Below are 143,808 nucleotides of genomic sequence, written 5' to 3'. Positions count from 1 at the left end.
GAAAAATGCGGTTTTCTGTAAGAATTTTGATGATTTCGTGCAGAATTCTGCTGTTTTCTTGCAATTCAGCCGTTGAATCTTGGTAAAAAGTCATGATTTTGTAGATTTCGTGCTCTTCTTTGCGAATTCAAGCCAGAAAACAACGAAAATCGGCGAGAAATCGTCGTTTTGCATCGAAATATTCGGTTTTCTCTAAGAATTTTGATGATTTCGTGCAGAATTCTGCTGTTTTCTTGCAATTCAGCCGTTGAATCTTGGTAAAAAGTCATGATTTTGTAGATTTCGTGCTTTTCTTTGCGAATTCAAGCCAGAAAACAACGAAAATCGGCGAGAAATAATCGTTTTGCATCGAAATATGCGGTTTTCTGTAAGAATTTTGATGATTTTGTGCAGAATTCTGCTGTTTTCTTGCAATTCAGCCGTTGAATCTTGGTAAAAAGTCATGATTTTGTAGATTTCGTGCTCTTCTTTGCGAATTCAAGCCAGAAAACAACGAAAATCGGCGAGAAATCGTCGTTTTGCATCGAAATATGCGGTTTTCTCTAAGAATTTTGACGATTTCGTGCAGAATTCTGCTGTTTTCTTGCAATTCAGCCGTTGAATCTTGGTAAAAAGTCATGGTTTTGTAGATTTCGAGCTCTTCTTTGCGAATTCAAGATAGAAAACAACGAAAATCAGCGAGAAATCGTCGTTTTGCATCGAAATATGCGGTTTTCTCTAAGAATTTTGATGATTTCGTGCAGAATTCTGCTGTTTTCTTGCAATTCAGCCGTTGAATCTTGGTAAAAAGTCATGATTTTGTAGATTTCGTGCTCTTCTTTGCGAATTCAAAATAGAAAACAACGAAAATCAGCGAGAAATCGTCGTTTTGCATCGAAGTATGCGGTTTTCTCTAAGAATTTTGATGATTTCGTGCAAAATTCTGCTGTTTTCTTGCAATTCAGCCGTTGAATCTTGGTAAAAAGTGATGATTTTGTAGATTTCGTGCTCTTCTTTGCGAATTCAAGCCAGAAAACAACGAAAATCGGCGAGAAATCGTCGTTTTGCATCGAAATATTCGGTTTTCTCTAAGAATTTTGACGATTTCGTGCAGAATTCTGCTGTTTTCTTGCAATTCAGCCGTAGAATCTTGGTAAAAAGTGATGATTTTGTAGATTTCGTGCTCTTCTTTGCGAACTCAAGCCAGAAAACAACGAAAATCGGCGAGAAATCGTTGTTTTGCATCGAAATACGCGGTTTTCTGTAAGAATTTTGATGATTTCGTGCAGAATTCTGCTGTTTTCTTGCAATTCAGCCGTTGAATCTTGGTAAAAAGTGATGATTTTGTAGATTTCGTGCTCTTTTTTGCGAATTCAAGCCAGAAAACAACGAAAATCGGCGAGAAATCGTCGTTTTGCATCGAAATATGCGGTTTTCTCTAAGAATTTTGACGATTTCGTGCAGAATTCTGCTGTTTTCTTGCAATTCAGCCGTTGAATCTTGGTAAAAAGTGATGATTTTGTAGATTTCGTGCTCTTTTTTGCGAATTCAAGCCAGAAAACAACGAAAATCGGCGAGAAATCGTCGTTTTGCATCGAAATATGCGGTTTTCTCTAAGAATTTTGACGATTTCGTGCAGAATTCTGCTGTTTTCTTGCAATTCAGCCGTAGAATCTTGGTAAAAAGTGATGATTTTGTAGATTTCGTGCTCTTCTTTGCGAACTCAAGCCAGAAAACAACGAAAATCGGCGAGAAATCGTTGTTTTGCATCGAAATATGCGGTTTTCTGTAAGAATTTTGATGATTTCGTGCAGAATTCTGCTGTTTTCTTGCAATTCAGCCGTTGAATCTTGGTAAAAAGTCATGATTTTGTAGATTTCGTGCTCTTCTTTGCAAATTCAAGCCAGAAAACAACGAAAATCGGCGAGAAATCGTCGTTTTGCATCGAAAAATGCGGTTTTCTGTAAGAATTTTGATGATTTCGTGCAGATTTCTGCTGTTTTCTTGCAATTCAGCCGTTGAATCTTGGTAAAAAGTCATGATTTTGTAGATTTCGTGCTCTTCTTTGCGAATTCAAGCCAGAAAACAACCAGAATCGGCGAGAAATCGTCGTTTTGCATCGAAATATGCGGTTTTCTGTAAGAATTTTGATGATTTCGTGCAGAATTCTGCTGTATTCTTGCAATTCAGCCGTTGAATCTTGGTAAAAAGTCATGATTTTGTAGATTCCGTGCTCTTCTTTGCGAATTCAAGATAGAAAACAACGAAAATCAGCGAGAAATCGTCGTTTTGCATCGAAATATGCGGTTTTCTCTAAGAATTTTGATGATTTCGTGCAGAATTCTGCTGTTTTCTTGCAATTCAGCCGTTGAATCTTGGTAAAAAGTCATGATTTTGTAGATTTCGTGCTCTTCTTTGCAAATTCATGCCAGAAAACAACGAAAATCGGCGAGAAATCGTCGTTTTGCATCGAAATATGCGGTTTTCTGTAAGAATTTTGATGATTTCGTGCAGAATTCTACTGTTTTCTTGCAATTCAGCCGTTGAATCTTGGTAAAAGGTCATGATTTTGTAGATTTCGTGCTCTTCTTTGCGAATTCAAGCCAGAAAACAACGAAAATCGGCGAGAAATCGTCGTTTTGCATCGAAAAATGCGGTTTTCTGTAAGAATTTTGATGATTTCGTGCAGAATTCTGCTGTTTTCTTGCAATTCAGCCGTTGAATCTTGGTAAAAAGTCATGATTTTGTAGATTTCGTGCTCTTCTTTGCGAATTCAAGCCAGAAATCAACGAAAATCGACGAGAAATCGTCGTTTTGCATCGAAATATGCGGTTTTCTGTAAGAATTTTGATGATTTCGTGCAGAATTCTGCTGTTTTCTTGCAATTCAGCCGTTGAATCTTGGTAAAAAGTCGTGATTTTGTAGATTTCGTGCTCTTCTTTGCGAATTCAAGCCAGAAAACAACGAAAATCGGCGAGAAATCGTCGTTTTGCATCGAAATATGCGGTTTTCTGTAAGAATTTTGATGATTTCGTGCAGAATTCTGCTGTTTTCTTGCAATTCAGCCGTTGAATCTTGGTAAAAAGTCATGGTTTTGTAGATTTCGAGCTCTTCTTGGCGAATTCAAGATAGAAAACAACGAAAATCAGCGAGAAATCGTCGTTTTGCATCGAAATATGCGGTTTTCTCTAAGAATTTTGATGATTTCGTGCAGAATTCTGCTGTTTTCTTGCAATTCAGCCGTTGAATCTTGGTAAAAAGTCGTGATTTTGTAGATTTCGTGCTCTTCTTTACGAATTCAAGCCAGAAAACAACGAAAATCGGCGAGAAATCGTCGTTTTGCATCGAAATATGCGGTTTTCTGTAAGAATTTTGATGATTTCGTGCAGAATTCTGCTGTATTCTTGCAATTGAGCCGTTGAATCTTGGTAAAAAGTCATGATTTTGTAGATTCCGTGCTCTTCTTTGCGAATTCAAGATAGAAAACAACGAAAATCAGCGAGAAATCGTCGTTTTGCATCGAAATATGCGGTTTTCTCTAAGAATTTTGATGATTTCGTGCAGAATTCTGCTGTTTTCTTGCAATTCAGCCGTTGAATCTTGGTAAAAAGTCATGATTTTGTAGATTTCGTGCTCTTCTTTGCAAATTCATGCCAGAAAACAACGAAAATCGGCGAGAAATCGTCGTTTTGCATCGAAATATGCGGTTTTCTGTAAGAATTTTGATGATTTCGTGCAGAATTCTGCTGTTTTCTTGCAATTCAGCCGTTGAATCTTGGTAAAAAGTCATGATTTTGTCGATTTCGTGCTCTTCTTTGCGAATTCAAGATAGAAAACAACGAAAATCAGCGAAAAATCGTCGTTTTGCATCGAAGTATGCGGTTTTCTCTAAGAATTTTGATGATTTCGTGCAGAATTCTGCTGTTTTCTTGCAATTCAGCCGTTGAATCTTGGTAAAAAGTGATGATTTTGTAGATTTCGTGCTCATCTTTGCGAATTCAAGCCAGAAAACAACGAAAATCGGCGATAAATCGTCGTTTTGCATCGAAATATGCGGTTTTCTCTAAGAATTTTGATGATTTCGTGCAGAATTCTGCTGTTTTCTTGCAATTCAGCCGTTGAATCTTGGTAAAAAGTCATGATTTTGTAGATTTCGTGCTCTTCTTTGCGAATTCAAGCCAGAAAACAACGAAAATCGGCGAGAAATCGTCGTTTTGCATCGAAATATGCGGTTTTCTGTAAGAATTTTGATGATTTCGTGCAGAATTCTGCTGTATTCTTGCAATTCAGCCGTTGAATCTTGGTAAAAAGTCATGATTTTGTAGATTCCGTGCTCTTCTTTGCGAATTCAAGATAGAAAACAACGAAAATCAGCGAGAAATCGTCGTTTTGCATCTAAATATGCGGTTTTCTCTAAGAATTTTGATGATTTCGTGCAGAATTCTGCTGTTTTCTTGCAATTCAGCCGTTGAATCTTGGTAAAAAGTCATGATTTTGTAGATTTCGTGCTCTTCTTTGCAAATTCATGCCAGAAAACAACGAAAATCGGCGAGAAATCGTCGTTTTGCATCGAAATATGCGGTTTTCTGTAAGAATTTTGATGATTTCGTGCAGAATTCTGCTGTTTTCTTGCAATTCAGCCGTTGAATCTTGGTAAAAAGTCATGATTTTGTAGATTTCGTGCTCTTCTTTGCAAATTCAAGCCAGAAAACAACGAAAATCGGCGAGAAATCGTCGTTTTGCATCGAAAAATGCGGTTTTCTGTAAGAATTTTGATGATTTCGTGCAGAATTCTGCTGTTTTCTTGCAATTCAGCCGTTGAATCTTGGTAAAAAGTCATGATTTTGTAGATTTCGTGCTCTTCTTTGCGAATTCAAGCCAGAAATCAACGAAAATCGGCGAGAAATCGTCGTTTTGCATCGAAATATGCGGTTTTCTGTAAGAATTTTGATGATTTCGTGCAGAATTCTGCTGTTTTCTTGCAATTCAGCCGTTGAATCTTTGTAAAAAGTCATGATTTTGTAGATTTCGTGCTCTTCTTTGCGAATTCAAGATAGAAAACAACGAAAATCAGCGAGAAATCGTCGTTTTGCATCGAAATATGCGGTTTTCTCTAAGAATTTTGATGATTTCGTGCAGAATTCTGCTGTTTTCTTGCAATTCAGCCGTTGAATCTTGGTAAAAAGTGATGATTTTGTAGATTTCGTGCTCTTCTTTGCGAATTCAAGCCAGAAAACAACGAAAATCGGCGAGAAATCGTCGTTTTGCATCGAAATATGCGGTTTTCTCTAAGAATTTTGATGATTTCGTGCAGAATTCTGCTGTTTTCTTGCAATTTAGCCGTTTAATCTTGGTAAAAAGTCATGATTTTGTAGATTTCGTGCTCTTCTTTGCGAATTCAAGCCAGAAAACAACGAAAATCGGCGAGAAATCGTCGTTTTGCCTCGAAATATGCGGTTTTCTGTAAGAATTTTGATGATTTCGTGCAGAATTCTGCTGTTTTCTTGCAATACAGCCGTTGAATCTTGGTAAAAAGTCATGATTTTGTAGATTCCGTGCTCTTCTTTGCGAATTCAAGATAGAAAACAACAAAAATCAGCGAGAAATCGTCGTTTTGCATCGAAATATGCGGTTTTCTCTAAGAATTTTGATGATTTCGTGCAGAATTCTGCTGTTTTCTTGCAATTCAGCCGTTGAATCTTGGTAAAAAGTCATGATTTTGTAGATTTCGTGCTCTTCTTTGCGAATTCAAGCCAGAAAACAACAAAAATCGGCGAGAAATCGTCGTTTTGCATCGAAATATGCGGTTTTCTCTAAGAATTTTGATGATTTCGTGCAGAATTCTGCTGTTTTCTTGCAATTCAGCCGTTGAATCTTGGTAAAAAGTTATGATTTTGTAGATTTCGTGCTCTTCCTTGCGAATTCAAGCCAGAAAACAACGAAAATCGGCGAGAAATCGTCGTTTTGCATCGAAATATGCGGTTTTCTGTAAGAATTTTGATGATTTCGTGCAGAATTCTGCTGTTTTCTTGCAATTCAGCCGTTGAATCTTGGTAAAAAGTCATGATTTTGTAGATTTCGTGCTCTTCTTTGCGAATTCAAGCCAGAAAACAACGAAAATCGGCGAGAAATCGTCGTTTTGCATCGAAAAATGCGGTTTTCTGTAAGAATTTTGATGATTTCGTGCAGAATTCTGCTGTTTTCTTGCAATTCAGCCGTTGAATCTTGGTAAAAAGTCATGATTTTGTAGATTTCGTGCTCTTCTTTGCGAATTCAAGCCAGAAAACAACGAAAATCGGCGAGAAATCGTCGTTTTGCATCGAAATATTCGGTTTTCTCTAAGAATTTTGATGATTTCGTGCAGAATTCTGCTGTTTTCTTGCAATTCAGCCGTTGAATCTTGGTAAAAAGTCATGATTTTGTAGATTTCGTGCTTTTCTTTGCGAATTCAAGCCAGAAAACAACGAAAATCGGCGAGAAATAATCGTTTTGCATCGAAATATGCGGTTTTCTGTAAGAATTTTGATGATTTTGTGCAGAATTCTGCTGTTTTCTTGCAATTCAGCCGTTGAATCTTGGTAAAAAGTCATGATTTTGTAGATTTCGTGCTCTTCTTTGCGAATTCAAGCCAGAAAACAACGAAAATCGGCGAGAAATCGTCGTTTTGCATCGAAATATGCGGTTTTCTCTAAGAATTTTGACGATTTCGTGCAGAATTCTGCTGTTTTCTTGCAATTCAGCCGTTGAATCTTGGTAAAAAGTCATGGTTTTGTAGATTTCGAGCTCTTCTTTGCGAATTCAAGATAGAAAACAACGAAAATCAGCGAGAACTCGTCGTTTTGCATCGAAATATGCGGTTTTCTCTAAGAATTTTGATGATTTCGTGCAGAATTCTGCTGTTTTCTTGCAATTCAGCCGTTGAATCTTGGTAAAAAGTGATGATTTTGTAGATTCCGTGCTCTTCTTTGCGAATTCAAGATAGAAAACAACCAAAATCAGCGAGAAATCGTCGTTTTGCATCGAAATATGCGGTTTTCTCTAAGAATTTTGATGATTTCGTGCAGAATTCTGCTGTTTTCTTGCAATTCAGCCGTTGAATCTTGGTAAAAAGTCATGATTTTGTAGATTTCGTGCTCTTCTTTGCAAATTCATGCCAGAAAACAACGAAAATCGGCGAGAAATCGTCGTTTTGCATCGAAATATGCGGTTTTCTGTAAGAATTTTGATGATTTCGTGCAGAATTCTGCTGTTTTCTTGCAATTCAGCCGTTGAATCTTGGTAAAAAGTCATGATTTTGTAGATTTCGTGCTCTTTTTTGCGAATTCAAGCCAGAAAACAACGAAAATCGGCGAGAAATCGTCGTTTTGCATCGAAAAATGCGGTTTTCTGTAAGAATTTTGATGATTTCGTGCAGAATTCTGCTGTTTTCTTGCAATTCAGCCGTTGAATCTTGGTAAAAAGTCATGATTTTGTAGATTTCGTGCCCTTCTTTGCGAATTCAAGCCAGAAAACAACGAAAATCGGCGAGAAATCGTCGTTTTGCATCGAAATATGCGGTTTTCTGTAAGAATTTTGATGATTTCGTGCAGAATTCTGCTGTTTTCTTGCAATTCAGCCGTTGAATCTTGGTAAAAAGTCATGATTTTGTAGATTTCGTGCTCTTCTTTGCGAATTCAAAATAGAAAACAACGAAAATCAGCGAGAAATCGTCGTTTTGCATCGAAGTATGCGGTTTTCTCTAAGAATTTTGATGATTTCGTGCAAAATTCTGCTGTTTTCTTGCAATTCAGCCGTTGAATCTTGGTAAAAAGTGATGATTTTGTAGATTTCGTGCTCTTCTTTGCGAACTCAAGCCAGAAAACAACGAAAATCGGCGAGAAATCGTTGTTTTGCATCGAAATATGCGGTTTTCTGTAAGAATTTTGATGATTTCGTGCAGAATTCTGCTGTTTTCTTGCAATTCAGCCGTTGAATCTTGGTAAAAAGTCATGATTTTGTAGATTTCGTGCTCTTCTTTGCAAATTCAAGCCAGAAAACAACGAAAATCGGCGAGAAATCGTCGTTTTGCATCGAAAAATGCGGTTTTCTGTAAGAATTTTGATGATTTCGTGCAGATTTCTGCTGTTTTCTTGCAATTCAGCCGTTGAATCTTGGTAAAAAGTCATGATTTTGTAGATTTCGTGCTCTTCTTTGCGAATTCAAGCCAGAAAACAACCAGAATCGGCGAGAAATCGTCGTTTTGCATCGAAATATGCGGTTTTCTGTAAGAATTTTGATGATTTCGTTCAGAATTCTGCTGTTTTCTTGCAATTCAGCCGTTGAATCTTGGTAAAAAGTCATGGATTTGTAGATTTCGTGCTCTTCTTTGCGAATTCAAGCCAGAAAACAACGAAAATCGGCGAGAAATCGTTGTTTTGCATCGAAATATGCGGTTTTCTGTAAGAATTTTGATGATTTCGTGCAGAATTCTGCTGTTTTCTTGCAATTCAGTTGTTGAATCTTGGTAAAAAGTCATGATTTTGTAGATTTCGTGCTCTTCTTTGCGAATTCAAGCCAGAAAACAACGAAAATCGGCGAGAAATCGTCGTTTTGCATCGAAATATGCGGTTTTCTGTAAGAATTTTGATGATTTCGTGCAGAATTCTGCTGTTTTCTTGCAATTCAGCCGTTGAATCTTGGTAAAAAGTCATGATTTTGTAGATTTCGTGCTCTTCTTTGCGAATTCAAAATAGAAAACAACGAAAATCAGCGAGAAATCGTCGTTTTGCATCGAAGTATGCGGTTTTCTCTAAGAATTTTGATGATTTCGTGCAAAATTCTGCTGTTTTCTTGCAATTCAGCCGTTGAATCTTGGTAAAAAGTCATGGATTTGTAGATTTCGTGCTCTTCTTTGCAAATTCAAGCCAGAAAACAACGAAAATCGGCGAGAAATCGTTGTTTTGCATCGAAATATGCGGTTTTCTGAAAGAATTTTGATGATTTCGTGCAGAATTCTGCTGTTTTCTTGCAATTCAGCCGTTGAATCTTGGTAAAAAGTCATGATTTTGTAGATTTCGTGCTCTTCTTTGCAAATTCAAGCCAGAAAACAACGAAAATCGGCGAGAAATCGTCGTTTTGCATCGAAAAATGCGGTTTTCTGTAAGAATTTTGATGATTTCGTGCAGATTTCTGCTGTTTTCTTGCAATTCAGCCGTTGAATCTTGGTAAAAAGTCATGATTTTGTAGATTTCGTGCTCTTCTTTGCGAATTCAAGCCAGAAAACAACCAGAATCGGCGAGAAATCGTCGTTTTGCATCGAAATATGCGGTTTTCTGTAAGAATTTTGATGATTTCGTTCAGAATTCTGCTGTTTTCTTGCAATTCAGCCGTTGAATCTTGGTAAAAAGTCATGGATTTGTAGATTTCGTGCTCTTCTTTGCGAATTCAAGCCAGAAAACAACGAAAATCGGCGAGAAATCGTTGTTTTGCATCGAAATATGCGGTTTTCTGTAAGAATTTTGATGATTTCGTGCAGAATTCTGCTGTTTTCTTGCAATTCAGTTGTTGAATCTTGGTAAAAAGTCATGATTTTGTAGATTTCGTGCTCTTCTTTGCGAATTCAAGCCAGAAAACAACGAAAATCGGCGAGAAATCGTCCTTTTGCATCGAAATATGCGGTTTTCTGTAAGAATTTTGATGATTTCGTGCAGAATTCTGCTGTTTTCTTGCAATTCAGCCGTTGAATCTTGGTAAAAAGTCATGGTTTTGTAGATTTCGAGCTCTTCTTTGCGAATTCAAGATAGAAAACAACGAAAATCAGCGAGAAATCGTCGTTTTGCATCGAAATATGCGGTTTTCTCTAAGAATTTTGATGATTTCGTGCAGAATTCTGCTGTTTTCTTGCAATTCAGCCGTTGAATCTTGGTAAAAAGTGATGATTTTGTAGATTCCGTGCTCTTCTTTGCGTATTCAAGATAGAAAACAACCAAAATCAGCGAGAAATCGTCGTTTTGCATCGAAATATGCGGTTTTCTCTAAGAATTTTGATGATTTCGTGCAGAATTCTGCTGTTTTCTTGCAATTCAGCCGTTGAATCTTGGTAAAAAGTCATGATTTTGTAGATTTCGTGCTCTTCTTTGCAAATTCATGCCAGAAAACAACGAAAATCGGCGAGAAATCGTCGTTTTGCATCGAAATATGCGGTTTTCTGTAAGAATTTTGATGATTTCGTGCAGAATTCTGCTGTTTTCTTGCAATTCAGCCGTTGAATCTTGGTAAAAAGTCATGATTTTGTAGATTTCGTGCTCTTCTTTGCGAATTCAAGCCAGAAAACAACGAAAATCGGCGAGAAATCGTCGTTTTGCATCGAAATATGCGGTTTTCTGTAAGAATTTTGATGATTTCGTGCAGAATTCTGCTGTATTCTTGCAATTCAGCCGTTGAATCTTGGTAAAAAGTCATGATTTTGTAGATTCCGTGCTCTTCTTTGCGAATTCAAGATAGAAAACAACGAAAATCAGCGAGAAATCGTCGTTTTGCATCGAAATATGCGGTTTTCTCTAAGAATTTTGATGATTTCGTGCAGAATTCTGCTGTTTTCTTGCAATTCAGCCGTTGAATCTTGGTAAAAAGTCATGATTTTGTAGATTTCGTGCTCTTCTTTGCAAATTCATGCCAGAAAACAACGAAAATCGGCGAGAAATCGTCGTTTTGCATCGAAATATGCGGTTTTCTGTAAGAATTTTGATGATTTCGTGCAGAATTCTACTGTTTTCTTGCAATTCAGCCGTTGAATCTTGGTAAAAGGTCATGATTTTGTAGATTTCGTGCTCTTCTTTGCGAATTCAAGCCAGAAAACAACGAAAATCGGCGAGAAATCGTCGTTTTGCATCGAAAAATGCGGTTTTCTGTAAGAATTTTGATGATTTCGTGCAGAATTCTGCTGTTTTCTTACAATTCAGCCGTTGAATCTTGGAAAAAAGTCATGATTTTGTAGATTCCGTGCTCTTCTTTGCGAATTCAAGATAGAAAACAACGAAAATCAGCGAGAAATCGTCGTTTTGCATCGAAATATGCGGTTTTCTCTAAGAATTTTGATGATTTCGTGCAGAATTCTGCTGTTTTCTTGCAATTCAGCCGTTGAATCTTGGTAAAAAGTCATGATTTTGTAGATTTCGTGCTCTTCTTTGCAAATTCATGCCAGAAAACAACGAAAATCGGCGAGAAATCGTCGTTTTGCATCGAAATATGCGGTTTTCTGTAAGAATTTTGATGATTTCGTGCAGATTTCTGCTGTTTTCTTGCAATTCAGCCGTTGAATCTTGGTAAAAAGTCATGATTTTGTAGATTTCGTGCTCTTCTTTGCGAATTCAAGCCAGAAAACAACGAAAATCGGCGAGAAATCGTCGTTTTGCATCGAAATATGCGGTTTTCTGTAAGAATTTTGATGATTTCGTGCAGAATTCTGCTGTTTTCTTACAATTCAGCCGTTGAATCTTGGAAAAAAGTCATGATTTTGTAGATTCCGTGCTTTTCTTTGCAAATTCAAGATAGAAAACAACGAAAATCAGCGAGAAATCGTCGTTTTGCATCGAAATATGCGGTTTTCTCTAAGAAGTTTGATGATTTCGTGCAGAATTCTGCTGTTTTCTTGCAATTCAGCCGTTGAATGTTGGTAAAAAGTGATGATTTTGTAGATTTCGTGCTCTTCTTCGCGAATTCAAGCCAGAAAACAACGAAAATCGGCGAGAAATCGTCGTTTTGCATCGAAAAATGCGGTTTTCTGTAAGAATTTTGATGATTTCGTGCAGAATTCTGCTGTTTTCTTGCAATTCAGCCGTTGAATCTTGGTAATAAGTCATGATTTTGTAGATTTCGTGCTCTTCTTTGCGAATTCAAGCCAGAAAACAACGAAAATCGGCGAGAAATCGTCGTTTTGCATCGAAATATGCGGTTTTCTGTAAGAATTTTGATGATTTCGTGCAAAATTCTGCTGTTTTCTTGCAATTCAGCCGTTGAATCTTGGTAAAATGTAATGATTTTGTAGATTTCGTGCTCTTCTTTGCGAATTCAAGCCAGAAAACAACGAAAATCGGCGAGAAATCGACGTTTTGCATCGAAATATGCGGTTTTCTGTAAGAATTTTGATGATTTCGTGCAGAATTCTGCTGTTTTCTTGCAATTCAGCCGTTGAATCTTGGTAAAAAGTCATGATTTTGTAGATTTCGTGCTCTTCTTTGCGAATTCAAGATAGAAAACAACGAAAATCAGCGAGAAATCGTCGTTTTGCATCGAAGTATGCGGTTTTCTCTAAGAATTTTGATGATTTCGTGCAGAAATTTGCTGTTTTCTTGCAATTCAGCCGTTGAATCTTGGTAAAAAGTGATGATTTTGTAGATTTCGTGCTCTTCTTTGCGAATTCAAGCCAGAAAACAACGAAAATCGGCGAGAAATCGTCGTTTTGCATCGAAATATTCGGTTTTCTCTAAGAATTTTGATGATTTCGTGCAGAATTCTGCTGTTTTCTTGCAATTCAGCCGTTGAATCTTGGTAAAAAGTCATGATTTTGTAGATTTCGTGCTTTTCTTTGCGAATTCAAGCCAGAAAACAACGAAAATCGGCGAGAAATAATCGTTTTGCATCGAAATATGCGGTTTTCTGTAAGAATTTTGATGATTTCGTGCAGAATTCTGCTGTTTTCTTGCAATTCAGCCGTTGAATCTTGGTAAAAAGTGATGATTTTGTAGATTTCGTGCTCTTTTTTGCGAATTCAAGCCAGAAAACAACGAAAATCGGCGAGAAATCGTCGTTTTGCATCGAAATATGCGGTTTTCTCTAAGAATATTGATGATTTCGTGCAGAATTCTGCTGTTTTCTTGCAATTCAGCCGTTGAATCTTGGTAAAAAGTCATGATTTTGTAGATTTCGTGCTCTTCTTTGCAAATTCAAGCCAGAAAACAACGTAAATCGGCGAGAAATCGTCGTTTTGCATCGAAAAATGCGGTTTTCTGTAAGAATTTTGATGATTTCGTGCAGATTTCTGCTGTTTTCTTGCAATTCAGCCGTTGAATCTTGGTAAAAAGTCATGATTTTGTAGATTTCGTGCTCTTCTTTGCGAATTCAAGCCAGAAAACAACCAGAATCGGCGAGAAATCGTCGTTTTGCATCGAAATATGCGGTTTTCTGTAAGAATTTTGATGATTTCGTGCAGAATTCTGTTGTTTTCTTGCAATTCAGCCGTTGAATCTTGGTAAAAAGTCATGGATTTGTAGATTTCGTGCTCTTCTTTGCGAATTCAAGCCAGAAAACAACGAAAATCGGCGAGAAATCGTTGTTTTGCATCGAAATATGCGGTTTTCTGTAAGAATTTTGATGATTTCGTGCAGAATTCTGCTGTTTTCTTGCAATTCAGCCGTTGAATCTTGGTAATAGGTCATGATTTTGTAGATTTCGTGCTCTTCTTTGCGAATTCAAGCCAGAAAACAACGAAAATCGGCGAGAAATCGTCGTTTTGCATCGAAATATGCGGTTTTCTGTAAGAATTTTGATGATTTCGTGCAGAATTCTGCTGTTTTCTTGCAATTCAGCCGTTGAATCTTGGTAAAAAGTCATGATTTTGTAGACTTCGTGCTCTTCTTTGCGAATTCAAGCCAGAAAACAACCAGAATCGGCGAGAAATCGTCGTTTTGCATCGAAATATGCGGTTTTCTGTAAGAATTTTGATGATTTCGTGCAGAATTCTGTTGTTTTCTTGCAATTCAGCCGTTGAATCTTGGTAAAAAGTCATGGATTTGTAGATTTCGTGCTCTTCTTTGCGAATTCAAGCCAGAAAACAACGAAAATCGGCGAGAAATCGTTGTTTTGCATCGAAATATGCGGTTTTCTGTAAGAATTTTGATGATTTCGTGCAGAATTCTGCTGTTTTCTTGCAATTCAGCCGTTGAATCTTGGTAATAGGTCATGATTTTGTAGATTTCGTGCTCTTCTTTGCGAATTCAAGCCAGAAAACAACGAAAATCGGCGAGAAATCGTCGTTTTGCATCGAAATATGCGGTTTTCTGTAAGAATTTTGATGATTTCGTGCAGAATTCTGCTGTTTTCTTGCAATTCAGCCGTTGAATCTTGGTAAAAAGTCATGATTTTGTAGACTTCGTGCTCTTCTTTGCGAATTCAAGCCAGAAAACAACGAAAATCGGCGAGAAATCGTCGTTTTGCATCGAAATATGCGGTTTTCTGTAAGAATTTTGATGATTTCGTGCAGAATTCTGCTGTTTTCTTGCAATTCAGCGGTTGAATCTAGGTAAAAAGTCATGATTTTGTAGATTTCGTGCTCTTCTTGGCGAATTCAAGATAGAAAACAACGAAAATCGGCGAGAAATCGTTGTTTTGCATCGAAATATGCAGTTTTCTCTAAGAATTTTGATGATTTCGTGCAGAATTCTGCTGTTTTCTTGCAATTCAGCCGTTGAATCTTGGTAAAAAGTCATGATTTTGTAGATTTCGTGCTCTTCTTTGCGACTTCAAGCCAGAAAACAACGAAAATCGGCGAGAAATCGTCGTTTTGCATCAAAATATGCGGTTTTCTGTAAGAATTTTGATGATTTCGTGCAGAATTCTGCTGTTTTCTTGCAATTCAGCCGAAGAATCTTGGTAAAAAGTGATGATTTTGTAGATTTCGTGCTCTTCTTTGCGAATTCAAGCCAGAAAACAACGAAAATCGGCGAGAAATCGTCGTTTTGCATCGAAATATGCGGTTTTCTGTAAGAATTTTGATGATTTCGTGCAGAATTCTGCTGTTTTCTTGCAATTCAGCAGTTGAATCTTGGTAAAAAGTCATGATTTTGTAGATTTCGTGCTCTTCTTTGCGAATTCAAGCCAGAAAACAACGAAAATCGGCGAGAAATTGTCGTTTTGCATCGAAAAATGCGATTTTCTGTAAGAATTTTGATGATTTCGTGCAGAATTCTGCTGTTTTCTTGCAATTCAGCCGTTGAATCTTGGTAAAAAGTCATGATTTTGTAGATTTCGTGCTCTTCTTTGCGAATTCAAGCCAGAAAACAACGAAAATCGGCGAGAAATCGTCGTTTTGCATCGAAATATGCGGTTTTCTGTAAGAATTTTGATGATTTCGTGCAGAATTCTGCTGTTTTCTTACAATTCAGCCGTTGAATCTTGGAAAAAAGTCATGATTTTGTAGATTCCGTGCTTTTCTTTGCAAATTCAAGATAGAAAACAACGAAAATCAGCGAGAAATCGTCGTTTTGCATCGAAATATGCGGTTTTCTCTAAGAAGTTTGATGATTTCGTGCAGAATTCTGCTGTTTTCTTGCAATTCAGCCGTTGAATTTTGGTAAAAAGTGATGATTTTGTAGATTTCGTGCTCTTCTTCGCGAATTCAAGCCAGAAAACAACGAAAATCGGCGAGAAATCGTCGTTTTGCATCGAAATATGCGGTTTTCTCTAAGAATTTTGATGATTTCGTGCAAAATTCTGCTGTTTTCTTGCAATTCAGCCGTTGAATCTTGGTAAAAAGTAATGATTTTGTAGATTTCGTGCTCTTCTTTGCGAATTCAAGCCAGAAAACAACGAAAATCGGCGAGAAATCGTCGTTTTGCATCGAAATATGCGGTTTTCTGTAAGAATTTTGATGATTTCGTGCATAATTCTGCTGTTTTCTTACAATTCAGCCGTTGAATCTTGGAAAAAAGTCATGATTTTGTAGATTTCGTGCTCTTCTTTGCGAATTCAAGCCAGAAAACAACGAAAATCGGCGAGAAATCGTCGTTTTGCATCGAAAAATGCGGTTTTCTGTAAGAATTTTGATGATTTCGTGCAGAATTCTGCTGTTTTCTTGCAATTCAGCCGTTGAATCTTGGTAAAAAGTCATGATTTTGTAGATTTCGTGCCCTTCTTTGCGAATTCAAGCCAGAAAACAACGAAAATCGGCGAGAAATCGTCGTTTTGCATCGAAATATGCGGTTTTCTGTAAGAATTTTGATGATTTCGGGCAGAATTCTGCTGTTTTCTTGCAATTCAGCCGTTGAATCTTGGTAAAAAGTCATGATTTTGTAGATTTCGTGCTCTTCTTTGCGAATTCAAGATAGAAAACAACGAAAATCAGCGAGAAATCGTCGTTTTGCATCGAAGTATGCGGTTTTCTCTAAGAATTTTGATGATTTCGTGCAGAATTTTGCTGTTTTCTTGCAATTCAGCCGTTGAATCTTGGTAAAAAGTGATGATTTTGTAGATTTCGTGCTCTTCTTTGCGAATTCAAGCCAGAAAACAACGAAAATCGGCGAGAAATCGTCGTTTTGCATCGAAATATTCGGTTTTCTCTAAGAATTTTGATGATTTCGTGCAGAATTCTGCTGTTTTCTTGCAATTCAGCCGTTGAATCTTGGTAAAAAGTCATGATTTTGTAGATTTCGTGCTTTTCTTTGCGTATTCAAGCCAGAAAACAACGAAAATCGGCGAGAAATAATCGTTTTGCATCGAAATATGCGGTTTTCTGTAAGAATTTTGATGATTTCGTGCAGAATTCTGCTGTTTTCTTGCAATTCAGCCGTTGAATCTTGGTAAAAAGTCATGATTTTGTAGATTTCGTGCTCTTCTTTGCAAATTCATGCCAGAAAACAACGAAAATCGGCGAGAAATCGTCGTTTTGCATCGAAATATGCGGTTTTCTGTAAGAATTTTGATGATTTCGTGCAGAATTCTGCTGTTTTCTTGCAATTCAGCCGTTGAATCTTGGTAAAAAGTCATGATTTTGTAGATTTCGTGCTCTTCTTTGCGAATTCAAGCCAGAAAACAACGAAAATCGGCGAGAAATCGTCGTTTTGCATCGAAAAATGCGGTTTTCTGTAAGAATTTTGATGATTTCGTGCAGAATTCTGCTGTTTTCTTGCAATTCAGCCGTTGAATCTTGGTAAAAAGTCATGATTTTGTAGATTTCGTGCTCTTCTTTGCGAATTCAAGCCAGAAAACAACGAAAATCGGCGAGAAATCGTCGTTTTGCATCGAAATATTCGGTTTTCTCTAAGAATTTTGATGATTTCGTGCAGAATTCTGCTGTTTTCTTGCAATTCAGCCGTTGAATCTTGGTAAAAAGTCATGATTTTGTAGATTTCGTGCTTTTCTTTGCGAATTCAAGCCAGAAAACAACGAAAATCGGCGAGAAATAATCGTTTTGCATCGAAATATGCGGTTTTCTGTAAGAATTTTGATGATTTTGTGCAGAATTCTGCTGTTTTCTTGCAATTCAGCCGTTGAATCTTGGTAAAAAGTCATGATTTTGTAGATTTCGTGCTCTTCTTTGCGAATTCAAGCCAGAAAACAACGAAAATCGGCGAGAAATCGTCGTTTTGCATCGAAATATGCGGTTTTCTCTAAGAATTTTGACGATTTCGTGCAGAATTCTGCTGTTTTCTTGCAATTCAGCCGTTGAATCTTGGTAAAAAGTCATGGTTTTGTAGATTTCGAGCTCTTCTTTGCGAATTCAAGATAGAAAACAACGAAAATCAGCGAGAAATCGTCGTTTTGCATCGAAATATGCGGTTTTCTCTAAGAATTTTGATGATTTCGTGCAGAATTCTGCTGTTTTCTTGCAATTTAGCCGTTGAATCTTGGTAAAAAGTCATGATTTTGTAGATTTCGTGCTCTTCTTTGCGAATTCAAAATAGAAAACAACGAAAATCAGCGAGAAATCGTCGTTTTGCATCGAAGTATGCGGTTTTCTCTAAGAATTTTGATGATTTCGTGCAAAATTCTGCTGTTTTCTTGCAATTCAGCCGTTGAATCTTGGTAAAAAGTGATGATTTTGTAGATTTCGTGCTCTTCTTTGCGAATTCAAGCCAGAAAACAACGAAAATCGGCGAGAAATCGTCGTTTTGCATCGAAATATTCGGTTTTCTCTAAGAATTTTGACGATTTCGTGCAGAATTCTGCTGTTTTCTTGCAATTCAGCCGTAGAATCTTGGTAAAAAGTGATGATTTTGTAGATTTCGTGCTCTTCTTTGCGAACTCAAGCCAGAAAACAACGAAAATCGGCGAGAAATCGTTGTTTTGCATCGAAATACGCGGTTTTCTGTAAGAATTTTGATGATTTCGTGCAGAATTCTGCTGTTTTCTTGCAATTCAGCCGTTGAATCTTGGTAAAAAGTGATGATTTTGTAGATTTCGTGCTCTTTTTTGCGAATTCAAGCCAGAAAACAACGAAAATCGGCGAGAAATCGTCGTTTTGCATCGAAATATGCGGTTTTCTCTAAGAATTTTGACGATTTCGTGCAGAATTCTGCTGTTTTCTTGCAATTCAGCCGTTGAATCTTGGTAAAAAGTGATGATTTTGTAGATTTCGTGCTCTTTTTTGCGAATTCAAGCCAGAAAACAACGAAAATCGGCGAGAAATCGTCGTTTTGCATCGAAATATGCGGTTTTCTCTAAGAATTTTGACGATTTCGTGCAGAATTCTGCTGTTTTCTTGCAATTCAGCCGTAGAATCTTGGTAAAAAGTGATGATTTTGTAGATTTCGTGCTCTTCTTTGCGAACTCAAGCCAGAAAACAACGAAAATCGGCGAGAAATCGTTGTTTTGCATCGAAATATGCGGTTTTCTGTAAGAATTTTGATGATTTCGTGCAGAATTCTGCTGTTTTCTTGCAATTCAGCCGTTGAATCTTGGTAAAAAGTCATGATTTTGTAGATTTCATGCTCTTCTTTGCAAATTCAAGCCAGAAAACAACGAAAATCGGCGAGAAATCGTCGTTTTGCATCGAAAAATGCGGTTTTCTGTAAGAATTTTGATGATTTCGTGCAGATTTCTGCTGTTTTCTTGCAATTCAGCCGTTGAATCTTGGTAAAAAGTCATGATTTTGTAGATTTCGTGCTCTTCTTTGCGAATTCAAGCCAGAAAACAACCAGAATCGGCGAGAAATCGTCGTTTTGCATCGAAATATGCGGTTTTCTGTAAGAATTTTGATGATTTCGTTCAGAATTCTGCTGTTTTCTTGCAATTCAGCCGTTGAATCTTGGTAAAAAGTCATGGATTTGTAGATTTCGTGCTCTTCTTTGCGAATTCAAGCCAGAAAACAACGAAAATCGGCGAGAAATCGTTGTTTTGCATCGAAATATGCGGTTTTCTGTAAGAATTTTGATGATTTCGTGCAGAATTCTGCTGTTTTCTTGCAATTCAGTTGTTGAATCTTGGTAAAAAGTCATGATTTTGTAGATTTCGTGCTCTTCTTTGCGAATTCAAGCCAGAAAACAACGAAAATCGGCGAGAAATCGTCCTTTTGCATCGAAATATGCGGTTTTCTGTAAGAATTTTGATGATTTCGTGCAGAATTCTGCTGTTTTCTTGCAATTCAGCCGTTGAATCTTGGTAAAAAGTCATGGTTTTGTAGATTTCGAGCTCTTCTTTGCGAATTCAAGATAGAAAACAACGAAAATCAGCGAGAAATCGTCGTTTTGCATCGAAATATGCGGTTTTCTCTAAGAATTTTGATGATTTCGTGCAGAATTCTGCTGTTTTCTTGCAATTCAGCCGTTGAATCTTGGTAAAAAGTGATGATTTTGTAGATTCCGTGCTCTTCTTTGCGTATTCAAGATAGAAAACAACCAAAATCAGCGAGAAATCGTCGTTTTGCATCGAAATATGCGGTTTTCTCTAAGAATTTTGATGATTTCGTGCAGAATTCTGCTGTTTTCTTGCAATTCAGCCGTTGAATCTTGGTAAAAAGTCATGATTTTGTAGATTTCGTGCTCTTCTTTGCAAATTCATGCCAGAAAACAACGAAAATCGGCGAGAAATCGTCGTTTTGCATCGAAATATGCGGTTTTCTGTAAGAATTTTGATGATTTCGGGCAGAATTCTGCTGTTTTCTTGCAATTCAGCCGTTGAATCTTGGTAAAAAGTCATGATTTTGTAGATTTCGTGCTCTTCTTTGCGAATTCAAGCCAGAAAACAACGAAAATCGGCGAGAAATCGTCGTTTTGCATCGAAATATGCGGTTTTCTGTAAGAATTTTGATGATTTCGTGCAGAATTCTGCTGTATTCTTGCAATTCAGCCGTTGAATCTTGGTAAAAAGTCATGATTTTGTAGATTCCGTGCTTTTCTTTGCGAATTCAAGATAGAAAACAACGAAAATCAGCGAGAAATCGTCGTTTTGCATCGAAATATGCGGTTTTCTCTAAGAATTTTGATGATTTCGTGCAGAATTCTGCTGTTTTCTTGCAATTCAGCCGTTGAATCTTGGTAAAAAGTCATGATTTTGTAGATTTCGTGCTCTTCTTTGCAAATTCATGCCAGAAAACAACGAAAATCGGCGAGAAATCGTCGTTTTGCATCGAAATATGCGGTTTTCTGTAAGAATTTTGATGATTTCGTGCAGAATTCTACTGTTTTCTTGCAATTCAGCCGTTGAATCTTGGTAAAAGGTCATGATTTTGTAGATTTCGTGCTCTTCTTTGCGAATTCAAGCCAGAAAACAACGAAAATCGGCGAGAAATCGTCGTTTTGCATCGAAAAATGCGGTTTTCTGTAAGAATTTTGATGATTTCGTGCAGAATTCTGCTGTTTTCTTGCAATTCAGCCGTTGAATCTTGGTAAAAAGTCATGATTTTGTAGATTTCGTGCTCTTCTTTGCGAATTCAAGCCAGAAATCAACGAAAATCGACGAGAAATCGTCGTTTTGCATCGAAATATGCGGTTTTCTGTAAGAATTTTGATGATTTCGTGCAGAATTCTGCTGTTTTCTTGCAATTCAGCCGTTGAATCTTGGTAAAAAGTCGTGATTTTGTAGATTTCGTGCTCTTCTTTGCGAATTCAAGCCAGAAAACAACGAAAATCGGCGAGAAATCGTCGTTTTGCATCGAAATATGCGGTTTTCTGTAAGAATTTTGATGATTTCGTGCAGAATTCTGCTGTTTTCTTGCAATTCAGCCGTTGAATCTTGGTAAAAAGTCATGGTTTTGTAGATTTCGAGCTCTTCTTGGCGAATTCAAGATTGAAAACAACGAAAATCAGCGAGAAATCGTCGTTTTGCATCGAAATATGCGGTTTTCTCTAAGAATTTTGATGATTTCGTGCAGAATTCTGCTGTTTTCTTGCAATTCAGCCGTTGAATCTTGGTAAAAAGTCGTGATTTTGTAGATTTCGTGCTCTTCTTTACGAATTCAAGCCAGAAAACAACGAAAATCGGCGAGAAATCGTCGTTTTGCATCGAAATATGCGGTTTTCTGTAAGAATTTTGATGATTTCGTGCAGAATTCTGCTGTATTCTTGCAATTCAGCCGTTGAATCTTGGTAAAAAGTCATGATTTTGTAGATTCCGTGCTCTTCTTTGCGAATTCAAGATAGAAAACAACGAAAATCAGCGAGAAATCGTCGTTTTGCATCGAAATATGCGGTTTTCTCTAAGAATTTTGATGATTTCGTGCAGAATTCTGCTGTTTTCTTGCAATTCAGCCGTTGAATCTTGGTAAAAAGTCATGATTTTGTAGATTTCGTGCTCTTCTTTGCAAATTCATGCCAGAAAACAACGAAAATCGGCGAGAAATCGTCGTTTTGCATCGAAATATGCGGTTTTCTGTAAGAATTTTGATGATTTCGTGCAGAATTCTGCTGTTTTCTTGCAATTCAGCCGTTGAATCTTGGTAAAAAGTCATGATTTTGTCGATTTCGTGCTCTTCTTTGCGAATTCAAGATAGAAAACAACGAAAATCAGCGAAAAATCGTCGTTTTGCATCGAAGTATGCGGTTTTCTCTAAGAATTTTGATGATTTCGTGCAGAATTCTGCTGTTTTCTTGCAATTCAGCCGTTGAATCTTGGTAAAAAGTGATGATTTTGTAGATTTCGTGCTCATCTTTGCGAATTCAAGCCAGAAAACAACGAAAATCGGCGATAAATCGTCGTTTTGCATCGAAATATGCGGTTTTCTCTAAGAATTTTGATGATTTCGTACAGAATTCTGCTGTTTTCTTGCAATTCAGCAATTGAATCTTGGTAAAAAGTCATGATTTTGTAGATTTCGTGCTCTTCTTTGCGAATTCAAGCCAGAAAACAACGAAAATCGGCGAGAAATCGTCGTTTTGCATCGAAATATGCGGTTTTCTGTAAGAATTTTGATGATTTCGTGCAGAATTCTGCTGTATTCTTGCAATTCAGCCGTTGAATCTTGGTAAAAAGTCATGATTTTGTAGATTCCGTGCTCTTCTTTGCGAATTCAAGATAGAAAACAACGAAAATCAGCGAGAAATCGTCGTTTTGCATCTAAATATGCGGTTTTCTCTAAGAATTTTGATGATTTCGTGCAGAATTCTGCTGTTTTCTTGCAATTCAGCCGTTGAATCTTGGTAAAAAGTCATGATTTTGTAGATTTCGTGCTCTTCTTTGCAAATTCATGCCAGAAAACAACGAAAATCGGCGAGAAATCGTCGTTTTGCATCGAAATATGCGGTTTTCTGTAAGAATTTTGATGATTTCGTGCAGAATTCTGCTGTTTTCTTGCAATTCAGCCGTTGAATCTTGGTAAAAAGTCATGATTTTGTAGATTTCGTGCTCTTCTTTGCAAATTCAAGCCAGAAAACAACGAAAATCGGCGAGAAATCGTCGTTTTGCATCGAAAAATGCGGTTTTCTGTAAGAATTTTGATGATTTCGTGCAGAATTCTGCTGTTTTCTTGCAATTCAGCCGTTGAATCTTGGTAAAAAGTCATGATTTTGTAGATTTCGTGCTCTTCTTTGCGAATTCAAGCCAGAAATCAACGAAAATCGGCGAGAAATCGTCGTTTTGCATCGAAATATGCGGTTTTCTGTAAGAATTTTGATGATTTCGTGCAGAATTCTGCTGTTTTCTTGCAATTCAGCCGTTGAATCTTTGTAAAAAGTCATGATTTTGTAGATTTCGTGCTCTTCTTTGCGAATTCAAGATAGAAAACAACGAAAATCAGCGAGAAATCGTCGTTTTGCATCGAAATATGCGGTTTTCTCTAAGAATTTTGATGATTTCGTGCAGAATTCTGCTGTTTTCTTGCAATTCAGCCGTTGAATCTTGGTAAAAAGTGATGATTTTGTAGATTTCGTGCTCTTCTTTGCGAATTCAAGCCAGAAAACAACGAAAATCGGCGAGAAATCGTCGTTTTGCATCGAAATATGCGGTTTTCTCTAAGAATTTTGATGATTTCGTGCAGAATTCTGCTGTTTTCTTGCAATTTAGCCGTTTAATCTTGGTAAAAAGTCATGATTTTGTAGATTTCGTGCTCTTCTTTGCGAATTCAAGCCAGAAAACAACGAAAATCGGCGAGAAATCGTCGTTTTGCCTCGAAATATGCGGTTTTCTGTAAGAATTTTGATGATTTCGTGCAGAATTCTGCTGTTTTCTTGCAATACAGCCGTTGAATCTTGGTAAAAAGTCATGATTTTGTAGATTCCGTGCTCTTCTTTGCGAATTCAAGATAGAAAACAACAAAAATCAGCGAGAAATCGTCGTTTTGCATCGAAATATGCGGTTTTCTCTAAGAATTTTGATGATTTCGTGCAGAATTCTGCTGTTTTCTTGCAATTCAGCCGTTGAATCTTGGTAAAAAGTCATGATTTTGTAGATTTCGTGCTCTTCTTTGCGAATTCAAGCCAGAAAACAACGAAAATCGGCGAGAAATCGTCGTTTTGCATCGAAATATGCGGTTTTCTCTAAGAATTTTGATGATTTCGTGCAGAATTCTGCTGTTTTCTTGCAATTCAGCCGTTGAATCTTGGTAAAAAGTTATGATTTTGTAGATTTCGTGCTCTTTCTTGCGAATTCAAGCCAGAAAACAACGAAAATCGGCGAGAAATCGTCGTTTTGCATCGAAATATGCGGTTTTCTGTAAGAATTTTGATGATTTCGTGCAGAATTCTGCTGTTTTCTTGCAATTCAGCCGTTGAATCTTGGTAAAAAGTCATGATTTTGTAGATTTCGTGCTCTTCTTTGCGAATTCAAGCCAGAAAACAACGAAAATCGGCGAGAAATCGTCGTTTTGCATCGAAAAATGCGGTTTTCTGTAAGAATTTTGATGATTTCGTGCAGAATTCTGCTGTTTTCTTGCAATTCAGCCGTTGAATCTTGGTAAAAAGTCATGATTTTGTAGATTTCGTGCTCTTCTTTGCGAATTCAAGCCAGAAAACAACGAAAATCGGCGAGAAATCGTCGTTTTGCATCGAAATATTCGGTTTTCTCTAAGAATTTTGATGATTTCGTGCAGAATTCTGCTGTTTTCTTGCAATTCAGCCGTTGAATCTTGGTAAAAAGTCATGATTTTGTAGATTTCGTGCTTTTCTTTGCGAATTCAAGCCAGAAAACAACGAAAATCGGCGAGAAATAATCGTTTTGCATCGAAATATGCGGTTTTCTGTAAGAATTTTGATGATTTTGTGCAGAATTCTGCTGTTTTCTTGCAATTCAGCCGTTGAATCTTGGTAAAAAGTCATGATTTTGTAGATTTCGTGCTCTTCTTTGCGAATTCAAGCCAGAAAACAACGAAAATCGGCGAGAAATCGTCGTTTTGCATCGAAATATGCGGTTTTCTCTAAGAATTTTGACGATTTCGTGCAGAATTCTGCTGTTTTCTTGCAATTCAGCCGTTGAATCTTGGTAAAAAGTCATGGTTTTGTAGATTTCGAGCTCTTCTTTGCGAATTCAAGATAGAAAACAACGAAAATCAGCGAGAAATCGTCGTTTTGCATCGAAATATGCGGTTTTCTCTAAGAATTTTGATGATTTCGTGCAGAATTCTGCTGTTTTCTTGCAATTCAGCCGTTGAATCTTGGTAAAAAGTGATGATTTTGTAGATTCCGTGCTCTTCTTTGCGAATTCAAGATAGAAAACAACCAAAATCAGCGAGAAATCGTCGTTTTGCATCGAAATATGCGGTTTTCTCTAAGAATTTTGATGATTTCGTGCAGAATTCTGCTGTTTTCTTGCAATTCAGCCGTTGAATCTTGGTAAAAAGTCATGATTTTGTAGATTTCGTGCTCTTCTTTGCAAATTCATGCCAGAAAACAACGAAAATCGGCGAGAAATCGTCGTTTTGCATCGAAATATGCGGTTTTCTGTAAGAATTTTGATGATTTCGTGCAGAATTCTGCTGTTTTCTTGCAATTCAGCCGTTGAATCTTGGTAAAAAGTCATGATTTTGTAGATTTCGTGCTCTTTTTTGCGAATTCAAGCCAGAAAACAACGAAAATCGGCGAGAAATCGTCGTTTTGCATCGAAAAATGCGGTTTTCTGTAAGAATTTTGATGATTTCGTGCAGAATTCTGCTGTTTTCTTGCAATTCAGCCGTTGAATCTTGGTAAAAAGTCATTATTTTGTAGATTTCGTGCCCTTCTTTGCGAATTCAAGCCAGAAAACAACGAAAATCGGCGAGAAATCGTCGTTTTGCATCGAAATATGCGGTTTTCTGTAAGAATTTTGATGATTTCGTGCAGAATTCTGCTGTTTTCTTGCAATTCAGCCGTTGAATCTTGGTAAAAAGTCATGATTTTGTAGATTTCGTGCTCTTCTTTGCGAATTCAAAATAGAAAACAACGAAAATCAGCGAGAAATCGTCGTTTTGCATCGAAGTATGCGGTTTTCTCTAAGAATTTTGATGATTTCGTGCAAAATTCTGCTGTTTTCTTGCAATTCAGCCGTTGAATCTTGGTAAAAAGTGATGATTTTGTAGATTCCGTGCTCTTCTTTGCGAATTCAAGATAGAAAACAACCAAAATCAGCGAGAAATCGTCGTTTTGCATCGAAATATGCGGTTTTCTCTAAGAATTTTGACGATTTCGTGCAGAATTCTGCTGTTTTCTTGCAATTCAGCCGTTGAATCTTGGTAAAAAGTGATGATTTTGTAGATTTCGTGCTCTTCTTTGCGAATTCAAGCCAGAAAACAACGAAAATCGGCGAGAAATCGTCGTTTTGCATCGAAATATGCGGTTTTCTCTAAGAATTTTGATGATTTCGTGCAGAATTCTGCTGTTTTCTTGCAATTTAGCCGTTTAATCTTGGTAAAAAGTCATGATTTTGTAGATTTCGTGCTCTTCTTTGCGAATTCAAGCCAGAAAACAACGAAAATCGGCGAGAAATCGTCGTTTTGCCTCGAAATATGCGGTTTTCTGTAAGAATTTTGATGATTTCGTGCAGAATTCTGCTGTTTTCTTGCAATACAGCCGTTGAATCTTGGTAAAAAGTCATGATTTTGTAGATTCCGTGCTCTTCTTTGCGAATTCAAGATAGAAAACAACAAAAATCAGCGAGAAATCGTCGTTTTGCATCGAAATATGCGGTTTTCTCTAAGAATTTTGATGATTTCGTGCAGAATTCTGCTGTTTTCTTGCAATTCAGCCGTTGAATCTTGGTAAAAAGTCATGATTTTGTAGATTTCGTGCTCTTCTTTGCGAATTCAAGCCAGAAAACAACGAAAATCGGCGAGAAATCGTCGTTTTGCATCGAAATATGCGGTTTTCTCTAAGAATTTTGATGATTTCGTGCAGAATTCTGCTGTTTTCTTGCAATTCAGCCGTTGAATCTTGGTAAAAAGTTATGATTTTGTAGATTTCGTGCTCTTTCTTGCGAATTCAAGCCAGAAAACAACGAAAATCGGCGAGAAATCGTCGTTTTGCATCGAAATATGCGGTTTTCTGTAAGAATTTTGATGATTTCGTGCAGAATTCTGCTGTTTTCTTGCAATTCAGCCGTTGAATCTTGGTAAAAAGTCATGATTTTGTAGATTTCGTGCTCTTCTTTGCGAATTCAAGCCAGAAAACAACGAAAATCGGCGAGAAATCGTCGTTTTGCATCGAAAAATGCGGTTTTCTGTAAGAATTTTGATGATTTCGTGCAGAATTCTGCTGTTTTCTTGCAATTCAGCCGTTGAATCTTGGTAAAAAGTCATGATTTTGTAGATTTCGTGCTCTTCTTTGCGAATTCAAGCCAGAAAACAACGAAAATCGGCGAGAAATCGTCGTTTTGCATCGAAATATTCGGTTTTCTCTAAGAATTTTGATGATTTCGTGCAGAATTCTGCTGTTTTCTTGCAATTCAGCCGTTGAATCTTGGTAAAAAGTCATGATTTTGTAGATTTCGTGCTTTTCTTTGCGAATTCAAGCCAGAAAACAACGAAAATCGGCGAGAAATAATCGTTTTGCATCGAAATATGCGGTTTTCTGTAAGAATTTTGATGATTTTGTGCAGAATTCTGCTGTTTTCTTGCAATTCAGCCGTTGAATCTTGGTAAAAAGTCATGATTTTGTAGATTTCGTGCTCTTCTTTGCGAATTCAAGCCAGAAAACAACGAAAATCGGCGAGAAATCGTCGTTTTGCATCGAAATATGCGGTTTTCTCTAAGAATTTTGACGATTTCGTGCAGAATTCTGCTGTTTTCTTGCAATTCAGCCGTTGAATCTTGGTAAAAAGTCATGGTTTTGTAGATTTCGAGCTCTTCTTTGCGAATTCAAGATAGAAAACAACGAAAATCAGCGAGAAATCGTCGTTTTGCATCGAAATATGCGGTTTTCTCTAAGAATTTTGATGATTTCGTGCAGAATTCTGCTGTTTTCTTGCAATTCAGCCGTTGAATCTTGGTAAAAAGTGATGATTTTGTAGATTCCGTGCTCTTCTTTGCGAATTCAAGATAGAAAACAACCAAAATCAGCGAGAAATCGTCGTTTTGCATCGAAATATGCGGTTTTCTCTAAGAATTTTGATGATTTCGTGCAGAATTCTGCTGTTTTCTTGCAATTCAGCCGTTGAATCTTGGTAAAAAGTCATGATTTTGTAGATTTCGTGCTCTTCTTTGCAAATTCATGCCAGAAAACAACGAAAATCGGCGAGAAATCGTCGTTTTGCATCGAAATATGCGGTTTTCTGTAAGAATTTTGATGATTTCGTGCAGAATTCTGCTGTTTTCTTGCAATTCAGCCGTTGAATCTTGGTAAAAAGTCATGATTTTGTAGATTTCGTGCTCTTTTTTGCGAATTCAAGCCAGAAAACAACGAAAATCGGCGAGAAATCGTCGTTTTGCATCGAAAAATGCGGTTTTCTGTAAGAATTTTGATGATTTCGTGCAGAATTCTGCTGTTTTCTTGCAATTCAGCCGTTGAATCTTGGTAAAAAGTCATGATTTTGTAGATTTCGTGCCCTTCTTTGCGAATTCAAGCCAGAAAACAACGAAAATCGGCGAGAAATCGTCGTTTTGCATCGAAATATGCGGTTTTCTGTAAGAATTTTGATGATTTCGTGCAGAATTCTGCTGTTTTCTTGCAATTCAGCCGTTGAATCTTGGTAAAAAGTCATGATTTTGTAGATTTCGTGCTCTTCTTTGCGAATTCAAAATAGAAAACAACGAAAATCAGCGAGAAATCGTCGTTTTGCATCGAAGTATGCGGTTTTCTCTAAGAATTTTGATGATTTCGTGCAAAATTCTGCTGTTTTCTTGCAATTCAGCCGTTGAATCTTGGTAAAAAGTGATGATTTTGTAGATTTCGTGCTCTTCTTTGCGAATTCAAGCCAGAAAACAACGAAAATCGGCGAGAAATCGTCGTTTTGCATCGAAATATTCGGTTTTCTCTAAGAATTTTGACGATTTCGTGCAGAATTCTGCTGTTTTCTTGCAATTCAGCCGTAGAATCTTGGTAAAAAGTGATGATTTTGTAGATTTCGTGCTCTTCTTTGCGAACTCAAGCCAGAAAACAACGAAAATCGGCGAGAAATCGTTGTTTTGCATCGAAATATGCGGTTTTCTGTAAGAATTTTGATGATTTCGTGCAGAATTCTGCTGTTTTCTTGCAATTCAGCCGTTGAATCTTGGTAAAAAGTGATGATTTTGTAGATTTCGTGCTCTTTTTTGCGAATTCAAGCCAGAAAACAACGAAAATCGGCGAGAAATCGTCGTTTTGCATCGAAATATGCGGTTTTCTCTAAGAATTTTGACGATTTCGTGCAGAATTCTGCTGTTTTCTTGCAATTCAGCCGTTGAATCTTGGTAAAAAGTGATGATTTTGTAGATTTCGTGCTCTTTTTTGCGAATTCAAGCCAGAAATCAACGAAAATCGGCGAGAAATCGTCGTTTTGCATCGAAATATGCGGTTTTCTCTAAGAATTTTGACGATTTCGTGCAGATTTCTGCTGTTTTCTTGCAATTCAGCCGTAGAATCTTGGTAAAAAGTGATGATTTTGTAGATTTCGTGCTCTTCTTTGCGAACTCAAGCCAGAAAACAACGAAAATCGGCGAGAAATCGTTGTTTTGCATCGAAATATGCGGTTTTCTGTAAGAATTTTGATGATTTCGTGCAGAATTCTGCTGTTTTCTTGCAATTCAGCCGTTGAATCTTGGTAAAAAGTCATGATTTTGTAGATTTCGTGCTCTTCTTTGCAAATTCAAGCCAGAAAACAACGAAAATCGGCGAGAAATCGTCGTTTTGCATCGAAAAATGCGGTTTTCTGTAAGAATTTTGATGATTTCGTGCAGATTTCTGCTGTTTTCTTGCAATTCAGCCGTTGAATCTTGGTAAAAAGTCATGATTTTGTAGATTTCGTGCTCTTCTTTGCGAATTCAAGCCAGAAAACAACCAGAATCGGCGAGAAATCGTCGTTTTGCATCGAAATATGCGGTTTTCTGTAAGAATTTTGATGATTTCGTTCAGAATTCTGCTGTTTTCTTGCAATTCAGCCGTTGAATCTTGGTAAAAAGTCATGGATTTGTAGATTTCGTGCTCTTCTTTGCGAATTCAAGCCAGAAAACAACGAAAATCGGCGAGAAATCGTTGTTTTGCATCGAAATATGCGGTTTTCTGTAAGAATTTTGATGATTTCGTGCAGAATTCTGCTGTTTTCTTGCAATTCAGTTGTTGAATCTTGGTAAAAAGTCATGATTTTGTAGATTTCGTGCTCTTCTTTGCGAATTCAAGCCAGAAAACAACGAAAATCGGCGAGAAATCGTCCTTTTGCATCGAAATATGCGGTTTTCTGTAAGAATTTTGATGATTTCGTGCAGAATTCTGCTGTTTTCTTGCAATTCACCCGTTGAATCTTGGTAAAAAGTCATGGTTTTGTAGATTTCGAGCTCTTCTTTGCGAATTCAAGATAGAAAACAACGAAAATCAGCGAGAAATCGTCGTTTTGCATCGAAATATGCGGTTTTCTCTAAGAATTTTGATGATTTCGTGCAGAATTCTGCTGTTTTCTTGCAATTCAGCCGTTGAATCTTGGTAAAAAGTGATGATTTTGTAGATTCCGTGCTCTTCTTTGCGTATTCAAGATAGAAAACAACCAAAATCAGCGAGAAATCGTCGTTTTGCATCGAAATATGCGGTTTTCTCTAAGAATTTTGATGATTTCGTGCAGAATTCTGCTGTTTTCTTGCAATTCAGCCGTTGAATCTTGGTAAAAAGTCATGATTTTGTAGATTTCGTGCTCTTCTTTGCAAATTCATGCCAGAAAACAACGAAAATCGGCGAGAAATCGTCGTTTTGCATCGAAATATGCGGTTTTCTGTAAGAATTTTGATGATTTCGTGCAGAATTCTGCTGTTTTCTTGCAATTCAGCCGTTGAATCTTGGTAAAAAGTCATGATTTTGTAGATTTCGTGCTCTTCTTTGCGAATTCAAGCCAGAAAACAACGAAAATCGGCGAGAAATCGTCGTTTTGCATCGAAATATGCGGTTTTCTGTAAGAATTTTGATGATTTCGTGCAGAATTCTGCTGTATTCTTGCAATTCAGCCGTTGAATCTTGGTAAAAAGTCATGATTTTGTAGATTCCGTGCTCTTCTTTGCGAATTCAAGATAGAAAACAACGAAAATCAGCGAGAAATCGTCGTTTTGCATCGAAATATGCGGTTTTCTCTAAGAATTTTGATGATTTCGTGCAGAATTCTGCTGTTTTCTTGCAATTCAGCCGTTGAATCTTGGTAAAAAGTCATGATTTTGTAGATTTCGTGCTCTTCTTTGCAAATTCATGCCAGAAAACAACGAAAATCGGCGAGAAATCGTCGTTTTGCATCGAAATATGCGGTTTTCTGTAAGAATTTTGATGATTTCGTGCAGAATTCTACTGTTTTCTTGCAATTCAGCCGTTGAATCTTGGTAAAAGGTCATGATTTTGTAGATTTCGTGCTCTTCTTTGCGAATTCAAGCCAGAAAACAACGAAAATCGGCGAGAAATCGTCGTTTTGCATCGAAAAATGCGGTTTTCTGTAAGAATTTTGATGATTTCGTGCAGAATTCTGCTGTTTTCTTGCAATTCAGCCGTTGAATCTTGGTAAAAAGTCATGATTTTGTAGATTTCGTGCTCTTTTTTGCGAATTCAAGCCAGAAATCAACGAAAATCGACGAGAAATCGTCGTTTTGCATCGAAATATGCGGTTTTCTGTAAGAATTTTGATGATTTCGTGCAGAATTCTGCTGTTTTCTTGCAATTCAGCCGTCGAATCTTGGTAAAAAGTCGTGATTTTGTAGATTTCGTGCTCTTCTTTGCGAATTCAAGCCAGAAAACAACGAAAATCGGCGAGAAATCGTCGTTTTGCATCGAAATATGCGGTTTTCTGTAAGAATTTTGATGATTTCGTGCAGAATTCTGCTGTTTTCTTGCAATTCAGCCGTTGAATCTTGGTAAAAAGTCATGGTTTTGTAGATTTCGAGCTCTTCTTGGCGAATTCAAGATAGAAAACAACGAAAATCAGCGAGAAATCGTCGTTTTGCATCGAAATATGCGGTTTTCTCTAAGAATTTTGATGATTTCGTGCAGAATTCTGCTGTTTTCTTGCAATTCAGCCGTTGAATCTTGGTAAAAAGTGATGATTTTGTAGATTCCGTGCTCTTTTTTGCGTATTCAAGATGGAAAACAACCAAAATCAGCGAGAAATCGTCGTTTTGCATCGAAATATGCGGTTTTCTCTAAGAATTTTGATGATTTCGTGCAGAATTCTGCTGTTTTCTTGCAATTCAGCCGTTGAATCTTGGTAAAAAGTTATGATTTTGTAGATTTCGTGCTCTTCTTTGCAAATTCATGCCAGAAAACAACGAAAATCGGCGAGAAATCGTCGTTTTGCATCGAAATATGCGGTTTTCTGTAAGAATTTTGATGATTTCGTGCAGAATTCTGCTGTTTTCTTGCAATTCAGCCGTTGAATCTTGGTAAAAAGTCATGATTTTGTCGATTTCGTGCTCTTCTTTGCGAATTCAAGATAGAAAACAACGAAAATCAGCGAAAAATCGTCGTTTTGCATCGAAGTATGCGGTTTTCTCTAAGAATTTTGATGATTTCGTGCAGAATTCTGCTGTTTTCTTGCAATTCAGCCGTTGAATCTTGGTAAAAAGTGATGATTTTGTAGATTTCGTGCTCATCTTTGCGAATTCAAGCCAGAAAACAACGAAAATCGGCGAGAAATCGTCGTTTTGCATCGAAATATGCGGTTTTCTCTAAGAATTTTGATGATTTCGTGCAGAATTCTGCTGTTTTCTTGCAATTCAGCCGTTGAATCTTGGTAAAAAGTCATGATTTTGTAGATTTCGTGCTCTTCTTTGCGAATTCAAGCCAGAAAACAACGAAAATCGGCGAGAAATCGTCGTTTTGCATCGAAATATGCGGTTTTCTGTAAGAATTTTGATGATTTCGTGCAGAATTCTGCTGTATTCTTGCAATTCAGCCGTTGAATCTTGGTAAAAAGTCATGATTTTGTAGATTCCGTGCTCTTCTTTGCGAATTCAAGATAGAAAACAACGAAAATCAGCGAGAAATCGTCGTTTTGCATCTAAATATGCGGTTTTCTCTAAGAATTTTGATGATTTCGTGCAGAATTCTGCTGTTTTCTTGCAATTCAGCCGTTGAATCTTGGTAAAAAGTCATGATTTTGTAGATTTCGTGCTCTTCTTTGCAAATTCATGCCAGAAAACAACGAAAATCGGCGAGAAATCGTCGTTTTGCATCGAAATATGCGGTTTTCTGTAAGAATTTTGATGATTTCGTGCAGAATTCTGCTGTTTTCTTGCAATTCAGCCGTTGAATCTTGGTAAAAAGTCATGATTTTGTAGATTTCGTGCTCTTCTTTGCAAATTCAAGCCAGAAAACAACGAAAATCGGCGAGAAATCGTCGTTTTGCATCGAAAAATGCGGTTTTCTGTAAGAATTTTGATGATTTCGTGCAGAATTCTTCTGTTTTCTTGCAATTCAGCCGTTGAATCTTGGTAAAAAGTCATGATTTTGTAGATTTCGTGCTCTTCTTTGCGAATTCAAGCCAGAAATCAACGAAAATCGGCGAGAAATCGTCGTTTTGCATCGAAATATGCGGTTTTCTGTAAGAATTTTGATGATTTCGTGCAGAATTCTGCTGTTTTCTTGCAATTCAGCCGTTGAATCTTTGTAAAAAGTCATGATTTTGTAGATTTCGTGCTCTTCTTTGCGAATTCAAGATAGAAAACAACGAAAATCAGCGAGAAATCGTCGTTTTGCATCGAAATATGTGGTTTTCTCTAAGAATTTTGATGATTTCGTGCAGAATTCTGCTGTTTTCTTGCAATTCAGCCGTTGAATCTTGGTAAAAAGTGATGATTTTGTAGATTTCGTGCTCTTCTTTGCGAATTCAAGCCAGAAAACAACGAAAATCGGCGAGAAATCGTCGTTTTGCATCGAAATATGCGGTTTTCTCTAAGAATTTTGATGATTTCGTGCAGAATTCTGCTGTTTTCTTGCAATTTAGCCGTTGAATCTTGGTAAAAAGTCATGATTTTGTAGATTTCGTGCTCTTCTTTGCGAATTCAAGCCAGAAAACAACGAAAATCGGCGAGAAATCGTCGTTTTGCCTCGAAATATGCGGTTTTCTGTAAGAATGTTGATGATTTCGTGCAGAATTCTGCTGTTTTCTTGCAATACAGCCGTTGAATCTTGGTAAAAAGTCATGATTTTGTAGATTCCGTGCTCTTCTTTGCGAATTCAAGATAGAAAACAACAAAAATCAGCGAGAAATCGTCGTTTTGCATCGAAATATGCGGTTTTCTCTAAGAATTTTGATGATTTCGTGCAGAATTCTGCTGTTTTCTTGCAATTCAGCCGTTGAATCTTGGTAAAAAGTCATGATTTTGTAGATTTCGTGCTCTTCTTTGCGAATTCAAGCCAGAAAACAACGAAAATCGGCGAGAAATCGTCGTTTTGCATCGAAATATGCGGTTTTCTCTAAGAATTTTGATGATTTCGTGCAGAATTCTGCTGTTTTCTTGCAATTCAGCCGTTGAATCTTGGTAAAAAGTTATGATTTTGTAGATTTCGTGCTCTTCCTTGCGAATTCAAGCCAGAAAACAACGAAAATCGGCGAGAAATCGTCGTTTTGCATCGAAATATGCGGTTTTCTGTAAGAATTTTGATGATTTCGTGCAGAATTCTGCTGTTTTCTTGCAATTCAGCCGTTGAATCTAGGTAAAACGTCATGATTTTGTAGATTTCGTGCTCTTCTTGGCGAATTCAAGATAGAAAACAACGAAAATCGGCGAGAAATCGTTGTTTTGCATCGAAATATGCGGTTTTCTGTAAAAATTTTGACGATTTCGTACAGAATTCAGCTGTTTTCTTGCAATTCAGCCGTTGAATCTAGGTAAAAAGTCATGATTTTGTAGATTTCGTGCTCTTCTTGGCGAATTCAATTTAGAAAACAACGAAAATCGGCGAGAAATCGTTGTTTTGCATCGAAATATCCAGTTTTCTCTAAGAATTTTGATGATTTCGTGCAGAATTCTGCTGTTTTCTTGCAATTCAGCCGTTGAATCTTGGTAAAAAGTCATGATTTTGTAGATTTCGTGCTCTTCTTTGCGAATTCAAGCCAGAAAACAACGAAAATCGGCGAGAAATCGTCGTTTTGCATCGAAAAATGCGGTTTTCTGTAAGAATTTTCATGATTTCGTGCAGAATTCTGCTGTTTTCTCGCAATTCAGCCGTTGAATCTTGGTAAAAAGTCATGATTTTGTAGATTTCGTGCTCTTCTTTGCGAATTCAAGCCAGAAAACCACGAAAATCGGCGAGAAATCGTCGTTTTGCATCGAAATATGCGGTTTTCTCTAAGAATTTTGTGGATTTCGTGCAGAATTCTGCTGTTTTCTTGCAATTCAGATGTTGAATCTTGGTAAAAAGTCATGATTTTGTAGATTTCGTGCTCTTCTTTGCGAATTCAAGCCAGAAAACAACGAAAATCGGCGAGAAATCGTCGTTTTGCATCGAAATATGCGGTTTTCTGTAAGAATTTTGATGATTTCGTGCAGAATTTTGCTGTTTTCTTGCAATTCAGCCGTTGAATCTAGGTAAAAAGTCATGATTTTGTAGATTTCGTGCTCTTCTTGGCGAATTCAAGATAGAAAACAACGAAAATCGGCGAGAAATCGTTGTTTTGCATCGAAATATGCGGTTTTCTGTAAAAATTTTGACGATTTCGTACAGAATTCTGCTGTTTTCTTGCAATTCAGCCGTTGAATCTAGGTAAAAAGTCATGATTTTGTAGATTTCGTGCTCTTCTTGGCGAATTCAATTTAGAAAACAACGAAAATTGGCGAGAAATCGTTGTTTTGCATCGAAATATGCAGTTTTCTCTAAGAATTTTGATGATTTCGTGCAGAATTCTGCTGTTTTCTTGCAATTCAGCCGTTGAATCTTGGTAAAAAGTCATGATTTTGTAGATTTCGTGCTCATCTTTGCGAATTCAAGCCAGAAAACAACGAAAATCGGCGAGAAATCGTCGTTTTGCATCGAAATATGCGGTTTTCTGTAAGAATTTTGATGATTTCGTGCAGAATTCTGCTGTTTTCTTGCAATTCAGCCGTAGAATCTTGGTAAAAAGTGATGATTTTGTAGATTTCGTGCTCTTCTTTGCAAATTTAAGCCAGAAAACAACGAAAATCGGCGAAAAATCGTTGTTTTGCATCGAAATATGCGGTTTTCTGTAAGAATTTTGATGATTTCGTGCAGAATTCTGCTGTTTTCTTGCAATTCAGCCGTTGAATCTTGGTAAAAAGTCATGATTTTGTAGATTTCGTGCTCTTCTTTGCGAATTCAAGCCAGAAAACAACGAAAATCGGCGAGAAATCGTCGTTTTGCATCGAAAAATGCGGTTTTCTGTAAGAATTTTCATGACTTCGTGCAGAATTCTGCTGTTTTCTCGCAATTCACCCGTTGAATCTTGGTAAAAAGTCATGATTTTGTAGATTTCGTGCTCTTCTTTGCGAATTCAAGCCAGAAAACCACGAAAATCGGCGAGAAATCGTCGTTTTGCATCGAAATATGCGGTTGTCTCTAAAAATTTTGTGGATTTCGTGCAGAATTCTGCTGTTTTCTTGCAATTCAGATGTTGAATCTTGGTAAAAAGTCATGATTTTGTAGATTTCGTGCTCTTCTTTGCGAATTCAAGCCAGAAAACAACGAAAATCGGCGAGAAATTGTCGTTTTGCATCGAAATATGCGGTTTTCTGTAAGAATTTTGATGATTTCGTGCAGAATTCTGCTGTTTTCTTGCAATTCAGCCGTTGAATCTAGGTAAAAAGTCATGATTTTGTAGATTTCGTGCTCTTCTTGGCGAATTCAAGACAGAAAACAACGAAAATCGGCGAGAAATCGTTGTTTTGCATAGAAATATGCAGTTTTCTCTAAGAATTTTGATGATTTCGTGCCGAATTCTGCTGTTTTCTTGCAATTCAGCTGTTGAATCTTGGTAAAAAGTCATGATTTTGTAGATTTCGTGCTCTTCTTTGCGAATTCAAGCCAGAAAACAACGAAAATCGGCGAGAAATCGTCGTTTTGCATCGAAATATGCGGTTTTCTGTAAGAATTTTGATGATTTCGTGCAGAATTCTGCTGTTTTCTTGCAATTCAGCCGTTGAATCTAGGTAAAAAGTCATGATTTTGTAGATTTCGTGCTCTTCTTGGCGAATTCAAGATATAAAACAACGAAAATCGGCGAGAAATCGTTGTTTTGCATCGAAATATGCGGTTTTCTGTAAAAATTTAACGATTTCGTACAGAATTCTGCTGTTTTCTTGCACTTCAGCCGTTGAATCTAGGTAAAAAGTCATGATTTTGTAGATTTCGTGCTCTTCTTGGCGAATTAAATTTAGAAAACAACGAAAATCGGCGAGAAATCGTTGTTTTGCATCGAAATATGCAGTTTTCTCTAAGAATTTTGATGATTTCGTGCAGAATTCTGCTGTTTACTTGCAATTCAGCCGTTGAATCTTGGTAAAAAGTCATGATTTTGTAGATTTCGTGCTCTTCTTTGCGAATTCAAGCCAGAAAACAACGAAAATCGGCGAGAAATCGTCGTTTTGCATCGAAATATGCGGTTTTCTGTAAGAATTTTGATGATTTCGTGCAGAATTCTGCTGTTTTCTTGCAATTCAGCCGTAGAATCTTGGTAAAAAGTGATGATTTTGTAGATTTCGTGCTCTTCTTTGCGAATTCAAGCCAGAAAACAACGAAAATCGGCGAAAAATCGCTGTTTTGCATCGAAATATGCGGTTTTCTGTAAGAATTTTGATGATTTCGTGCAGAATTCTGCTGTTTTCTTGCAATTCAGCCGTTGAATCTTGGTAAAAAGTCATGATTTTGTAGATTTCGTGCTCTTCTTTGCGAATTCAAGCCAGAAAACAACGAAAATCGGCGAGAAATCGTCGTTTTGCATCGAAAAATGCGGTTTTCTGTAAGAATTTTCATGATTTCGTGCAGAATTCTGCTGTTTTCTCGCAATTCAGCCGTTGAATCTTGGTAAAAAGTCATGATTTTGTAGATTTCGTGCTCTTCTTTGCGAATTCAAGCCAGAAAACCACGAAAATCGGCGAGAAATCGTCGTTTTGCATCGAAATATGCGGTTTTCTTTAAGAATTTTGTGGATTTCGTGCAGAATTCTGCTGTTTTCTTGCAATTCAGATGTTGAATCTTGGTAAAAAGTCATGATTTTGTAGATTTCGTGCTCTTCTTTGCGAATTCAAGCCAGAAAACAACGAAAATCGGCGAGAAATCGTCGTTTTGCATCGAAATATGCGGTTTTCTGTAAGAATTTTGATGATTTCGTGCAGAATTCTGCTGTTTTCTTGCAATTCAGCCGTTGAATCTAGGTAAAAAGTCATGATTTTGTAGATTTCGTGCTCTTCTTGGCGAATTCAAGACAGAAAACAACGAAAATCGGCGAGAAATCGTTGTTTTGCATCGAAATATGCAGTTTTCTCTAGGAATTTTGATGATTTCGTGCAGAATTCTGCTGTTTTCTTGCAATTCAGCCGTTGAATCTTGGTAAAAAGTCATGATTTTGTAGATTTCGTGCTCTTCTTTGCGAATTCAAGCCAGAAAACAACGAAAATCGGCGAGAAATCGTCGTTTTGCATCGAAATATGCGGTTTTCTGTAAGAATTTTGATGATTTCGTGCAAAATTCTGCTGTTTTCTTGCAATTCAGCCGTAGAATCTTGGTAAAAAGTGATGATTTTGTAGATTTCGTGCTCTTCTTTGCGAATTCAAGCCAGAAAACAACGAAAATCGGCGAGAAATCGTTGTTTTGCATCGATATATGCGGTTTTCTGTAAGAATTTTGATGAGTTCGTGCAGAATTCTGCTGTGTTCTTGTAATTCAGCCGTTGAATCTTGGTAAAAAGTCATGATTTTTTAGATTCCGTGCTCTTCTTTGCGAATTCAAGATAGAAAACAACGAAAATCAGCGAGAAATCGTCGTTTTGCATCGAAATATGCGGTTTTCTCTAAGAATTTTGATGATTTCGTGCAGAATTCTGCTGTTTTCTTGCAATTCAGCCGTTGAATCTTGGTAAAAAGTGATGATTTTCTAGATTTCGTACTCTTCTTTGCGAATTCAAGCCAGAAAACAACGAAAATCGGCGAGAAATCGTCGTTTTGCATCGAAATATGCGGTTTTCTCTAAGAATTTTGAAGATTTCGTGCAGAATTCTGCTGTTTTCTTGCAATTCAGCCGTTGAATCTTGGTAAAAAGTGAAGATTTTGTAGATTTCGTGCACTTCTATGCGAATTCAAGCCAGAAAACAACGAAAATCGGCGAGAAATCGTCGTTTTGCCCAGAAATATGCGGTTGTCTCTAAGAATTTTGACGATTTCGTGCAGAATTCTGCTGTTTTCTTGCAATTCAGCCGTTGAATCTTGGTAAAAAATCATGATTTTGTAGATTTCGTGCTCTTCTTTGCAAATTCAAGATAGAAAACAACGAAAATCCGCGAGAAATCGTCGTTTTGCATCGAAATATGCGGTTTTCTCTAAGAATTTTGATGATTTCGTGCAGAATTCTGCTGTTTTCTTGCAATTCAGCTGTTGAATCTTGGTAAAAAGTCATGATTTTGTAGATGTCGTGCTCATCTTTGCGAATTCAAGCCAGAAAACAACGAAAATCGGCGAGAAATCGTCGTTTTGCATCGAAATATGCGGTTTTCTGTAAGAATTTTGATGATTTCGTGCAGAATTCTGCTACTTGCAATTCAGCCGTTGAATCTTGGTAAAAAGTCATGATTTTGTAGATTTCGTGCTCTTCTTTGTGAATTCAAGCCAGAAAACCACGAAAGTCGGCGAGAAATCGTCGTTTTGCATCGAAATATGCGGTTTTCTCTAAGAATTTTGATGATTTCGTGCAGAATTCTGCTGTTTTCTTGCAATTCAGCCGTTGAATCTTGGTAAAAAGTGATGATTTTGTAGATTTCGTGCTCTTCTTTGCGAATTCAAGCCAGAAAACAACGAAAATCGACGAGAAATCGTCGTTTTGCATCGAAATATGCGGTTTTCTCTAAGAATTTTGACGATTTCGTGCAGAATTCTGCTGTTTTCTTGCAATTCAGCCGTTGAATCTTGGTAAAAAGTCATGATTTTGTAGATTTCGTGCTCTTCTTTGCAAATTCAAGATAGAAAACAACGAAAATCAGCGAGAAATCGTCGTTTTGCATCGAAATATGCGGTTTTCTCTAAGAATTTTGATGATTTCGTGCAGAATTCTGCTGTTTTCTTGCAATTCAGCCGTTGAATCTTGGTAAAAAGTCATGATTTTGTAGATTTTGTGCTCTTCTTTGCGAATTCATGCCAGAAAACAACGAAAATCGGCGAAAAATCGTCGTTTTGCATCGAAATATGCGGTTTTCTGTAAGAATTTTGATGATTTCGTGCAGAATTCTGCTGTTTTCTTGCAATTCAGCCGTTGAATCTTGGTAAAAAGTCATGATTTTGTAGATTCCGTGCTCTTCTTTGCAAATTCAAGCCAGAAAACAACGAAAATTGGCGAGAAATCGTCGTTTTGCATCGAAATATGCGGTTTTCTCTAAGAATTTTGGCGATTTCGTGCGGAATTCTGCTGTTTTCTTGCAATTCAGCCGTAGAATCTTGGTAAAAAGTGATGATTTTGTAGATTTCGTGCTCTTCTTTGCGAATTCAAGCCAGAAAACAACGAAACTCGGCGAGAAATCGTTGTTTTGCATCGATATATGCGGTTTTCTGTAAGAATTTTGATGATTTCGTGCAGAATTCTGCTTCTTGCAACTCAGCCGTTGAATCTTGGTAAAAAGTCATGATTTTGTAGATTTCGTGCTCTTCTTTGCGAATTCATGCCAGAAAACAACGAAAATCGGCGAGAAATCGTCGTTTTGCATCGAAATACGCGGTTTTCTGTAAGAATTTTGATAATTTCGTGCAGAATTCTGCTGCTTTCTTGCAACTCAGCCGTTGAATCTAGGTAAAAAGTCATGATTTTGTAGATTTTGTGCTCTTCTTGGCGAATTCAAGATAGAAAACAACGAAAATCGGCGAGAAATCGTTGTTTTGCATCGAAATATGCAGTTTTCTCTAAGAATTTTGACGATTTCGTGCAGAATTCTGCTGTTTTCTTGCAATTCAGCCGTTGAATCTTGGTAAAAAGTCATGATTTTGTAGATTTCGTGCTCTTCTTTGCGAATTCAAGATAGAAAACAACGAAAATCAGCGAGAAATCGTCGTTTTGCATCGAAATATGCGGTTTTCTCTAAGAATTTTGATGATTTCGTGCAGAATTCTGCTGTTTTCTTGCAATTTAGCCGTTGAATCTTGGTAAAAAGTCATGATTTTGTAGATTTCGTGCTCTTCTTTGCGAATTCATGCCAGAAAACAACGAAAATCGGCGAGAAATCGTCGTTTTGCATCGAAATATGCGGTTTTCTGTAAGAATTTTGATGATTTCGTGCAGAATTCTACTTCTTGCATTTCAGCCGTTGAATCTTGGTAAAAAGTGATGATTTTGTAGATTTCGTGCTCTTCTTTGCGAATTCAAGCCAGAAAACAACGAAAATCGGCGAGAAATCGTCGTTTTGCATCGAAATATGCGGTTTTCTCTAAGAATTTTGACGATTTCGTGCAGAATTCTGCTGTTTTCTTGCAATTCAGCCGTTGAATCTTGGTAAAAAGTCATGATTTTGTAGACTTCGTGCTCTTCTTGGCGAATTCAAGATAGAAAACAACGAAAATCGGCGAGAAATCGTTGTTTTGCATCGAAATATGCGGTTTTCTCTAAGAATTTTGATGATTTCGTGCAGAATTCTGCTGTTTTCTTGCAATTCAGCTGTTGAATCTTGGTAAAAAGTCATGATTTTGTAGATTTCGTGCTCTTCTTTGCAAATTCATGCCAGAAAACAACGAAAATCGGCGAGAAATCGTCGTTTTGCATCGAAATATGCGGTTTTCTGTAAGAATTTTGATGATTTCGTGCAGAATTCTGCTGTTTTCTTGCAATTCAGCCGTTGAATCTTGGTAAAAAGTCATGATTTTGTAGATTTCGTGCTCTTCTTTGCGAATTCATGCCAGAAAACAACGAAAATCGGCGAGAAATCATCGTTTTGCATCGAAATATGCGGTTTTCTCTAAGAATTTTGATGATTTCGTGCAGAATTCTGCTGTTTTCTTGCAATTCAGCCGTTGAATCTAGGTAAAAAGTCATGATTTTGTAGATTTCGTGCCCTTCTTGGCGAATTCAAGATAGAAAACAACGAAAATCGGCGAGAAATCGTTGTTTTGCATCGAAATATGCAGTTTTCTCTAAGAATTTTGATGATTTCGTGCAGAATTCTGCTGTTTTCTTGCAATTCAGCCGTTGAATCTTGGTAAAAAGTCATGATTTTGTAGATTTCGTGCTCTTCTTTGCGAATTCAAGCCAGAAAACAACGAAAATCGGCGAGAAATCGTCGTTTTGCATCGAAATATGCGGTTTTCTGTAAGAATTTTGATGATTTCGTGCAGAATTCTGCTGTTTTCTTGCAATTCAGCCGTAGAATCTTGGTAAAAAGTGATGATTTTGTAGATTTCGTGCTCTTCTTTGCGAATTCAAGCCAGAAAACAACGAAAATCGGCGAGAAATCGTTGTTTTGCATCGAAATATGCGGTTTCCTGTAAGAATTTTGATGTTTTCCTGCAGAATTCTGCTGTTTTCTTGCAATTCAGCCGTTGAATCTTGGTAAAAAGTCATGATTTTGTAGATTTCGTGCTCTTCTTTGCGAATTCAAGCCAGAAAACAACGAAAATCGGCGAGAAATCGTCGTTTTGCATCGAAAAATGCAGTTTTCTGTAAGAATTTTGATGATTTCGTGCAGAATTCTGCTGTTTTCTTGCAATTCAGCCGTTGAATCTTGGTAAAAAGTCATGATTTTGTAGATTTCGTGCTCTTCTTTGCGAATTCAAGCCAGAAAACAACGAAAATTGGCGAGAAATAATCGTTTTGCATCGAAATATGAGGTTTTCTGTAAGAATTTTGATGATTTCGTGCAGAATTCTGCTGTTTTCTTGCAATTCAGCCGTTGAATCTTGGTAAAAAGTCATGATTTTGTAGATTTCGTGCTCTTCTTAGCGAATTCAAGCCAGAAAACAACGAAAATCGACGAGAAATCGTCGTTTTGCATCGAAATATGCGGTTTTCTGTAAGAATTTTGATGATTTCGTGCAGAATTCTGCTGTTTTCTTGCAATTCAGCCGTTGAATCTTGGTAAAAAGTCATGATTTTGTAGATTCCGTGCTCTTCTTTGCGAATTCAAGATAGAAAACAACGAAAATCAGCGAGAAATCGTCGTTTTGCATCGAAATATGCGGTTTTCTCTAAGAATTTTGATGATTTCGTGCAGAATTCTGGTGTTTTCTTGCAATTCGGCCGTTGAATCTTGGTAAAAAGTGATGATTTTGTAGATTTCGTGCTCTTCTTTGCGAATTCAAGCCAGAAAACAACGAAAATCGGCGAGAAATCGTCGTTTTGCATCGAAATATGCGGTTTTCTCTAAGAATTTTGATGATTTCGTGCAGAATTCTGCTGTTTTCTTGCAATTCAGCCGTTGAATCTTGGTAAAAAGTCATGATTTTGTAGATTTCGTGCTCTTCTTTGCGAATTCATGCCAGAAAACAACGAAAATCGGCGAGAAATCATCGTTTTGCATCGAAATATGCGGTTTTCTCTAAGAATTTTGATGATTTCGTGCAGAATTCTGCTGTTTTCTTGCAATTCAGCCGTTGAATCTAGGTAAAAAGTCATGATTTTGTAGATTTCGTGCCCTTCTTGGCGAATTCAAGATAGAAAACAACGAAAATCGGCGAGAAATCGTTGTTTTGCATCGAAATATGCAGTTTTCTCTAAGAATTTTGATGATTTCGTGCAGAATTCTGCTGTTTTCTTGCAATTCAGCCGTTGAATCTTGGTAAAAAGTCATGATTTTGTAGATTTCGTGCTCTTCTTTGCGAATTCAAGCCAGAAAACAACGAAAATCGGCGAGAAATCGTCGTTTTGCATCGAAATATGCGGTTTTCTGTAAGAATTTTGATGATTTCGTGCAGAATTCTGCTGTTTTCTTGCAATTCAGCCGTAGAATCTTGGTAAAAAGTGATGATTTTGTAGATTTCGTGCTCTTCTTTGCGAATTCAAGTCAGAAAACAACGAAAATCGGCGAGAAATCGTTGTTTTGCATCGAAATATGCGGTTTCCTGTAAGAATTTTGATGTTTTCCTGCAGAATTCTGCTGTTTTCTTGCAATTCAGCCGTTGAATCTTGGTAAAAAGTCATGATTTTGTAGATTTCGTGCTCTTCTTTGCGAATTCAAGCCAGAAAACAACGAAAATCGGCGAGAAATCGTCGTTTTGCATCGAAAAATGCAGTTTTCTGTAAGAATTTTGATGATTTCGTGCAGAATTCTGCTGTTTTCTTGCAATTCAGCCGTTGAATCTTGGTAAAAAGTCATGATTTTGTAGATTTCGTGCTCTTCTTTGCGAATTCAAGCCAGAAAACAACGAAAATTGGCGAGAAATAATCGTTTTGCATCGAAATATGAGGTTTTCTGTAAGAATTTTGATGATTTCGTGCAGAATTCTGCTGTTTTCTTGCAATTCAGCCGTTGAATCTTGGTAAAAAGTCATGATTTTGTAGATTTCGTGCTCTTCTTAGCGAATTCAAGCCAGAAAACAACGAAAATCGACGAGAAATCGTCGTTTTGCATCGAAATATGCGGTTTTCTGTAAGAATTTTGATGATTTCGTGCAGAATTCTGCTGTTTTCTTGCAATTCAGCCGTTGAATCTTGGTAAAAAGTCATGATTTTGTAGATTCCGTGCTCTTCTTTGCGAATTCAAGATTGAAAACAACGAAAATCAGCGAGAAATCGTCGTTTTGCATCGAAATATGCGGTTTTCTCTAAGAATTTTGATGATTTCGTGCAGAATTCTGGTGTTTTCTTGCAATTCGGCCGTTGAATCTTGGTAAAAAGTGATGATTTTGTAGATTTCGTGCTCTTCTTTGCGAATTCAAGCCAGAAAACAACGAAAATCGGCGAGAAATCGTCGTTTTGCATCGAAATATGCGGTTTTCTCTAAGAATTTTGACGATTTCGTGCAGAATTCTGCTGTTTTCTTGCAATTCATCCGTTGAATTTTGGTAAAAAGTCATGATTTTGTAGATTTCGTGCTCTCCTTTGCGAATTCAAGATAGAAAACAACGAAAATCAGCGAGAAATCGTCGTTTTGCAACGAAATAGGCGGTTTTCTGCAAGAATTTTGATGATTTCGTGCAGAATTCTGCTGTTTTCTTGCAATTCAGCCGTTGAATCTTGGTAAAAAGTCATGATTTTGTAGATTTCGTGCTCTTCTTGGCGAATTCAAGATAGAAAACAACGAAAATCGGCGAGAAATCGTTGTTTTGCATCGAAATATGCGGTTTTCTGTAAGAATTTTGATGATTTCGTGCAGAATTCTGCTGTTTTCTTGCAATTCGGCTGTTGAATCTAGGTAAAAAGTCATGATTTTGTAGATTTCGTGCTCTTCTTTGCGAATTCAAGCCAGAAAACAACGAAAATCGGCGAGAAATCGTCGTTTTGCATCGAAATATGCGGTTTTCTGAAAGAATTTTGATGATTTCGTGCAGAATTCTGCTGTTTTCTTGCAATTCAGCCGTTGAATCTTGGTAAAAAGTCATGATTTTGTAGATTCCGTGCTCTTCTTTGCGAATTCAAGATAGAAAACAACGAAAATCAGCGAGAAATCGTCGTTTTGCATCGAAATATGCGGTTTTCTCTAAGAATTTTGATGATTTCGTGCAGAATTCTGCTGTTTTCTTGCAATTCAGCCGTTGAATCTTGGTAAAAAGTCATGATTTTGTAGATTTCGTGCTCTTCTTTGCGAATTCAAGCCAGAAAACAACGAAAATCGGCGAGAAATAATCGTTTTGCATCGAAATATGAGGTTTTCTGTAAGAATTTTGATGATTTCGTGCAGAATTCTGCTGTTTTCTTGCAATTCAGCCGTTGAATCTTGGTAAAAAGTCATGATTTTGTAGATTTCGTGCTCTTCTTAGCGAATTCAAGCCAGAAAACAACGAAAATCGGCGAGAAATCGTCGTTTTGCATCGAAATATGCGGTTTTCTGTAAGAATTTTGATGATTTCGTGCAGAATTCTGCTGTTTTCTTGCAATTCAGCCGTTGAATCTCGGTAAAAAGTCATGATTTTGTAGATTCCGTGCTCTTCTTTGCGAATTCAAGATAGAAAACAACGAAAATCAGCGAGAAATCGTCGTTTTGCATCGAAATATGCGGTTTTCTCTAAGAATTTTGATGATTTCGTGCAGAATTCTGCTGTTTTCTTGCAATTCAGCCGTTGAATCTTGGTAAAATGTGATGATTTTGTAGATTTCGTGCTCTTCTTTGCGAATTCAAGCCAGAAAACAACGAAAATCGGCGAGAAATCGTCGTTTTGCATCGAAATATGCGGTTTTCTCTAAGAATTTTGACGATTTCGTGCAGAATTCTGCTGTTTTCTTGCAATTCAGCCGTTGAATCTTGGTAAAAAGTCATGATTTTGTAGATTTCGTGCTCTCCATTGCGAATTCAAGATAGAAAACAACGAAAATCAGCGAGAAATCGTCGTTTTGCAACGAAATAGGCGGTTTTCTGTAAGAATTTTGATGATTTCGTGCAGAATTCTGCTGTTTTCTTGCAATTCAGCCGTTGAATCTTGGTAAAAAGTCATGATTTTGTAGATTTCGTGCTCTTCTTGGCGAATTCAAGATAGAAAACAACGAAAATCGGCGAGAAATCGTTGTTTTGCATCGAAATATGCGGTTTTCTGTAAGAATTTTGATGATTTCGTGCAGAATTCTGCTGTTTTCTTGCAATTCAGCCGTTGAATCTAGGTAAAAAGTCATGATTTTGTAGATTTCGTGCTCTTCTTAGCGAATTCAAGCCAGAAAACAACGAAAATCGGCGAGAAATCGTCGTTTTGCATCGAAATATGCGGTTTTCTGTAAGAATTTTGATGATTTCGTGCAGAATTCTGCTGTTTTCTTGCAATTCAGCCGTTGAATCTCGGTAAAAAGTCATGATTTTGTAGATTCCGTGCTCTTCTTTGCGAATTCAAGATAGAAAACAACGAAAATCAGCGAGAAATCGTCGTTTTGCATCGAAATATGCGGTTTTCTCTAAGAATTTTGATGATTTCGTGCAGAATTCTGCTGTTTTCTTGCAATTCAGCCGTTGAATCTTGGTAAAATGTGATGATTTTGTAGATTTCGTGCTCTTCTTTGCGAATTCAAGCCAGAAAACAACGAAAATCGGCGAGAAATCGTCGTTTTGCATCGAAATATGCGGTTTTCTCTAAGAATTTTGACGATTTCGTGCAGAATTCTGCTGTTTTCTTGCAATTCAGCCGTTGAATCTTGGTAAAAAGTCATGATTTTGTAGATTTCGTGCTCTCCATTGCGAATTCAAGATAGAAAACAACGAAAATCAGCGAGAAATCGTCGTTTTGCAACGAAATAGGCGGTTTTCTGTAAGAATTTTGATGATTTCGTGCAGAATTCTGCTGTTTTCTTGCAATTCAGCCGTTGAATCTTGGTAAAAAGTCATGATTTTGTAGATTTCGTGCTCTTCTTGGCGAATTCAAGATAGAAAACAACGAAAATCGGCGAGAAATCGTTGTTTTGCATCGAAATATGCGGTTTTCTGTAAGAATTTTGATGATTTCGTGCAGAATTCTGCTGTTTTCTTGCAATTCAGCCGTTGAATCTAGGTAAAAAGTCATGATTTTGTAGATTTCGTGCTCTTCTTTGCGAATTCAAGCCAGAAAACAACGAAAATCGGCGAGAAATCGTCGTTTTGCATCGAAATATGCGGTTTTCTGAAAGAATTTTGACGATTTCGTGCAGAATTCTGCTGTTTTCTTGCAATTCAGCCGTTGAATCTTGATAAAAAGTCATGATTTTGTAGATTCCGTGCTCTTCTTTGCGAATTCAAGATAGAAAACAACGAAAATCAGCGAGAAATCGTCGTTTTGCATCGAAATATGCGGTTTTCTCTAAGAATTTTGATGATTTCGTGCAGAATTCTGCTGTTTTCTTGCAATTCAGCCGTTGAATCTTGGTAAAAAGTCATGATTTTGTAGATTTCGTGCTCTTCTTTGCGAATTCAAGGCAGAAAACAACGAAAATCGGCGAGAAATAATCGTTTTGCATCGAAATATGAGGTTTTCTGTAAGAATTTTGATGATTTCGTGCAGAATTCTGCTGTTTTCTTGCAATTCAGCCGTTGAATCTTGGTAAAAAGTCATGATTTTGTAGATTTTGTGCTCTTCTTAGCGAATTCAAGCCAGAAAACAACGAAAATCGGCGAGGAATCGTCGTTTTGCATCGAAATATGCGGTTTTCTCTAAGAATTTTGATGATTTCGTGCAGAATTCTGCTGTTTTCTTCCAATTCAGCCGTTGAATCTTGGTAAAAAGTCATGATTTTGTAGATTCCGTGCTCTTCTTTGCGAATTCAAGATAGAAAACAACGAAAATCAGCGAGAAATCGTCGTTTTGCATCGAAATATGCGGTTTTCTCTAAGAATTTTGATGATTTCGTGCAGAATTCTGCTGTTTTCTTGCAATTCAGCCGTTGAATCTTGGTAAAAAGTCATGATTTTGTAGATTTCGTGCTCTCCTTTGCGAATTCAAGATAGAAAACAACGAAAATCAGCGAGAAATCGTCGTTTTGCAACGAAATAGGCGGTTTTCTGTAAGAATTTTGATGATTTCGTGCAGAATTCTGCTGTTTTCTTCCAATTCAGCCGTTGAATCTTGGTAAAAAGTCATGATTTTGTAGATTTCGTGCTCTTCTTGGTGAATTCAAGATAGAAAACAACGAAAATCGGCGAGAAATCGTTGTTTTGCATCGAAATATGCGGTTTTCTGTAAAAATTTTGATGATTTCGTGCAGAATTCTGCTGTTTTCTTGCAATTCAGCCGTTGAATCTAGGTAAAAAGTCATGATTTTGTAGATTTCGTGCTCTTCTTGGCGAATTTAAGATTGAAAACAACGAAAATCGGCGAGAAATCGTTGTTTTGCATCGAAATATGCAGTTTTCTCTAAGAATTTTGATGATTTCGTGCAGAATTCTGCTGTTTTCTTGCAATTCAGCCGTTTAATCTTGGTAAAATGTCATGATTTTGTAGATTTCGTGCTCTTCTTTGCGAATTCAAGCCAGAAAACAACGAAAATCGGCGAGAAATCGTCGTTTTGCATCGAAATATGCGGTTTTCTGTAAGAATTTTGATGATTTCCTGCAGAATTGTGCTGTTTTCTTGCAATTCAGCCGTTGAATCTTGGTAAAAAGTCATGATTTTGTAGATTTCGTGCTCTTCTTTGCGAATTGAAGCCAGAAAACAACGAAAATCGGCGAGAAATCGTCGTTTTGCATCGAAAAATGCAGTTTTCTGTAAGAATTTTGATGATTTCGTGCAGAATTCTGCTGTTTTCTTGCAATTCAGCCGTTGAATCTTGGTAAAAAGTCATGATTTTGTAGAAATCGGCGAGAAATCGTTGTTTTGCATCGAAATATGCAGTTTTCTCTAAGAATTTTGATGATATCGTGCAGAATTCTGCTGTTTTCTTGCAATTCAGCCGTTGAATCTTGGTAAAAAGTCATGATTTTGTAGATTTCGTGCTCTTCTTGGTGAATTCAAGATAGAAAACAACTAAAATCGGCGAGAAATCGTTGTTTTGCATCGAAATATGCGGTTTTCTGTAAGAATTTTGATGATTTCGTGCAGAATTCTGCTGTTTTCTTGCAATTCAGCCGTTGAATCTAGGTAAAAAGTCATGATTTTGTAGATTTCGTGCTCTTCTTGGCGAATTCAAGATTGAAAACAACGAAAATCGGCGAGAAATCGTTGTTTTGCATCGAAATATGCAGTTTTCTCTAAGAATTTTGATGATTTCGTGCAGAATTCTGCTGTTTTCTTGCAATTCAGCCGTTGAATCTTGGTAAAATGTCATGATTTTGTAGATTTCGTGCTCTTCTTTGCGAATTCAAGCCAGAAAACAACGAAAATCGGCGAGAAATCGTCGTTTTGCATCGAAATATGCGGTTTTCTGTAAGAATTTTGATGATTTCCTGCAGAATTGTGCTGTTTTCTTGCAATTCAGCCGTTGAATCTTGGTAAAAAGTCATGATTTTGTAGATTTCGTGCTCTTCTTTGCGAATTGAAGCCAGAAAACAACGAAAATCGGCGAGAAATCGTCGTTTTGCATCGAAAAATGCAGTTTTCTGTAAGAATTTTGATGATTTCGTGCAGAATTCTGCTGTTTTCTTGCAATTCAGCCGTTGAATCTTGGTAAAAAGTCATGATTTTGTAGATTTCGTGCTCTTCTTTGCGAATTCAAGCCAGAAAACAACGAAAATCGGCGAGAAATCGTCGTTTTGCATCGAAGTATGCGGTTTTCTGTAAGAATTTTGATGATTTCGTGCAAAATTCTGCTGTTTTCTTGCAATTCAGCCGTTGAATCTAGGTAAAAAGTCATGATTTTGTAGATTTCGTGCTCTTCTTGGCGAATTCAAGATAGAAAACAACGAAAATCGGCGAGAAATCGTTGTTTTGCGTCGAAATATGCGGTTTTCTGTAAGAATTTTGATGATTTCGTGCAGAATTCTGCTGTTTTCTTGCAATTCAGCCGTTGAATCTAGGTAAAAGGTCATGACTTTGTAGATTTCGTGCTCTTCTTGGCAAATTCAAGATAGAAAACAACGAAAATCGGCGAGAAATCGTTGTTTTGCATCGAAATATGCAGTTTTCTCTAAGAATTTTGATGATTTCGTGCAGAATTCTGCTGTTTTCTTGCAATTCAGCCGTTGAATCTTGGTAAAAAGTCATGATTTTGTAGATTTCGTGCTCTTCTTTGCAAATTCAAGCCAGAAAACAACGAAAATCGGCGAGAAATCGTCGTTTTGCATCGAAATATGCGGTTTTCTGTAAGATTTTTGATGATTTCCTGCAGAATTCTGCTGTTTTCTTGCAATTCAGCCGTTGAATCTTGGTAAAAAGTCATGATTTTGTAGATTTCGTGCTCTTCTTTGCGAATTCAAGCCAGAAAACAACGAAAATCGGCGAGAAATCGTCGTTTTGCATCGAAAAATGCAGTTTTCTGTAAGAATTTTGATGATTTCGTGCAGAATTCTGCTGTTTTCTTGCAATTCAGATGTTGAATTTTGGTAAAAAGTCATGATTTTGTAGATTTCGTGCTCTTCTTTGCGAATTCAAGCCAGAAAACAGCGAAAATCGGCGAGAAATCGTCGTTTTGCATCGAAAAATGCAGTTTTCTGTAAGAATTTTGATGATTTCGTGCAGAATTCTGCTGTTTTCTTGCAATTCAGATGTTGAATTTTGGTAAAAAGTTATGATTTTGTAGATTTCGTGCTCTTCTTTGCGAATTCAAGCCAGAAAACAACGATAATCGGCGAGAAATCGTCGTTTTGCATCGAAATATGCGGTTTTCTGTAAGAATTTTGATGATTTCGTGCAGAATTCTGCTGTTTTCTTGCAATTCAGCCGTTGAATCTTGGTAAAAAGTCATGATTTTGTAGATTTCGTGCTCTTCTTTGCGAATTCAAGCTAGAAAACAACGAAAATCGGCGAGAAATCGTCGTTTTGCTTCGAAATATGCGGTTTTCTCTAAGAATTTTGATGATTTCGTGCAGAATTCTGCTGTTTTCTTGCAATTCAGCCGTTGAATCTTGGTAAAAAGTCATGATTTTGTAGATTCCGTGCTCTTCTTTGCGAATTCAAGATAGAAAACAACGAAAATCAGCGAGAAATCGTCGTTTTGCATCGAAATATGCGGTTTTCTCTAAGAATTTTGATGATTTCGTGCAAAATTCTGCTGTTTTCTTGCAATTCAGCCGTTGAATCTTGGTAAAAAGTCATGATTTTGTAGATTTCGTGCTCTTCTTTGCGAATTCAAGCCAGAAAACAACGAAAATCGGCGAGAAATAATCGTTTTGCATCGAAATATGCGGTTTTCTGTAAGAATTTTGATGATTTCGTGCAGAATTCTGCTGTTTTCTTGCAATTCAGCCGTTGAATCTTGGTAAAAAGTCATGATTTTGTAGATTTTGTGCTCCTCTTTGCGAATTCAAGCCAGAAAACCACGAAAATCGGCGAGAAATCGTCGTTTTGCATCGAAATATGCGGTTTTCTCTAAGAATTTTGATGATTTCGTGCAGAATTCTGCTGTTTTCTTGCAATTCAGCCGTTGAATCTTGGTAAAAAGTGATAATTTTGTAGATTTCGTGCTCTTCTTTGCGAATTCAAGCCAGAAAACAACGAAAATCGGCGAGAAATCGTCGTTTTGCATCGAAATATGCGGTTTTCTCTAAGAATTTTGACGATTTCGTGCAGAATTCTGCTGTTTTCTTGCAATTCAGCTGTTGAATCTAGGTAAAAAGTCATGATTTTGTAGATTTCGTGCTCTTCTTGGCGAATTCAAGATAAAAAACAACGAAAATCGGCGAGAAATCGTTGTTTTGCATCGAAATATGCAGTTTTCTCTAAGAATTTTGATGATTTCGTGCAGAGTTCTGCTGTTTTCTTGCAATTCAGCCGTTGAATCTTGGTAAAAGGTCATGATTTTGTAGATTTCGTGCTCTTCTTTGCGAATTCAAGCCAGAAAACAACGAAAATCGGCGAGAAATCGTCGTTTTGCATCGAAATATGCGGTTTTCTGTAAGAATTTTGATGATTTCGTGCACAATTCTGCTGTTTTCTTGCAATTCAGCCGTTGAATCTTGGTAAAAAGTCATGATTTTGTAGATTCCGTGCTCTTCTTTGCGAATTCAAGATAGAAAACAACGAAAATCAGCGAGAAATCGTCGTTTTGCATCGAAATATGCGGTTTTCTCTAAGAATTTTGATGATTTCGTGCAGAATTCTGCTGTTTTCTTGCAATTCAGCCGTTGAATCTTGGTAAAAAGTCATGATTTTGTAGATTTCGTGCTCTTCTTGGCGAATTCAAGATAGAAAACAACGAAAATCGGCGAGAAATCGTTGTTTTGCATCGAAATATGCGGTTTTCTGTAAGAATTTTGATGATTTCGTCCAGAATTCTGCTGTTTTCTTGCAATTCAGCCGTTGAATCTAGGTAAAAAGTCATGATTTTGTAGATTTCGTGCTCTTCTTTGCGAATTCAAGCCAGAAAACAACGAAACTCGGCGAGAAATCGTCGTTTTGCATCGAAATATGCGGTTTTCTGTAAGAATTTTGATGATTTCGTGCAGAATTCTGCTGTTTTCTTGCAATTCAGCCGTTGAATCTTGATAAAAAGTCATGATTTTGTAGATTCCGTGCTCTTCTTTGCGAATTCAAGATAGAAAACAACGAAAATCAGCGAGAAATCGTCGTTTTGCATCGAAATATGCGGTTTTCTGAAAGAATTTTGACGATTTCGTGCAGAATTCTGCTGTTTTCTTGCAATTCAGCCGTTGAATCTTGATAAAAAGTCATGATTTTGTAGATTCCGTGCTCTTCTTTGCGAATTCAAGATAGAAAACAACGAAAATCAGCGAGAAATCGTCGTTTTGCATCGAAATATGCGGTTTTCTCTAAGAATTTTGATGATTTCGTGCAGAATTCTGCTGTTTTCTTGCAATTCAGCCGTTGAATCTTGGTAAAAAGTCATGATTTTGTAGATTCCGTGCTCTTCTTTGCGAATTCAAGATAGAAAACAACGAAAATCAGCGAGAAATCGTCGTTTTGCATCGAAATATGCGGTTTTCTCTAAGAATTTTGATGATTTCGTGCAGAATTCTGCTGTTTTCTTGCAATTCAGCCGTTGAATCTTGGTAAAAAGTCATGATTTTGTAGATTTCGTGCTCTCCTTTGCGAATTCAAGATAGAAAACAACGAAAATCAGCGAGAAATCGTCGTTTTGCAACGAAATAGGCGGTTTTCTGTAAGAATTTTGATGATTTCGTGCAGAATTCTGCTGTTTTCTTGCAATTCAGCCGTTGAATCTTGGTAAAAAGTCATGATTTTGTAGATTTCGTGCTCTTCTTGGTGAATTCAAGATAGAAAACAACGAAAATCGGCGAGAAATCGTTGTTTTGCATCGAAATATGAGGTTTTCTGTAAGAATTTTGATGATTTCGTGCAGAATTCTGCTGTTTTCTTGCAATTCAGCCGTTGAATCTAGGTAAAAAGTCATGATTTTGTAGATTTCGTGCTCTTCTTGGCGAATTCAAGATAGAAAACAACGAAAATCGGCGAGAAATCGTTGTTTTGCATCGAAATATGCAGTTTTCTCTAAGAATTTTGATGATTTCGTGCAGAATTCTGCTGTTTTCTTGCAATTCAGCCGTTGAATCTTGGTAAAAAGTCATGATTTTGTAGATTTCGTGCTCTTCTTTGCGAATTCAAGCCAGAAAACAACGAAAATCGGCGAGAAATCGTCGTTTTGCATCGAAATATGCGGTTTTCTGTAAGAATTTTGATGATTTCCTGCAGAATTGTGCTGTTTTCTTGCAATTCAGCCGTTGAATCTTGGTAAAAAGTCATGATTTTGTAGATTTCGTGCTCTTCTTTGCGAATTGAAGCCAGAAAACAACGAAAATCGGCGAGAAATCGTCGTTTTGCATCGAAAAATGCAGTTTTCTGTAAGAATTTTGATGATTTCGTGCAGAATTCTGCTGTTTTCTTGCAATTCAGCCGTTGAATCTTGGTAAAAAGTCATGATTTTGTAGATTTCGTGCTCTTCTTTGCGAATTCAAGCCAGAAAACAACGAAAATCGGCGAGAAATCGTCGTTTTGCATCGAAGTATGCGGTTTTCTGTAAGAATTTTGATGATTTCGTGCAAAATTCTGCTGTTTTCTTGCAATTCAGCCGTTGAATCTAGGTAAAAAGTCATGATTTTGTAGATTTCGTGCTCTTCTTGGCGAATTCAAGATAGAAAACAACGAAAATCGGCGAGAAATCGTTGTTTTGCATCGAAATATGCGGTTTTCTGTAAGAATTTTGATGATTTCGTGCAGAATTCTGCTGTTTTCTTGCAATTCAGCCGTTGAATCTAGGTAAAAAGTCATGATTTTGTAGTTTTCGTGCTCTTCTTGGCAAATTCAAGATAGAAAACAACGAAAATCGGCGAGAAATCGTTGTTTTGCATCGAAATATGCAGTTTTCTCTAAGAATTTTGATGATTTCGTGCAGAATTCTGCTGTTTTCTTGCAATTCAGCCGTTGAATCTTGGTAAAAAGTCATGATTTTGTAGATTTCGTGCTCTTCTTTGCGAATTCAAGCCAGAAAACAACGAAAATCGGCGAGATATCGTCGTTTTGCATCGAAATATGCGGTTTTCTGTAAGATTTTTGATGATTTCCTGCAGAATTCTGCTGTTTTCTTGCAATTCAGCCGTTGAATCTTGGTAAAAAGTCATGATTTTGTAGATTTCGTGCTCTTCTTTGCGAATTCAAGCCAGAAAACAACGAAAATCGGCGAGAAATCGTCGTTTTGCATCGAAAAATGCAGTTTTCTGTAAGAATTTTGATGATTTCGTGCAGAATTCTGCTGTTTTCTTGCAATTCAGATGTTGAATTTTGGTAAAAAGTTATGATTTTGTAGATTTCGTGCTCTTCTTTGCGAATTCAAGCCAGAAAACAGCGAAAATCGGCGAGAAATCGTCGTTTTGCATCGAAAAATGCAGTTTTCTGTAAGAATTTTGATGATTTCGTGCAGAATTCTGCTGTTTTCTTGCATTTCAGATGTTGAATTTTGGTAAAAAGTTATGATTTTGTAGATTTCGTGCTCTTCTTTGTGAATTCAAGCCAGCAAACAACGAAAATCGGCGAGAAATCGTCGTTTTGCATCGAAATATGCGGTTTTCTGTAAGAATTTTGATGATTTCGTGCAGAATTCTGCTGTTTTCTTGCAATTCAGCCGTTGAATCTTGGTAAAAAGTCATGATTTTGTAGATTTCGTGCTCTTCTTTGCGAATTCAAGCTAGAAAACAACGAAAATCGGCGAGAAATCGTCGTTTTGCATCGAAATATGCGGTTTTCTGTAAGAATTTTGATGATTTCGTGCAGAATTCTGCTGTTTTCTTGCAATTCAGCCGTTGAATCTTGGTAAAAAGTCATGATTTTGTAGATTCCGTGCTCTTCTTTGCGAATTCAAGATAGAAAACAACGAAAATCAGCGAGAAATCGTCGTTTTGCATCGAAATATGCGGTTTTCTCTAAGAATTTTGATGATTTCGTGCAAAATTCTGCTGTTTTCTTGCAATTCAGCCGTTGAATCTTGGTAAAAAGTCATGATTTTGTAGATTTCGTGCTCTTCTTTGCGAATTCAAGCCAGAAAACAACGAAAATCGGCGAGAAATAATCGTTTTGCATCGAAATATGCGGTTTTCTGTAAGAATTTTGATGATTTCGTGCAGAATTCTGCTGTTTTCTTGCAATTCAGCCGTTGAATCTTGGTAAAAAGTCATGATTTTGTAGATTTTGTGCTCCTCTTTGCGAATTCAAGCCAGAAAACCACGAAAATCGGCGAGAAATCGTCGTTTTGCATCGAAATATGCGGTTTTCTCTAAGAATTTTGATGATTTCGTGCAGAATTCTGCTGTTTTCTTGCAATTCAGCCGTTGAATCTTGGTAAAAAGTGATAATTTTGTAGATTTCGTGCTCTTTTTTGCGAATTCAAGCCAGAAAACAACGAAAATCGGCGAGAAATCGTCGTTTTGCATCGAAATATGCGGTTTTCTCTAAGAATTTTGACGATTTCGTGCAGAATTCTGCTGTTTTCTTGCAATTCAGCTGTTGAATCTAGGTAAAAAGTCATGATTTTGTAGATTTCGTGCCCTTCTTGGCGAATTCAAGATAAAAAACAACGAAAATCGGCGAGAAATCGTTGTTTTGCATCGAAATATGCAGTTTTCTCTAAGAATTTTGATGATTTCGTGCAGAGTTCTGCTGTTTTCTTGCAATTCAGCCGTTGAATCTTGGTAAAAGGTCATGATTTTGTAGATTTCGTGCTCTTCTTTGCGAATTCAAGCCAGAAAACAACGAAAATCGGCGAGAAATCGTCGTTTTGCATCGAAGTATGCGGTTTTCTGTAAGAATTTTGATGATTTCGTGCAGAATTCTGCTGTTTTCTTGCAATTCAGCCGTTGAATCTTGGTAAAAGATCATGATTTTGTAGATTTCGTGCTCTTCTTTGCGAATTCAAGCCAGAAAACAACGAAAATCGGCGAGAAATCGTCGTTTTGCATCGAAATATGCGGTTTTCTGTAAGAATTTTGATGATTTCGTGCAGAATTCTGCTGTTTTCTTGCAATTCAGCCGTTGAATCTTGGTAAAAAGTCATGATTTTGTAGATTCCGTGCTCTTCTTTGCGAATTCAAGATAGAAAACAACGAAAATCAGCGAGAAATCTTCGTTTTGCATCGAAATATGCGGTTTTCTCTAAGAATTTTGATGATTTCGTGCAGAATTCTGCTGTTTTCTTGCAATTCAGCCGTTGAATCTTGGTAAAAAGTGATGATTTTGTAGATTTCGTGCTCTTCTTTGCGAATTCAAGCCAGAAAACAACGAAAATCGGCGAGAAATCGTCGTTTTGCATCGAAATATGCGGTTTTCTCTAAGAATTTTGATGATTTCGTGCAGAATTCTGCTGTTTTCTTGCAATTCAGCCGTTGAATCTTGGTAAAAAGTGATGATTTTGTAGATTTCGTGCTCTTCTTTGCGAATTCAAGCCAGAAAACAACGAAAATCGGCGAGAAATTGTCGTTTTGCATCGAAATATGCGGTTTTCTCTAAGAATTTTGACGATTTCGTGCAGAATTCTGCTGTTTTCTTGCAATTCAGCCGTTGAATCTTGGTAAAAAGTCATGATTTTGTAGATTTCGTGCTCTCCTTTGCGAATTCAAGATTGAAAACAACGAAAATCGGCGAGAAATCGTCGTTTTGCAACGAAATATGCGGTTTTCTGTAAGAATTTTGATGATTTCGTGCAGAATTCTGCTGTTTTCTTGCAATTCAGCCGTTGAATCTAGGTAAAAAGTCATGATTTTGTAGATTTCGTGCTCTTCTTGGCGAATTCAAGATAGAAAACAACGAAAATCGGCGAGAAATCGTTGTTTTGCATCGAAATATGCAGTTTTCTCTAAGAATTTTGATGATTTCGTGCAGATTTCTGCTGTTTTCTTGCAATTCAGCCGTTCAATCTTGGTAAAAAGTCATGATTTTGTAGATTTCGTGCTCTTCTTTGCGAATTCAAGCCAGAAAACAACGAAAATCGGCGAGAAATCGTCGTTTTGCATCGAAATATGCGGTTTTCTGTAAGAATTTTGATGATTTCGTGCAGAATTCTGCTGTTTTCTTGCAATTCAGCCGTAGAATCTTGGTAAAAAGTGATGATTTTGTAGATTTTGTGCTCTTCTTTGCGAATTCAAGCCAGAAAACAACGAAAATCGGCGAGAAATCGTTGTTTTGCATCGAAATATGCGGTTTTCTGTAAGAATTTTGATGATTTCGTGCAGAATTCTGCTGTTTTCTTGCAATTCAGCCGTTGAATCTTGGTAAAAAGTCATGATTTTGTAGATTTCGTGCTCTTCTTTGCGAATTCAAGCCAGAAAACAACGAAAATCGGCGAGAAATCGTCGTTTTGCATCGAAAAATGCGGTTTTCTGTAAGAATTTTGATGATTTCGTGCAGAATTCTGCTGTTTTCTTGCAATTCAGCCGTTGAATCTTGGTAAAAAGTCATGATTTTGCAGATTTCGTGCTCTTCTTTGCGAATTCAAGCCAGAAAACAACGAAAATCGGCGAGAAATCGTCGTTTTGCATCGAAATATGCGGTTTTCTGTAAGAATTTTGATGATTTCGTGCAGAATTCTGCTGTTTTCTTGCAATTCAGCTGTTGAATCTAGGTAAAAAGTCATGATTTTGTAGATTTCGTGCTCTTTTTGGCGAATTCAAGATAGAAAACAACGAAAATCGGCGAGAAATCGTTGTTCTGCATCGAAATATGCGGTTTTCTGTAAGAATTTTGATGATTTCGTGCAGAATTCTGCTGTTTTCTTGCAATTCAGCCGTTGAATCTAGGTAAAAAGTCATGATTTTGTAGATTTCGTGCTCTTCTTGGCGAATTCAAGATAGAAAACAACGAAAATCGGCGAGAAATCGTTGTTTTGCATCGAAATATGCAGTTTTCTGTAAGAATTTTGATGATTTCGTGCAGAATTCTGCTGTTTTCTTGCAATTCAGCCGTTGAATCTTGGTAAAAAGTCATGATTTTGTAGATTTCGTGCTCTTCTTTGCGAATTCAAGCCAGAAAACAACGAAAATCGGCGAGAAATCGTCGTTTTGCATCGAAATATGCGGTTTTCTGTAAGAATTTTGATGATTTCGTGCAGAATTCTTTTGTTGTCTTGCAATTCAGCCGTTGAATCTAGGTAAAAAGTCATGATTTTGTAGATTTTGTGCTCTTCTTGGCGAATTCAAGATAGAAAACAACGAAAATCGGCGAGAAATCGTTGTTTTGCATCGAAATATGCGGTTTTCTGTAAGAATTTTGATGATTTCGTGCAGAATTCTGCTGTTTTCTTGCAATTCAGCCGTTGAATCTAGGTAAAAAGTCATGATTTTGTAGATTCCGTGCTCTTCTTTGCTAATTCAAGCCAGAAAACAACGAAAATCCGCGAGAAATCGTCGTTTTGCATCGAAAAATGCGGTTTTCTGTAAGAATTTTGATGATTTTGTGCAGAATTCTGCTGTTTTCTTGCAATTCAGCCGTTGAATCTTGGTAAAAAGACATGATTTTGTTGATTTCGTGCTCTTCTTTGCGAATTCAAGCTAGAAAACAACGAAAATCGGCGAGAAATCGTCGTTTTGCGTCGAAATATGCGGTTTTCTGTAAGAATTTTGATGATTTCGTGCAGAATTCTGCTGTTTTCTTGCAATTCAGCCGTTGAATCTTGGTAAAAAGTCATGATTTTGTAGATTTCGTGCTCTTCTTTGCGAATTCAAGCCAGAAGACAACGAAAATCGGCGAGAAATCGTCGTTTTGCATCGAAATATGCGGTTTTCTCTGAGAATTTTGACGATTTCGTGCAGAATTCTGTTGTTTTCTTGCAATTGAGCCGTTGAATCTTGGTAAAAAGTGATGATTTTGTAGATTTCGTGTTCTTCTTGGCGAATTCAAGATAGAAAACAACGAAAATCGGCGAGAAATCGTTGTTTTGCATCGAAATATGCAGTTTTCTCTAAGAATTTTGATGATTTCGTGCAGAATTCTGCTGTTTTCTTGCAATTCAGCCGTTGAATCTTGGTAAAAAGTCATGATTTTGTAGATTTCGTGCTCTTCTTTGCGAATTCAAGCCAGAAGACAACGAAAATCGGCGAGAAATCGTCGTTTTGCATCGAAATATGCGGTTTTCTCTGAGAATTTTGACGATTTCGTGCAGAATTCTGTTGTTTTCTTGCAATTGAGCCGTTGAATCTTGGTAAAAAGTGATGATTTTGTAGATTTCGTGTTCTTCTTGGCGAATTCAAGATAGAAAACAACGAAAATCGGCGAGAAATCGTTGTTTTGCATCGAAATATGCAGTTTTCTCTAAGAATTTTGATGATTTCGTGCAGAATTCTGCTGTTTTCTTGCAATTCAGCCGTTGAATCTTGGTAAAAAGTCATGATTTTGTAGATTTCGTGCTCTTCTTTGCGAATTCAAGCCAGAAAACAACGAAAATCGGCGAGAAATCGTTGTTTTGCATCGAAATATGCGGTTTTCTGTAAGAATTTTGATGATTTCGTGTAGAATTTTACTGTTTTCTTGCAATTCAGCCGTTGAATCTTGGTAAAAAGTCATGATTTTGTAGATTTCGTGCTCTTCTTTGCGAATTCAAGCCAGAAAACAACGAAAATCGGCGAGAAATCGTCGTTTTGCATCGAAATATGCGGTTTTCTGTAAGAATTTTGATGATTTCGTGCAGAATTCTGCTGTTTTCTTGCATTTCAGCCGTTGAATCTTGGTAAAAAGTCATGATTTTGTAGATTCCGTGCTTTTCTTTGCGAATTCAAGATAGAAAACAACGAAAATCAGCGAGAAATCGTCGTTTTGCATCGAAATATGCGGTTTTCTCTAAGAATTTTGATGATTTCGTGCAGAATTCTGCTGTTTTCTTGCAATTCAGCCGTTGAATCTTGGGAAAAAGTGATGATTTTGTAGATTTCGTGCTCTTCTTCGCGAATTCAAGCCAGAAAACAACGAAAATCGGCGAGAAATCGTCGTTTTGCATCGAAATATGCGGTTTTCTCTAAGAATTTTGATGATTTCGTGCAAAATTCTGCTGTTTTCTTGCAATTCAGCCGTTGAATCTTGGTAAAAAGTCATGATTTTGTAGATTTCGTGCTCTTCTTTGCGAATTCAAGATAGAAAACAACGAAAATCAGCGAGAAATCGTCGTTTTGCATCGAAATATGCGGTTTTCTCTAAGAATTTTGATGATTTCGTGCAGAATTCTGCTGTTTTCTTACAATTCAGCCGTTGAATCTTGATAAAAAGTCATGATTTTGTTGATTTCGTGCTCTTCTTTACAAATTCATGCCAGAAAACAACGAAAATCGGCGAGAAATCGTCGTTTTGCATCGAAATATGCGGTTTTCTGTAAGAATTTTGATGATTTCGTGCAGAATTCTGCTGTTTTCTTGCAATTCAGCCGTTGAATCTAGGTAAAAAGTCATGATTTTGTAGATTTCGTGCTCTTCTTGGCGAATTCAAGATAGAAAACAACGAAAATCGGCGAGAAATCGTCGTTCTGCATCGAAATATGCGGTTTTCTGTAAGAATTTTGATGACTTCGTGCAGAATTCTGCTGTTTTCTTGCAATTCAGCCGTTGAATCTAGGTAAAAAGTCATGATTTTGTAGATTTCGTGCTCTTCTTGGCGAATTCAAGATAGAAAACAACGAAAATCGGCGAGAAATCGTTGTTTTGCATCGAAATATGCGGTTTACTGTAAGAATTTTGATGATTTCGTGCAGAATTCTGCTGTTTTCTTGCAATTCAGCCGTTGAATCTTGGTAAAAAGTCATGATTTTGTAGATTTCGTGCTCTTCTTTGCGAATTCAAGCCAGAAAACAACGAAAATCGGCGAGAAATCGTCGTTTTGCATCGAAAAATGCGGTTTTCTGTAAGAATTTTGATGATTTCGTGCAGAATTCTGCTGTTTTCTTGCAATTCAGCTGTTGAATCTTGGTAAAAAGTCATGATTTTGCAGATTTCGTGCTCTTCTTTGCGAATTCAAGCCAGAAAACAACGAAAATCGGCGAGAAATCGTCGTTTTGTATCGAAATATGCGGTTTTCTCTAAGAATTTTGACGATTTCGTGCAGAATTCTGCTGTTTTCTTGCAATTCAGCCGTTGAATCTTGGTAAAAAGTCATGATTTTGTAGATTTCGTGCTCTCCTTTGCAAATTCAAGATTGAAAACAACGAAAATCGGCGAGAAATCGTCGTTTTGCAACGAAATATGCGGTTTTCTGTAAGAATTTTGATGATTTCGTGCAGAATTCTGCTGTTTTCTTGCAATTCAGCCGTTGAATCTAGGTAAAAAGTCATTATTTTGTAGATTTCGTGCTCTTCTTGGCGAATTCAAGATAGAAAACAACGAAAATCGGCGAGAAATCGTTGTTTTGCATCGAAATATGCGGTTTTCTCTAAGAATTTTGATGATTTCGTGCAGAATTCTGCTGTTTTCTTGCAATTCAGCCGTTGAATCTTGGTAAAAAGTGATAATTTTGTAGATTTCGTGCTCTTTTTTGCGAATTCAAGCCAGAAAACAACGAAAATCGGCGAGAAATCGTCGTTTTGCATCGAAATATGCGGTTTTCTCTAAGAATTTTGACGATTTCGTGCAGAATTCTGCTGTTTTCTTGCAATTCAGCTGTTGAATCTAGGTAAAAAGTCATGATTTTGTAGATTTCGTGCCCTTCTTGGCGAATTCAAGATAAAAAACAACGAAAATCGGCGAGAAATCGTTGTTTTGCATCGAAATATGCAGTTTTCTCTAAGAATTTTGATGATTTCGTGCAGAGTTCTGCTGTTTTCTTGCAATTCAGCCGTTGAATCTTGGTAAAAGGTCATGATTTTGTAGATTTCGTGCTCTTCTTTGCGAATTCAAGCCAGAAAACAACGAAAATCGGCGAGAAATCGTCGTTTTGCATCGAAGTATGCGGTTTTCTGTAAGAATTTTGATGATTTCGTGCAGAATTCTGCTGTTTTCTTGCAATTCAGCCGTTGAATCTTGGTAAAAGATCATGATTTTGTAGATTTCGTGCTCTTCTTTGCGAATTCAAGCCAGAAAACAACGAAAATCGGCGAGAAATCGTCGTTTTGCATCGAAATATGCGGTTTTCTGTAAGAATTTTGATGATTTCGTGCAGAATTCTGCTGTTTTCTTGCAATTCAGCCGTTGAATCTTGGTAAAAAGTCATGATTTTGTAGATTCCGTGCTCTTCTTTGCGAATTCAAGATAGAAAACAACGAAAATCAGCGAGAAATCTTCGTTTTGCATCGAAATATGCGGTTTTCTCTAAGAATTTTGATGATTTCGTGCAGAATTCTGCTGTTTTCTTGCAATTCAGCCGTTGAATCTTGGTAAAAAGTGATGATTTTGTAGATTTCGTGCTCTTCTTTGCGAATTCAAGCCAGAAAACAACGAAAATCGGCGAGAAATCGTCGTTTTGCATCGAAATATGCGGTTTTCTCTAAGAATTTTGATGATTTCGTGCAGAATTCTGCTGTTTTCTTGCAATTCAGCCGTTGAATCTTGGTAAAAAGTGATGATTTTGTAGATTTCGTGCTCTTCTTTGCGAATTCAAGCCAGAAAACAACGAAAATCGGCGAGAAATTGTCGTTTTGCATCGAAATATGCGGTTTTCTCTAAGAATTTTGACGATTTCGTGCAGAATTCTGCTGTTTTCTTGCAATTCAGCCGTTGAATCTTGGTAAAAAGTCATGATTTTGTAGATTTCGTGCTCTCCTTTGCGAATTCAAGATTGAAAACAACGAAAATCGGCGAGAAATCGTCGTTTTGCAACGAAATATGCGGTTTTCTGTAAGAATTTTGATGATTTCGTGCAGAATTCTGCTGTTTTCTTGCAATTCAGCCGTTGAATCTAGGTAAAAAGTCATGATTTTGTAGATTTCGTGCTCTTCTTGGCGAATTCAAGATAGAAAACAACGAAAATCGGCGAGAAATCGTTGTTTTGCATCGAAATATGCAGTTTTCTCTAAGAATTTTGATGATTTCGTGCAGATTTCTGCTGTTTTCTTGCAATTCAGCCGTTCAATCTTGGTAAAAAGTCATGATTTTGTAGATTTCGTGCTCTTCTTTGCGAATTCAAGCCAGAAAACAACGAAAATCGGCGAGAAATCGTCGTTTTGCATCGAAATATGCGGTTTTCTGTAAGAATTTTGATGATTTCGTGCAGAATTCTGCTGTTTTCTTGCAATTCAGCCGTAGAATCTTGGTAAAAAGTGTTGATTTTGTAGATTTTGTGCTCTTCTTTGCGAATTCAAGCCAGAAAACAACGAAAATCGGCGAGAAATCGTTGTTTTGCATCGAAATATGCGGTTTTCTGTAAGAATTTTGATGATTTCGTGCAGAATTCTGCTGTTTTCTTGCAATTCAGCAGTTGAATCTTGGTAAAAAGTCATGATTTTGTAGATTTCGTGCTCTTCTTTGCGAATTCAAGCCAGAAAACAACGAAAATCGGCGAGAAATCGTCGTTTTGCATCGAAAAATGCGGTTTTCTGTAAGAATTTTGATGATTTCGTGCAGAATTCTGCTGTTTTCTTGCAATTCAGCCGTTGAATCTTGGTAAAAAGTCATGATTTTGCAGATTTCGTGCTCTTCTTTGCGAATTCAAGCCAGAAAACAACGAAAATCGGCGAGAAATCGTCGTTTTGCATCGAAATATGCGGTTTTCTGTAAGAATTTTGATGATTTCGTGCAGAATTCTGCTGTTTTCTTGCAATTCAGCTGTTGAATCTAGGTAAAAAGTCATGATTTTGTAGATTTCGTGCTCTTTTTGGCGAATTCAAGATAGAAAACAACGAAAATCGGCGAGAAATCGTTGTTCTGCATCGAAATATGCGGTTTTCTGTAAGAATTTTGATGTTTCGTGCAGAATTCTGCTGTTTTCTTGCAATTCAGCCGTTGAATCTAGGTAAAAAGTCATGATTTTGTAGATTTCGTGCTCTTCTTGGCGAATTCAAGATAGAAAACAACGAAAATCGGCGAGAAATCGTTGTTTTGCATCGAAATATGCAGTTTTCTGTAAGAATTTTGATGATTTCGTGCAGAATTCTGCTGTTTTCTTGCAATTCAGCCGTTGAATCTTGGTAAAAAGTCATGATTTTGTAGATTTCGTGCTCTTCTTTGCGAATTCAAGCCAGAAAACAACGAAAATCGGCGAGAAATCGTCGTTTTGCATCGAAATATGCGGTTTTCTGTAAGAATTTTGATGATTTCGTGCAGAATTCTTTTGTTGTCTTGCAATTCAGCCGTTGAATCTAGGTAAAAAGTCATGATTTTGTAGATTTCGTGCTCTTCTTGGCGAATTCAAGATAGAAAACAACGAAAATCGGCGAGAAATCGTTGTTTTGCATCGAAATATGCGGTTTTCTGTAAGAATTTTGATGATTTCGTGCAGAATTCTGCTGTTTTCTTGCAATTCAGCCGTTGAATCTAGGTAAAAAGTCATGATTTTGTAGATTCCGTGCTCTTCTTTGCTAATTCAAGCCAGAAAACAACGAAAATCCGCGAGAAATCGTCGTTTTGCATCGAAAAATGCGGTTTTCTGTAAGAATTTTGATGATTTTGTGCAGAATTCTGCTGTTTTCTTGCAATTCAGCCGTTGAATCTTGGTAAAAAGACATGATTTTGTTGATTTCGTGCTCTTCTTTGCGAATTCAAGCTAGAAAACAACGAAAATCGGCGAGAAATCGTCGTTTTGCGTCGAAATATGCGGTTTTCTGTAAGAATTTTGATGATTTCGTGCAGAATTCTGCTGTTTTCTTGCAATTCAGCCGTTGAATCTTGGTAAAAAGTCATGATTTTGTAGATTTCGTGCTCTTCTTTGCGAATTCAAGCCAGAAGACAACGAAAATCGGCGAGAAATCGTCGTTTTGCATCGAAATATGCGGTTTTCTCTGAGAATTTTGACGATTTCGTGCAGAATTCTGTTGTTTTCTTGCAATTGAGCCGTTGAATCTTGGTAAAAAGTGATGATTTTGTAGATTTCGTGTTCTTCTTGGCGAATTCAAGATAGAAAACAACGAAAATCGGCGAGAAATCGTTGTTTTGCATCGAAATATGCAGTTTTCTCTAAGAATTTTGATGATTTCGTGCAGAATTCTGCTGTTTTCTTGCAATTCAGCCGTTGAATCTTGGTAAAAAGTCATGATTTTGTAGATTTCGTGCTCTTCTTTGCGAATTCAAGCCAGAAAATAACGAAAATCGGCGAGAAATCGTCGTTTTGCATCAAAATATGCGGTTTTCTGTAAGAATTTTGATGATTTCGTGCAGAATTCTGCTGTTTTCTTGCAATTCAGCCGAAGAATCTTGGTAAAAAGTGATGATTTTGTAGATTTCGTGCTCTTCTTTGCGAATTCAAGCCAGAAAACAACGAAAATCGGCGAGAAATCGTTGTTTTGCATCGAAATATGCGGTTTTCTGTAAGAATTTTGATGATTTCGTGTAGAATTTTACTGTTTTCTTGCAATTCAGCCGTTGAATCTTGGTAAAAAGTCATGATTTTGTAGATTTCGTGCTCTTCTTTGCGAATTCAAGCCAGAAAACAACGAAAATCGGCGAGAAATCGTCGTTTTGCATCGAAATATGCGGTTTTCTGTAAGAATTTTGATGATTTCGTGCAGAATTCTGCTGTTTTCTTGCATTTCAGCCGTTGAATCTTGGTAAAAAGTCATGATTTTGTAGATTCCGTGCTTTTCTTTGCGAATTCAAGATAGAAAACAACGAAAATCAGCGAGAAATCGTCGTTTTGCATCGAAATATGCGGTTTTCTCTAAGATTTTTGATGATTTCGTGCAGAATTCTGCTGTTTTCTTGCAATTCAGCCGTTGAATCTTGGGAAAAAGTGATGATTTTGTAGATTTCGTGCTCTTCTTCGCGAATTCAAGCCAGAAAACAACGAAAATCGGCGAGAAATCGTCGTTTTGCATCGAAATATGCGGTTTTCTCTAAGAATTTTGATGATTTCGTGCAAAATTCTGCTGTTTTCTTGCAATTCAGCCGTTGAATCTTGGTAAAAAGTCATGATTTTGTAGATTTCGTGCTCTTCTTTGCGAATTCAAGATAGAAAACAACGAAAATCAGCGAGAAATCGTCGTTTTGCATCGAAATATGCGGTTTTCTCTAAGAATTTTGATGATTTCGTGCAGAATTCTGCTGTTTTCTTACAATTCAGCCGTTGAATCTTGATAAAAAGTCATGATTTTGTTGATTTCGTGCTCTTCTTTACAAATTCATGCCAGAAAACAACGAAAATCGGCGAGAAATCGTCGTTTTGCATCGAAATATGCGGTTTTCTGTAAGAATTTTGATGATTTCGTGCAGAATTCTGCTGTTTTCTTGCAATTCAGCCGTTGAATCTAGGTAAAAAGTCATGATTTTGTAGATTTCGTGCTCTTCTTGGCGAATTCAAGATAGAAAACAACGAAAATCGGCGAGAAATCGTCGTTCTGCATCGAAATATGCGGTTTTCTGTAAGAATTTTGATGACTTCGTGCAGAATTCTGCTGTTTTCTTGCAATTCAGCCGTTGAATCTAGGTAAAAAGTCATGATTTTGTAGATTTCGTGCTCTTCTTGGCGAATTCAAGATAGAAAACAACGAAAATCGGCGAGAAATCGTTGTTTTGCATCGAAATATGCGGTTTACTGTAAGAATTTTGATGATTTCGTGCAGAATTCTGCTGTTTTCTTGCAATTCAGCCGTTGAATCTTGGTAAAAAGTCATGATTTTGTAGATTTCGTGCTCTTCTTTGCGAATTCAAGCCAGAAAACAACGAAAATCGGCGAGAAATCGTCGTTTTGCATCGAAAAATGCGGTTTTCTGTAAGAATTTTGATGATTTCGTGCAGAATTCTGCTGTTTTCTTGCAATTCAGCTGTTGAATCTTGGTAAAAAGTCATGATTTTGCAGATTTCGTGCTCTTCTTTGCGAATTCAAGCCAGAAAACAACGAAAATCGGCGAGAAATCGTCGTTTTGTATCGAAATATGCGGTTTTCTCTAAGAATTTTGACGATTTCGTGCAGAATTCTGCTGTTTTCTTGCAATTCAGCCGTTGAATCTTGGTAAAAAGTCATGATTTTGTAGATTTCGTGCTCTCCTTTGCAAATTCAAGATTGAAAACAACGAAAATCGGCGAGAAATCGTCGTTTTGCAACGAAATATGCTGTTTTCTGTAAGAATTTTGATGATTTCGTGCAGAATTCTGCTGTTTTCTTGCAATTCAGCCGTTGAATCTAGGTAAAAAGTCATTATTTTGTAGATTTCGTGCTCTTCTTGGCGAATTCAAGATAGAAAACAACGAAAATCGGCGAGAAATCGTTGTTTTGCATCGAAATATGCGGTTTTCTGTAAGAATTTTGATGATTTCGTGCAGAATTCTGCTGTTTTCTTGCAATTCAGCCGTTGAATCTAGGTAAAAAGTCATGATTTTGTAGATTTCGTGCTCTTCTTGGCGAATTCAAGATAGAAAACAACGAAAATCGGCGAGAAATCGTTGTTTTGCATCGAAATATGCAGTTTTCTCTAAGAATTTTGATGATTTCGAGCAGATTTCTGCTGTTTTCTTGCAATTCAGCCGTTGAATCTTGGTAAAAAGTCATGATTTTGTAGATTTCGTGCTCTTCTTTGCGAATTCAAGCCAGAAAACAACGAAAATCGGCGAGAAATCGTCGTTTTGCATCGAAATATGCGGTTTTCTGTAAGAATTTTGATGATTTCGTGCAGAATTCTGCTGTTTTCTTGCAATTCAGCCGTAGAATCTTGGTAAAAAGTGATGATTTTGTAGATTTTGTGCTCTTCTTTGCGAATTCAAGCCAGAAAACAACGAAAATCGGCGAGAAATCGTTGTTTTGCATCGAAATATGCGGTTTTCTGTAAGAATTTTGATGATTTCGTGCAGAATTCTGCTGTTTTCTTGCAATTCAGCCGTTGAATCTTGGTAAAAAGTCATGATTTTGTAGATTTCGTGCTCTTCTTTGCGAATTCAAGCCAGAAAACAACGAAAATCGGCGAGAAATCGTCGTTTTGCATCGAAAAATGCGGTTTTCTGTAAGAATTTTGATGATTTCGTGCAGAATTCTGCTGTTTTCTTGCAATTCAGCCGTTGAATCTTGGTAAAAAGTCATGATTTTGCAGATTTCGTGCTCTTCTTTGCGAATTCAAGCCAGAAAACAACGAAAATCGGCGAGAAATCGTCGTTTTGCATCGAAATATGCGGTTTTCTGTAAGAATTTTGATGATTTCGTGCAGAATTCTGCTGTTTTCTTGCAATTCAGCCGTTGAATCTTGGTAAAAAGTCATGATTTTGTGGATTCCGTGCTCTTCTTTGCGAATTCAAGCCAGAAAACAACGAAAATCGGCGAGAAATCGTTGTTTTGCATCGAAATATGCGGTTTTCTGTAAGAATTTTGATGATTTCGTGCAGAATTCTGCTGTTTTCTTGCAATTCAGCCGTTGAATCTTGGTAAAAAGTCATGATTTTGTAGATTTCGTGCTCTTCTTTGCGAATTCAAGCCAGAAAACAACGAAAATCGGCGAGAAATCGTCGTTTTGCATCGAAAAATGCGGTTTTCTGTAAGAATTTTGATGATTTCGTGCAGAATTCTGCTGTTTTCTTGCAATTCAGCCGTTGAATCTTGGTAAAAAGTCATGATTTTGCAGATTTCGTGCTCTTCTTTGCGAATTCAAGCCAGAAAACAACGAAAATCGGCGAGAAATCGTCGTTTAGCATCGAAATATGCGGTTTTCTGTAAGAATTTTGATGATTTCGTGCAGAATTCTGCTGTTTTCTTGCAATTCAGCTGTTGAATCTTGGTAAAAAGTCATGATTTTGTAGATTCCGTGCTCTTCTTTGCGAATTCAAGCCAGAAAACAACGGAAATCGGCGAGAAATCGTCGTTTTGCATCGAAATATGCGGTTTTCTGTAAGAATTTTGATGATTTCGTGCAGAATTCTGCTGTTTTCTTCCAATTCAGCCGTTGAATCTAGGTAAAAAGTCATGATTTTGTAGATTTCGTGCTCTTCTTGGCGAATTCAAGATAGAAAACAACGAAAATCGGCGAGAAATCGTTGTTCTGCATCGAAATATGCGGTTTTCTGTAAGAATTTTGATGACTTCGTGCAGAATTCTGCTGTTTTCTTGCAATTCAGCCGTTGAATCTAGGTAAAAAGTCATGATTTTGTAGATTTCGTGCTCTTCTTGGCGAATTCAAGATAGAAAACAACGAAAATCGGCGAGAAATCGTTGTTTTGCATCGAAATTTGCAGTTTTCTGTAAGAATTTTGATGATTTCGTGCAGAATTCTGCTGTTTTCTTGCAATTCAGCCGTTGAATCTTGGTAAAAAGTCATGATTTTGTAGATTTCGTGCTCTTCTTTGCGAATTCAAGCCAGAAAACAACGAAAATCGGCGAGAAATCGTCGTTTTGCATCGAAATATGCGGTTTTCTGTAAGAATTTTGATGATTTCGTGCAGAATTCTGCTGTTTTCTTGCAATTCAGCCGTTGAATCTAGGTAAAAAGTCATGATTTTGTAGATTTCGTGCTTTTCTTGGCGAATTCAAGATAGAAAACAACGAAAATCGGCGAGAAATCGTTGTTTTGCATAGAAATATGCGGTTTTCTGTAAGAATTTTGATGATTTCGTGCAGAATTCTGCTGTTTTCTTGCAATTCAGCCGTTGAATCTTGGTAAAAAGTCATGATTTTGTAGATTTCGTGCTCTTCTTTGCGAATTCAAGCCAGAAAACAACGAAAATCGGCGAGAAATCGTCGTTTTGCATCGAAATATGCGGTTTTCTCTAAGAATTTTGATGATTTCGTGCAGAATTCTGCTGTTTTCTTGCAATTCAGCCGTTGAATCTTGGTAAAAAGTCATGATTTTGTAGATTTCGTGCTCTTCTTTGCGAATTCAAGATGGAAAACAACGAAAATCGGCGAGAAATCGTCGTTTTGCATCGAAATATGCGGTTTTCTGTAAGAATTTTGATGATTTCGTGCAGAATTCTGCTGTTTTCTTGCAATTCAGCTGTAGAATCTTGGTAAAACGTGATGATTTTGTAGATTTCGTGCTCTTCCTTGCGAACTCAAGCCAGAAAACAACGAAAATCGGCGAGAAATCGTTGTTTTGCATCGAAATATGCGGTTTTCTGTAAGAATTTTGATGATTTCGTGCAGAATTCTGCTGTTTTCTTGCAATTCAGCCGTTGAATCTAGGTAAAAAGTCATGATTTTGTAGATTTCGTGCTCTTCTTTGCGAATTCAAGCCAGAAAACAACGAAAATCGGCGAGAAATCGTTGTTTTGCATCGAAATATGCGGTTTTCTGTAAGAATTTTGATGATTTCGTGCAGAATTCTGCTGTTTTCTTGCAATTCAGCCGTTGAATCTTGGTAAAAAGTCATGATTTTGTAGATTTCGTGCTCTTCTTTGCGAATTCAAGCCAGAAAACAACGAAAATCGGCGAGAAATCGTTGTTTTGCATCGAAATATGCAGTTTTCTCTAAGAATTTTGATGATTTCGTGCAGAATTCTGCTGTTTTCTTGCAATTCAGCCGTTGAATCTTGGTAAAAAGTCATGATTTTGTAGATTTCGTGCTCTTCTTTGCGAATTCAAGCCAGAAAACAACGAAAATCGGCGAGAAATCGTTGTTTTGCATCGAAATATGCGGTTTTCTGTAAGAATTTTGATGATTTCGTGCAGAATTCTGCTGTTTTCTTGCAATTCAGCCGTTGAATCTTGGTAAAAAGTCATGATTTTGTAGATTTCGTGCTCTTCTTTGCGAATTCAAGCCAGAAAACAACGAAAATCGGCGAGAAATCGTCGTTTTGCATCGAAATATGCGGTTTTCTCTAAGAATTTTGATGATTTCGTGCAGAATTCTGCTGTTTTCTTGCAATTCAGCCGTTGAATCTTGGTAAAAAGTGATGATTTTGTAGATTTCGTGCTCTTCTTTGCGAATTCAAGCCAGAAAACAACGAAAATCGGCGAGAAATCGTCGTTTTGCATCGAAATATGCGGTTTTCTCTAAGAATTTTGACGATTTCGTGCAGAATTCTGCTGTTTTCTTGCAATTCAGCCGTTGAATCTTGGTAAAAAGTCATGATTTTGTAGATTTCGTGCTCTCCTTTGCGAATTCAAGATTGAAAACAACGAAAATCGGCGAGAAATCGTCGTTTTGCAACGAAATATGCGGTTTTCTGTAAGAATTTTGATGATTTCGTGCAGAATTCTGCTGTTTTCTTGCAATTCAGCCGTTGAATCTAGGTAAAAAGTCATGATTTTGTAGATTTCGTGCTCTTCTTGGCGAATTCAAGATAGAAAACAACTAAAATCGGCGAGAAATCGTTGTTTTGCATCGAAATATGCAGTTTTCTCTAAGAATTTTGATGATTTCGTGCAGATTTCTGCTGTTTTCTTGCAATTCAGCCGTTGAATCTTGGTAAAAAGTCATGATTTTGTAGATTTCGTGCTCTTCTTTGCGAATTCAAGCCAGAAAACAACGAAAATCGGCGAGAAATCGTCGTTTTGCATCGAAATATGCGGTTTTCTGTAAGAATTTTGATGATTTCGTGCAGAATTCTGCTGTTTTCTTGCAATTCAGCCGTAGAATCTTGGTAAAAAGTGATGATTTTGTAGATTTTGTGCTCTTCTTTGCGAATTCAAGCCAGAAAACAACGAAAATCGGCGAGAAATCGTTGTTTTGCATCGAAATATGCGGTTTTCTGTAAGAATTTTGATGATTTCGTGCAGAATTCTGCTGTTTTCTTGCAATTCAGCCGTTGAATCTTGGTAAAAAGTCATGATTTTGTGGATTTCGTGCTCTTCTTTGCGAATTCAAGCCAGAAAACAACGAAAATCGGCGAGAAATCGTCGTTTTGCATCGAAAAATGCGGTTTTCTGTAAGAATTTTGATGATTTCGTGCAGAATTCTGCTGTTTTCTTGCAATTCAGCCGTTGAATCTTGGTAAAAAGTCATGATTTTGCAGATTTCGTGCTCTTCTTTGCGAATTCAAGCCAGAAAACAACGAAAATCGGCGAGAAATCGTCGTTTTGCATCGAAATATGCGGTTTTCTGTAAGAATTTTGATGATTTCGTGCAGAATTCTGCTGTTTTCTTGCAATTCAGCCGTTGAATCTTGGTAAAAAGTCATGATTTTGCAGATTTCGTGCTCTTCTTTGCGAATTCAAGCCAGAAAACAACGAAAATCGGCGAGAAATCGTCGTTTTGCATCGAAATATGCGGTTTTCTGTAAGAATTTTGATGATTTCGTGCAGAATTCTGCTGTTTTCTTGCAATTCAGCCGTTGAATCTAGGTAAAAAGTCATGATTTTGTAGATTTCGTGCTCTTCTTGGCGAATTCAAGATAGAAAACAACGAAAATCGGCGAGAAATCGTCGTTCTGCATCGAAATATGCGGTTTTCTGTAAGAATTTTGATGACTTCGTGCAGAATTCTGCTGTTTTCTTGCAATTCAGCCGTTGAATCTAGGTAAAAAGTCATGATTTTGTAGATTTCGTGCTCTTCTTGGCGAATTCAAGATAGAAAACAACGAAAATCGGCGAGAAATCGTTGTTTTGCATCGAAATATGCGGTTTACTGTAAGAATTTTGATGATTTCGTGCAGAATTCTGCTGTTTTCTTGCAATTCAGCCGTTGAATCTTGGTAAAAAGTCATGATTTTGTAGATTTCGTGCTCTTCTTTGCGAATTCAAGCCAGAAAACAACGAAAAAACGGCGAGAAATCGTCGTTTTGCATCGAAAAATGCGGTTTTCTGTAAGAATTTTGATGATTTCGTGCAGAATTCTGCTGTTTTCTTGCAATTCAGCTGTTGAATCTTGGTAAAAAGTCATGATTTTGCAGATTTCGTGCTCTTCTTTGCGAATTCAAGCCAGAAAACAACGAAAATCGGCGAGAAATCGTCGTTTTGTATCGAAATATGCGGTTTTCTCTAAGAATTTTGACGATTTCGTGCAGAATTCTGCTGTTTTCTTGCAATTCAGCCGTTGAATCTTGGTAAAAAGTCATGATTTTGTAGATTTCGTGCTCTCCTTTGCAAATTCAAGATTGAAAACAACGAAAATCGGCGAGAAATCGTCGTTTTGCAACGAAATATGCGGTTTTCTGTAAGAATTTTGATGATTTCGTGCAGACTTCTGCTGTTTTCTTGCAATTCAGCTGTTGAATCTAGGTAAAAAGTCATTATTTTGTAGATTTCGTGCTCTTCTTGGCGAATTCAAGATAGAAAACAACGAAAATCGGCGAGAAATCGTTGTTTTGCATCGAAATATGCGGTTTTCTGTAAGAATTTTGATGATTTCGTGCAGAATTCTGCTGTTTTCTTGCAATTCAGCCGTTGAATCTAGGTAAAAAGTCATGATTTTGTAGATTTCGTGCTCTTCTTGGCGAATTCAAGATAGAAAACAACGAAAATCGGCGAGAAATCGTTGTTTTGCATCGAAATATGCAGTTTTCTCTAAGAATTTTGATGATTTCGAGCAGATTTCTGCTGTTTTCTTGCAATTCAGCCGTTGAATCTTGGTAAAAAGTCATGATTTTGTAGATTTCGTGCTCTTCTTTGCGAATTCAAGCCAGAAAACAACGAAAATCGGCGAGAAATCGTCGTTTTGCATCGAAATATGCGGTTTTCTGTAAGAATTTTGATGATTTCGTGCAGAATTCTGCTGTTTTCTTGCAATTCAGCCGTAGAATCTTGGTAAAAAGTGATGATTTTGTAGATTTTGTGCTCTTCTTTGCGAATTCAAGCCAGAAAACAACGAAAATCGGCGAGAAATCGTTGTTTTGCATCGAAATATGCGGTTTTCTGTAAGAATTTTGATGATTTCGTGCAGAATTCTGCTGTTTTCTTGCAATTCAGCCGTTGAATCTTGGTAAAAAGTCATGATTTTGTAGATTTCGTGCTCTTCTTTGCGAATTCAAGCCAGAAAACAACGAAAATCGGCGAGAAATCGTCGTTTTGCATCGAAAAATGCGGTTTTCTGTAAGAATTTTGATGATTTCGTGCAGAATTCTGCTGTTTTCTTGCAATTCAGCCGTTGAATCTTGGTAAAAAGTCATGATTTTGCAGATTTCGTGCTCTTCTTTGCGAATTCAAGCCAGAAAACAACGAAAATCGGCGAGAAATCGTCGTTTTGCATCGAAATATGCGGTTTTCTGTAAGAATTTTGATGATTTCGTGCAGAATTCTGCTGTTTTCTTGCAATTCAGCCGTTGAATCTTGGTAAAAAGTCATGATTTTGTGGATTCCGTGCTCTTCTTTGCGAATTCAAGCCAGAAAACAACGAAAATCGGCGAGAAATCGTTGTTTTGCATCGAAATATGCGGTTTTCTGTAAGAATTTTGATGATTTCGTGCAGAATTCTGCTGTTTTCTTGCAATTCAGCCGTTGAATCTTGGTAAAAAGTCATGATTTTGTAGATTTCGTGCTCTTCTTTGCGAATTCAAGCCAGAAAACAACGAAAATCGGCGAGAAATCGTCGTTTTGCATCGAAAAATGCGGTTTTCTGTAAGAATTTTGATGATTTCGTGCAGAATTCTGCTGTTTTCTTGCAATTCAGCCGTTGAATCTTGGTAAAAAGTCATGATTTTGCAGATTTCGTGCTCTTTTTTGCGAATTCAAGCCAGAAAACAACGAAAATCGGCGAGAAATCGTCGTTTAGCATCGAAATATGCGGTTTTCTGTAAGAATTTTGATGATTTCGTGCAGAATTCTGCTGTTTTCTTGCAATTCAGCTGTTGAATCTTGGTAAAAAGTCATGATTTTGTAGATTCCGTGCTCTTCTTTGCGAATTCAAGCCAGAAAACAACGGAAATCGGCGAGAAATCGTCGTTTTGCATCGAAATATGCGGTTTTCTGTAAGAATTTTGATGATTTCGTGCAGAATTCTGCTGTTTTCTTGCAATTCAGCCGTTGAATCTAGGTAAAAAGTCATGATTTTGTAGATTTCGTGCTCTTCTTGGCGAATTCAAGATAGAAAACAACGAAAATCGGCGAGAAATCGTTGTTCTGCATCGAAATATGCGGTTTTCTGTAAGAATTTTGATGACTTCGTGCAGAATTCTGCTGTTTTCTTGCAATTCAGCCGTTGAATCTAGGTAAAAAGTCATGATTTTGTAGATTTCGTGCTCTTCTTGGCGAATTCAAGATAGAAAACAACGAAAATCGGCGAGAAATCGTTGTTTTGCATCGAAATTTGCAGTTTTCTGTAAGAATTTTGATGATTTCGTGCAGAATTCTGCTGTTTTCTTGCAATTCAGCCGTTGAATCTTGGTAAAAAGTCATGATTTTGTAGATTTCGTGCTCTTCTTTGCGAATTCAAGCCAGAAAACAACGAAAATCGGCGAGAAATCGTCGTTTTGCATCGAAATATGCGGTTTTCTGTAAGAATTTTGATGATTTCGTGCAGAATTCTGCTGTTTTCTTGCAATTCAGCCGTTGAATCTAGGTAAAAAGTCATGATTTTGTAGATTTCGTGCTTTTCTTAGCGAATTCAAGATAGAAAACAACGAAAATCGGCGAGAAATCGTTGTTTTGCATAGAAATATGCGGTTTTCTGTAAGAATTTTGATGATTTCGTGCAGAATTCTGCTGTTTTCTTGCAATTCAGCCGTTGAATCTTGGTAAAAAGTCATGATTTTGTAGATTTCGTGCTCTTCTTTGCGAATTCAAGCCAGAAAACAACGAAAATCGGCGAGAAATCGTCGTTTTGCATCGAAAAATGCGGTTTTCTATAAGAATTTTGATGATTTCGTGCAGAATTCTGCTGTTTTCTTGCAATTCAGCCGTTGAATCTTGGTAAAAAGTCATGATTTTGCAGATTTCGTGCTCTTCTTTGCGAATTCAAGCCAGAAAACAACGAAAATCGGCGAGAAATCGTCGTTTTGCATCGAAATATGCGGTTTTCTGTAAGAATTTTGATGATTTCGTGCAGAATTCTGCTGTTTTCTTGCAATTCAGCCGTTGAATCTTGGTAAAAAGTCTTGATTTTGTAGATTCCGTGCTCTTCTTTGCGGATTCAAGCCAGAAAACAACAAAAATCGGCGAGAAATCGTCGTTTTGCATCGAAATATGCGGTTTTCTGTAAGAATTTTGATGATTTCGTGCAGAATTCTGCTGTTTTCTTGCAATTCAGCCGTTGAATCTAGGTAAAAAGTCATGATTTTGTAGATTTCGTGCTCTTCTTGGCGAATTCAAGATAGAAAACAACGAAAATCGGCGAGAAATCGTTGTTTTGCATCGAAATATGCGGTTTTCTGTAAGAATTTTGATGATTTCGTGCAGAATTCTGCTGTTTTCTTGCAATTCAGCCGTTGAATCTAGGTAAAAAGTCATGATTTTGTAGATTTCGTGCTCTTCTTGGCGAATTCAAGATAGAAAACAACGAAAATCGGCGAGAAATCGTTGTTTTGCATCGAAATATGCGGTTTTCTGTAAGAATTTTGATGATTTCGTGCAGAATTCTGCTGTTTTCTTGCAATTCAGCCGTTGAATCTAGGTAAAAAGTCATGATTTTGTAGATTTCGTGCTCTTCTTGGCGAATTCAAGATAGAAAACAACGAAAATCGGCGAGAAATCGTTGTTTTGCATCGAAATATGCAGTTTTCTGTAAGAATTTTGATGATTTCGTGCAGAATTCTGCTGTTTTCTTGCAATTCAGCCGTTGACTCTAGGTAAAAAGTCATGATTTTGTAGATTTCGTGCACTTCTTGGCGAATTCAAGATAGAAAACAACGAAAATCGGCGAGAAATCGTTGTTTTGCATCGAAATATGCGGTTTTCTGTAAGAATTTTGATGATTTCGTGCAGAATTCTGCTGTTTTCTTGCAATTCAGCCGTTGAATCTAGGTAAAAAGTCATGATTTTGTAGATTTCGTGCTCTTCTTGGCGAATTCAAGATAGAAAACAACGAAAATCGGCGAGAAATCGTTGTTTTGCATCGAAATATGCAGTTTTCTCAAAGAATTTTGATGATTTCGTGCAGAATTCTGCTGTTTTCTTGCAATTCAGCCGATGAATCTTGGTAAAAAGTCATGATTTTGTAGATTTCGTGCTCTTCTTTGCGAATTCAAGCCAGAAAACAACGAAAATCGGCGAGAAATCGTCGTTTTGCATCGAAAAATGCGGTTTTCTGTAAGAATTTTGATGATTTTGTGCAGAATTCTGCTGTTTTCTTGCAATTCAGCCGTTGAATCTTGGAAAAAGGACATGATTTTGTAGATTTCGTGCTCTTCTGTGCGAATTCAAGCCAGAAAACAACGAAGATCGGCGAGAAATCGTCGTTTTGCGTCGAAATATGCGGTTTTCTGTAAGAATTTTGATGATTTCGTGCAGAATTCTGCTGTTTTCTTGCAATTCAGCCGTTGAATCGTGGTAAAAAGTCATGATTTTGTAGATTTCGTGCTCTTCTTTGCGAATTCATGCCAGAAAACAACGAAAATCGGCGAGAAATAATCGTTTTGCATCGAAATATGCGGTTTTCTGTAAGAATTTTGATGATTTCGTGCAGAATTCTGCTGTTTTCTTGCAATTCAGACGTTGAATCTTGGTAAAAAGTCATGATTTTGTAGATTTCGTGCTCTTCTTTGCGAATTCAAGCCAGAAAACAACGAAAATCGGCGAGAGATCGTCGTTTTGCATCGAAAAATGCGGTTTTCTGTAAGAATTTTAATGATTGCGTGCAGATTTCTGCTGTTTTCTTGCAATTCAGCCGTTGAATCTTTGTAAAAAGTCATGATTTTGTAGATTTCGTGCTCTTCTTTGCGAATTCAAGCCAGAAAACAACCAGAATCGGCGAGAAATCGTCGTTTTGCATCGAAATATGCGGTTTTCTGTAAGAATTTTGATGATTTCGTGCAGAATTCTGCTGTTTTCTTGCAATTCAGCTGTTGAATCTTGGTAAAAAGTCATGATTTTGTAGATTTCGTGCTCTTCTTTGCGAATTCAAGCCAGAAAACAACGAAAATCGGCGAGAAATCGTTGTTTTGCATCGAAATATGCGGTTTTCTGTAAGAATTTTGATGATTTCGTGCAGAATTCTGCCGTTTTCTTGCAATTCAGCCGTTGAATCTTGGTAAAAAGTCATGATTTCGTAGATTTCGTGCTCTTCTTTGCGAATTCAAGCCAGAAAACAACGAAAATCGGCGAGAAATCGTCGTTTTGCATCGAAAAATGCGGTTTTCTGTAAGAATTTTGATGATTTCGTGCAGAATTCTGCTGTTTTCTTGCAATTCAGTCGTTGAATCTATGTAAAAAGTCATGATTTTGTAGATTTCGTGCTCTTCTTGGCAAATTCAAGATAGAAAACAACGAAAATCGGCGAGAAATCGTTGTTTTGCATCGAAATATGCAGTTTTCTCTAAGAATTTTGATGATTTCGTGCAGAATTCTGCTGTTTTCTTGCAATTCAGCCGTTGAATCTTGGTAAAAAGTCATGATTTTGTAGATTTCGTGCTCTTCTTTGCGAATTCAAGCCAGAAAACAACGAAAATCGGCGAGAAATCGTTGTTTTGCATCGAAATATGCGGTTTTCTGTAAGAATTTTGATGATTTCGTGCAGAATTCTGCTGTTTTCTTGCAATTCAGCCGTTGAATCTTGGTAAAAAGTCATGATTTTGTAGATTTCGTGCTCTTCCTTGCGAATTCAAGCCAGAAAACAACGAAAATCGGCGAGAAATCGTTGTTTTGCATCGAAATATGCGGTTTTCTGTAAGAATTTTGATGATTTCGTGCAGAATTCTGCTGTTTTCTTGCAATTCAGCCGTTGAATCTATGTAAAAAGTCATGATTTTGTAGATTTCGTGCTCTTCTTGGCAAATTCAAGATAGAAAACAACGAAAATCGGCGAGAAATCGTTGTTTTGCATCGTAATATGCAGTTGCTCTAAGAATTTTGATGATTTCGTGCAGAATTCTGCTGTTTTCTTGCAATTCAGCCGTTGAATCTTGGTAAAAAGTCATGATTTTGTAGATTTCGTGCTCTTCTTTGCGAATTCAAGCCAGAAAACAACGAAAATCGGCGACAAATCGTTGTTTTGCATCGAAATATGCGGTTTTCTGTAAGAATTTTGATGATTTCGTGCAGAATTCTGCTGTTTTCTTGCAATTCAGCCGTTGAATCTTGGTAAAAAGTCATGATTTTGTAGATTTCGTGCTCTTCTTTGCGAATTCAAGATAGAAAACAACGAAAATCAGCGAGAAATCGTCGTTTTGCATCGAAATATGCGGTTTTCTCTAAGAATTTTGATGATTTCGTGCAGAATTCTGCTGTTTTCTTGCAATTCAGCCGTTGAATCTTGGTAAAAAGTCATGATTTTGTAGATTTCGTGCTCTTCTTTGCGAATTCAAGCCAGAAAACAACGAAAATCGGCGAGAAATCGTCGTTTTGCATCGAAATATGCGGTTTTCTGTAAGAATTTTGATGATTTCGTGCAGAATTCTGCTGTTTTCTTGCAATTCAGCCGTAGAATCTTGGTAAAAAGTGATGATTTTGTAGATTTCGTGCTCTTCCTTGCGAACTCAAGCCAGAAAACAACGAAAATCGGCGAGAAATCGTTGTTTTGCATCGAAATATGCGGTTTTCTGTAAGAATTTTGATGATTTCGTGCAGAATTCTGCTGTTTTCTTGCAATTCAGCCGTTGAATCTTGGTAAAAAGTCATGATTTTGTAGATTTCGTGCTCTTCTTTGCGAATTCAAGCCAGAAAACAACGAAAATCGGCGAGAAATCGTCGTTTTGCATCGAAAAATGCGGTTTTCTGTAAGAATTTTAATGATTGCGTGCAGATTTCTGCTGTTTTCTTGCAATTCAGCCGTTGAATCTTTGTAAAAAGTCATGATTTTGTAGATTTCGTGCTCTTCTTTGCGAATTCAAGCCAGAAAACAACCAGAATCGGCGAGAAATCGTCGTTTTGCATCGAAATATGCGGTTTTCTGTAAGAATTTTGATGATTTCGTGCAGAATTCTGCTGTTTTCTTGCAATTCAGCCGTTGAATCTTGGTAAAAAGTCATGATTTTGTAGATTTCGTGCTCTTCTTTGCGAATTCAAGCCAGAAAACAACGAAAATCGGCGAGAAATCGTTGTTTTGCATCGAAATATGCGGTTTTCTGTAAGAATTTTGATGATTTCGTGCAGAATTCTGCTGTTTTCTTGCAATTCAGCCGTTGAATCTTGGTAAAAAGTCATGATTTTGTAGATTTCGTGCTCTTCTTCGCGAATTCAAGCCAGAAAACAACGAAAATCGGCGAGAAATCGTCGTTTTGCAACGAAATATGCGGTTTTCTCTAAGAATTTTGATGATTTCGTGCAGAATTCTGCTGTTTTCTTGCAATTCAGCCGTTGAATCTTGGTAAAAAGTGATGATTTTGTAGATTTCGTGCTCTTCTTTGCGAATTCAAGCCAGAAAACAACGAAAATCGGCGAAAAATCGTCGTTTTGCATCGAAATATGCGGTTTTCTCTAAGAATTTTGACGATTTCGTGCAGAATTCTGCTGTTTTCTTGCAATTCAGCCGTTGAATCTTAGTAAAAAGTCATGATTTTGTAGATTTCGTGCTCTCCTTTGCGAATTCAAGATTGAAAACAACGAAAATCGGCGAGAAATCGTCGTTTTGCAACGAAATATGCGGTTTTCTGTAAGAATTTTGATGATTTCGTGCAGAATTCTGCTGTTTTCTTGCAATTCAGCCGTTGAATCTAGGTAAAAAGTCATGATTTTGTAGATTTCGTGCTCTTCTTGGCGAATTCAAGATAGATAACAACGAAAATCGGCGAGAAATCGTTGTTTTGCATCGAAATATGCAGTTTTCTCTAAGAATTTTGATGATTTCGTGCAGATTTCTGCTGTTTTCTTGCAATTCAGCCGTTGAATCTTGGTAAAAAGTCATGATTTTGTAGATTTCGTGCCCTTCTTTGCGAATTCAAGCCAGAAAACAACGAAAATCGGCGAGAAATCGTCGTTTTGCATCGAAATATGCGGTTTTCTGTAAGAATTTTGATGATTTCGTGCAGAATTCTGCTGTTTTCTTGCAATTCAACCGTAGAATCTTGGTAAAAAGTGATGAATTTGTAGATTTTGTGCTCTTCTTTGCGAATTCAAGCCAGAAAACAACGAAAATCGGCGAGAAATCGTTGTTTTGCATCGAAATATGCGGTTTTCTGTAAGAATTTTGATGATTTCGTGCAGAATTCTGCTGTTTTCTTGCAATTCAGCCGTTGAATCTTGGTAAAAAGTCATGATTTTGTAGATTTCGTGCTCTTCTTTGCGAATTCAAGCCAGAAAACAACGAAAATCGGCGAGAAATCGTCGTTTTGCATCGAGAAATGCGGTTTTCTGTAAGAATTTTGATGATTTCGTGCAGAATTCTGCTGTTTTCTTGCAATTCAGCCGTTGAATCTTGGTAAAAAGTCATGATTTTGCAGATTTCGTGCTCTTCTTTGCGAATTCAAGCCAGAAAACAACGAAAATCGGCGAGAAATCGTCGTTTTGCATCGAAATATGCGGTTTTCTGTAAGAATTTTGATGATTTCGTGCAGAATTCTGCTGTTTTCTTGCAATTCAGCCGTTGAATCTTGGTAAAAAGTCATGATTTTGCAGATTTCGTGCTCTTCTTTGCGAATTCAAGCCAGAAAACAACGAAAATCGGCGAGAAATCGTCGTTTTGCATCGAAAAATGCGGTTTTCTGTAAGAATTTTGATGATTTCGTGCAGAATTCTGCTGTTTTCTTGCAATTCAGCCGTTGAATCTAGGTAAAAAGTCATGATTTTGTAGATTTCGTGCTCTTCTTGGCGAATTCAAGATAGAAAACAACGAAAATCGGCGAGAAATCGTTGTTCTGCATCGAAATATGCGGTTTTCTGTAAGAATTTTGATGACTTCGTGCAGAATTCTGCTGTTTTCTTGCAATTCAGCCGTTGAATCTAGGTAAAAAGTCATGATTTTGTAGATTTCGTTCTCTTCTTGGCGAATTCAAGATAGAAAACAACGAAAATCGGCGAGAAATCGTTGTTTTGCATCGAAATTTGCAGTTTTCTGTAAGAATTTTGATGATTTCGTGCAGAATTCTGCTGTTTTCTTGCAATTCAGCCGTTGAATCTTGGTAAAAAGTCATGATTTTGTAGATTTCGTGCTCTTCTTTGCGAATTCAAGCCAGAAAACAACGAAAATCGGCGAGAAATCGTCGTTTTGCATCGAAATATGCGGTTTTCTGTAAGAATTTTGATGATTTCGTGCAGAATTCTGCTGTTTTCTTGCAATTCAGCCGTTGAATCTAGGTAAAAAGTCATGATTTTGTAGATTTCGTGCTTTTCTTGGCGAATTCAAGATAGAAAACAACGAAAATCGGCGAGAAATCGTCGTTTTGCATCGAAATATGCGGTTTTCTGTAAGAATTTTGATGATTTCGTGCAGAATTCTGCTGTTTTCTTGCAATTCAGCCGTTGAATCTTGGTAAAAAGTCATGATTTTGTAGATTTCGTGCTCTTCTTTGCGAATTCAAGCCAGAAAACAACGAAAATCGGCGAGAAATCGTCGTTTTGCATCGAAAAATGCGGTTTTCTATAAGAATTTTGATGATTTCGTGCAGAATTCTGCTGTTTTCTTGCAATTCAGCCGTTGAATCTTGGTAAAAAGTCATGATTTTGCAGATTTCGTGCTCTTCTTTGCGAATTCAAGCCAGAAAACAACGAAAATCGGCGAGAAATCGTCGTTTTGCATCGAAATATGCGGTTTTCTGTAAGAATTTTGATGATTTCGTGCAGAATTCTGCTGTTTTCTTGCAATTCAGCCGTTGAATCTAGGTAAAAAGTCATGATTTTGTAGATTTCGTGCTCTTCTTGGCGAATTCAAGATAGAAAACAACGAAAATCGGCGAGAAATCGTTGTTTTGCATCGAAATATGCAGTTTTCTGTAAGAATTTTGATGATTTCGTGCAGAATTCTGCTGTTTTCTTGCAATTCAGCCGTTGAATCTAGGTAAAAAGTCATGATTTTGTAGATTTCGTGCACTTCTTGGCGAATTCAAGATAGAAAACAACGAAAATCGGCGAGAAATCGTTGTTTTGCATCGAAATATGCGGTTTTCTGTAAGAATTTTGATGATTTCGTGCAGAATTCTGCTGTTTTCTTGCAATTCAGCCGTTGAATCTAGGTAAAAAGTCATGATTTTGTAGATTTCGTGCTCTTCTTGGCGAATTCAAGATAGAAAACAACGAAAATCGGCGAGAAATCGTTGTTTTGCATCGAAATATGCAGTTTTCTCAAAGAATTTTGATGATTTCGTGCAGAATTCTGCTGTTTTCTTGCAATTCAGCCGATGAATCTTGGTAAAAAGTCATGATTTTGTAGATTTCGTGCTCTTCTTTGCGAATTCAAGCCAGAAAACAACGAAAATCGGCGAGAAATCGTCGTTTTGCATCGAAAAATGCGGTTTTCTGTAAGAATTTTGATGATTTTGTGCAGAATTCTGCTGTTTTCTTGCAATTCAGCCGTTGAATCTTGGAAAAAGGACATGATTTTGTAGATTTCGTGCTCTTCTGTGCGAATTCAAGCCAGAAAACAACGAAAATCGGCGAGAAATCGTCGTTTTGCGTCGAAATATGCGGTTTTCTGTAAGAATTTTGATGATTTCGTGCAGAATTCTGCTGTTTTCTTGCAATTCAGCCGTTGAATCGTGGTAGAAAGTCATGATTTTGTAGATTTCGTGCTCTTCTTTGCGAATTCATGCCAGAAAACAACGAAAATCGGCGAGAAATAATCGTTTTGCATCGAAATATGCGGTTTTCTGTAAGAATTTTGATGATTTCGTGCAGAATTCTGCTGTTTTCTTGCAATTCAGACGTTGAATCTTGGTAAAAAGTCATGATTTTGTAGATTTCGTGCTCTTCTTTGCGAATTCAAGCCAGAAAACAACGAAAATCGGCGAGAGATCGTCGTTTTGCATCGAAAAATGCGGTTTTCTGTAAGAATTTTAATGATTGCGTGCAGATTTCTGCTGTTTTCTTGCAATTCAGCCGTTGAATCTTTGTAAAAAGTCATGATTTTGTAGATTTCGTGCTCTTCTTTGCGAATTCAAGCCAGAAAACAACCAGAATCGGCGAGAAATCGTCGTTTTGCATCGAAATATGCGGTTTTCTGTAAGAATTTTGATGATTTCGTGCAGAATTCTGCCGTTTTCTTGCAATTCAGCCGTTGAATCTTGGTAAAAAGTCATGATTTCGTAGATTTCGTGCTCTTCTTTGCGAATTCAAGCCAGAAAACAACGAAAATCGGCGAGAAATCGTCGTTTTGCATCGAAAAATGCGGTTTTCTGTAAGAATTTTGATGATTTCGTGCAGAATTCTGCTGTTTTCTTGCAATTCAGTCGTTGAATCTATGTAAAAAGTCATGATTTTGTAGATTTCGTGCTCTTCTTGGCAAATTCAAGATAGAAAACAACGAAAATCGGCGAGAAATCGTTGTTTTGCATCGAAATATGCAGTTTTCTCTAAGAATTTTGATGATTTCGTGCAGAATTCTGCTGTTTTCTTGCAATTCAGCCGTTGAATCTTGGTAAAAAGTCATGATTTTGTAGATTTCGTGCTCTTCTTTGCGAATTCAAGCCAGAAAACAACGAAAATCGGCGAGAAATCGTTGTTTTGCATCGAAATATGCGGTTTTCTGTAAGAATTTTGATGATTTCGTGCAGAATTCTGCTGTTTTCTTGCAATTCAGCCGTTGAATCTTGGTAAAAAGTCATGATTTTGTAGATTTCGTGCTCTTCCTTGCGAATTCAAGCCAGAAAACAACGAAAATCGGCGAGAAATCGTTGTTTTGCATCGAAATATGCGGTTTTCTGTAAGAATTTTGATGATTTCGTGCAGAATTCTGCTGTTTTCTTGCAATTCAGCCGTTGAATCTATGTAAAAAGTCATGATTTTGTAGATTTCGTGCTCTTCTTGGCAAATTCAAGATAGAAAACAACGAAAATCGGCGAGAAATCGTTGTTTTGCATCGTAATATGCAGTTGCTCTAAGAATTTTGATGATTTCGTGCAGAATTCTGCTGTTTTCTTGCAATTCAGCCGTTGAATCTTGGTCAAAAGTCATGATTTTGTAGATTTCGTGCTCTTCTTTGCGAATTCAAGCCAGAAAACAACGAAAATCGGCGACAAATCGTTGTTTTGCATCGAAATATGCGGTTTTCTGTAAGAATTTTGATGATTTCGTGCAGAATTCTGCTGTTTTCTTGCAATTCAGCCGTTGAATCTTGGTAAAAAGTCATGATTTTGTAGATTTCGTGCTCTTCTTTGCGAATTCAAGATAGAAAACAACGAAAATCAGCGAGAAATCGTCGTTTTGCATCGAAATATGCGGTTTTCTCTAAGAATTTTGATGATTTCGTGCAGAATTCTGCTGTTTTCTTGCAATTCAGCCGTTGAATCTTGGTAAAAAGTCATGATTTTGTAGATTTCGTGCTCTTCTTTGCGAATTCAAGCCAGAAAACAACGAAAATCGGCGAGAAATCGTCGTTTTGCATCGAAATATGCGGTTTTCTGTAAGAATTTTGATGATTTCGTGCAGAATTCTGCTGTTTTCTTGCAATTCAGCCGTAGAATCTTGGTAAAAAGTGATGATTTTGTAGATTTCGTGCTCTTCCTTGCGAACTCAAGCCAGAAAACAACGAAAATCGGCGAGAAATCGTTGTTTTGCATCGAAATATGCGGTTTTCTGTAAGAATTTTGATGATTTCGTGCAGAATTCTGCTGTTTTCTTGCAATTCAGCCGTTGAATCTTGGTAAAAAGTCATGATTTTGTAGATTTCGTGCTCTTCTTTGCGAATTCAAGCCAGAAAACAACGAAAATCGGCGAGAAATCGTCGTTTTGCATCGAAAAATGCGGTTTTCTGTAAGAATTTTAATGATTGCGTGCAGATTTCTGCTGTTTTCTTGCAATTCAGCCGTTGAATCTTTGTAAAAAGTCATGATTTTGTAGATTTCGTGCTCTTCTTTGCGAATTCAAGCCAGAAAACAACCAGAATCGGCGAGAAATCGTCGTTTTGCATCGAAATATGCGGTTTTCTGTAAGAATTTTGATGATTTCGTGCAGAATTCTGCTGTTTTCTTGCAATTCAGCCGTTGAATCTTGGTAAAAAGTCATGATTTTGTAGATTTCGTGCTCTTCTTTGCGAATTCAAGCCAGAAAACAACGAAAATCGGCGAGAAATCGTTGTTTTGCATCGAAATATGCGGTTTTCTGTAAGAATTTTGATGATTTCGTGCAGAATTCTGCTGTTTTCTTGCAATTCAGCCGTTGAATCTTGGTAAAAAGTCATGATTTTGTAGATTTCGTGCTCTTCTTCGCGAATTCAAGCCAGAAAACAACGAAAATCGGCGAGAAATCGTCGTTTTGCATCGAAAAATGCGGTTTTCTGTAAGAATTTTGATGATTTCGTGCAGAATTCTGCTGTTTTCTTGCAATTCAGCTGTTGAATCTTGGTAAAAAGTCATGATTTTGTAGATTTCGTGCTCTTCTTCGCGAATTCAAGCCAGAAAACAACGAAAATCGGCGAGAAATCGTCGTTTTGCATCGAAAAATGCGGTTTTCTGTAAGAATTTTGATGATTTCGTGCAGAATTCTGCTGTTTTCTTGCAATTCAGCCGTTGAAACTTGGTAAAAAGTGATGATTTTGTAGATTTCGTGCTCTTCTTTGCGAATTCAAGCCAGAAAACAACGAAAATCGGCGAGAAATCGTCGTTTTGCATCGAAATATGCGGTTTTCTCTAAGAATTTTGATGATTTCGTGCAGAATTCTGCTGTTTTCTTGCAATTCAGCCGTTGAATCTTGGTAAAAAGTGATGATTTTGCAGATTTCGTGCTCTTCTTTGCGAATTCAAGCCAGAAAACAACGAAAATCGGCGAAAAATCGTCGTTTTGCATCGAAATATGCGGTTTTCTCTAAGAATTTTGACGATTTCGTGCAGAATTCTGCTGTTTTCTTGCAATTCAGCCGTTGAATCTTAGTAAAAAGTCATGATTTTGTAGATTTCGTGCTCTCCTTTGCGAATTCAAGATTGAAAACAACGAAAATCGGCGAGAAATCGTCGTTTTGCAACGAAATATGCGGTTTTCTGTAAGAATTTTGATGATTTCGTGCAGAATTCTGCTGTTTTCTTGCAATTCAGCCGTTGAATCTAGGTAAAAAGTCATGATTTTGTAGATTTCGTGCTCTTCTTGGCGAATTCAAGATAGATAACAACGAAAATCGGCGAGAAATCGTTGTTTTGCATCGAAATATGCAGTTTTCTCTAAGAATTTTGATGATTTCGTGCAGATTTCTGCTGTTTTCTTGCAATTCAGCCGTTGAATCTTGGTAAAAAGTCATGATTTTGTAGATTTCGTGCTCTTCTTTGCGAATTCAAGCCAGAAAACAACGAAAATCGGCGAGAAATCGTCGTTTTGCATCGAAATATGCGGTTTTCTGTAAGAATTTTGATGATTTCGTGCAGAATTCTGCTGTTTTCTTGCAATTCAACCGTAGAATCTTGGTAAAAAGTGATGATTTTGTAGATTTTGTGCTCTTCTTTGCGAATTCAAGCCAGAAAACAACGAAAATCGGCGAGAAATCGTTGTTTTGCATCGAAATATGCGGTTTTCTGTAAGAATTTTGATGATTTCGTGCAGAATTCTGCTGTTTTCTTGCAATTCAGCCGTTGAATCTTGGTAAAAAGTCATGATTTTGTAGATTTCGTGCTCTTCTTTGCGAATTCAAGCCAGAAAACAACGAAAATCGGCGAGAAATCGTCGTTTTGCATCGAAAAATGCGGTTTTCTGTAAGAATTTTGATGATTTCGTGCAGAATTCTGCTGTTTTCTTGCAATTCAGCCGTTGAATCTTGGTAAAAAGTTATGATTTTGCAGATTTCGTGCTCTTCTTTGCGAATTCAAGCCAGAAAACAACGAAAATCGGCGAGAAATCGTCGTTTTGCATCGAAATATGCGGTTTTCTGTAAGAATTTTGATGATTTCGTGCAGAATTCTGCTGTTTTCTTGCAATTCAGCCGTTGAATCTTGGTAAAAAGTCATGATTTTGTAGATTCCGTGCTCTTCTTTGCGAATTCAAGCCAGAAAACAACGAAAATCGGCGAGAAATCGTCGTTTTGCATCGAAAAATGCGGTTTTCTGTAAGAATTTTGATGATTTCGTGCAGAATTCTGCTGTTTTCTTGCAATTCAGCCGTTGAATCTAGGTAAAAAGTCATGATTTTGTAGATTTCGTGCTCTTCTTGGCGAATTCAAGATAGAAAACAACGAAAATCGGCGAGAAATCGTTGTTCTGCATCGAAATATGCGGTTTTCTGTAAGAATTTTGATGACTTCGTGCAGAATTCTGCTGTTTTCTTGCAATTCAGCCGTTGAATCTAGGTAAAAAGTCATGATTTTGTAGATTTCGTTCTCTTCTTGGCGAATTCAAGATAGAAAACAACGAAAATCGGCGAGAAATCGTTGTTTTGCATCGAAATTTGCAGTTTTCTGTAAGAATTTTGATGATTTCGTGCAGAATTCTGCTGTTTTCTTGCAATTCAGCCGTTGAATCTTGGTAAAAAGTCATGATTTTGTAGATTTCGTGCTCTTCTTTGCGAATTCAAGCCAGAAAACAACGAAAATCGGCGAGAAATCGTCGTTTTGCATCGAAATATGCGGTTTTCTGTAAGAATTTTGATGATTTCGTGCAGAATTCTGCTGTTTTCTTGCAATTCAGCCGTTGAATCTAGGTAAAAAGTCATGATTTTGTAGATTTCGTGCTTTTCTTGGCGAATTCAAGATAGAAAACAACGAAAATCGGCGAGAAATCGTTGTTTTGCATCGAAATATGCGGTTTTCTGTAAGAATTTTGATGATTTCGTGCAGAATTCTGCTGTTTTCTTGCAATTCAGCCGTTGAATCTTGGTAAAAAGTCATGATTTTGTAGATTTCGTGCTCTTCTTTGCGAATTCAAGCCAGAAAACAACGAAAATCGGCGAGAAATCGTCGTTTTGCATCGAAAAATGCGGTTTTCTGTAAGAATTTTGATGATTTCGTGCAGAATTCTGCTGTTTTCTTGCAATTCAGCCGTTGAATCTTGGTAAAAAGTCATGATTTTGCAGATTTCGTTCTCTTCTTTGCGAATTCAAGCCAGAAAACAACGAAAATCGGCGAGAAATCGTCGTTTTGCATCGAAATATGCGGTTTTCTGTAAGAATTTTGATGATTTCGTGCAGAATTCTGCTGTTTTCTTGCAATTCAGCCGTTGAATCTTGGTAAAAAGTCTTGATTTTGTAGATTCCGTGCTCTTCTTTGCGAATTCAAGCCAGAAAACAACAAAAATCGGCGAGAAATCGTCGTTTTGCATCGAAATATGCGGTTTTCTGTAAGAATTTTGATGATTTCGTGCAGAATTCTGCTGTTTTCTTGCAATTCAGCCGTTGAATCTAGGTAAAAAGTCATGATTTTGTAGATTTCGTGCTCTTCTTGGCGAATTCAAGATAGAAAACAACGAAAATCGGCGAGAAATCGTTGTTTTGCATCGAAATATGCGGTTTTCTGTAAGAATTTTGATGATTTCGTGCAGAATTCTGCTGTTTTCTTGCAATTCAGCCGTTGAATCTAGGTAAAAAGTCATGATTTTGTAGATTTCGTGCTCTTCTTGGCGAATTCAAGATAGAAAATAACGAAAATCGGCGAGAAATCGTTGTTTTGCATCGAAATATGCGGTTTTCTGTAAGAATTTTGATGATTTCGTGCAGAATTCTGCTGTTTTCTTGCAATTCAGCCGTTGAATATAGGTAAAAAGTCATGATTTTGTAGATTTCGTGCTCTTCTTGGCGAATTCAAGATAGAAAACAACGAAAATCGGCAAGAAATCGTTGTTTTGCATCGAAATATGCGGTTTTCTGTAAGAATTTTGATGATTTCGTGCAGAATTCTGCTGTTTTCTTGCAATTCAGCCGTTGAATCTTGGTAAAAAGTCATGATTTTGTAGATTTCGTGCTCTTCTTTGCGAATTCAAGCCAGAAAACAACGAAAATCGGCGAGAAATAGTCGTTTTGCATCGAAATATGCGGTTTTCTGTAAGAATTTTGATGATTTCGTGCAGAATTCTGCTGCTTTCTTGCAATTCAGCCGTTGAATCTATGTAAAAAGTCATGATTTTGTAGATTTCGTGCTCTTCTTGGCAAATTCAAGATAGAAAACAACGAAAATCGGCGAGAAATCGTTGTTTTGCATCGAAATATGCAGTTTTCTCTAAGAATTTTGATGATTTCGTGCAGAATTCTGCTGTTTTCTTGCAATTCAGCCGTTGAATCTTGGTAAAAAGTCATGATTTTGTAGATTTCGTGCTCTTCTTTGCGAATTCAAGCTAGAAAACAACGAAAATCGGCGAGAAATCGTTGTTTTGCATCGAAATATGCGGTTTTCTGTGAGAATTTTGATGATTTCGTGCAGAATTCTGCTGTTTTCTTGCAATTCAGCCGTTGAATCTTGGTAAAAAGTCATGATTTTGTAGATTTCGTGCTCTTCCTTGCGAATTCAAGCCAGAAAACAACGAAAATCGGCGAGAAATCGTTGTTTTGCATCGAAATATGCGGTTTTCTGTAAGAATTTTGATGATTTCGTGCAGAATTCTGCTGTTTTCTTCCAATTCAGCCGTTGAATCTATGTAGAAAGTCATGATTTTGTAGATTTCGTGCTCTTCTTGGCAAATTCAAGATAGAAAACAACGAAAATCGGCGAGAAATCGTTGTTTTGCATCGAAATATGCAGTTTCTCTAAGAATTTTGATGATTTCGTGCAGAATTCTGCTGTTTTCTTGCAATTCAGCCGTTGAATCTTGGTAAAAAGTCATGATTTTGTAGATTTCGTGCTCTTCTTTGCGAATTCAAGCCAGAAAACAACGAAAATCGGCGAGAAATCGTTGTTTTGCATCGAAATATGCGGTTTTCTGTAAGAATTTTGATGATTTCGTGCAGAATTCTGCTGTTTTCTTGCAATTCAGCCGTTGAATCTTTGTAAAAAGTCATGATTTTGTAGATTTCGTGCTCTTCTTTGCGAATTCAAGCCAGAAAACAACCAGAATCGGCGAGAAATCGTCGTTTTGCATCGAAATATGCGGTTTTCTGTAAGAATTTTGATGATTTCGTGCAGAATTCTGCTGTTTTCTTGCAATTCAGCCGTTGAATCTTGGTAAAAAGTCATGATTTTGTAGATTTCGTGCTCTTCTTTGCGAATTCAAGCCAGAAAACAACGAAAATCGGCGAGAAATCGTTGTTTTGCATCGAAATATGCGGTTTTCTGTAAGAATTTTGATGATTTCGTGCAGAATTCTGCTGTTTTCTTGCAATTCAGCCGTTGAATCTTGGTAAAAAGTCATGATTTTGTAGATTTCGTGCTCTTCTTCGCGAATTCAAGCCAGAAAACAACGAAAATCGGCGAGAAATCGTCGTTTTGCATCGAAAAATGCGGTTTTCTGTAAGAATTTTGATGATTTCGTGCAGAATTCTGCTGTTTTCTTGCAATTCAGCCGTTGAATCTTGGTAAAAAGTCATGATTTTGTAGATTTCGTGCTCTTCTTCGCGAATTCAAGCCAGAAAACAACGAAAATCGGCGAGAAATCGTCGTTTTGCATCGAAAAATGCGGTTTTCTGTAAGAATTTTGATGATTTCGTGCAGAATTCTGCTGTTTTCTTGCAATTCAGCCGTTGAAACTTGGTAAAAAGTGATGATTTTGTAGATTTCGTGCTCTTCTTTGCGAATTCAAGCCAGAAAACAACGAAAATCGGCGAGAAATCGTCGTTTTGCATCGAAATATGCGGTTTTCTCTAAGAATTTTGATGATTTCGTGCAGAATTCTGCTGTTTTCTTGCAATTCAGCCGTTGAATCTTGGTAAAAAGTGATGATTTTGTAGATTTCGTGCTCTTCTTTGCGAATTCAAGCCAGAAAACAACGAAAATCGGCAAAAAATCGTCGTTTTGCATCGAAATATGCGGTTTTCTCTAAGAATTTTGACGATTTCGTGCAGAATTCTGCTGTTTTCTTGCAATTCAGCCGTTGAATCTTGGTAAAAAGTCATGATTTTGTAGATTTCGTGCTCTCCTTTGCGAATTCAAGATTGAAAACAACGAAAATCGGCGAGAAATCGTCGTTTTGCAACGAAATATGCGGTTTTCTGTAAGAATTTTGATGATTTCGTGCAGAATTCTGCTGTTTTCTTGCAATTCAGCCGTTGAATCTAGGTAAAAAGTCATTATTTTGTAGATTTCGTGCTCTTCTTGGCGAGTTCAAGATAGAAAACAACGAAAATCGGCGAGAAATCGTTGTTTTGCATCGAAATATGCGGTTTTCTGTAAGAATTTTGATGATTTCGTGCAGAATTCTGCTGTTTTCTTGCAATTCAGCCGTTGAATCTAGGTAAAAAGTCATGATTTTGTAGATTTCGTGCTCTTCTTGGCGAATTCAAGATAGATAACAACGAAAATCGGCGAGAAATCGTTGTTTTGCATCGAAATATGCAGTTTTCTCTAAGAATTTTGATGATTTCGTGCAGATTTCTGCTGTTTTCTTGCAATTCAGCCGTTGAATGTTGGTAAAAAGTCATGATTTTGTAGATTTCGTGCCCTTCTTTGCGAATTCAAGCCAGAAAGCAACGAAAATCGGCGAGAAATCGTCGTTTTGCATCGAAATATGCGGTTTTCTGTAAGAATTTTGATGATTTCGTGCAGAATTCTGCTGTTTTCTTGCAATTCAACCGTAGAATCTTGGTAAAAAGTGATGATTTTGTAGATTTTGTGCTCTTCTTTGCGAATTCAAGCCAGAAAACAACGAAAATCGGCGAGAAATCGTTGTTTTGCATCGAAATATGCGGTTTTCTGTAAGAATTTTGATGATTTCGTGCAGAATTCTGCTGTTTTCTTGCAATTCAGCCGTTGAATCTTGGTAAAAAGTCATGATTTTGTAGATTTCGTGCTCTTCTTTGCGAATTCAAGCCAGAAAACAACGAAAATCGGCGAGAAATCGTCGTTTTGCATCGAAAAATGCGGTTTTCTGTAAGAATTTTGATGATTTCGTGCAGAATTCTGCTGTTTTCTTGCAATTCAGCCGTTGAATCTTGGTAAAAAGTCATGATTTTGCAGATTTCGTGCTCTTCTTTGCGAATTCAAGCCAGAAAACAACGAAAATCGGCGAGAAATCGTCGTTTTGCATCGAAATATGCGGTTTTCTGTAAGAATTTTGATGATTTCGTGCAGAATTCTGCTGTTTTCTTGCAATTCAGCCGTTGAATCTTGGTAAAAAGTCATGATTTTGTAGATTCCGTGCTCTTCTTTGCGAATTCAAGCCAGAAAACAACGAAAATCGGCGAGAAATCGTCGTTTTGCATCGAAAAATGCGGTTTTCTGTAAGAATTTTGATGATTTCGTGCAGAATTCTGCTGTTTTCTTGCAATTCAGCCGTTGAATCTAGGTAAAAAGTCATGATTTTGTAGATTTCGTGCTCTTCTTGGCGAATTCAAGATAGAAAACAACGAAAATCGGCGAGAAATCGTTGTTCTGCATCGAAATATGCGGTTTTCTGTAAGAATTTTGATGACTTCGTGCAGAATTCTGCTGTTTTCTTGCAATTCAGCCGTTGAATCTAGGTAAAAAGTCATGATTTTGTAGATTTCGTTCTCTTCTTGGCGAATTCAAGATAGAAAACAACGAAAATCGGCGAGAAATCGTTGTTTTGCATCGAAATTTGCAGTTTTCTGTAAGAATTTTGATGATTTCGTGCAGAATTCTGCTGTTTTCTTGCAATTCAGCGTTGAATCTTGGTAAAAAGTCATGATTTTGTAGATTTCGTGCTCTTCTTTGCGAATTCAAGCCAGAAAACAACGAAAATCGGCGAGAAATCGTCGATTTGCATCGAAATATGCGGTTTTCTGTAAGAATTTTGATGATTTCGTGCAGAATTCTGCTGTTTTCTTGCAATTCAGCCGTTGAATCTAGGTAAAAAGTCATGATTTTGTAGATTTCGTGCTTTTCTTGGCGAATTCAAGATAGAAAACAACGAAAATCGGCGAGGAATCGTTGTTTTGCATCGAAATATGCGGTTTTCTGTAAGAATTTTGATGATTTCGTGCAGAATTCTGCTGTTTTCTTGCAATTCAGCCGTTGAATCTTGGTAAAAAGTCATGATTTTGTAGATTTCGTGCTCTTCTTTGCGAATTCAAGCCAGAAAACAACGAAAATCGGCGAGAAATCGTCGTTTTGCATCGAAAAATGCGGTTTTCTGTAAGAATTTTGATGATTTCGTGCAGAATTCTGCTGTTTTCTTGCAATTCAGCCGTTGAATCTTGGTAAAAAGTCATGATTTTGCAGATTTCGTTCTCTTCTTTGCGAATTCAAGCCAGAAAACAACGAAAATCGGCGAGAAATCGTCGTTTTGCATCGAAATATGCGGTTTTCTGTAAGAATTTTGATGATTTCGTGCAGAATTCTGCTGTTTTCTTGCAATTCAGCCGTTGAATCTTGGTAAAAAGTCTTGATTTTGTAGATTCCGTGCTCTTCTTTGCGAATTCAAGCCAGAAAACAACAAAAATCGGCGAGAAATCGTCGTTTTGCATCGAAATATGCGGTTTTCTGTAAGAATTTTGATGATTTCGTGCAGAATTCTGCTGTTTTCTTGCAATTCAGCCGTTGAATCTAGGTAAAAAGTCATGATTTTGTAGATTTCGTGCACTTCTTGGCGAATTCAAGATAGAAAACAACGAAAATCGGCGAGAAATCGTTGTTTTGCATCGAAATATGCGGTTTTCTGTAAGAATTTTGATGATTTCGTGCAGAATTCTGCTGTTTTCTTGCAATTCAGCCGTTGAATCTAGGTAAAAAGTCATGATTTTGTAGATTTCGTGCTCTTCTTGGCGAATTCAAGATAGAAAATAACGAAAATCGGCGAGAAATCGTTGTTTTGCATCGAAATATGCGGTTTTCTGTAAGAATTTTGATGATTTCGTGCAGAATTCTGCTGTTTTCTTGCAATTCAGCCGTTGAATATAGGTAAAAAGTCATGATTTTGTAGATTTCGTGCTCTTCTTGGCGAATTCAAGATAGAAAACAACGAAAATCGGCAAGAAATCGTTGTTTTGCATCGAAATATGCGGTTTTCTGTAAGAATTTTGATGATTTCGTGCAGAATTCTGCTGTTTTCTTGCAATTCAGCCGTTGAATCTTGGTAAAAAGTCATGATTTTGTAGATTTCGTGCTCTTCTTTGCGAATTCAAGCCAGAAAACAACGAAAATCGGCGAGAAATAGTCGTTTTGCATCGAAATATGCGGTTTTCTGTAAGAATTTTGATGATTTCGTGCAGAATTCTGCTGTTTTCTTGCAATTCAGCCGTTGAATCTATGTAAAAAGTCATGATTTTGTAGATTTCGTGCTCTTCTTGGCAAATTCAAGATAGAAAACAACGAAAATCGGCGAGAAATCGTTGTTTTGCATCGAAATATGCAGTTTTCTCTAAGAATTTTGATGATTTCGTGCAGAATTCTGCTGTTTTCTTGCAATTCAGCCGTTGACTCTTGGTAAAAAGTCATGATTTTGTAGATTTCGTGCTCTTCTTTGCGAATTCAAGCCAGAAAACAACGAAAATCGGCGAGAAATCGTCGTTTTGCATCGAAAAATGCGGTTTTCCGTAAGAATTTTGATGATTTCGTGCAGAATTCTGCTGTTTTCTTGCAATTCAGCCGTTGAATCTTGGTAAAAAGTCATGATTTTGTAGATTTCGTGCTCTTCTTTGCGAATTCAAGCCAGAAAACGACGAAAATCGGCAAGAAGTCGTTTTGCATCGAAATATGCGGTTTTCTGTAAGAATTTTGATGATTTCGTGCAGAATTCTGCTGTTTTCTTGCAATTCAGCCGTTGAGTCTTGGTAAAACGTGATGATTTTGTAGATTTCGTGCTCTTCTTTGCGAATTCAAGCCAGAAAACAACGAAAATCGGCGAGAAATCGTCGTTTTGCATCGAAATATGCGGTTTTCTCTAAGAATTTTGACGATTTCGTGCAGAATTCTGCTGTTTTCTTACAAATCAGCCGTTGAATCTTGGTAAAAAGTCATGATTTTGTAGATTTCGTGCTTTTTGCGAATTCAAGATAGAAAACAACGAAAATCAGCGAGAAATCGTCGTTTTGCATCGAAATATGCGGTTTTCTGTAAGAATTTTGATGATTTTGTGCAGAATTCTGCTGTTTTCTTGCAACTCAGCCGTTGAATCTTGGTAAAAAGTCATGATTTTGTAGACTTCGTTCTCTTCTTTGGAAATTCAAGCCAGAAAACAACGAAAATCGGCGAGAAATCGTCGTTTTGCATCGAAATATGCGGTTTTCTGTAAGAATTTTGATGATTTCGTGCAGAATTCTGCTGTTTTCTTGCAATTCAGCCGTAGAATCTAGGTAAAAAGTCATGATTTTGTAGATTTCGTGCTCTTCTTGGCGAATTCAAGATAGAAAACAACGAAAATCGGCGAGAAATCGTTGTTTTGCATTGAAATATGCGGTTTTCTGTAAGAATTTTGATGATTTCGTACAGAATTCTGCTGTTTTCTTGCAATTCAGCCGTTGAATCTATGTAAAAAGTCATGATTTTGTAGATTTTGTGCTCTTCTTGGCAAATTTAAGATAGAAAACAACGAAAATCGGCGAGAAATCGTTGTTTTGCATCGAAATATGCAGTTTTCTCTAAGAATTTTGATGATTTCGTGCAGAATTCTGCTGTTTTCTTGCAATTCAGCCGTTGAATCTTGGTAAAAAGTCATGATTTTGTAGATTTCGTGCTCTTCTTTGCGAATTCAAGCCAGAAAACAACGAAAATCGGCGAAAAATCGTCGTTTTGCATCGAAATATGCGGTTTTCTGTAAGAATTTTGATGATTTCGTGCAGAATTCTGCTGTTTTCTTGCAATTCAGCCGTAGAATCTAGGTAAAAAGTCATGATTTTGTAGATTTCGTGCTCTTCTTGGCGAATTCAAGATAGAAAACAACGAAAATCGGCGAGAAATCGTTGTTTTGCATCGAAATATGCGGTTTTCTGTAAGAATTTTGATGATTTCGTGCAGAATTCTGCTGTTTTCTTGCAATTCAGCCGTTGAATCTATGTAAAAAGTCATGATTTTGTAGATTTCGTGCTCTTCTTGGCAAATTTAAGATAGAAAACAACAAAATCGGCGAGAAATCGTTGTTTTGCATCGAAATATGCAGTTTTCTCTAAGAATTTTGATGATTTCGTGCAGAATTCTGCTGTTTTCTTGCAATTCAGCAGTTGAATCTTGGTAAAAAGTCATGATTTTGTAGATTTCGTGCTCTTCTTTGCGAATTCAAGCCAGAAAACAACGAAAATCGGCGAGAAATCGTCGTTTTGCATCGAAAAATGCGGTTTTCTGTAAGAATTTTGATGATTTCGTGCAGAATTCTGCTGTTTTCTTGCAATTCAGCCGTTGAATCTTGGTAAAAAGTCATGATTTTGTAGATTTTGTGTTCTTCTTAGCGAATTCTAGCCAGAAAACAACGAAAATCGGCGAGAAATCGTCGTTTTGCATCGAAATATGCGGTTTTCTGTAAGAATTTTGATGATTTCGTGCAGAATTCTGCTGTTTCCTTGCAATTCAGCCGTTGAGTCTTGGTAAAAAGTGATGATTTTGTAGATTTCGTGCTCTTCTTTGCGAATTCAAGCCAGAAAACAACGAAAATCGGCGAGAAATCGTCGTTTTGCATCGAAATATGCGGTTTTCTGTAAGAATTTTGATGATTTCGTGCAGAATTCTGCTGTTTTCTTGCAATTCAGCCGTTGAGTCTTGGTAAAAAGTGATGATTTTGTAGATTTCGTGCTCTTCTTTGCGAATTCAAGCCAGAAAACAACGAAAATCGGCGAGAAATCGTCGTTTTGCATCGAAATATGCGGTTTTCTCTAAGAATTTTGACGATTTCGTGTAGAATTCTGCTGTTTTCTTGCAATTCAGCCGTTGAATCTTGGTAAAAAAGTCATGATTTTGTAGATTTCGTGCTCTTTGCGAATTCAAGATAGAAAACAACGAAAATCAGCGAGAAATCGTCGTTTTGCATCGAAATATGCGGTTTTCTGTAAGAATTTTGATGATTTTGTGCAGAATTCTGCTGTTTTCTTGCAACACAGCCGTTGAATCTTGGTAAAAAGTCATGATTTTGTAGACTTCGTTCTCTCCTTTGGGAATTCAAGCCAGAAAACAACGAAAATCGGCGAGAAATCGTCGTTTTGCATCGAAATATGCGGTTTTCTGTAAGAATTTTGATGATTTCGTGCAGAATTCTCCTGTTTTCTTGCAATTCAGCCGTAGAATCTTGGCAAAAAGTGATGATTTTGTAGATTTCGTGCTCTTCTTTGCGAATTCAAGCCAGAAAACAACGAAAATCGGCGAGAAATCGTTGTTTGCATCGAAATATGCGGTTTTCTGTAAGAATTTTGATGATTTCGTGCAGAATTCTGCTGTTTTCTTGCAATTCAGCCGTTGAATCTTGGTAAAAAGTCATGATTTTGTAGATTTTGTGCTCTTCTTTGCGAATTCAAGCCAGAAAACAACGAAAATCGGCGAGAAATCGTCGTTTTGCATCGAAAAATGCGGTTTTCTGTAAGAATTTTGATGATTTCGTGCAGAATTCTGCTGCTTTCTTGCAATTCAGCCGTTGAATCTTGGTAAAAAGTCATGATTTTGTAGATTTCGTGCTCTTCTTTGCGAATTCAAGCCAGAAAACAACGAAAATCGGCGAGAAATCGTCGTTTTGCATCGAAATATGCGGTTTTCTGTAAGAATTTTGATGATTTCGTGCAGAATTCTGCTGTTTTCTTGCAATTCAGCCGTTGAATCTTGGTAAAAAGTCATGATTTTGTAGATTTTGTGCTCTTCTTTGCGAATTCAAGCCAGAAAACAACGAAAATCGGCGAGAAATCGTCGTTTTGCATCGAAAAATGCGGTTTTCTGTAAGAATTTTGATGATTTCGTGCAGAATTCTGCTGTTTTCTTGCAATTCAGCCGTTGAATCTTGGTAAAAAGTCATGATTTTGTAGATTTCGTGCTCTTCTTTGCGAATTCAAGCCAGAAAACAACGAAAATCGGCGAGAAATCGTCGTTTTGCATCGAAATATGCGGTTTTCTGTAAGAATTTTGATGATTTCGTGCAGAATTCTGCTGTTTTCTTGCAATTCAGCCGTTGAATCTTGGTAAAAAGTAATGATTTTGTAGATCTCGTGCTCTTCTTTGCGAATTCAAGCCAGAAAACAACGAAAATCGGCGAGAAATCGTCGTTTTGCATCGAAATATGCGGTTTTCTCTAAGAATTTTGACGATTTCGTGCAGAATTCTGCTGTTTTCTTGCAATTCAGCTGTTGAATCTTGGTAAAAAGTCATGATTTTGTAGATTTCGTGCTCTAATTTGCGAATTCAAGCCAGAAAACAACGAAAATCGGCGAGAAATCGTCGTTTTGCATCGAAATATGCGGTTTTCTGTAAGAATTTTGATGATTTCGTGCAGAATTCTCCTGTTTTCTTGCAATTCAGCCGTAGAATCTTGGCAAAAAGTGATGATTTTGTAGATTTCGTGCTCTTCTTTGCGAATTCAAGCCAGAAAACAACGAAAATCGGCGAGAAATCGTTGTTTGCATCGAAATATGCGGTTTTCTGTAAGAATTTTGATGATTTCGTGCAGAATTCTGCTGTTTTCTTGCAATTCAGCCGTTGAATCTTGGTAAAAAGTCATGATTTTGTAGATTTTGTGCTCTTCTTTGCGAATTCAAGCCAGAAAACAACGAAAATCGGCGAGAAATCGTCGTTTTGCATCGAAAAATGCGGTTTTCTGTAAGAATTTTGATGATTTCGTGCAGAATTCTGCTGCTTTCTTGCAATTCAGCCGTTGAATCTTGGTAAAAAGTCATGATTTTGTAGATTTCGTGCTCTTCTTTGCGAATTCAAGCCAGAAAACAACGAAAATCGGCGAGAAATCGTCGTTTTGCATCGAAATATGCGGTTTTCTGTAAGAATTTTGATGATTTCGTGCAGAATTCTGCTGTTTTCTTGCAATTCAGCCGTTGAATCTTGGTAAAAAGTCATGATTTTGTAGATTTTGTGCTCTTCTTTGCGAATTCAAGCCAGAAAACAACGAAAATCGGCGAGAAATCGTCGTTTTGCATCGAAAAATGCGGTTTTCTATAAGAATTTTGATGATTTCGTGCAGAATTCTGCTGTTTTCTTGCAATTCAGCCGTTGAATCTTGGTAAAAAGTCATGATTTTGTAGATTTCGTGCTCTTCTTTGCGAATTCAAGCCAGAAAACAACGAAAATCGGCGAGAAATCGTCGTTTTGCATCGAAATATGCGGTTTTCTGTAAGAATTTTGATGATTTCGTGCAGAATTCTGCTGTTTTCTTGCAATTCAGCCGTTGAATCTTGGTAAAAAGTAATGATTTTGTAGATCTCGTGCTCTTCTTTGCGAATTCAAGCCAGAAAACAACGAAAATCGGCGAGAAATCGTCGTTTTGCATCGAAATATGCGGTTTTCTCTAAGAATTTTGACGATTTCGTGCAGAATTCTGCTGTTTTCTTGCAATTCAGCTGTTGAATCTTGGTAAAAAGTCATGATTTTGTATATTTCGTTCTCTTCTTTGCAAATTCATGAAAGAAAACAACGAAAATCGGCGAGAAATCGTCGTTTTGCATCGAAATATGCGGTTTTCTGTAAGAATTTTGATGATTTCGTGCAGAATTCTGCTGTTTTCTTGCAATTCAGCCGTTGAGTCTTGGTAAAAAGTGATGATTTTGTAGATTTCGTGCTCTTCTTTGCGAATTCAAGCCAGAAAACAACGAAAATCGGCGAGAAATCGTCGTTTTGCATCGAAATATGCGGTTTTCTCTAAGAATTTTGACGATTTCGTGTAGAATTCTGCTGTTTTCTTGCAATTCAGCCGTTGAATCTTGGTAAAAAGTCATGATTTTGTAGATTTCGTGCTCTTTGCGAATTCAAGATAGAAAACAACGAAAATCAGCGAGAAATCGTCGTTTTGCATCGAAATATGCGGTTTTCTGTAAGAATTTTGATGATTTTGTGCAGAATTCTGCTGTTTTCTTGCAACACAGCCGTTGAATCTTGGTAAAAAGTCATGATTTTGTAGACTTCGTTCTCTTCTTTGGGAATTCAAGCCAGAAAACAACGAAAATCGGCGAGAAATCGTCGTTTTGCATCGAAATATGCAGTTTTCTCTAAGAATTTTGATGATTTCGTGCAGAATTCTGCTGTTTTCTTGCAATTCAGCCGTTGAATCTTGGTAAAAAGTCATGATTTTGTAGATTTCGTGCTCTTCTTTGCGAATTCAAGCCAGAAAACAACGAAAATCGGCGAGAAATCGTCGTTTTGCATCGAAATATGCGGTTTTCTGTAAGAATTTTGATGATTTCGTGCAGAATTCTGCTGTTTTCTTGCAATTCAGCCGTAGAATCTTGGCAAAAAGTGATGATTTTGTAGATTTCGTGCTCTTCTTTGCGAATTCAAGCCAGAAAACAACGAAAATCGGCGAGAAATCGTTGTTTGCATCGAAATATGCGGTTTTCTGTAAGAATTTTGATGATTTCGTGCAGAATTCTGCTGTTTTCTTGCAATTCAGCCGTTGAATCTTGGTAAAAAGTCATGATTTTGTAGATTTTGTGCTCTTCTTTGCGAATTCAAGCCAGAAAACAACGAAAATCGGCGAGAAATCGTCGTTTTGCATCGAAAAATGCGGTTTTCTGTAAGAATTTTGATGATTTCGTGCAGAATTCTGCTGTTTTCTTGCAATTCAGCCGTTGAATCTTGGTAAAAAGTCATGATTTTGTAGATTTCGTGCTCTTCTTTGCGAATTCAAGCCAGAAAACAACGAAAATCGGCGAGAAATCGTCGTTTTGCATCGAAATATGCGGTTTACTGTAAGAATTTTGATGATTTCGTGCAGAATTCTGCTGTTTTCTTGCAATTCAGCCGTTGAATCTTGGTAAAAAGTAATGATTTTGTAGATCTCGTGCTCTTCTTTGCGAATTCAAGCCAGAAAACAACGAAAATCGGCGAGAAATCGTCGTTTTGCATCGAAATATGCGGTTTTCTCTAAGAATTTTGACGATTTCGTGCAGAATTCTGCTGTTTTCTTGCAATTCAGCTGTTGAATCTTGGTAAAAAGTCATGATTTTGTAGATTTCGTTCTCTTCTTTGCAAATTTATGAAAGAAAACAACGAAAATCGGCGAGAAATCGTCGTTTTGCATCGAAATATGCGGTTTTCTGTAAGAATTTTGATGATTTCGTGCAGAATTCTGCTGTTTTCTTGCAATTCAGCCGTTGAGTCTTGGTAAAAAGTGATGATTTTGTAGATTTCGTGCTCTTCTTTGCGAATTCAAGCCAGAAAACAACGAAAATCGGCGAGAAATCGTCGTTTTGCATCGAAATATGCGGTTTTCTGTAAGAATTTTGATGATTTCGTGCAGAATTCTGCTGTTTTCTTGCAATTCAGCCGTTGAGTCTTGGTAAAAAGTGATGATTTTGTAGATTTTGTGCTCTTCTTTGCGAATTCAAGCCAGAAAACAACGAAAATCGGCGAGAAATCGTCGTTTTGCATCGAAATATGCGGTTTTCTCTAAGAGTTTTGACGATTTCGTGTAGAATTCTGCTGTTTTCTTGCAATTCAGCCGTTGAATCTTGGTAAAAAGTCATGATTTTGTAGATTTCGTGCTCTTTGCGAATTCAAGATAGAAAACAACGAAAATCAGCGAGAAATCGTCGTTTTGCATCGAAATATGCGGTTTTCTGTAAGAATTTTGATGATTTTGTGCAGAATTCTGCTGTTTTCTTGCAACTCAGCCGTTGAATCTTGGTAAAAAGTCATGATTTTGTAGACTTCGTTCTCTTCTTTGGGAATTCAAGCCAGAAAACAACGAAAATCGGCGAAAAATCGTCGTTTTGCATCGAAATATGCAGTTTTCTCTAAGAATTTTGATGATTTCGTGCAGAATTCTGCTGTTTTCTTGCAATTCAGCCGTTGAATCTTGGTAAAAAGTCATGATTTTGTAGATTTCGTGCTCTTCTTTGCGAATTCAAGCCAGAAAACAACGAAAATCGGCGTGAAATCGTCGTTTTGCATCGAAATATGCGGTTTTCTGTAAGAATTTTGATGATTTTGTGCAGAATTCTGCTGTTTTCTTGCAACTCAGCCGTTGAATCTTGGTAAAAAGTCATGATTTTGTAGATTTCGTGCTCTTTGCGAATTCAAGATAGAAAACAACGAAAATCAGCGAGAAATCGTTCTTTTGCATCGAAATATGGGGTTTTCTGTAAGAATTTTGATGATTTCGTGCAGAATTCTGCTGTTTTCTTGCAATTCAGCCGTTGAATCTTGGTAAAAAGTCATGATTTTGTAGATTTTGTGCTCTTCTTTGCGAATTCAAGCCAGAAAACAACAAAAATCGCCGAGAAATCGTCGTTTTGCATCGAAATATGCGGTTTTCTGTAAGAATTTTGATGATTTCGTGCAGAATTCTGCTGTTTTCTTGCAATTCAGCCGTTGAGTCTTGGTAAAAAGTGATGATTTTGTAGATTTCGTGCTCTTCTTTGCGAATTCAAGCCAGAAAACAACGAAAATCGGCGAGAAATCGTCGTTTTGCATCGAAATATGCGGTTTTCTGTAAGAATTTTGATGATTTCGTGCAGAATTCTGCTGTTTTCTTGCAATTCAGCCGTTGAGTCTTGGTAAAAAGTGATGATTTTGTAGATTTTGTGCTCTTCTTTGCGAATTCAAGCCAGAAAACAACGAAAATCGGCGAGAAATCGTCGTTTTGCATCGAAATATGCGGTTTTCTCTAAGAGTTTTGACGATTTCGTGTAGAATTCTGCTGTTTTCTTGCAATTCAGCCGTTGAATCTTGGTAAAAAGTCATGATTTTGTAGATTTCGTGCTCTTTGCGAATTCAAGATAGAAAACAACGAAAATCAGCGAGAAATCGTCGTTTTGCATCGAAATATGCGGTTTTCTGTAAGAATTTTGATGATTTTGTGCAGAATTCTGCTGTTTTCTTGCAACTCAGCCGTTGAATCTTGGTAAAAAGTCATGATTTTGTAGACTTCGTTCTCTTCTTTGGGAATTCAAGCCAGAAAACAACGAAAATCGGCGAAAAATCGTCGTTTTGCATCGAAATATGCAGTTTTCTCTAAGAATTTTGATGATTTCGTGCAGAATTCTGCTGTTTTCTTGCAATTCAGCCGTTGAATCTTGGTAAAAAGTCATGATTTTGTAGATTTCGTGCTCTTCTTTGCGAATTCAAGCCAGAAAACAACGAAAATCGGCGTGAAATCGTCGTTTTGCATCGAAATATGCGGTTTTCTGTAAGAATTTTGATGATTTTGTGCAGAATTCTGCTGTTTTCTTGCAACTCAGCCGTTGAATCTTGGTAAAAAGTCATGATTTTGTAGATTTCGTGCTCTTTGCGAATTCAAGATAGAAAACAACGAAAATCAGCGAGAAATCGTTGTTTTGCATCGAAATATGCGGTTTTCTGTAAGAATTTTGATGATTTCGTGCAGAATTCTGCTGTTTTCTTGCAATTCAGCCGTTGAATCTTGGTAAAAAGTCATGATTTTGTAGATTTTGTGCTCTTCTTTGCGAATTCAAGCCAGAAAACAACAAAAATCGCCGAGAAATCGTCGTTTTGCATCGAAATATGCGGTTTTCTGTAAGAATTTTGATGATTTCGTGCAGAATTCTGCTGTTTTCTTGCAATTCAGCCGTTGAATCTTGGTAAAAAGTCATGATTTTGTAGATTTCGTGCTCTTCTTTGCGAATTCAAGCCAGAAAACAACGAAAATCGGCGAGAAATCGTTGTTTGCATCGAAATATGCGGTTTTCTGTAAGAATTTTGATGATTTCGTGCAGAATTCTGCTGTTTTCTTGCAATTCAGCCGTTGAATCTTGGTAAAAAGTCATGATTTTGTAGATTTTGTGCTCTTCTTTGCGAATTCAAGCCAGAAAACAACGAAAATCGGCGAGAAATCGTCGTTTTGCATCGAAATATGCGGTTTTCTCTAAGAGTTTTGACGATTTCGTGTACAATTCTGCTGTTTTCTTGCAATTCAGCCGTTGAATCTTGGTAAAAAGTCATGATTTTGTAGATTTCGTGCTCTTTGCGAATTCAAGATAGAAAACAACGAAAATCAGCGAGAAATCGTCGTTTTGCATCGAAATATGCGGTTTTCTGTAAGAATTTTGATGATTTTGTGCAGAATTCTGCTGTTTTCTTGCAACTCAGCCGTTGAATCTTGGTAAAAAGTCATGATTTTGTAGACTTCGTTCTCTTCTTTGGGAATTCAAGCCAGAAAACAACGAAAATCGGCGAAAAATCGTCGTTTTGCATCGAAATATGCAGTTTTCTCTAAGAATTTTGATGATTTCGTGCAGAATTCTGCTGTTTTCTTGCAATTCAGCCGTTGAATCTTGGTAAAAAGTCATGATTTTGTAAGATTTCGTGCTCTTCTTTGCGAATTCAAGCCAGAAAACAACGAAAATCGGCGAGAAATCGTCGTTTTGCATCGAAATATGCGGTTTTCTGTAAGAATTTTGATGATTTTGTGCAGAATTCTGCTGTTTTCTTGCAACTCAGCCGTTGAATCTTGGTAAAAAGTCATGATTTTGTAGATTTCGTGCTCTTTGCGAATTCAAGATAGAAAACAACGAAAATCAGCGAGAAATCGTTGTTTTGCATCGAAATATGCGGTTTTCTGTAAGAATTTTGATGATTTCGTGCAGTATTCTGCTGTTTTCTTGCAATTCAGCCGTTGAATCTTGGTAAAAAGTCATGATTTTGTAGATTTTGTGCTCTTCTTTGCGAATTCAAGCCAGAAAACAACAAAAATCGGCGAGAAATCCTCGTTTTGCATCGAAATATGCGGTTTTCTGTAAGAATTTTGATGATTTCGTGCAGAATTCTGCTGTTTTCTTGCAATTCAGCCGTTGAATCTTGGTAAAAAGTCATGATTTTGTAGATTTCGTGCTCTTCTTTGCGAATTCAAGCCAGAAAACAACGAAAATCGGCGAGAAATCGTTGTTTGCATCGAAATATGCGGTTTTCTGTAAGAATTTTGATGATTTCGTGCAGAATTCTGCTGTTTTCTTGCAATTCAGCCGTTGAATCTTGGTAAAAAGTCATGATTTTGTAGATTTTGTGCTCTTCTTTGCGAATTCAAGCCAGAAAACAACGAAAATCGGCGAGAAATCGTCGTTTTGCATCGAAATATGCGGTTTTCTGTAAGAATTTTGATGATTTCGTGCAGAATTCTGCTGTTTTCTTGCAATTCAGCCGTAGAATCTTGGTAAAAAGTCATGATTTTGTAGATTTCGTGCTCTTTGCGAATTCAAGATAGAAAACAACGAAAATCAGCGAGAAATCGTCGTTTTGCATCGAAATATGCGGTTTTCTGTAAGAATTTTGATGATTTTGTGCAGAATTCTGCTGTTTTCTTGCAACACAGCCGTTGAATCTTGGTAAAAAGTCATGATTTTGTAGACTTCGTTCTCTCCTTTGGGAATTCAAGCCAGAAAACAACGAAAATCGGCGAGAAATCGTCGTTTTGCATCGAAATATGCAGTTTTCTCTAAGAATTTTGATGATTTCGTGCAGAATTCTGCTGTTTTCTTGCAATTCAGCCGTTGAATCTTGGTAAAAAGTCATGATTTTGTAGATTTCGTGCTCTTCTTTGCGAATTCAAGCCAGAAAACAACGAAAATCGGCGAGAAATCGTCGTTTTGCATCGAAATATGCGGTTTTCTGTGAGAATTTTGATGATTTCGTGCAGAATTCTGCTGTTTTCTTGCAATTCAGCCGTAGCATCTAGGTAAAAAGTCATGATTTTGTAGATTTCGTGCTCTTCTTGGCGAATTCAAGATAGAAAACAACGAAAATCGGCGAGAAATCGTTGTTTTGCATCGAAATATGCGGTTTTCTGTAAGAATTTTGATGATTTCGTGCAGAATTCTGCTGTTTTCTTGCAATTCAGCCGTTGAATCTATGTAGAAAGTCATGATTTTGTAGATTTCGTGCTCTTCTTGGCAAATTTAAGATAGAAAACAACGAAAATCGGCGAGAAATCGTTGTTTTGCATCGAAATATGCAGTTTTCTCTAAGAATTTTGATGATTTCGTGCAGAATTCTGCTGTTTTCTTGCAATTCAGCCGTTGAATCTTGGTAAAAAGTCATGATTTTGTAGATTTCGTGCTCTTCTTTGCGAATTCAAGCCAGAAAACAACGAAAATCGGCGAGAAATCGTCGTTTTGCATCGAAAAATGCGGTTTTCTCTAAGAATTTTGATGATTTCGTGCAGAATTCTGCTGTTTTCTTGCAATTCAGCCGTTGAATCTTGGTAAAAAGTCATGATTTTGTAGATTTCGTGTTCTTCTTAGCGAATTCTAGCCAGAAAACAACGAAAATCGGCGAGAAATCGTCGATTTGCATCGAAATATGCGGTTTTCTGTAAGAATTTTGATGATTTCGTGCAGAATTCTGCTGTTTCCTTGCAATTCAGCCGTTGAGTCTTGGTAAAAAGTGATGATTTTGTAGATTTCGTGCTCTTCTTTGCGAATTCAAGCCAGAAAACAACGAAAATCGGCGAGAAATCGTCGTTTTGCATCGAAATATGCGGTTTTCTGTAAGAATTTTGATGATTTCGTGCAGAATTCTGCTGTTTTCTTGCAATTTAGCCGTTGAGTCTTGGTAAAAAGTGATGATTTTGTAGATTTCGTGCTCTTCTTTGCGAATTCAAGCCAGAAAACAACGAAAATCGGCGAGAAATCGTCGTTTTGCATCGAAATATGCGGTTTTCTCTAAGAATTTTGACGATTTCGTGTAGAATTCTGCTGTTTTCTTGCAATTCAGCCGTTGAATCTTGGTAAAAAGTCATGATTTTGTAGATTTCGTGCTCTTTGCGAATTCAAGATAGAAAACAACGAAAATCAGCGAGAAATCGTCGTTTTGCATCGAAATATGCGGTTTTCTGTAAGAATTTTGATGATTTTGTGCAGAATTCTGCTGTTTTCTTGCAACACAGCCGTTGAATCTTGGTAAAAAGTCATGATTTTGTAGACTTCGTTCTCTCCTTTGGGAATTCAAGCCAGAAAACAACGAAAATCGGCGAGAAATCGTCGTTTTGCATCGAAATATGCAGTTTTCTCTAAGAATTTTGATGATTTCGTGCAGAATTCTGCTGTTTTCTTGCAATTCAGCCGTTGAATCTTGGTAAAAAGTCATGATTTTGTAGATTTCGTGATCTAATTTGCGAATTCAAGCCAGAAAACAACGAAAATCGGCGAGAAATCGTCGTTTTGCATCGAAATATGCGGTTTTCTCTAAGAATTTTGATGATTTCGTGCAGAATTCTGCTGTTTTCTTGCAATTCAGCCGTTGAATCTTGGTAAAAAGTAATGATTTTGTAGATCTCGTGCTCTTCTTTGCGAATTCAAGCCAGAAAACAACGAAAATCGGCGAGAAATCGTCGTTTTGCATCGAAATATGCGGTTTTCTCTAAGAATTTTGACGATTTCGTGCAGAATTCTGCTGTTTTCTTGCAATTCAGCTGTTGAATCTTGGTAAAAAGTCATGATTTTGTATATTTCGTTCTCTTCTTTGCAAATTCATGAAAGAAAACAACGAAAATCGGCGAGAAATCGTCGTTTTGCATCGAAATATGCGGTTTTCTGTAAGAATTTTGATGATTTCGTGCAGAATTCTGCTGTTTTCTTGCAATTCAGCCGTTGAGTCTTGGTAAAAAGTGATGATTTTGTAGATTTCGTGCTCTTCTTTGCGAATTCAAGCCAGAAAACAACGAAAATCGGCGAGAAATCGTCGTTTTGCATCGAAATATGCGGTTTTCTCTAAGAATTTTGACGATTTCGTGTAGAATTCTGCTGTTTTCTTGCAATTCAGCCGTTGAATCTTGGTAAAAAGTCATGATTTTGTAGATTTCGTGCTCTTTGCGAATTCAAGATAGAAAACAACGAAAATCAGCGAGAAATCGTCGTTTTGCATCGAAATATGCGGTTTTCTGTAAGAATTTTGATGATTTTGTGCAGAATTCTGCTGTTTTCTTGCAACACAGCCGTTGAATCTTGGTAAAAAGTCATGATTTTGTAGACTTCGTTCTCTTCTTTGGGAATTCAAGCCAGAAAACAACGAAAATCGGCGAGAAATCGTCGTTTTGCATCGAAATATGCAGTTTTCTCTAAGAATTTTGATGATTTCGTGCAGAATTCTGCTGTTTTCTTGCAATTCAGCCGTTGAATCTTGGTAAAAAGTCATGATTTTGTAGATTTCGTGCTCTTCTTTGCGAATTCAAGCCAGAAAACAACGAAAATCGGCGAAAAATCGTCGTTTTGCATCGAAATATGCGGTTTTCTGTAAGAATTTTGATGATTTCGTGCAGAATTCTGCTGTTTTCTTGCAATTCAGCCGTAGAATCTTGGCAAAAAGTGATGATTTTGTAGATTTCGTGCTCTTCTTTGCGAATTCAAGCCAGAAAACAACGAAAATCGGCGAGAAATCGTTGTTTGCATCGAAATATGCGGTTTTCTGTAAGAATTTTGATGATTTCGTGCAGAATTCTGCTGTTTTCTTGCAATTCAGCCGTTGAATCTTGGTAAAAAGTCATGATTTTGTAGATTTTGTGCTCTTCTTTGCGAATTCAAGCCAGAAAACAACGAAAATCGGCGAGAAATCGTCGTTTTGCATCGAAAAATGCGGTTTTCTGTAAGAATTTTGATGATTTCGTGCAGAATTCTGCTGTTTTCTTGCAATTCAGCCGTTGAATCTTGGTAAAAAGTCATGATTTTGTAGATTTCGTGCTCTTCTTTGCGAATTCAAGCCAGAAAACAACGAAAATCGGCGAGAAATCGTCCTTTTGCATCGAAATATGCGGTTTTCTGTAAGAATTTTGATGATTTCGTGCAGAATTCTGCTGTTTTCTTGCAATTCAGCCGTTGAATCTTGGTAAAAAGTAATGATTTTGTAGATCTCGTGCTCTTCTTTGCGAATTCAAGCCAGAAAACAACGAAAATCGGCGAGAAATCGTCGTTTTGCATCGAAATATGCGGTTTTCTCTAAGAATTTTGTCGATTTCGTGCAGAATTCTGCTGTTTTCTTGCAATTCAGCTGTTGAATCTTGGTAAAAAGTCATGATTTTGTAGATTTCGTTCTCTTCTTTGCAAATTCATGAAAGAAAACAACGAAAATCGGCGAGAAATCGTCGTTTTGCATCGAAATATGCGGTTTTCTGTAAGAATTTTGATGATTTCGTGCAGAATTTTGCTGTTTTCTTGCAATTCAGCCGTTGAGTCTTGGTAAAAAGTGATGATTTTGTAGATTTCGTGCTCTTCTTTGCGAATTCAAGCCAGAAAACAACGAAAATCGGCGAGAAATCGTCGTTTTGCATCGAAATATGCGGTTTTCTCTAAGAATTTTGACGATTTCGTGTAGAATTCTGCTGTTTTCTTGCAATTCAGCCGTTGAATCTTGGTAAAAAGTCATGATTTTGTAGATTTCGTGCTCTTTGCGAATTCAAGATAGAAAACAACGAAAATCAGCGAGAAATCGTCGTTTTGCATCGAAATATGCGGTTTTCTGTAAGAATTTTGATGATTTTGTGCAGAATTCTGCTGTTTTCTTGCAACTCAGCCGTTGAATCTTGGTAAAAAGTCATGATTTTGTAGACTTCGTTCTCTTCTTTGGGAATTCAAGCCAGAAAACAACGAAAATCGGCGAGAAATCGTCGTTTTGCATCGAAATATGCAGTTTTCTCGAAGAATTTTGATGATTTCGTGCAGAATTCTGCTGTTTTCTTGCAATTCAGCCGTTGAATCTTGGTAAAAAATCATGATTTTGTAGATTTCGTGCTCTTCTTTGCGAATTCAAGCCAGAAAACAACGAAAATCGGCGAGAAATCGTCGTTTTGCATCGAAATATGCGGTTTTCTGTAAGAATTTTGATGATTTTGTGCAGAATTCTGCTGTTTTCTTGCAACTCAGCCGTTGAATCTTGGTAAAAAGTCATGATTTTGTAGATTTTGTGCTCTTTGCGAATTCAAGATAGAAAACAACGAAAATCAGCGAGAAATCGTTGTTTTGCATCGAAATATGCGGTTTTCTGTAAGAATTTTGATGATTTCGTGCAGAATTCTGCTGTTTTCTTGCAATTCAACCGTTGAATCTTGGTAAAAAGTCATGATTTTGTAGATTTTGTGCTCTTTGCGAATTCAAGATAGAAAACAACGAAAATCAGCGAGAAATCGTCGTTTTGCATCGAAATATGCGGTTTTCTCTAAGAATTTTGATGATTTCGTGCAGAATTCTGCTGTTTTCTTACAATTCAGCCGTTGAATCTTGGTAAAAAGTCATGATTTTGTAGATTTCGTGCTCTTCTTTGCAAATTCATGCCAGAAAACAACGAAGATCGGCGATAAATCGTCGTTTTGCATCGAAATATGCAGTTTTCTGTAAGAATTTTGATGATTTTGTGCAGAATTCTGCTGTTTTCTTGCAATTCAGCCGTTGAATCTTGGTAAAAAGTCATGATTTTGTAGATTTCGTTCTCTTCTTTGGGAATTCAAGCCAGAAAACAACGAAAATCAGCGAGAAATCGTCGTTTTGCATCGAAATATGCGGTTTTCTGTAAGAATTTTGATGATTTCGTGCAGAATTCTGCTGTTTTCTTGCAATTCAGCCGTAGAATCTAGGTAAAAAGTCATGATTTTGTAGATTTCGTGCTCTTCTTGGCGAATTCAAGATAGAAAACAACGAAAATCGGCGAGAAATCGTTGTTTTGCATCGAAATATGCGGTTTTCTGTAAGAATTTTGATGATTTCGTGCAGAATTCTGCTGTTTTCTTGCAATTCAGCCGTTGAATCTATGTAAAAAGTCATGATTTTGTAGATTTCGTGCTCTTCTTGGCAAATTCAAGATAGAAAACAACGAAAATCGGCGAGAAATCGTTGTTTTGCATCGAAATATGCAGTTTTCTCTAAGAATTTTGATGATTTCGTGCAGAATTCTGCTGTTTTCTTGCAATTCAGCCGTTGAATCTTGGTAAAAAGTCATGATTTTGTAGATTTTGTGCTCTTCTTTGCGAATTCAAGCCAGAAAACAACGAAAATCGGCGAGAAATCGTCGTTTTGCATCGAAAAATGCGGTTTTCTGTAAGAATTTTGATGATTTCGTGCAGAATTCTGCTGTTTTCTTGCAATTCAGCTGTTGAATCTTGGTAAAAAGTCATGATTTTGTAAATTTCGTGCTCTTCTTTGCGAATTCAAGCGAGAAAACAACGAAAATCGGCGAGAAATCGTCGTTTTGCATCGAAATATGCGGTTTTCTGTAAGAATTTTGATGATTTCGTGCAGAATTCTGCTGTTTTCTTGCAATTCAGCCGTTGAATCGCGGTAAAAAGTCATGATTTTGTAGATTTCGTGCTCTTCTTGGCGAATTCAAGCCAGAAAACAACGAAAATCGGCGAGAAATCGTCGTTTTGCATCGAAATATGCGGTTTTCTGTAAGAATTTTGATGATTTCGTGCAGAATTCTGCTGTTTTCTTGCAATTCAGCCGTTGAATCTTGGTAAAAAGTCATGATTTTGTAGATTTCGTGCTCTTCTTTGCGAATTCAAGCCAGAAAACAACGAAAATCGGCGAGAAATCGTCGTTTTTGCATCGAAAAATGCGGTTTTCTGTAAGAATTTTGATGATTTCGTGCAGAATTCTGCTGTTTTCTTGCAATTCAGCCGTTGAATCTTGGTAAAAAGTCATGATTTTGTAGATTTCGTGCTCTTCTTTGCGAATTCAAGCCAGAAAACAACGAAAATCGGCGAGAAGTCGTTTTGCATCGAAATATGCGGTTTTCTGTAAGAATTTTGATGATTTCGTGCAGAATTCTGCTGTTTTCTTGCAATTCAGCCGTTGAGTCTTGGTAAAGCGTGATGATTTTGTAGATTTCGTGCTCTTCTTTGCGAATTCAAGCCAGAAAACAACGAAAATCGGCGAGAAATCGTCGTTTTGCATCGAAATATGCGGTTTTCTCTAAGAATTTTGACGATTTCGTGCAGAATTCTGCTGTTTTCTTGCAAATCAGCCGTTGAATCTTGGTAAAAAGTCATGATTTTGTAGATTTCGTGCTTTTTGCGAATTCAAAATAGAAAACAACGAAAATCAGCGAGAAATCGTCGTTTTGCATCGAAATATGCGGTTTTCTGTAAGAATTTTGATGATTTTGTGGAGAATTCTGCTGTTTTCTTGCAACTCAGCCGTTGAATCTTGGTAAAAAGTCATGATTTTGTAGACTTCGTTCTCTTCTTTGGGAATTCAAGCCAGAAAACAACAAAAATCGGCGAGAAATCGTTGTTTTGCATCGAAATATGCGGTTTTCTGTAAGAATTTTGATGATTTCGTGCAGAATTCTGCTGTTTTCTTGCAATTCAGCCGTAGAATCTATGTAAAAAGTCATGATTTTGTAGATTTTGTGCTCTTCTTGGCAAATTTAAGATAGAAAACAACGAAAATCGGCGAGAAATCGTTGTTTTGCATCGAAATATGCAGTTTTCTCTAAGAATTTTGATAATTTCGTGCAGAATTCTGCTGTTTTCTTACAATTCAGCCGTTGAATCTTGGTAAAAAGTCATGATTTTGTAGATTTCGTGCACTTCTTTGCGAATTCAAGCCAGAAAACAACGAAAATCGGCGAGAAATCGTCGTTTTGCATCGAAATATGCGGTTTTCTGTAAGAATTTTGATGATTTCGTGCAGAATTCTGCTGTTTTCTTGCAATTCAGCCGTAGAATCTAGGTAAAAAGTCATGATTTTGTAGATTTCGTGCTCTTCTTGGCGAATTCAAGATAGAAAACAACGAAAATCGGCGAGAAATCGTTGTTTTGCATCGAAATATGCGGTTTTCTGTAAAAATTTTGATGATTTCGTGCAGAATTCTGCTGTTTTCTTGCAATTCAGCCGTTGAATCTATGTAAAAAGTCATGATTTTGTAGATTTCGTGCTCTTCTTGGCAAATTTAAGATAGAAAACAACGAAAATCGGCGAGAAATCGTCGTTTTGCATCGAAATATGCAGTTTTCTCTAAGAATTTTGATGATTTCGTGCAGAATTCTGCTGTTTTCTTGCAATTCAGCCGTTGAATCTTAGTAAAAAGTAATGATTTTGTAGATCTCGTGCTCTTCTTTGCGAATTCAAGCCAGAAAGCAACGAAAATCGGCGAGAAATCGTCGTTTTGCATCGAAATATGCGGTTTTCTCTAAGAATTTTGACGATTTCGTGCAGAATTCTGCTGTTTTCTTGCAATTCAGCTGTTGAATCTTGGTAAAAAGTCATGATTTTGTAGATTTCGTTCTCTTTTTTGCAAATTCATGAAAGAAAACAACGAAAATCGGCGAGAAATCGTCGTTTTGCATCGAAATATGCGGTTTTCTGTAAGAATTTTGATGATTTCGTGCAGAATTCTGCTGTTTTCTTGCAATTCAGCCGTTGAGTCTTGGTAAAAAGTGATGATTTTGTAGATTTCGTGCTCTTCTTTGCGAATTCAAGCCAGAAAACAACGAAAATCGGCGAGAAATCGTCGTTTTGCATCGAAATATGCGGTTTTCTGTAAGAATTTTGATGATTTCGTGCAGAATTCTGCTGTTTTCTTGCAATTCAGCCGTTGAGTCTTGGTAAAAAGTGATGATTTTGTAGATTTCGTGCTCTTCTTTGCGAATTCAAGCCAGAAAACAACGAAAATCGGCGAGAAATTGTCGTTTTGCATCGAAATATGCGGTTTTCTCTAAGAATTTTGACGATTTCGTGTAGAATTCTGCTGTTTTCTTGCAATTCAGCCGTTGAATCTTGGTAAAAAGTCATGATTTTGTAGATTTCGTGCTCTTTGCGAATTCAAGATAGAAAACAACGAAAATCAGCGAGAAATCGTCGTTTTGCATCGAAATATGCGGTTTTCTGTAAGAATTTTGATGATTTTGTGCAGAATTCTGCTGTTTTCTTGCAACTCAGCCGTTGAATCTTGGTAAAAAGTCATGATTTTGTAGACTTCGTTCTCTTCTTTGGGAATTCAAGCCAGAAAACAACGAAAATCGGCGAGAAATCGTCGTTTTGCATCGAAATATGCAGTTTTCTCTAAGAATTTTGATGATTTCGTGCAGAATTCTGCTGTTTTCTTGCAATTCAGCCGTTGAATCTTGGTAAAAAGTCATGATTTTGTAGATTTCGTGCTCTTCTTTGCGAATTCAAGCCAGAAAACAACGAAAATCGGCGAGAAATCGTCGTTTTGCATCGAAATATGCGGTTTTCTGCAAGAATTTTGATGATTTTGTGCAGAATTCTGCTGTTTTCTTGCAACTCAGCCGTTGAATCTTGGTAAAAAGTCATGATTTTGTAGACTTCGTTCTCTTCTTTGGGAATTCAAGCCAGAAAACAACGAAAATCGGCGAGAAATCGTCGTTTTGCATCGAAATATGCAGTTTTCTCTAAGAATTTTGATGATTTCGTGCAGAATTCTGCTGTTTTCTTGCAATTCAGCCGTTGAATCTTAGTAAAAAGTCATGATTTTGTAGATTTCGTGCTCTTCTTTGCGAATTCAAGCCAGAAAACAACGAAAATCGGCGACAAATCGTCGTTTTGCATCGAAATATGCGGTTTTCTGTAAGAATTTTGATGATTTCGTGCAGAATTCTGCTGTTTTCTTGCAATTCAGCCGTAGAATCTTGGTAAAAAGTGATGATTTTGTAGATTTCGTGCTCTTCTTTGCGAATTCAAGCCAGAAAACAACGAAAATCGGCGAGAAATCGTTGTTTTGCATCGAAGTATGCGGTTTTCTGTAAGAATTTTGATGATTTCGTGCAGAATTCTGCTGTTTTCTTGCAATTCAGCCGTTGAATCTTGGTAAAAAGTCATGATTTTGTAGATTTTGTGCTCTTCTTTGCGAATTCAAGCCAGAAAACAACGAAAATCGGCGAGAAATCGTCGTTTTGCATCGAAAAATGCGGTTTTCTGTAAGAATTTTGATGATTTCCTGCAGAATTCTGCTGTTTTCTTGCAATTCAGCCGTTGAATCTTGGTAAAAAGTCATGATTTTGTAGATTTCGTGCTCTTCTTTGCGAATTCAAGCCTGAAAACAACGAAAATCGGCGAGAAATCGTCGTTTTGCATCGAAATATGCGGTTTTCTGTAAGAATTTTGATGATTTCGTGCAGAATTCTGCTGTTTTCTTGCAATTCAGCCGTTGAATCTTGGTAAAAAGTAATGATTTTGTAGATCTCGTGCTCTTCTTTGCGAATTCAAGCCAGAAAACAACGAAAATCGGCGAGAAATCGTCGTTTTGCATCGAAATATGCGGTTTTCTCTAAGAATTTTGACGATTTCGTGCAGAATTCTGCTGTTTTCTTGCAATTCAGCTGTTGAATCTTGGTAAAAAGTCATGATTTTGTAGATTTCGTTCTCTTCTTTGCAAATTCATGAAAGAAAACAACGAAAATCGGCGAGAAATCGTCGTTTTGCATCGAAATATGCGGTTTTCTGTAAGAATTTTGATGATTTCGTGCAGAATTCTGCTGTTTTCTTGCAATTCAGCCGTTGAGTCTTGGTAAAAAGTGATGATTTTGTAGATTTCGTGCTCTTCATTGCGAATTCAAGCCAGAAAACAACGAAAATCGCCGAGAAATCGTCGTTTTGAATCGAAATATGCGGTTTTCTCTAAGAATTTTGACGATTTCGTGTAGAATTCTGCTGTTTTCTTGCAATTCAGCCGTTGAATCTTGGTAAAAAGTCATGATTTTGTAGATTTCGTGCTCTTTGCGAATTCAAGATAGAAAACAACGAAAATCAGCGAGAAATCGTTGTTTTGCATCGAAATATGCGGTTTTCTGTAAGAATTTTGATGATTTTGTGCAGAGTTCTGCTGTTTTTTTGCAATTCAGCCGTTGAATCTTGGTAAAAAGTAATGATTTTGTAGATCTCGTGCTCTTCTTTGCGAATTCAAGCCAGAAAACAACGAAAATCGGCGAGAAATCGTCGTTTTGCATCGAAATATGCGGTTTTCTGTAAGAATTTTGATGATTTTGTGCAGAATTCTGCTGTTTTCTTGCAATTCAGCCGTAGAATCTTGGTAAAAAGTGATGATTTTGTAGATTTCGTGCTCTTCTTTGCGAATTCAAGCCAGAAAACAACGAAAATCGGCGAGAAATCGTTGTTTTGCATCGAAATATGCGGTTTTCTGTAAGAATTTTGATGATTTCGTGCAGAATTCTGCTGTTTTCTTGCAATTCAGCCGTTGAATCTTGGTAAAAAGTCATGATTTTGTAGATTTTGTGCTCTTCTTTGCGAATTCAAGCCAGAAAACAACGAAAATCGGCGAGAAATCGTCGTTTTGCATCGAAAAATGCGGTTTTCTGTAAGAATTTTGATGATTTCGTGCAGAATTCTGCTGTTTTCTTGCAATTCAGCCGTTGAATCTTGGTAAAAAGTCATGATTTTGTAGATTTCGTGCTCTTCTTTGCAAATTCAAGCCAGAAAACAACGAAAATCGGCGAGAAATCGTCGTTTTGCATCGAAATATGCGGTTTTCTGTAAGAATTTTGATGATTTCGTGCAGAATTCTGCTGTTTTCTTGCAATTCAGCCGTTGAATCTAGGTAAAAAGACATGATTTTGTAGATTTCGTGCTCTTCTTTGCAAATTCAAGCCAGAAAACAACGAAAATCGGCGAGAAATCGTTGTTTTGCATCGAAATATGCGGTTTTCTGTAAGAATTTTGATGATTTCGTGCAGAATTCTGCTGTTTTCTTGCAATTCAGCCGTTGAATCTAGGTAAAAAGTCATGATTTTGTAGATTTCGTGCTCTTCTTGGCGAATTCAAGATAGAAAACAACGAAAATCGGCGAGAAATCGTTGTTTTGCATCGAAATATGCGGTTTTCTGTAAGAATTTTGATGATTTCGTGCAGAATTCTGCTGTTTTCTTGCAATTCAGCCGTTGAATCTAGGTAAAAAGTCATGATTTTGTAGATTTCGTGCTCTTCTTTGCGAATTCAAGCCAGAAAACAACGAAAATCGGCGAGAAATCGTCGTTTTGCATCGAAATATGCGGTTTTCTGTAAAAATTTTGATGATTTCGTGCAGAATTCTGCTGTTTACTTGCAATTCAGCCGTTGAATCTAGGTAAAAAGTCATGATTTTGTAGATTTCGTGCTCTTCTTGGCGAATTCAAGATAGAAAACAACGAAAATCGGCGAGAAATCGTCGTTTTGCATCGAAATATGCGGTTTTCTCTAAGAATTTTGATGATTTCGTGCAGAATTCTGCTGTTCTCTTGCATTCAGCCGTTGAATCTTGGTAAAAAGTGATGATTTTGTAGATTTCGTGCTCTTCTTTGCGAATTCAAGCCAGAAAACAACGAAAATCGGCGAGAAATCGTCGTTTTGCATCGAAATATGCGGTTATCTGTAAGAATTTTGATGACTTCGTGCAGAATTCTGCTGTTTTCTTGCAATTCAGCCGTTGAGTCTTGGTAAAAAGTGATGATTTTGTAGATTTCGTGCTCTTCATTGCGAATTCAAGCCAGAAAACAACGAAAATCGCCGAGAAATCGTCGTTTTGAATCGAAATATGCGGTTTTCTCTAAGAATTTTGACGATTTCGTGTAGAATTCTGCTGTTTTCTTGCAATTCAGCCGTTGAATCTTGGTAAAAAGTCATGATTTTGTAGATTTCGTGCTCTTTGCGAATTCAAGATAGAAAACAACGAAAATCAGCGAGAAATCGTCGTTTTGCATCGAAATATGCGGTTTTCTGTAAGAATTTTGATGATTTTGTGCAGAGTTCTGCTGTTTTTTTGCAATTCAGCCGTTGAATCTTGGTAAAAAGTAATGATTTTGTAGATCTCGTGCTCTTCTTTGCGAATTCAAGCCAGAAAACAACGAAAATCGGCGAGAAATCGTCGTTTTGCATCGAAATATGCGGTTTTCTGTAAGAATTTTGATGATTTTGTGCAGAATTCTGCTGTTTTCTTGCAATTCAGCCGTAGAATCTTGGTAAAAAGTGATGATTTTGTAGATTTCGTGCTCTTCTTTGCGAATTCAAGCCAGAAAACAACGAAAATCGGCGAGAAATCGTTGTTTTGCATCGAAATATGCGGTTTTCTGTAAGAATTTTGATGATTTCGTGCAGAATTCTGCTGTTTTCTTGCAATTCAGCCGTTGAATCTTGGTAAAAAGTCATGATTTTGTAGATTTTGTGCTCTTCTTTGCGAATTCAAGCCAGAAAACAACGAAAATCGGCGAGAAATCGTCGTTTTGCATCGAAAAATGCGGTTTTCTGTAAGAATTTTGATGATTTCGTGCAGAATTCTGCTGTTTTCTTGCAATTCAGCCGTTGAATCTTGGTAAAAAGTCATGATTTTGTAGATTTCGTGCTCTTCTTTGCAAATTCAAGCCAGAAAACAACGAAAATCGGCGAGAAATCGTCGTTTTGCATCGAAATATGCGGTTTTCTGTAAGAATTTTGATGATTTCGTGCAGAATTCTGCTGTTTTCTTGCAATTCAGCCGTTGAATCTAGGTAAAAAGACATGATTTTGTAGATTTCGTGCTCTTCTTTGCAAATTCATGAAAGAAAACAACGAAAATCGGCGAGAAATCGTCGTTTTGCATCGAAATATGCGGTTTTCTGTAAGAATTTTGATGATTTCGTGCAGAATTCTGCTGTTTTCTTGCAATTCAGCCGTTGAATCTAGGTAAAAAGACATGATTTTGTAGATTTCGTGCTCTTCTTTGCAAATTCAAGCCAGAAAACAACGAAAATCGGCGAGAAATCGTTGTTTTGCATCGAAATATGCGGTTTTCTGTAAGAATTTTGATGATTTCGTGCAGAATTCTGCTGTTTTCTTGCAATTCAGCCGTTGAATCTAGGTAAAAAGTCATGATTTTGTAGATTTCGTGCTCTTCTTGGCGAATTGAAGATAGAAAACAACGAAAATCGGCGAGAAATCGTTGTTTTGCATCGAAATATGCGGTTTTCTGTAAGAATTTTGATGATTTCGTGCAGAATTCTGCTGTTTTCTTGCAATTCAGCCGTTGAATCTAGGTAAAAAGTCATGATTTTGTAGATTTCGTGCTCTTCTTTGCGAATTCAAGCCAGAAAACAACGAAAATCGGCGAGAAATCGTCGTTTTGCATCGAAATATGCGGTTTTCTGTAAAAATTTTGATGATTTCGTGCAGAATTCTGCTGTTTACTTGCAATTCAGCCGTTGAATCTAGGTAAAAAGTCATGATTTTGTAGATTTCGTGCTCTTCTTGGCGAATTCAAGATAGAAAACAACGAAAATCGGCGAGAAATCGTCGTTTTGCATCGAAATATGCGGTTTTCTCTAAGAATTTTGATGATTTCGTGCAGAATTCTGCTGTTTTCTTGCATTCAGCCGTTGAATCTTGGTAAAAAGTGATGATTTTGTAGATTTCGTGCTCTTCTTTGCGAATTCAAGCCAGAAAACAACGAAAATCGGCGAGAAATCGTCGTTTTGCATCGAAGTATGCGGTTTTCTCTAAGAATTTTGACGATTTCGTGCAGAATTCTGCTGTTTTCTTGCAATTCAGCCGTTGAATGTTGGTAAGAAGTCATGATTTTGTAGATTCCGTGCTCTTCTTTGCGAATTCAAGATCGAAAACAACGAAAATCGGCGAGAAATCGTCGTTTTGCATCGAAATATGCAGTTTTCTGTAAGAATTTTGATGATTTCGTGCAGAATTCTGCTGTTTTCTTGCAATTCAGCCGTTGAATCTTGGTAAAAAGTCATGATTTTGTAGATTTCGTGTTCTTCTTTGCGAATTCAAGCCAGAAAACAACAAAAATCGGCGAGAAATCGTCGTTTTGCATCGACATATGCGGTTTTCTGTAAGAATTTTGATGATTTCGTGCAGAATTCTGCTGTTTTCTTGCAATTCAGCCGTTGAATCTTGGTAAAAAGTCATGATTTTGTAGATTCCGTGCTCTTCTTTGCGAATTCAAGATAGAAAACAACGAAAATCAGCGAGAAATCGTCGTTTTGCATCGAAATATGCGGTTTTCTCTAAGAATTTTGATGATTTCGTGCAGAATTCTGCTGCTTTCTTGCAATTCAGCCGTTGAATCTTGGTAAAAAGTCATGATTTTGTAGATTTCGTTCTCTTCTTTGCGAATTCAAGCCAGAAAACAACGAAAATCGGCGAGAAATCGTCGTTTTGCATCGAAATATGCGGTTTTCTGTAAGAATTTTGATGATTTCGTGCAGAATTCTGCTGTTTTCTTGCAATTCAGCTGTTGAGTCTATGTAAAAAGTCATGATTTTGTAGATTTCGTGCTCTTCTTGGCGAATTCAAGATAGAAAACACCGAAAATCGGCGAGAAATCGTTGTTTTGCATCGCGAAATATGCGGTTTTCTCTAAGAATTTTGATGATTTCGTGCAGAATTCTGCTGTTTTCTTGCAATTCAGCCGTTGAATCTATGTAAAAAGTTATGATTTTGTAGATTTCGTGCTCTTCTTGGCGAATTCAAGATAGAAAACAACGAAAATCGGCTAGAAATCGTTGTTTTGCATCGAAATATGCAGTTTTCTCTAAGAACTTTGATGATTTCGTGCAGAATTCTGCTGTTTTCTTCCAATTTAGCCGTTGAATCTTGGTAAAAAGTCATGATTTTGTAGATTTCGTGCTCTTCTTTGCGAATTCAAGCCAGAAAACAACGAAAATCGGCGAGAAATCGTCGTTTTGCATCGAAATATGCGGTTTTCTGTAAGAATTTTGATGATTTCGTGCAGAATTCTGCTGTTTTCTTGCAATTCAGCCGTTGAATCTTGGTAAAAAGTTATGATTTTGTAGATTTCGTTCTCTTCTTTGCGAATTCAAGCCAGAAAACAACGAAAATCGGCGAGAAATCGTCGTTTTGCATCGAAATATGCGGTTTTCCGTAAGAATTTTGATGATTTCGTGCAGAATTCTGCTGTTTTCTTGCAATTCAGCGGTTGAATCTATGTAAAAAGTCATGATTTTGTAGATTTCGTGCTCTTCTTGGCGAATTCAAGATAGAAAACAACGAAAATCGGCGAGAAATCGATGTTTTGCATCGAAATATGCAGTTTTCTCTAAGAATTTTGATGATTTCGTGCAGAATTCTGCTGTTTTCTTGCAATTCAGCCGTTGAATCTATGTAAAAAGTCATGATTTTGTAGATTTCGTGCTCTTCTTGGCGAATTCAAGATAGAAAACAACGAAAATCGGCTAGAAATCGTTGTTTTGCATCGAAATATGCAGTTTTCTCTAAGAACTTTGATGATTTCGTGCAGAATTCTGCTGTTTTCTTGCAATTTAGCCGTTGAATCTTGGTAAAAAGTCATGATTTTGTAGATTTCGTGCTCTTCTTTGCGAATTCAAGCCAGAAAACAACGAAAATCGGCGAGAAATCGTCGTTTTGCATCGAAATATGCGGTTTTCTGCAAGAATTTTGATGATTTCGTGCAGAATTCTGCTGTTTTCTTGCAATTCAGCCGTTGAATCTTGGTAAAAAGTCATGATTTTGTAGATTTCGTGCTCTTCTTTGCGAATTCAAGCCAGAAAACAACGAAAATCGGCGAGAAATCGTCGTTTTGCATCGAAAAATGCGGTTTTCTGTAAGAATTTTGATGATTTCGTGCAGAATTCTGCTGTTTTCTTGCAATTCAGCCGTTGAATCTTGGTAAAAAGTCATGATTTTGTAGATTTCGTGCTCTTCTTTGCGAATTCAACCCAGAAAACAACGAAAATCGGCGAGAAATCGTCGTTTTGCATCGAAATATGCGGTTTTCTGTAAGAATTTTGATGATTTCGTGCAGAATTCTGCTGTTTTCTTGCAATTTAGCCGTTGAATCTATGTAAAAAGTCATGATTTTGTAGATTTCGTGCTCTCCTTGGCGAATTCAAGATAGAAAACAACGAAAATCGGCGAGAAATCGTTGTTTTGCATCGAAATATGCAGTTTTCTCTAAGAATTTTGATGATTTCGTGCAGAATTCTGCTGTTTTCTTGCAATTCAGCCGTTGAATCTTGGTAAAAAGTCATGATTTTGTAGATTTCGTGCTCTTCTTTGCGAATTCAAGCCAGAAAACAACGAAAATCGGCGAGAAATCGTCGTTTTGCATCGAAATATGCGGTTTTCTGTAAGAATTTTGATGATTTCGTGCAGAATTCTGCTGTTTTCTTGCAATTCAGCCGTTGAATCTATGTAAAAAGTCATGATTTGGTAGATTTCGTGCTCTTCTTGGCGAATTCAAGATAGAAAACAACGAAAATCGGCGAGAAATCGTCGTTTTGCATCGAAATATGCGGTTTTCTCTAAGAATTTTGACGATTTCGTGCAGAATTCTGCTGTTTTCTTGCAATTCAGCTGTTGAATCTTGGTAAAAAGTCATGATTTTGTAGATTTCGTTCTCTTCTTTGCAAATTCATGAAAGAAAACAACGAAAATCGGCGAGAAATCGTCGTTTTGCATCGAAATATGCGGTTTTCTGTAAGAATTTTGATGATTTCGTGCAGAATTCTGCTGTTTTCTTGCAATTCAGCCGTTGAATCTTGGTAAAAAGTCATGATTTTGTAGATTTCGTGCTCTTCTTTGCGAATTCAAGCCAGAAAACAACGAAAATCGGCGAGAAATCGTCGTTTTGCATCGAAATATGCGGTTTTCTGTAAGAATTTTGACGATTTCGTGCAGAATTCTGCTGTTTTCTTGCAATTCAGCCGTTGAATCTATGTAAAAAGTCATGATTTTGTAGATTTCGTGCTCTTCTTGGCGAATTCAAGATAGAAAACAACGAAAATCCGCGAGAAATCGTCGTTTTGCATCGAAATATGCGGTTTTCTCTAAGAATTTTGACGATTTCGTGCAGAATTCTGCTGTTTTCTTGCAATTCAGCTGTTGAATCTTGGTAAAAAGTCATGATTTTGTAGATTTCGTTCTCTTCTTTGCAAATTCAAAATAGAAAACAACGAAAATCGGCGAGAAATCGTTGTTTTGCATCGAAATATGCGGTTTTCTGTAAGAATTTTGATGATTTCGTGCAGAATTCTGCTGTTTTCTTGCAATTCAGCCGTTGAATCTAGGTAAAAAGTCATGATTTTGTAGATTTCTTGCTCTTCTTGGCGAATTCAAGATAGAAAACAACGAAAATCGGCGAGAAATCGTTGTTCTGCATCGAAATATGCAGTTTTCTCTAAGAATTTTGATTATTTCGTGCAGAATTCTGCTGTTTTCTTACAATTCAGCCGTTGAATCTATGTAAAAAGTCATGATTTTGTAGATTTCGTGCTCTTCTTGGCGAATTCAAGATAGAAAACAACGAAAATCCGCGAGAAATCGTCGTTTTGCATCGAAATATGCGGTTTTCTCTAAGAATTTTGACGATTTCGTGCAGAATTCTGCTGTTTTCTTGCAATTCAGCTGTTGAATCTTGGTAAAAAGTCATGATTTTGTAGATTTCGTTCTCTTCTTTGCAAATTCAAGATAGAAAACAACGAAAATCGGCGAGAAATCGTTGTTTTGCATCGAAATATGCGGTTTTCTGTAAGAATTTTGATGATTTCGTGCAGAATTCTGCTGTTTTCTTGCAATTCAGCCGTTGAATCTAGGTAAAAAGTCATGATTTTGTAGATTTCGTGCTCTTCTTGGCGAATTCAAGATAGAAAACAACGAAAATCCGCGAGAAATCGTCGTTTTGCATCGAAATATGCGGTTTTCTCTAAGAATTTTGACGATTTCGTGCAGAATTCTGCTGTTTTCTTGCAATTCAGCTGTTGAATCTTGGTAAAAAGTCATGATTTTGTAGATTTCGTTTTCTTCTTTGCGAATTCAAGCCAGAAAACAACGAAAATCGGCGAGAAATCGTCGTTTTGCATCGAATTATGCTGTTTTCTGTAAGAATTTTGATGATTTCGTGCAGAATTCTGCTGTTTTCTTGCAATTCAGCCGTTGAATTTAGGTAAAAAGTCATGATTTTGTAGATTTCGTGCTCTTTGCGAATTCAAGATAGAAAACAACGAAAATCAGCGAGAAATCGTCGTTTTGCATCGAAATATGCGGTTTTCTGTAAGAATTTTGATGATTTCGTGCAGAATTCTGCTGTTTTCTTGCAATTCAGCCGTTGAATCTATGTAAAAAGTCATGATTTTGTAGATTTCGTGCTCTTCTTGGCGAATTCAAGATAGAAAACAACGAAAATTGGCGAGAAATCGTTGTTTTGCATCGAAATATGCAGTTTTCTCTAAGAATTTTGATGATTTCGTGCAGAATTCTGCTGTTTTCTTGCAATTCAGCTGTTGAATCTTGGTAAAAAGTCATGATTTTGTAGATTTCGTGCTCTTCTTTGCGAATTCAAGCCAGAAAACAACGAAAATCGGCGAGAAATCGTCGTTTTGCATCGAAATATGCGGTTTTCTGTAAGAATTTTGATGATTTCGTGCAGAATTCTGCTGTTTTCTTGCAATTCAGCCGTAGAATCTTGGTAAAAAGTGATGATTTTGTAGATTTCGTGCTCTTCTTTGCGAATTCAAGCCAGAAAACAACGAAAATCCTCGAGAAATCGTTGTTTTGCATCGAAATATGCGGTTTTCTGTAAGAATTTTGATGATTTCGTGCAGAATTCTGCTGTTTTCTTGCAATTCAGCCGTTGAATCTTGGTAAAAAGTCATGATTTTGTAGATTTCGTGTTCTTCTTTGCGAATTCAAGCCAGAAAACAACGAAAATCGGCGAGAAATCGTCGTTTTGCATCGAAATATGCGGTTTTCTGTAAGAATTTTGATGATTTCGTGCAGAATTCTGCTGTTTTCTTGCAATTCAGCCGTTGAATCTATGTAAAAAGTCATGATTTTGTAGATTTCGTGCTCTTCTTGGCGAATTCAAGATAGAAAACAACGAAAATCGGCGAGAAATCGTCGTTTTGCATCGAAATATGCGGATTTCTCTAAGAATTTTGACGATTTCGTGCAGAATTCTGCTGTTTTCTTGCAATTCAGCTGTTGAATCTTGGTAAAAAGTCATGATTTTGTAGATTTCGTTCTCTTCTTTGCAAATTCAAGATAGAAAACAACGAAAATCGGCGAGAAATCGTTGTTTTGCATCGAAATATGCGGTTTTCTGTATGAATTTTGATGATTTCGTGCAGAATTCTGCTGTTTTCTTGCAATTCAGCCGTTGAATCTAGGTAAAAAGTCATGATTTTGTAGATTTCGTGCTCTTCTTGGCGAATTCAAGATAGAAAACAACGAAAATCGGCGAGAAATCGTTGTTTTGCATCGAAATATGCAGTTTTCTCTAAGAATTTTGATTATTTCGTGCAGAATTCTGCTGTTTTCATGCAATTCAGCCGTTGAATCTTGGTAAAAAGTGATAATTTTGTAGATTTCGTGCTCTTCTTTGCGAATTCAAGCCAGAAAACAACGAAAATCGGCGAGAAATCGTCGTTTTGCATCGAAATATGCGGTTTTCTCTAAGAATTTTGATGATTTCGTGCAGAATTCTGCTGTTTTCTTGCAATTCAGCCGTTGAATCTATGTAAAAAGTGATGATTTTGTAGATTTCGTGCTCTTCTTGGCGAATTCAAGATAGAAAACAACGAAAATCGGCGAGAAATCGTCGTTTTGCATCGAAATATGCGGTTTTCTCTAAGAATTTTGACGATTTCGTGCAGAATTCTGCTGTTTTCTTGCAATTCAGCTGTTGAATCTTGGTAAAAAGTCATGATTTTGTAGATTTCGTTCTCTTCTTTGCAAATTCAAGATAGAAAACAACGAAAATCGGCGAGAAATCGTTGTTTTGCATCGAAATATGCGGTTTTCTGTAAGAATTTTGATGATTTCGTGCAGAATTCTGCTGTTTTCTTGCAATTCAGCCGTTGAATCTAGGTAAAAAGTCATGATTTTGTAGATTTCGTGCTCTTCTTGGCGAATTCAAGATAGAAAACAACGAAAATCGGCGAGAAATCGTTGTTCTGCATCGAAATATGCAGTTTTCTCTAAGAATTTTGATTATTTCGTGCAGAATTCTGCTGTTTTCTTACAATTCAGCCGTTGAATCTTGGTAAAAAGTCATGATTTTGTGGATTTCGTTCTCTTCTTTGCGAATTCAAGCCAGAAAACAACGAAAATCGGCGAGAAATCGTCGTTTTGCATCGAAATATGCTGTTTTCTGTAAGAATTTTGATGATTTCGTGCAGAATTCTGCTGTTTTCTTGCAATTCAGCCGTTGAATCTAGGTAAAAAGTCATGATTTTGTAGATTTCGTGCTCTTTGCGAATTCGAGATAGAAAACAACGAAAATCAGCGAGAAATCGTCGTTTTGCATCGAAATATGCGGTTTTCTGTAAGAATTTTGATGATTTCGTGCAGAATTCTGCTGTTTTCTTGCAATTCAGCCGTTGAATCTATGTAAAAAGTCATGATTTTGTAGATTTCGTGCTCTTCTTGGCGAATTCAAGATAGAAAACAACGAAAATTGGCGAGAAATCGTTGTTTTGCATCGAAATATGCAGTTTTCTCTAAGAATTTTGATGATTTCGTGCAGAATTCTGCTGTTTTCTTGCAATTCAGCTGTTGAATCTTGGTAAAAAGTCATGATTTTGTAGATTTCGTGCACTTCTTTGCGAATTCAAGCCAGAAAACAACGAAAATCGGCGAGAAATCGTCGTTTTGCATCGAAATATGCGGTTTTCTGTAAGAATTTTGATGATTTCGTGCAGAATTCTGCTGTTTTCTTGCAATTCAGCCGTAGAATCTTGGTAAAAAGTGATGATTTTGTAGATTTCGTGCTCTTCTTTGCGAATTCAAGCCAGAAAACAACGAAAATCCTCGAGAAATCGTTGTTTTGCATCGAAATATGCGGTTTTCTGTAAGAATTTTGATGATTTCGTGCAGAATTCTGCTGTTTTCTTGCAATTCAGCCGTTGAATCTTGGTAAAAAGTCATGATTTTGTAGATTTCGTGTTCTTCTTTGCGAATTCAAGCCAGAAAACAACGAAAATCGGCGAGAAATCGTCGTTTTGCATCGACATATGCGGTTTTCTGTAAGAATTTTGATGATTTCGTGCAGAATTCTGCTGTTTTCTTGCAATTCAGCCGTTGAATCTATGTAAAAAGTCATGATTTTGTAGATTTCGTGCTCTCCTTGGCGAATTCAAGATAGAAAACAACGAAAAGCGGCGAGAAATCGTTGTTTTGCATCGAAATATGCAGTTTTCTCTAAGAATTTTGATGATTTCGTGCAGAATTCTGCTGTTTTCTTGCAATTCAGCCGTTGAATCTATGTAAAAAGTCATGATTTTGTAGATTTCGTGCTCTTCTTGGCGAATTCAAGATAGAAAACAACGAAAATCGGCGAGAAATCGTCGTTTTGCATCGAAATATGCGGTTTTCTCTAAGAATTTTGACGATTTCGTGCAGAATTCTGCTGTTTTCTTGCAATTCAGCTGTTGAATCTTGGTAAAAAGTCATGATTTTGTAGATTTCGTTCTCTTCTTTGCAAATTCAAGATAGAAAACAACGAAAATCGGCGAGAAATCGTTGTTTTGCATCGAAATATGCGGTTTTCTGTAAGAATTTTGATGATTTCGTGCAGAATTCTGCTGTTTTCTTGCAATTCAGCCGTTGAATCTAGGTAAAAAGTCATGATTTTGTAGATTTCGTGCTCTTCTTGGCGAATTCAAGATAGAAAACAACGAAAAGCGGCGAGAAATCGTTGTTTTGCATCGAAATATGCAGTTTTCTCTAAGAATTTTGATTATTTCGTGCAGAATTCTGCTGTTTTCATGCAATTCAGCCGTTGAATCTTGGTAAAAAGTGATAATTTTGTAGATTTCGTGCTCTTCTTTGCGAATTCAAGCCAGAAAACAACGAAAATCGGCGAGAAATCGTCGTTTTGCATCGAAATATGCGGTTTTCTCTAAGAATTTTGATGATTTCGTGCAGAATTCTGCTGTTTTCTTGCAATTCAGCCGTTGAATCTTGGTAAAAAGTGATGATTTTGTAGATTTCGTGCTCTTCTTTGCGAATTCAAGCCAGAAAACAACGAAAATCGGCGAGAAATCGTCGTTTTGCATCGAAGTATGCGGTTTTCTCTAAGAATTTTGACGATTTCGTGCAGAATTCTGCTGTTTTCTTGCAATTCAGCCGTTGAATCTTGGTAAAAAGTCATGATTTTGTAGATTTCGTGCTCTTCTTTGCGAATTCAAGCCAGAAAACAACGAAAATCGACGAGAAATCGTTGTTTTGCATCGAAATATGCAGTTTTCTCTAAGAATTTTGATTATTTCGTGCAGAATTCTGCTGTTTTCATGCAATTCAGCCGTTGAATCTTGGTAAAAAGTGATGATTTTGTAGATTTCGTGCTCTTCTTTGCGAATTCAAGCCAGAAAACAACGAAAATCGGCGAGAAATCGTCGTTTTGCATCGAAATATGCGGTTTTCTCTAAGAATTTTGATGATTTCGTGCAGAATTCTGCTGTTTTCTTGCAATTCAGCCGTTGAATCTTGGTAAAAAGTGATGATTTTGTAGATTTCGTGCTCTTCTTTGCGAATTCAAGCCAGAAAACAACGAAAATCGGCGAGAAATCGTGGTTTTGCATCGAAATATGCGGTTTTCTCTAAGAATTTTGAAGATTTCGTGCAGAATTCTGCTGTTTTCTTGCAATTCAGCCGTTGAATCTTGGTTAAAAGTCATGATTTTGTAGATTTCGTGCTCTTCTTTGCGAATTCAAGATAGAAAACAACAAAAATCAGCGAGAAATCGTCGTTTTGCATCAAAATATGTCTCTAAGAATTTTGATGATTTCGTGCAGAATTCTGCTGTTTTCTTGCAATTCAGCCGTTGAATCTTGGTAAAAAGTCATGATTTTGTAGATTTCGTGTTCTTCTTTGCGAATTCAAGCCAGAAAACAACGAAAATCGGCGAGAAATCGTCGTTTTGCATCGACATATGCGGTTTTCTGTAAGAATTTTGATGATTTCGTGCAGAATTCTGCTGTTTTCTTGCAATTCAGCCGTTGAATCTTGGTAAAAAGTCATGATTTTGTAGATTCCGTGCTCTTCTTTGCGAATTCAAGATAGAAAACAACGAAAATCAGCGAGAAATCGTCGTTTTGCATCGAAATATGCGGTTTTCTGTAAGAATTTTGATGATTTCGTGCAGAATTCTGCTGTTTTCTTGCAATTCAGCCGTTGAATCTTGGTAAAAAGTAATGATTTTGTAGATTTCGTGCTCTTCTTTGCGAATTCAAGCCAGAAAACAACGAAAATCGGCGAGAAATCGTCGTTTTGCATCGAAATATGCGGTTTTCTGTAAGAATTTTGATGATTTCGTGCAGAATTCTGCTGTTTTCTTGCAATTCAGCTGTTGAATCTTGGTAAAAAGTCATGATTTTGTAGATTTCGTTCTCTTCTTTGCAAATTCATGAAAGAAAACAACGAAAATCGGCGAGAAATCGTCGTTTTGCATCGAAATATGCGGTTTTCTGTAAGAATTTTGATGATTTTGTGCAGAATTCTGCTGTTTTCTTGCATTCAGCCGTTGAATCTTGGTAAAAAGACATGATTTTGTAGATTTCGTGCTCTTCTTTGCGAATTCAAGCCAGAAAACAACGAAAATCGGCGAGAAATCGTCGTTTTGCATCGAAATATGCGGTTTTCTGTAAGAATTTTGATGATTTCGTGCAGAATTCTGCTGTTTTCTTGCAATTCAGCCGTTGAATCTAGGTAAAAAGTCATGATTTTGTAGATTTCGTGCTCTTCTTGGCGAATTCAAGATAGAAAACAACGAAAATCGGCGAGAAATCGTTGTTTTGCATCGAAATATGCGGTTTTCTGTAAGAATTTTGATGATTTCGTGCAGAATTCTGCTGTTTTCTTGCAATTCAGCCGTTGAATCTAGGTAAAAAGTCATGATTTTGTAGATTTCGTGCTCTTCTTGGCGAATTCAAGATAGAAAACAACGAAAATCGGCGAGAAATCGTTGTTTTGCATCGAAATATGCAGTTTTCTCTAAGAATTTTGATTATTTCGTGCAGAATTCTGCTGTTTTCATGCAATTCAGCCGTTGAATCTTGGTAAAAAGTGATGATTTTGTAGATTTCGTGCTCTTCTTTGCGAATTCAAGCCAGAAAACAACGAAAATCGGCGAGAAATCGTCGTTTTGCATCGAAATATGCGGTTTTCTCTAAGAATTTTGATGATTTCGTGCAGAATTCTGCTGTTTTCTTGCAATTCAGCCGTTGAATCTTGGTAAAAAGTGATGATTTTGTAGATTTCGTGCTCTTCTTTGCGAATTCAAGCCAGAAAACAACGAAAATCGGCGAGAAATCGTGGTTTTGCATCGAAATATGCGGTTTTCTCTAAGAATTTTGAAGATTTCGTGCAGAATTCTGCTGTTTTCTTGCAATTCAGCCATTGAATCTTGGTTAAAAGTCATGATTTTGTAGATTTCGTGCTCTTCTTTGCGAATTCAAGATAGAAAACAACAAAAATCAGCGAGAAATCGTCGTTTTGCATCAAAATATGCGGTTTTCTCTAAGAATTTTGATGATTTCGTGCAGAATTCTGCTGTTTTCTTGCAATTCAGCCGTTGAATCTTGGTAAAAAGTCATGATTTTGTAGATTTCGTGCTCTTCTTTGCAAATTCATGCCTGAAAACAGCGAAAATCGGCGAGAAATCGTCGTTTTGCATCGAAATATGCGGTTTTCTGTAAGAATTTTGATGATTTCGTGCAGAATTCTGCTGTTTTCTTGCAATTCCGCCGTTGAATCTTGGTAAAAAGTCATGATTTTGTAGATTTCGTGTTCTTCTTTGCGAATTCAAGCCAGAAAACAACGAAAATCGGCGAGAAATCGTCGTTTTGCATCGACATATGCGGTTTTCTGTAAGAATTTTGATGATTTCGTGCAGAATTCTGCTGTTTTCTTGCAATTCAGCCGTTGAATCTTGGTAAAAAGTCATGATTTTGTAGATTCCGTGCTCTTCTTTGCGAATTCAAGATAGAAAACAACGAAAATCAGCGAGAAATCGTCGTTTTGCATCGAAATATGCGGTTTTCTCTAAGAATTTTGATGATTTCGTGCAGAATTCTGCTGTTTTCTTGCAATTCAGCCGTTGAATCTTGGTAAAAAGTCATGATTTTGTAGATTTCGTGTTCTTCTTTGCGAATTCAAGCCAGAAAACAACGAAAATCCGCGAGAAATCGTCGTTTTGCATCGACATATGCGGTTTTCTGTAAGAATTTTGATGATTTCGTGCAGAATTCTGCTGTTTTCTTGCAATTCAGCCGTTGAATCTTGGTAAAAAGTCATGATTTTGTAGATTCCGTGCTCTTCTTTGCGAATTCAAGATAGAAAACAACGAAAATCAGCGAGAAATCGTCGTTTTGCATCGAAATATGCGGTTTTCTGTAAGAATTTTGATGATTTCGTGCAGAATTCTGCTGTTTTCTTGCAATTCAGCTGTTGAATCTTGGTAAAAAGTCATGATTTTGTAGATTTCGCTCTCTTCTTTGCGAATTCAAGCCAGAAAACAACGAAAATCGGCGAGAAATCGTCGTTTTGCATCGAAATATGCGGTTTTCTGTAAGAATTTTGATGATTTCCTGCAGAATTCTGCTGTTTTCTAGCAATTCAGCCGTTGAATCTATGTAAAAAGTCTTGATTTTGTAGATTTCGTGCTCTTCTTGGCGAATTCAAGATAGAAAACAACGAAAATCGGCGAGAAATTGTTGTTTTGCATCGAAATATGCAGTTTTCTCTAAGAATTTTGATGATTTCGTGCAGAATTTTGCTGTTTTCTTGCAATTCAGCCGTTGAATCTATGTAAAAAGTCATGATTTTGTAAATTTCGTGCTCTTCTTTGCGAATTCAAGCCAGAAAACAACGAAAATCGGCGAGAAATCGTTGTTTTGCATCGAAATATGCGGTTTTCTGTAAGAATTTTGATGATTTCGTGCAGAATTCTGCTGTTTTCTTGCAATTCAGCCGTTGAATCTTGGTAAAAAGTCATAATTTTGTAGATTTTGTGCTCTTCTTTGCGAATTCAAGCCAGAAAACAACGAAAATCGGCGAGAAATCGTCGTTTTGCATCGAAAAATGCGGTTTTCTGTAAGAATTTTGATGATTTCGTGCAGAATTCTGCTGTTTTCTTGCAATTCAGCCGTTGAATCTCGGTAAAAAGTCATGATTTTGTAGATTTCGTGCTCTTCTTTGCGAATTCAAGCCAGAAAACAACGAAAATCGGCGAGAAATCGTCGTTTTGCATCGAAATATGCGGTTTTCTGTAAGAATTTTGATGATTTCGTGCAGAATTCTGCTGTTTTCTTGCAATTCAGCCGTTGAATCTTGGTAAAAAGTCATGATTTTGTAGATTTCGTGCTCTTCTTTGCGAATTCAAGCCAGAAAACAACGAAAATCGGCGAGAAATCGTCGTTTTGCATCGAAATATGCGGTTTTCTGTAAGAATTTTGATGATTTCGTGCAGAATTCTGCTGTTTTCTTGCAATTCAGCCGTTGAATCTTGGTAAAAAGTAATGATTTTGTAGATTTCGTGCTCTTCTTTGCGAATTCAAGCCAGAAAACAACGAAAATCGGCGAGAAATCGTCGTTTTGCATCGAAATATGCGGTTTTCTGTAAGAATTTTGATGATTTCGTGCAGAATTCTGCTGTTTTCTTGCAATTCAGCCGTTGAATCTTGGTAAAAAGTCATGATTTTGTAGATTCCGTGCTCTTCTTTGCGAATTCAAGATAGAAAACAACGAAAATCAGCGAGAAATCGTCGTTTTGCATCGAAATATGCGGTTTTCTGTAAGAATTTTGATGATTTCGTGCAGAATTCTGCTGTTTTCTTGCAATTCAGCTGTTGAATCTTGGTAAAAAGTCATGATTTTGTAGATTTCGCTCTCTTCTTTGCGAATTCAAGCCAGAAAACAACGAAAATCGGCGAGAAATCGTCGTTTTGCATCGAAATATGCGGTTTTCTGTAAGAATTTTGATGATTTCCTGCAGAATTCTGCTGTTTTCTAGCAATTCAGCCGTTGAATCTATGTAAAAAGTCATGATTTTGTAGATTTCGTGCTCTTCTTGGCGAATTCAAGATAGAAAACAACGAAAATCGGCGAGAAATTGTTGTTTTGCATCGAAATATGCAGTTTTCTCTAAGAATTTTGATGATTTCGTGCAGAATTTTGCTGTTTTCTTGCAATTCAGCCGTTGAATCTATGTAAAAAGTCATGATTTTGTAAATTTCGTGCTCTTCTTTGCGAATTCAAGCCAGAAAACAACGAAAATCGGCGAGAAATCGTTGTTTTGCATCGAAATATGCGGTTTTCTGTAAGAATTTTGATGATTTCGTGCAGAATTCTGCTGTTTTCTTGCAATTCAGCCGTTGAATCTTGGTAAAAAGTCATAATTTTGTAGATTTTGTGCTCTTCTTTGCGAATTCAAGCCAGAAAACAACGAAAATCGGCGAGAAATCGTCGTTTTGCATCGAAAAATGCGGTTTTCTGTAAGAATTTTGATGATTTCGTGCAGAATTCTGCTGTTTTCTTGCAATTCAGCCGTTGAATCTCGGTAAAAAGTCATGATTTTGTAGATTTCGTGCTCTTCTTTGCGAATTCAAGCCAGAAAACAACGAAAATCGGCGAGAAATCGTCGTTTTGCATCGAAATATGCGGTTTTCTGTAAGAATTTTGATGATTTCGTGCAGAATTCTGCTGTTTTCTTGCAATTCAGCCGTTGAATCTTGGTAAAAAGTAATGATTTTGTAGATTTCGTGCTCTTCTTTGCGAATTCAAGCCAGAAAACAACGAAAATCGGCGAGAAATCGTCGTTTTGCATCGAAATATGCGGTTTTCTGTAAGAATTTTGATGATTTCGTGCAGAATTCTGCTGTTTTCTTGCAATTCAGCTGTTGAATCTTGGTAAAAAGTCATGATTTTGTAGATTTCGTTCTCTTCTTTGCAAATTCATGAAAGAAAACAACGAAAATCGGCGAGAAATCGTCGTTTTGCATCGAAATATGCGGTTTTCTGTAAGAATTTTGATGATTTTGTGCAGAATTCTGCTGTTTTCTTGCATTCAGCCGTTGAATCTTGGTAAAAAGACATGATTTTGTAGATTTCGTGCTCTTCTTTGCGAATTCAAGCCAGAAAACAACGAAAATCGGCGAGAAATCGTCGTTTTGCATCGAAATATGCGGTTTTCTGTAAGAATTTTGATGATTTCGTGCAGAATTCTGCTGTTTTCTTGCAATTCAGCCGTTGAATCTAGGTAAAAAGTCATGATTTTGTAGATTTCGTGCTCTTCTTGGCGAATTCAAGATAGAAAACAACGAAAATCGGCGAGAAATCGTTGTTTTGCATCGAAATATGCGGTTTTCTGTAAGAATTTGGATGATTTCGTGCAGAATTCTGCTGTTTTCTTGCAATTCAGCCGTTGAATCTAGGTAAAAAGTCATGATTTTGTAGATTTCGTGCTCTTCTTGGCGAATTCAAGATAGAAAACAACGAAAATCGGCGAGAAATCGTTGTTTTGCATCGAAATATGCAGTTTTCTCTAAGAATTTTGATTATTTCGTGCAGAATTCTGCTGTTTTCATGCAATTCAGCCGTTGAATCTTGGTAAAAAGTGATGATTTTGTAGATTTCGTGCTCTTCTTTGCGAATTCAAGCCAGAAAACAACGAAAATCGGCGAGAAATCGTCGCTTTGCATCGAAATATGCGGTTTTCTCTAAGAATTTTGATGATTTCGTGCAGAATTCTGCTGTTTTCTTGCAATTCAGCCGTTGAATCTTGGTAAAAAGTGATGATTTTGTAGATTTCGTGCTCTTCTTTGCGAATTCAAGCCAGAAAACAACGAAAATCGGCGAGAAATCGTGGTTTTGCATCGAAATATGCGGTTTTCTCTAAGAATTTTGAAGATTTCGTGCAGAATTCTGCTGTTTTCTTGCAATTCAGCCGTTGAATCTTGGTAAAAAGTCATGATTTTGTAGATTTCGTGCTCTTCTTTGCGAATTCAAGATAGAAAACAACAAAAATCAGCGAGAAATCGTCGTTTTGCATCAAAATATGCGGTTTTCTCTAAGAATTTTGATGATTTCGTGCAGAATTCTGCTGTTTTCTTGCAATTCAGCCGTTGAATCTTGGTAAAAAGTCATGATTTTGTAGATTTCGTGCTCTTCTTTGCAAATTCATGCCAGAAAACAGCGAAAATCGGCGAGAAATCGTCGTTTTGCATCGAAATATGCGGTTTTCTGTAAGAATTTTGATGATTTCGTGCAGAATTCTGCTGTTTTCTTGAAACTCAGCCGTTGAATCTTGGTAAAAAGTCATGATTTTGTAGATTTCGTGCTCTTCTTTGCGAATTCAAGCCAGAAAACAACGAAAATCGGCGAGAAATCGTCGTTTTGCATCGAAATATGCGGTTTTCTGTAAAAATTTTGATGATTTCGTGCAGAATTCTGCTGTTTTCTTGCAATTCAGCCGTTGAATCTAGATAAAAAGTCATGATTTTGTAGATTTCGTGCTCTTCTTGGCGAATTCAAGATAGAAAACAACGAAAATCGGCGAGAAATCGTTGTTTTGCATCGAAATATGCGGTTTTCTGTAAGAATTTTGATGATTTCGTGCAGAATTCTGCTGTTTTCTTGCAATTCAGCCGTTGAATCTATGTAAAAAGTCATGATTTTGTAGATTTCGTGCTCTTCTTGGCGAATTCAAGATAGAAAACAACGAAAATCGGCGAGAAATCGTCGTTTTGCATCGAAATATGCGGTTTTCTGTAAGAATTTTGATGATTTCGTGCAAAATTCTGCTGTTTTCTTGCAATTCAGCCGTTGAATCTATGTAAAAAGTCATGATTTTGTAGATTTCGTGCTCTTCTTGGCGAATTCAAGATAGAAAACAACGAAAATCGGCGAGAAATCGTCGTTTTGCATCGAAATATGCGGTTTTCTGTAAGAATTTTGATGATTTCGTGCAGAATTCTGCTGTTTTCTTGCAATTCAGCCGTTGAATCTATGTAAGTAGTGAGAGAATGGGGAGGCAAACGAGGTCATCCCAAGGCCATTCTAAGGCCACCTCCCACCCTAGTTTTTCCCCAAGGTCAATTGCGGCAGTGTCCACCCGACCACCGACCAGGGACAGTCTCCCTTAACTCTCCATCTAGTCATGCGCTATTTCCGTTTTACGTGTACTGGTGGTAGTTTGTTTAGTGAAACTTGTTATTTCAATCAATTGGGCCATTTGGACTTGGATGGTAGTTCCCTGCAAAGATTTTTTACTTTGTCAGATTATTGCAAGTGTTGCAAGAAAAGAAGAAGCAAGTCGTGTGACGCCCCCATGTGAAACGTTTGATAGTACCGAATTTACCATCGACGTCATTTGTGATGAGAAGAAATTGAGGGAATGCATTCAAGAATATGGAAAACCGTGTAAGGATTGTAAGGAGATATTTTTCAAAGTGACTTCAGTGGAACCTTACAATACAACACCATTAGTGACAACATGGCAGTGATAACTTGTTACCAAATTATTATCGACATACATTGATTTGGGTCTGTTGAACGCCACAGAATAGTTTATTTGGCCTTGAACCCAGTGCTCACCAGTCTCGCTCTCCGTCATTAATTGATGAGTAATCACCATGACCGAAGATATTATCGAATACCCGTTGAGACAAATGAAGTGTTTTGAAGATCGGTTGTTGACATTTCACGATTGGCCGCTAAAAGATGTTGATCCATTAAAATTAGCCAACAACGGGTTTTACTACCTCAAGAAGTTCGATATTGTGCGCTGTTTTCATTGCAACATCGAGCTGGGATCATTTCGTTCAACGGATGTAATTTCCGAAGAACATCTCAAGTATTCAAAGGATTGTGGTTTTGCAAAACTCTGTGTTAGTAATAAAAAGTTTTATAGGATTGAATATATTGTGATCATCCTACTTATTACAAAAATTGTATGTATAATGTTGACTTATAATAAATACTGTTAAAGAAATGTTGTTGACCTTGCGGAGACGTTGACCGAATAATGCACACCTATGACTCGTCATTGCAGCCTGCAGCTCTACGGTTTCTTTTTAAGATCGATTCTCGATCTTCAGAAAAACCTTTCAAGTTTTTCAGCAGCAGTTGCTGCTTAAAAATGACGGAAAAGTTAAGCAAAGCTGAGTGAAAAAAGTGGCTTTGAACACCACAGAGTTAAGCAAAGCTGAGTGACCTTGAAAAAAAAGTGACCTTGGAAAAAAGTGGCCTTGAAAGAAAATGTAACCTTGAAACTAAAAAAATGCTATCGTGTATAAATTGAGTGGTGTAATGGAATAGAGGGTTAGTTCAAGATGTGTTCCGAAGAAAATACCGTTGACTATGTGTGTCCTCCATATGCAAACCCCATGTTGGTGGGTGAGCGTATGTTCTTTTTAAACAAGAGCAAATCAAAGTATGTGAGTGTCGGTTTAGATGTGAACGTTCGTTTTACCCCAATTATCCATTTGGGTAAAATACTTGGTGTACCAACGGGTGTGGAGCTGACGAAGGAAGAATTTCTCACTTTTTTGCAACACAAAGAGTGGATCTTCAGCGCTTTGGATGGAAAACAACCAATGAATATCATGAAGTCAACACCCACATTCACCCTCCGAGTAATCGAACAGCAATACAAGATGTTGTTGATCCAAAAGAACAATGGTATCGATCATTATTTATATTTTGGAAAAGAGTCGCTACAAAAATTATTTCAACTGAAACCAGTACTTAATGATTATTTGGGGAAACTAGGACAACACCAATTTGAGGAATTCTTTGAAAACACCAAACGAAGGGTAATTTCTAAGCAGGGTGGTGACCCTCTTAAACATATAGAAGAGTTGACATTTGACAACACCCCTAACAACAACATATTGATGGAGTTGCGATACAGATATCCCGAGTTTATTATATCACAACTAAATGAGTTTTATAGATGTAAAATGCCTTTTTGATGTATCAATAAACAAATGATTATATATATATTTATTTTATTAAAAAAACATTTAAGTAAGGATGTTTGATAGATTAATCCAAGAGTTGTGCTTATCATCCATTTGCCACCATTTCACATAAGCCTTTTTACCTTTCCTGCGAAGTATTTTTTCAACCAAGTGTACACCGTGTAATGAAGGTGGTACTAATTGTAATTCTTGCTCGTAAAAACTCCCGGCTATGTTTTCATTAAACATGTCGCGTAATAAATATGTACGTGGGTAGGTGTTGTTTACCTTATAAACGGTAAAGACCTCATTTGAATATTTTGGTAAGTAACCCTTTTGAAAAATCGACCTATATTTGCTAATTCTAACGACATCATTCAGGTGAAAGCGAGGTGTTTTAGGGTCGACAGTTTTTAATTTATCGTATACATTATGTAAGATGTTTTTAGCATTTCTTTTATTAACTTTTCGGGGCTCCATTTGAATCGTTCTGTGTTTGGTAGCATTGTATTTTTCCACTATTGAATCTAAAATATCTATCCATTTATAGTTGCCTCTATAGCTGAATTCTTTCCATAATTTATTTTTTAATGTGCGGTTAACTCTTTCTACAATACTGGCTTTTAAATTTGAGAATGTACGATAGTGTTGTATTCCATGCTTTTCCATTAAAGCTTGAAAATGTGTATTTAAAAATTCTTTTCCATCATCAGATTGAATTTTTGAAACGGGATATTTTATTCTATCCAAAATGGTACTCATCGCTTTGGTTACTTCAAGACCAGTTTTAGTTTTTAGGGGGATACAATCAACAGATTTTGAAAACACATTTATGTATACTAAAATGTAATTATATCCTTTATTGGTTTTTGAATAATCACGCATATCAATGAGATCAACTTGACCCAAATCTGTTAAGCCTTTAATTATTACATGTCTACGAGGATAATGGACCCTGGCTGGTTTGTGTAATAAATTAACCAATTGTCTCTTGAGACTTGTTTTGTTGACCTCCTTTTTGCGCTGTTTTGGAGTGGGTTTCTTCATTTAAAAGTTCCAGTCGTATGAGTAGTTCGAAAAATAACGTAGTGTCCTGCGTGGCCGAAACTTGTCTGAACCAAATCAAATCTCCTTTGTTTAAAATTGATCCTTTCTTCAAATTTGCTTTTGTGTTGTGCACGACTTCAACTCCAGATGGTTTGCAAGTATAATTTATCACTGTGGCTTTATCGTAAGGAAAAATGTAATGTTGTGATTTATGCGGAAACAATTTATAAATAATTTCTGAGAGTAGTGAGAGAATGGGGAGGCAAACGAGGTCATCCCAAGGCCATTCTAAGGCCACCTCCCACCCTAGTTTTTTTCCAAGGTCAATTGCGGCAGTGTCCACCCGACCACCGACCAGGGACAGTCTCCCTTAACTCTCCATCTAAGACAGTCATGCGCTATTTCCGTTTTACGTGTACTGGTGTTTAGTGAAACTTGTTATTTCAATCAATTGGGCCATTTGGACTTGGATGGTAGTTCCCTGCAAAGATTTTTTACTTTGTCAGATTATTGCAAGTGTTGCTACGATAAAAGAAAAGAAGAAGCAAGTCGTGTGACGCCCCCATGTGAAACGTTTGATAGTACCGAATTTACCATCGACGTCATTTGTGATGAGAAGAAATTGAGGGAATGCATTCAAGAATATGGAAAACCGTGTAAGGATTGTAAGGAGATATTTTTCAAAGTGACTTCAGTGGAACCTTACAATACAACACCATTAGTGACAACATGGCAGTGATTACCAAATTATTATCGACATACATTGATTTGGGTCTCCTAACAGTTGAACGCCACAGAATAGTTTATTTGACCTTGAACCCAGTGCTCACCAGTCTCGCTCTCCGTCATTAATTGATGAGTAATCACCATGACCGAAGATATTATCGAATACCCGTTGAAACAAATGAAGTGTTTTGAAGATCGGTTGTTGACATTTCACGATTGGCCGCTAAAAGATGTTGATCCATTAAAATTAGCCAACAACGGGTTTTACTACCTCAAGAAGTTCGATATTGTGCGCTGTTTTCATTGCAACATCGAGCTGGGATCATTTCGTTCAACGGATGTAATTTCCGAAGAACATCTCAAGTATTCAAAGGATTGTGGTTTTGCAAAACTCTGTGTTAGTAATAAAAAGTTTTATAGGATTGAATATATTGTGATCATCCTACTTATTACAAAAATTGTATGTATAATGTTGACTTATAATAAATACTGTTAAAGAAATGTTGTTGACCTTGCGGAGACGTTGACCGAATAATGCACACCTATGACTCGTCATTGCAGCCTGCAGCTCTACGGTTTCTTTTTAAGATCGATTCTCGATCTTCAGAAAAACCTTTCAAGTTTTTCAGCAGCAGTTGCTGCTTAAAAATGACGGAAAAGTTAAGCAAAGCTGAGTGAAAAAAAGTGGCTTTGAACACCACAGAATGGATTGTTTAATTTGATGTCTATGCAGGGTCTCCTTAACCTTGAACACCACTCATGTAAAGAATGGATGGATATTTTTTACTCATTTCTTCAGGATGGATATTCTTTAATTGTAGATCATATACAGGATGGATATTTGTTATCATACTTACGAGTTGGGTTAAATAAACAGTTGATTAAAAAAAAGTTTTTTATTATTAAAAAATAAACTATACATATTTAGGGTCTTAAGCCCACAACTCCTCATCCCAAAAGAAGATGGGGAGTTGTACAAACTTATACCGCTCCTCCTTAGGTTCAAATGGTGGCTGCCATGGGTCCTCTGGCAGTGGAGGCGGCGCGACCAAGGCAGCCCGACACTTGGCTAAATGTTTAGCCAAGTTTTTGGGCTTCACCCAATGGTTTTTTACCAAACCACATTGAACCACTGTTAAAAATAAAGTAATTAACAATTGTTAATAATTGGAAGAATACTTACAGAAGAGCTTCTTACCCATTGTTGCGACTAACTATCAACTGATATGATTGACGGTGTTTTATAAGAAGTCCCCTCCTTTATTACGAAGGACTTTAGCCAGACGGTTCAAGGTCTTTTAGTTTTCCTTATTGCTGTCGGATGCACCTTCATGCAGTTTAGTTGCATCCGCATACGTGAAAGTGAAAAAGGTTAACAAGTGAGTAATTTATGGGTACCAGAAGTAATTATTATTTTTTAGAATATGTATTGTTATAAAGTTTGGGAAGATGAAGAGGAAGATTTCATCTGTAAATGGTGCATTAAGCTTCAACAAAAAAATTGGTTGACGCTTTATCATATCCATTCAGTCGGACCAACTCATTATCAGTGCCATCACTGTAATTTAATTATATGTGATGAGGGACCAAGAAGTTGTAGGGGTGAAGAGGAGTGTCAAATTATGTATTATATAGACTATACTTCTGCAGTGCGAAGTGAAATATATTATGACACTGATGAAGAATTCGAAAGTAGTAGTGATAGTGGATTGGGGGATGAAACCTGTTTTGAATCTTGGTCCGATGATGAGATAAGTAGTGATTAGAGGTATATAAGGCATGTGAAAACATATATTGTATTAGTCTTGAATATGTGTAGAGATTAAAAGCATGAAAAGAAAATCGTGTGTTACTAAGAAGAAAACAGGCGGTTCAATTATTAAAAGAACA

Source organism: Gnatocerus cornutus, chromosome 5, assembly GCF_029298725.1.
Source record: "Gnatocerus cornutus isolate USDA-ARS CGAHR chromosome 5, icGnaCorn1.1, whole genome shotgun sequence".
NCBI classification, from domain to species: Eukaryota; Metazoa; Arthropoda; class Insecta; order Coleoptera; family Tenebrionidae; genus Gnatocerus; species Gnatocerus cornutus.
This window is presented reverse-complemented; position numbering follows the sequence as displayed.